The sequence below is a fragment of the Vanellus vanellus genome (assembly GCF_965231255.1).
Source record: "Vanellus vanellus genome assembly, chromosome: 4".
NCBI classification, from domain to species: domain Eukaryota; kingdom Metazoa; phylum Chordata; class Aves; order Charadriiformes; family Charadriidae; genus Vanellus; species Vanellus vanellus.
Genome location: NC_138909.1, coordinates 78,092,431 through 78,234,096, shown reverse-complemented (window position 1 = coordinate 78,234,096; position 141,666 = coordinate 78,092,431). Strand labels below are relative to the sequence as shown.

The following is a 141,666-nucleotide window of genomic DNA, read 5'->3' as shown; positions in this document are numbered from 1 at the left end:
TTTAAGAGGAAAAGAGATAGGCAGTGGAAATAGAGTTGTAATTTGAATGAGTGACTCATAAAATCCTCGGCACATTTACGGATACCCTTATTTAGTTCATGCGTGCCTTTTGCCTGATTACAGGTATATTGAGAGCAGCAGAAAATCAGGTGCAGTTGTTGTTGCAGTGTTTATTCTTATTGCAGTGTTTTTCGTCATCTATAAAGTGATTCGTTCAAATGAAATTTCCTTTCCAAATTTTGCTGTGACCTTTTCAGTGATTACTAGAATCATTTTCAGACGTGCCTCTCCCATTGTCATGCTTTTACTTACAGACAGATAAGACTGTGGGAAGTAGTGGAAGAAAGGAGAAGATTTTTCTTATTTAAATATTCTTGAATCTGGAAGCCTGGGGTAGGTATAATCTCTTTTTCCAATCTAGTGAGGTCTGCACACAAAATACCAATAAATCAGATGGAGCTGATCACTACGTCACAGAACTGGGGCTAAAACATGAGTGGCTTTTAAGGGAGAGAGCAGAGACTTTTTCCTCCACCACCTTCTTCCCCATCTGGTTTTTGCAGCAGTGGCAATCACTAAATGTAGGGTACACTCCTACCCTGCAGTGCAGAAAGAGCAAATGGAAAACTGCTGAAAGAACAGTCAGGGCAAAATTGCTGTATCTTCCTCATAGACATACCCATTACTGATGAGTCCACAGAGTATCTGTGCCTTATTTTTCTTTGTGCATAGCAGGGACAACCTAGATTTAGAGGACCACCTAGGGATGTCACGAGCATATTTTCCCAGTATTGTTAGGCATGTTCTAATGCTTGTTGATGAAATTCTGCACAAAAAAAAAAAAAAGTCCATTTTTCTCACTGAGTCACCAGCTGTTTAATGTCTTTGCTCTGTGTGACTTTGTTCAGATTAACCTGTATTTGCATGACCGTGTCGGGTGTATATGTGTCATTGCCTTTAATGAGCATGCATTTGTGTGCTTTAGTTGCACAATTGGCTTATTTCAGAGACAAGTTGGAGGAAGCAGCCCAGAAAATATGCTGTCACTGAAGCGCAAGGTGAACTTCAGTGTAGCGGAATCAAAACTTATAATGAAGATGATAATACGTATTTCCAGTCTGGAAAGGAATACAGAACATACTGTCTGCAATGGGTAATACAGAAGGCCAGGGGGAAGAAGAGATTTTTATTGTTTTGTGTATATTTGTTTTCTCCAAATTTCACTCTGAATTTAAGCAAAAAGAATACAGCGTGTAACTGAGTTTTGGACGTGTACGTAGACTAGCAAGCAGAGAGGAACCCCAGGGTTATGCAGAGCCGGGTGTGGAGCCTGGCAGGTGTTGGAGACCTGGGTAAGAGGAGTTATTGTGGGAAAGGAGGTGAGAAGAGGAGAGATCACGCAGGCTGAGCTCCTGACTCCATGCACTAGAAATGGATTAAACAATGTGGGGACTAGTTTTTCAGAGCAAAGGGTGGCACCTACTGCTATTTTTTTTGTGCTATTTTTCTTAGAGTACATTTCATCCCACCGTGCATATGCTATCTTGTTTTCTGCCACTGACTTTTGAAGCTATTCTTCTAGTCTTCTTCCTGCTATATGTACTCTGTTTGATTTCTGGGGGTTTTCCTACCTTTTTTTTTTTTTTTTCCTGTCCTCATCTGCTTCATGTTTCTGTGGTAATTCTCTGGTGATATTAAAAACCCACCTGGACGCGTTCCTGTCCAACCTGCTGTAGGTGAACCTCCTTTGGCAAGGGGGTTGGACTAGATGATCTCCAAAGGTGCCTTCCAACCCCTACTATTCTGTGATTCTGTGATTTAATTTGATTTGAAAAGACTGGTATGTTTTCTTTTCCTTTTTTCTTAAGTATATCCTCCTATTTCAGGATTTACCCATTTCTCCTCTACAACAGGTGAATTTTCCCACTCTTTTATTTACTGCTCTATTGCTGTTTACTTCCAAAAGTGGAAACTCTTCACCCTTCATCTTCTTCCCTTCCCAGCTTCTTGAAAATACTGTTATAGAGACACTTTTCAAGTATGACTCATTTTTTTTTCTGTGTAATCCTCAAAGGACAGCCATGACTTCAGAACTGTCTTCTTGGAGATCCAGCAGCACGAATGCACAGTACCTTCTTTGAGTGTGACATTGGAGGTGAGAAGTCAGTACAGTATGCTGAGTGTAATATAGTATATAGAGAATAGTAAATGAGATTTGAAAACACATTTGGGATATTAGACTCTAAATCTTATGGGGAAAAAAGGGAATATTACATATACACGGAGCCAAAAGTTTATTGCTCTCCTGACCAGAATCTTGACAGTTTAGTCAAAATACAACAAGGATATTATTAATCCAGTAATAATAGTGTTACCAGAATAATGGTGAACACAGACTACTTGAAGTCAGAGAAGCCCCACTAATAATAACTAGAAAACTTACTAATATCAGTGGCGGTGTGTTCATCCTTTTGATGATCCTCTGTGTCCTACAGTTGACGGCACCAGTAACTCTGAAGCAGAGAGGTTGGGGGTGTCAAAGCAAACCATCTTTGTCTCAAGTTAATTGTCTCGAGGAAAAATTTGACACGGGGTGCAGGGAATTACTTTCTTCTGGGTCTTGGAGTCTGCTGGGGCTATCAGACCTTTGCCACACAGGGTGTTCCTGGTTCTGAAGCCAAAATGGGTCAGGCAACAGTCACTGACCACTGCACAACTATTAAACTAAGGTACAACCAGCTTGGGTTAAGGCACAGACAGCCCTGAGACCCTGCACTGGGAGGCCAGTGTAAAGCCTGGCGCCTTCCCCTGGTAATATGGGACAATTGTGTTTATGGGGGTGCACGGGGAGCTGTGGGATTGCATGGGGGCCTGGTGAGACCCTGAACTCCACAACCATATCCTCGCTATGATAGGTGGCTCAGAGCTCACACCGAAGCAAAATTTGGTGTCCCTGTTCTAGGTAAGGACATCCGAGTTCAGTGTCACGATTTCGTGAGCAGTGCCTGTTTCGCTCTTAAGAGACAAGTGAAGTCTTGGCTGAAAGAGGAGAGCCTGTATTTCCAGACGCTTTGCTTATTGTGTTTCTGGGGAAGGTCTGTTCCCCTGGAAAACCTAGCTGCCAGAGCAGCTTTGCTTGAGTCTTCTCATTTCGCTGTATGGAATTGATGGACAGGAGAAGTAGCCCAAGCGAGGTAAGTTCTCTTTTTAAGATCTTTTCTGCTTGTCTGGAGTGGCAGGTTGAAAAACCCGGAAAAGCTTTCTTCTCACATGTGCCCTGTCTCTTTATCATGTGTCTTCTGTTTCCATTTGAAATCACTTTGACATATAGTAATTTTCTTTTGAGAGACAAATACTCTTTTCAAATAAGTATGGAAAAGACAGTGCTCAATAACTTCACGAAAACTTCTTTGTCGCTGGATGGACAAGATCCAGCTCTTTCTTCCTTTTCTGTTTTACCTATATCCGATTACTGCAGCTTATTCAGACTTGCCGACTGCCATGTATGTTCCTGCTGTGTTTGAATGAGCTCTGCATACCTCCATGAAGCTATGCTCAATAAAAGTAGGTACAACCCCCCCCCAAAACTAAGGTGATTTAGGTGATTGGACTCTAAGGTGACTTTTCTGTGGACACTACTGCTGGGAGGACCTACTCTGAAGGGAAAGGAGGCTCTCAGAAATGTACAAGTCATGTCATGCTGCAAGGGGTAGGATCTTCTTGGGCAGAAGAGGTCTTGGGGACCCTGGCACAGCTCCATCAGGTGGTCATTTGTGCTGATGTCAATATTGCAATGGAAGTAGTGCAGTGAGGTAGGAGAGGAGGTATAAACCCTGGATAGGTGCCATGTCCTTCTTTGATCTTTCTGCCTTTTCTGTTCTATTATTCCTAACACCTATCCTGTTGCTTCTGCTAATAGCAAATCATAGAATCATAAAATTGCTGAGGTTGGAAGGGACCTTTAAGATCATCAAGTCCAACCATTAACCTACCCTGACAAAAACCACTTCTAAACAGTGAAAAAATGTTTCCTAATATCCAATCTAACCCTCCCCTGACATAACTTGAACCCATTTCCTTTCATCCTATCACTTGTCACCAGGGAGAAGAGGTCAGCCCCCAGTCTCTACAACCTCCTTTCAGGTACTTGTAGAGGGTGATATGAAGTAATGATACTGTTAATAGTTAATCTTCTATGTGGAGATTCATGGCTTTAATAGCGATAAAATGTTCTTGTTACCAGTGTAAGAGCCTTGTTATGGCTTTTCCTCACTAGGCTAGTTATGTCCTGGTTTTGACTAAAATGAAGGATTTTTCAAATGGAATTTAAATGTATGGCATATGGACACACTGGGAACATGCATCTTGCAATTCTCTCCTCTAAAGCCCCTTTTGCACCCTGGGAGCTGAAAACCAAAGAAGTAGATGGTTGAGTTGGAAAAGAAAATGCTATGCTGTGTGAGAGACACTTTAAGTACCAGAAGCATTTATGCATCTAACTCTGGACAACTATTTGTTTTAGACATTTCTGAAGTCCTGGGTAAAAAAAACCCAAAACAAAACAAAACAAAAAAAAAAACAAGAAAAAAAAACACAAACAAAAAAAACCCCACAAGTGGATGAATCAAGGAAAAAGACTTAGTTGCTTGAACTCAAGTAAACGGCAAAATCAGGGAGATGAACCTAATATAAATATATATGTAATCAATAAGACAGACATTTTCCATCTCTTATTGCCCTGTATGTTATTAGCCTTGTGTTTTCCTCCAGGGCTCTGGACGAAATTTTAAAGTACACCAGATGAACCTTAAAGCTTAGATCAATATGCACAACAGAATGCTTAAGAAAAAATCTTTAAACCAAGCCTTAACCTTATTGTGACATTACTAGAAGGAACACAGTTTCTATTGAAAAGGTTGTTTGTATGCTTCTCTTGAATTGCTTTCTGTGTAATACGGTGTACGCTGTTATAGGCTACCTGTTAACATGAATACTGTGAGGTCGTAGGTATATTATTAAATGGACTAGACCAGTGCACTTCCATTTTCAGTCTGCTTGCAGAACGAATGCACTCTTAACATTTATGAATGGCAGCTTGTAATTATAAGAGTCCACAAAGACAAATAACTTGTATCACCTTATTTTTTCAAACCTGTTATCAAGGAAATAAGCTTTTGTCCTCTGGTGAATACACTTGCTACATAATAATTAGCTCTCAGAAAAAAAAATCATCATAAATATTTATAAAACGTTGTACCATTTAATTTATCTTGTAAAACACAGAGTTCCTTCTGATACTTTCCAGAATTTGTAGCTCTCTGCAATGTGAATTTGCAATAAGAGGTGTTAATGTCCAAGTAGCGGAGTGGTAGTGAGACTACCACTGGTAGCGGAGTGGTAGTGAGACTAGTGAGAGGGAAGGGTATCCGGGTCAGGTGCTCCTCTGTGAGAGGTGTCAAATGCAGCAAATACACACCTGAATCCTGTGGGGTTGATGTCGTTATTGTAACTGCTGCCCAGGTGGAGGATCTACATGTCTAAAAAGATGGGCTAATCAGGCAGCAGTAGTAGTGGAAGGAGCCTGGGGAGGAAGGAAAAGGTGTGGATGGATGTGCTGGAAGGAATGAAGCCCATGGGAGCTATCTGGGCTATTTATTTAGAGTGCCCTAATGTCTTACTGTAGTGAAGTTTCTGCATTAATGGAGCCTCTCGTCACAGGACATGCATCTGTTAGCTTGCAAAGAGAGTGCAGGTAAAGTCAGACCTGACTACGGTGAAGCAACTGATGTTATCTACGTGTTATGTTCAAGGAGTAAGAGGCTGTTTTCTTCCGCAGGAGAAGGATGCGACAAAGATGTCTCATTAGGTACAAGTTAGAACGAGTGCTTGAAATAAAGTAGATGTGGGGTGGAGAAGACAATGCACCTTTTTTGATCAGATACCTATGAAATGTAGGAAAACACTTCTAAAATTTTTGTGGGTTACAGGATGATAGTAATGCCTCACTGGGTTAGAGAGTGCCACAAAGATAATCATGTTCTTCATAAGGAAAAATGAGAATTCACTTTTTGCTCTCTAAACACCCTTGTTCTTCAAGCCCTTTCTATCCCTCTGCAGGTAAGTACCAAACTGGCTTGGGAAATGGAGGGCTTGTTTTTTGTTGTAAGTTCAACTGCTGTCTTACGGGAACTCCTTGGTTTGGTTTGTTGCAATGCTGAAGGCTGTACAAGCGGAGGTAGCAGAGAGGTGGGGAGCTGGATTTGGCAGTGGGAGGCGAGGGGAAGGGCAGCAGAGCCAGTTTGTGCTGGCCAGGCCTGACTGTGGTACTCTAGCATAGTGCACTGAGTGTGTTTGGTGGCAGGAGGTCCCCACGTGTTGTTGATTGCACCTTCTGGCCACATCCAGAGCTGTATTTGCCTTTTGTTTTTTGATCAGCTATGGGATTTTCTTAATGGCTTCGAGGTGTCCCTGAAAATGTAGCATCCGTGTACCTTGGAAGACAGTCTCAAGATGCTCTCCTAGCATCGCTCTGTATCCTTTCTTATAGACAAAGTGCGTTGGGCACAATTTAACTGTGAAAAAGTTACATAATAGCCAAAAGTTTAAGAAAAGGATGTTTTTCCCTACTTGATGTAGCTGTTCCTTGCAGCTATGGGTTATCAAGAGTTAGCCTTCTAGAAATGTTGCCCCATTTTTTTGTCTTTCTCTGTTGATTTAACTTTCTTCTTAGTGGTCTGCTTCTTATTATTGTAGCCTTTCCTCCACCTCCATCTTTGTATTTGCTTTTCAAGGTAGCTTTTTTTCCTCTCTCTCTAAATATGTATTCTCTGTGCACCCTTAAGAGTGCTATTGCAATACAGTAAGCAGATACCCTTCATGATAGTACAGACTATTAACAGTTATAGCAAAGAGCAAGTGAAACCCTGAGATGCCTTTCACCTCTCACTGAGCAATGCAGCATGTTTCAAAACCAAAATGGACAAAGAAGCTGTTACAGACCAAAGAAATGGCATCATACCCCCAAAAATTACATACTTGCAGGGAGGAGAAAAAAAACAACAAACAAAACAAATCAGAAATATTTTATGTCTTCTAAATGAAGCAGCCACTTCTGAAGTGGTGTGTAGCACGTGTTGTACAAATACTATGTTGTTTACAACTGGTAGAATGATACTTTGGTAAAACTGTTCTGCATTTGGTGTCATGTGGAACTGTACAACATATCTGGTGTGAAAGAAAATGTGGTGTTAAAACCAATGAACTGTATGTTTTAGAAGCTGAATCGGTCACAGGAGAGTTGATGTTAAGATTTCCAAGGTTTATTTGCTGGCTGACAGAACTAGAAAACGGTGAACTTTCAACCTGACTCTAAAAGTCAGTATATACGATGATGAGTAAACAAGGACAAAGGCGAACAATTTAAGAAAGGGAACTCTAAATAAACAAATGTGTACATTGAAAAACGTTTTTATTCTTGACCTAAATTCATGTGCAGTAAATACAGGAAGATAATTTCTTTAACGAGCTAGATGAGCCTAACAAGGGGATTTACCAGGGGGAAAAGGATGAATCTTCAAGGATACTGTGGTGCTGCTTATTGCTCTGTGAAGACTGCAAATGCACAGTGGCAAGAAGGATGTGTTCGACCTGGAGATTAACCAGGGTGGGAATTTGAAGAGTGGGATCATGGCTGAAGGAAATATATAGAGGCTTTAGGTAAACTGCAGCACATATGTTTGGAATGGAATTAATCTGTCCCATTCTGACGTCACCTTCTGTCTGTTTAAATGCCTAATAAAGCAGAGGACTACGCTTTCAGCTTGCAATTGCTTCTGAGCTGCTTGGGCACAATCCTGATGGTAAAAGACATGTTACTTCTTCCCTTTTAAACATTTGTAATTGAAGTGACAAAACCCTGAAATCCTGTTTGCTGTCTCCCTGCCACCCCCCATCCACATTGGCATTTGGACTTTTGTTCAGATCCTTGTTGAAAACTTATTTCTATGAAGCTTTGCATTAAAGCTTTGCATGTTGGTATAAAGGGGTTAATAAGAGGGGATATCCTCAGTGCCCTGGGCTGCACCTGAGGTTTGGGTAGGGCTAAAGGCATCAGACCAAGCTGTGGGGAAGGTTGGCAGCATTCCTTTGGAAACAGGCACAGGGGAGAAGGCTTGCTGGGGGTAACTCCTCCAGCAGAGGGGAGCCGCAAAAGGTCCGCTTGTCTTTGCTGAAGGAGCTGAGCTGCTCTGGGCGCCGACTTGAAGACGGGAGGTGAGCCAGCAGCTCTGCGGCAGCAGGAGACGCCGGGCTGAGCCAGGGGTAAAATCTCTATTTTCTGATTCAGTTTCCTGAAAAGGAGGCGGAGAAGGAGATGTGTGTAAGCATGATGAAGGAATAGATATGAGTCCAGGTCTTGCTGTGATTGCTTCTGTTGGTCTTACTACTGTCCTGGGGAAGATACGTCATAATGTTTTTTTGATATTGTTTAATGAAGCAGAATCTGGACTGGCTACTGTTCCTTCTAATGCCCGCCTCCAATCAGTCTGTGCAGCAGTCAGGACTATGTGTGGCAATTTTATGACAAGCTTTTATTAATTTGCTTTGCTGTTTAAATCCTTGCTACCTAATGTCCTGGTGCGAGGTAAAACAGAACCTGTTTTCTGTTCGGTAATTTTACTTTGCAGCTAAGCCTATTCTGACTACTAAAACTAATGGAAACTTTTTGCTCTCAGATTGATAAGCCCTATGTTTCTAGTTGATGCCAAGGATGGTATGTGGAGAAGAATAGGGTGGGCACTGTTTCATCCCTACCGATGTCTGATCCTCTAAAACGGGAGGAGGGACCACTCTCGGCAGCTGCACCAGCATTTTCTTGGTATGTGGACAGCAACATGCACTGAAGTTTAAACAGGGCAAAGTTCGGTAATTCTAGCTGTCACGAGTAGTGTGTTGGGTATTTCTCCTACCCAAGCAGTGCTGAGCACGAGCAGACACATAGACCAAAAGGCTGTGTGCAGCTCCTCCAGCCTGAGCGGCTGGCAACTCAGCTGGGCCAGTTCCTAAGTCAACAGTAAAAACAGAATAGCAGAGACGTCTTTGAACTGATACTTTAGGCACAAGGAACCAGTCTGGTGGCGTGATCACAAGTTGAAGGAGGAAATTGCAGTCATTCTGAAACCCATTTATATTTTAATTGTAGGTAGGAATAAATACTTTTTAGGTGCTTCAGAGCGTATTTATGAATTGGCTTCAGGCTGCAGTTCCCTTACCGTCCTGCTGCTTTGGTAATATAAATAGTCGTAAAGGTAGTATTGCTCCAGGTGTGTCAGACCAGATATATGCGGTGCTGGGTGATGACTCTCAGCTGTGCAGTCTGATGTCAGCCCAGGATCTGAAACACAGCGTCCCTTGGGTGTCTTTCATCTGCCTGGTGTCGTTCCGTGTTTTGGCTATGGCGGCGGCTCCCACACACGTTACTTTTGTTTTAAATCTTTATGTGTTTTTTTTTTCCCCAGGGAAGAGTTTTCCTTGCTGATTTGTATACCAGGCAACCGTGACAATCTTGCAGTATAATACCCAGTGTCACTAATTCAGGCTGGCATGCCATCTGCACTATCTAAAGGTCAGTTCAAGTGTTACTTGTAATTCTGCGGCTTCTTAATAAGAAGCGCTTTAGTGGTACACTGATGCTTGATCCCTGATAACTGTAGCAGTGATCCAAGTCCCGTACCCAAAATAAAAATATCTCTCTCCTGGATGAAACCGGTATGTCTGATAGCTCAGGAGCTGCTACTGCGTTTCTGAACGCTCGATTTCGTTGCTCTGATCTCGTGTATTTTGCTCGGTGCTGATGCGCGCGGTGCTTTTCGAACCCTCTTGTCTCGCTTAAGGCAGTTAACAGCAGCCCCTTGTGATGGCAAGAGGAGCTTTTGGCGGTCGGGGTTTCTGTACGAGCAGCCCAGGTCTATCGGGCTCCCGAGCTGCTGCGGAACGGAAGGAGGTATGAGTTCTGGGAGACGGCTCTGCCCGCTACCCGCAAGGTCTGCGGCAGCGTTAGGGGCAGCAGAAGGAAAGAAATAGCGATAGCGGAAGTCTCGGACATCTGTCTGGCTGCAATGCCAGACCACCGCCTCCTCTCCCACGTGCTGAGCTCCTGCTGGGATGTGCTCCGGGAAAGAGCCTACGGGTAGAGTTAGGGAAGAGAAGAGCCTAAATGAGAAACAGAACCGGAGTCTTAGAGGGGAGAAATGTGCACACAGGTATTATCCAGTCTCATAACGAGAAATGGTGGGGAAGACAGTGACTGGCCAGCAGTGAGGGGCTGCTTTGGGGCACTGGCCCCTCTGGGAGTGTGCACAGTAGCTGTCACAACTAGAGCTGAACCTGTGAAAAATCTCCAAGATTCCTGCCAGGTTTATTGTTGTTTGTTTTTTTTCTTTTTTTGGTTTTACTGGTCCAGCAGTGTACTTTAAAGGAGGGGCACTTTGTACTGGTGAGGTCAAAGGAAGATGATGTTGGAGGAATGTTCCATCTCGCCAAGCGTAATTAATATTTCTCCACACATCATAATGTAAAAGGGAGGTAAAAATAACTTGTCCCTGGTTCAGACACCAAACTGAAAACTTTATTCGTACAGCTGTGTGAAAGCTCCTGGCTCTTGCTGAACTAAACACCCAAAAAAGCAACCCCGAAATGCCCTTGGGTCAAGTAAACCTTTAGTTCGTCACAAAAGGAAATCATCGTTTCTTTTATTTAAAAAAAAAAAAAAGGTGGAGAAACAGAACTGAAATAATTCACGATAATTCACAACTCCTCTACACCTTTATTCAGTGCTCCAAACTGTTAAAACAGTTTTCCTTTCTGTGTGAAACCTTGGTTAAAACTCTGCTTTACATAAAGGACTCTGGTTTTGGTGTGGGGGGTTGGTTTTGTTCCCCCACCCCCCCCTCCCACCCCTCCATTTTTCACTTTCAAAGTCAGAGATGGCTGCTGCATAGATCCGTCTTTCGGGACGCACTCATCTGGTTATCTTTGAGTAGTAGTTCTAACCTAATATTTTTACCTGAACCTGAATTTCTGTCTCTGTTCCATAACTATCTGAATGAAAGCAGAAATGTGCAGCTTTTGTCCCCTGATGCTGACCACACTCCTAACATTACAGTGCCCATGTGAGATCTGCTTTTCCATTTGATAAGACTGGGCTGTTTGGATGAACATTTTTTTTATAATGGTCATGTTGGCAGGTGCTCTTTTGTCTCTTATGTGTAGGAATAGAGAAAACATGAAAGGATTGGAGAGACAATCCTCAAACGCCCGGACTGGTGCTGTGTGATTCGATTCAGTTCTCATTTTACAAGCAGCGGACCAGATTGTCTGGTTTGACAATCCCAATTTACTTGTTTGCTGCCGCTTCTGCTAGTAGTATCTGCGTTCTTTCTTAAATGCTGTATCCGTGGGAGCCTTGTCCTTGGTTCATCTTGCCCTGTATCCTGTCATTGTCAGTGGCCAGTCTCATGGTCCTGAGGCAGTTTTAGTTGGCTGTGCCCCACATAACATGGGTCGTGGTCCTTAAGTGCTTTAGAAGCGTTGAGTCAGTGCCCTGTTGTCTCCAATACTGTTTATTCTCATTCATCAATATCCTTTTATTGTGTGATTTATTTTTTTTTTCACATTAAGACATTGGAAAGCAGTGAAACATCTCAGCTTTTCCCACAGTGGATGTAGATGCAAGAGGGAAGACATCTGCCAGTCTCCAGTTCTCCAAGGTTCCCATTACACCTTGATCTTCCAGTAGTTTTATATTTATAGATTCTCCCGCAAAACTTTCTGCTTTTAGTGTGTTTATTTTAAAACTTTAATTTTTGATGTCTGCAAATTGTTCCTCAGACATTACTGGATAATCTTACACCGCGCTGTACTTGCCAGAATTTATTCCTGCTTATTTTCCTCACTTTTGTACAACTTCAGCCTCCTGGAGCTCAGAGCCTTCCCTGCCTTACTCTTGTACCATGCCAGACTCCTTTTTCAGCTCTTGTTGAGGTGAATGGTGCAAGCTTGCCAATACGACGTCTTTGTACAATCTGTGCTCCGTGCTAAGAATTGCCTTTTAGCAGCCTCCCTTAGCTCTCTTCAAAAAGCTTGCTCACTTTTGTGGTGTTTGGATGTTTTTTGATCAAGGCAGTAAAAAGTTTTGGCTTTTGATGCTCCTACAAAGTTTTAAAATTAAACTCTTTTGTTAAGTACTATGTCTTCAACAGTATTGTTGCTCATTGGGTACTGTGTACCACAAAGCACAAGTTCAAGAGCTGCTTTTGCTCTTAGAGACTCCTGGGGTGTTTATGTAGTGAGGGAGTCGCTGACAGGGTCGAGGCTGAAAGATGATGCACATCAACGCGGGTGTGCATGAAATGCCAACAGAAATGGGAATCATGGAGAGGACTTAAATACTTAAAGGGAGGGTGGCAGGTGGATGGAAACAGTCTTTTTTTCAGTGGTGCCCAGTGACAGGACAAGAGGTAACGGGCACAAACTTGAACATAGGAAGTTCCATCTAAACATGAGGAGGCACTTCTTTCCTTTGAGGGTGGCAGAGCACTGGCACAGGCTGCCCACAGAGGTGGAGGAGTCTCCCACTCTGGAGACACTCAAAACCCACCTGGACACCGTCCTGTGCAACTGCTGTAGATGACCCTGCTCTGGCAGGGGGTGGGACTGGGGGAGCTCCAGAGGTCCCTTCCAATCCTGATGATTCCATGATCCTGTGACAGGTGCCCTACCTATCTTGGGGCAAGGTACTATAGAGTTAACCTTGTGGTAAATGAACAATATATTGGAAACATGGAGCAATTAAGATATTAATTGTGAATTGTGATTAAGATATTAATTGTGAAGGCTGCGAGAGCTGGGACTCTTTAGCCTGGAGAAGAGAAGGCTGAGGGGAGACCTTATTATGGTGTACAAGTATCTCAAGGGTGGGTTGAAGGAGGATGGAGCCAGGCTCTTTTCAATGGTTCCCAGTGACAGGACGAGGGGCAATGGGCACAAGTTAGAACATAGGAAGTTCCGTTCAAATACACGGAAACAGTTCTTTACGGTTCAGGTGACAGAGCACTGGCACAGGCTGCCCAGGGAGGGGGGGGAGTCCCCTTCTCTGGAGAGTTTCAAGACCCGCCTGGAGGCAGTCCTGAGTGATGTGCTCTGGGCAATCCTGCTTTGGCAGGGGAGTTGGGCTAGGTGATCTCTAGAGGTCCCTTCCAACTCTGAAAATTCTGTGATTCTGTGAATCACTCTGAACGGCTCTGTTCACAAGAGCATTCCTTCTTAAATTTGCTCATCTTCTTTAAGAACTTGTAGGTGTTTGGCCATTCCTGGATGTTGATGTGTCGAGCTATTCTTCACGGCAAAGCCTACTGAAGCACGGTATAGAAATGAGGTATTTTCAGCCTTGTACACTAGTCCCTGGGCATGGACTGAACAGTTCAATATACCCTCCACACTGAAAGCATCCTTTTTTTATCTATCTCTCTATAGAGTTTGCAAAACTCATTTGTTCCAAGCTTTCCTTAAGACACTAAGCCTGTTGTGAAAGATCAGCCAAGTTGGACATTTGTGAGTTTAACTGAAGACCATTCTTTTCTGTATAGGGTCCTAAAATGGATTGATTTAAACAAGTTTCTGGCAGAGTGGTTAAATCAAATATGACTATGGGGGAAGATATTTCTGCCTTTTCCCAAGGAAATTGGCTAGTTATAGCCAAAAGAAAAAAAAAATCCAAACAAACCCCTAAAGATCAGGGGTGCTTAAAATAACATACTTCACTCCAGCTATAGGGAAATTAATCTCTGGCATTTAAAGCACTACGTAACTGTACGTTCTTCTTGTTTGAGGGGTGACTCGGTACTGTCTGAATCCAGGTACAGTCTGAGCTGAATGTCAGCCCCTTAAATGTGAGACCTTTTCTCCACTTGTTTTACAAGTGAGTGTGAACACCATTGCCTTCTGGCAATGTAAATCCAGCCCCCCGCTCCACACCTCCTGCGGGCTTGTGCTGCGGGGCTCGGAGGGGGGGACTTTGGTCTGCAGAACGGCTGTAGACTCTTTGGCAGGGGGTCAGCAACAGGATTTATGAACCTCAACGAGAGCTGAAGAAGTGGAGGCGAAACGAAGCGCTGTCCCCACGAGTCTGGGGAGGCTTAGTCTTGAGCCTGCCTTGCTTCCTTATCTGCTCTGCACTGGTGAGGCCACAACTGTGGCCAGTTTTGGGCTCCCCAGTTCAAGAGGGACAGGGAACCGCTGGAGCAAGTCCAGCGAAGGGCAGCTAAGATGATTGAGGGACTGGAGCATCTGCCTTATGAGGAAAGGCTGCGAGAGCTGGGACTCTTTAGCCTGGAGAAGAGAAGGCTGAGGGGAGACCTTATTATGGCGTACAAGTATCTCAAGGGTGGGTCGAAGGAGGATGGAGCCAGGCTCTTGTCAATGGTTCCCAGTGACAGGACGAGGGGCAATGGGCACAAGTTAGAACACAGGAAGTTCTGTTCAAATACACGGAAACACTTCTTTACGGTTCGGGTGACAGAGCACTGGCACAGGCTGCCCAGGGAGGGGGTGGAGTCCCCTTCTCTGGAGAGTTTCAAGACCCGCCTGGATGCAGTCCTGAGTGATGTGCTCTGGGCAATCCTGCTTTGGCAGGGGAGTTGGGCTAGATGATCTCTAGAGGTCCCTTCCAACTCTGAAACTCTGTGATTCCATAATAATGTTAAAATACGTATTGCGGGATTTTTAGGGTGGCCAAGAGGAAAGTCGTGGCAGCAATACAGTGATAGGTATGGATTCTGATAGCCCTGTTATGAGGAAATTCTTTTCCTTCGTAGGAACGCTATCAAGGGCAGCCCAGAGAGGTTTACTATCTATTTCCAAAATAAGACGGGACTTTATCTTGAGGAGCGCAGCTCTGCATCCAGCTCTCAGAAAAGCTTGCACGCTCAGCAAGAATGAGCCCACACTAAATCAGAGGAAGCTACAAATGTCAGTGTCTAAAATACGTGAGACGTGGCCTACTGAAAGACTCTGAAACTGTTATTAGGATATACTTTCTTGGACTTAAATCAGAACCTCTCTCTGCCTCAGCTACTTTCTACTTTTACTAGCTGTCTTCCTCTGATTTTCCAAATTCCTCATGTTTTGCTTCTGTGTGTGCCTGGCTCTGAGCTGATAAGGTTGGTTGTTGTTGTAGTGGGTTATGTGTTTGTGTGTGTGTGAGTTGGTTTTGTGCTTGTGATTTTGTTGTTGTTGTTTTTTTTTTTTTCTCCCCCCCCCCCCAGTCACAGTCGTTTTGTTGCTCTTGTTTTCTTGGGACACATTGTGCGTCTTTATCTTTTCCCCTTGCCCAGGTCCAATGGTGTTGTGGGTTCCTCAGCTGGAGCTCGGTGGGTAACCAGTCAGAGATGTGGCTTTCAACACTTCAAGTGTCTAATCTAACTCAGGCAAAGTGAGCTGTGATCTCCTGCTTTCCAGGTGTTTCTAAACAGCTGCACTGAGTTCTTGGAGGTGAGTTCTGTGACATTTCAGTGGGACAGAACAGTGTTTGGCTTTAAAACAAAAAAGCTCAGTGCGTACAATCAAGCTCCAATTATCACACTAATTATATTTTTAGCTTTTTTCTCTGTGAGTTGGGGTTTTCTTCCCCCTCAGTGAAACTCAAAGCAGAAGTTCCTATTATCTATATGGCCATCATAAAGTCTTAACTGTTTAAATAAGGAGACATTTGAACTTCTATGCTATAAATTACTGTCAGTGGTTCAAGTTCTCTGGAAAAAGATATGAAATTAGAAAACAGAAACTTGATGCAGCAGCACAATCTTCCCCTATGTATTTCTTCAAAGTTAAACGCAAGCTCTGAAAGCAATTCCTCCTGCTTCGCACGTTTTTCCAGTCGGTACCCTGGGGATTCTGTGAATGAGTCACACTGTCATTAATTTGGCTTCTCGGTGCTTTTCCTCACAATGAAGGTTTCTACTCTGAACGTATAAGAAAATAAGAAAGTGAGAAATGATCATCTGCAGCAAAAAGTTTAGAAAGACTCAGCTTTCATAACTCTAAACGAAACCGCTCTTGTTATAGCAGTCACAATGCCGTGTTCTTACCGATAGCTGTGACTGCTGCAAACACCCAATTGTGGGTGTGTGGAGGTTTAAATCTGTGTCACGATTGGAATGCTTCTGTGGATCAGATTTAGCAATGGATGATGGGCATTAGTAATCAATAAGCTTTTGATCATAGAATCATAGAATCGCTGAGGTTAGAAGGGACCTTTAAGATCATCAAATCCAACCATTAACCTCCACTGACAAAACCACTTCTAAGCCATGTGCCCAAGTACCCCATCTACTCTTTTTTTTAAACACCTCCAGGGATGGCAAATCCACCCCCTCCCTGGGCAGCCTATCCCAATGTTTAATAACCCTTTCAGTGAAAAAAATTTTCCTAATATTCAATCCAAACCTCGCCTGGCATAACTTGAACTCATTTCCTCTCATCCTATCACTTGTCGCCAGGGAGAAGAGGTCAGCCCCCACCTCTCTACCCCCTCCTTTCAGGTACTTGTAGAGGGTGATAAGGTCTCCTCTCAGCCTCCTCTTCTCCAGGCTGAACACCCCCAGTTCCCTCAGTCATTCCTCATAAGGCATTATCAGTGGGTTCAGAAATGTATAAGAACAAAATAATTCTAATAAGCTTTCTCTTAAACTTGTGTCTCTAAGATCAAAGGAAAGAGTTCATTTTCTGGCTTTGCAGCGGTACTGGATATTGTGCATCTCTGATTTTTCTCCCCCGCTCCAGCTGTGGGAGAATGAGTAATGCTGCCAAAATTTACGCCTGCTTCTGTGTGCTTGGTTTAACGGGCACTTCATTTTTTTTTGATATTTTTACAAAGGCTTGTGTGGGCTCGAAAGCCATTTGATGCTGAAAATTGGCAAGAGTTCTGAAAAGAAACTGAGGCACCCACCTCTTGTTGCCTGCATCAACAGCAGCGTGGCCATCCCCAGCAGCGTGGCCAGCAGGGCGAGGGAGGGGATTCTGCCCCTCTGCTCCCCTCTGGTGAATCCCCACCTGCAGTGCTGCATCCAGCTCGGGGGTCCACAGCACAGGAAAGACACGGACCTGTTGGAGCGGGTCCAGAGGAGGGCCACGAAGATGATCGGAGGGCTGGAGCACCTCTGCTGTGAGGACAGGCTGAGAGAGGTGGGGGTGTTCAGCCTGGGGAAGAGAAGGCTCTGGGGAGGCATTATGGCCCCTTCCAGTACCTAAAGGGGCTACGGAAGAGCTGGGGAGGGACTCTTGATCGGGGAGTGTAGTGATAGGATGAGGTGTAACAAATTTAAACTAATCTAGATTTCCCCTCTTTCAGATACTAGGAAGAAATTCTTGACTGTGAGGGTGGTGACACACTGGAACAAACTGCCTGGTGTTCAGGGCCAGGCTGGATGGGGCTGTGAGCAACCTGGTCTGGTGGGAGGTGGGGTGGAACTAGGTGATCTTTAAGGTCCCTTCCAACCCAAACTGTTCTGTGATTCTATGACTCTTGTGTGGTGTGTGTGCAGAGTTTTGCTGTGAAGTGTGTGGGCTCCTCGCGTGGAAGCTTTGGGTACTGTGACGGGGCAGTTGGCAGCTACTGTTCAGTGTGCAGAGCTGTGATTGGACAGAGCTTGTGAATACCAAGTCGGGAGTCAGCCCGGGGACTTGGTTATGCCTCTGTCCTGGAGTCCTCAGACCAGGCATGAGCGTTAAGCACTGAGTGAAATAGGTTTTATAGGATTGTCTGTTGTTGTTTCTACCTCAAATACTATTAATCGGGTACAATTGCAGTTTGCACTCTGCTCCAAGGCAAAACGACACTTCACGCACTCCAAATAAAATGTAGATTGGACAGAACAGCAATGCATTTGACCCAAATCTGCTCAACAGAACGCTTAATTTTACTAGCTCAGAGGCATCTTAAAATAGAAAAAAAAAATCACTTCCACGTTCTCCTACGCAAGACAGACAGGGACTTAACTGTTACCCTCAGCTGTTCGGTGCCTCAGGGTATTGCTTTCAGACCTTTTATTATGGCTGCACCAACTACTCAAAAGCTAAGAGATGAAGTTTGTACTTGTCTTTAGCCACTTAAAAATCTGGATTAAGGAGTTAGGTAAAACATAGTAACAGTAAGTATGAGGACTGGAATGTATGACTTCACTGAAATTCCCTATTTTAAAATGTTTGGCTCATAAATCCTGTGGCCAATGCTTTTGAATGTCTTGGACTACTGTCGAGTCAAACGGCGACGCTCTGCTGTGTCACTGTGTTAATGGGGTTAAAAATGTCACCACCTTGGTCTTGTGTATCGCTGTAGCCCCGTGGGGGAAAGCAGCTTTAATTGTGCTCACTGGACTTGGATTAGGTGATAACAGCTCCCAAAAGGCAGCGTTTAACGTGGTCCCGCTTTCCTCACCGGCGGAAAAGCTGTAGCGCAGCTCAAACTGCCTGTGCTTCCCCCAAGTGGCTGCTACGCTGCCCTCTTGTCTTCTGCTGCCAAGAATGACCTGGTGTCGCACGTTGCCCACGAGCACCCTTCTTCTGAAGGAAAAAGAGCGGACAGACATCCTCATACTTTCACCAGCAAGTTTCCTTAAGCTGGGTCGGAGTGTCTTTGCAAAGTAACGGATCGGACATTGTTCCTTTTCAACGGGATGGTCCCCATTAGCCCTCAGGTCACAGTACTGTGAATAAAAGTATACTAAAGTGGTGATATTTCTGTCCTTCACACTTCTTGCTTTTAAAGAAACGTTTTCAGACCTTCCTGCTGTAGGTAAGTAACTAGAAAATGTATTTGTAGGGCAGGCTTTTGTCTTTACTGGGAGCTCGTAGCAACTGAGGAAGGATGCGAGTCTGTGCAGCGTCTGCCTCTTGCTGCCTTCTCGGGTTCGTTCCTACCGAGAGGCAGATATTAAGAAATCGTGAGCACAACAGCCACTAAGCTTAACCTTCATTGCTCAAGATGGACCTTAGCCTGAGATCCAAACTGCTACAGAGCCTGTGGTACCTTTTACTCACAGTTCTGAATTCCTTTAAAGCTATTTAATAAGAAAATGCTCACACTGAGCCCGATGTACAAAAAGCTCATTATCAGGGTGAGTATTGCCGCTTACAGCCAGAACGTGGTTTTAAACCCATCGCCTTTAGCCTTTTTCCATATGTCATGAGATTCTTACCTGCACATGGGCAAGATAACACTGAGGCGTGTCTGTGCCTGGCTCTTGGTGCTGTCCTGTAATCCCTCCCTTTCCATCACACAGCTGCCGGGCTGGGAGTTGTTCCTCTCTGTGCACAAACAGCGCTCCAAATACAAACCCGGTACCCCGTTCCCCCAGAGGGTGGAAGGCTTTGGCGTAGCTCTCATGCCTGAGAGCATCTACTGCTGTACCCCTCTGGGCTACAGAACTTTATGAGACAATAGGAAAAAAAAAAATATGGAGGTGGAACTGAAAGGATATATTAAAGTAGTATAAGGCTATATTAAAAATTCACTAATGTGCTTAAACTTAAAAAGTATCCCTCATGCACGGGGCAGAAGACAGTTGTCTTATTTCTTTAGCTTACCAGCAGGGCAAATTTATGCCGGAGAACTTACTCAGAGGCTTTGTTCTTTTCTCGTGAGAAAAAGCAGCTGGATGATACCCAGGCAAACTCTCCTGTCTGGACTCCTTCCAGGTAAACTTCTACTGTGAACTTAATGCAAGAAGCTGCCACTGAAATACAATCGCAGAAAAAGCCCCATGTATTTATCACAACCTCAGAAACTGGCACAGGTGCATAATCCAGGGACAATTCATGAAAATAACTATTCGGGCGCTTAAGAGACGAAGAAACTGCTTTAAAGAGCTTGGGTTTCTTCTTCTGTATGTATTTTTGGGACTTGAGAAAAAAAAATACTCCGTAATTTACATAGCTGATATTATATGTTTAAAGAAAAATGCAAACTAGCGAGAAGGCTACTGAGGTTTGATACCCATCAATCTTTATTCATACTGGCCCGATTACTTTTTAAAACACCATTAAGCGGACACACACTGCCATCTAGTGAGCATCTCTAACAGAGCTGCCGCTCCGCTGCGGGAGGAGAGGAAAATGTGTTGCTCCGAGCAAGTAACTCAATACAGTACAAAACATATACAGACTTAAAAATGCTGCACTGAATGCTTTGTCAATTGTATATTATATAATAGAGATACACAGAGCAAAGCTAAAGTATTTTATTAATAATTTATTGTCAGTAAGAAAGACGGGCTAATGGTAATTTTCAGTAAAAACCTTTACAAGACCGTTGGATCACAAATATACAGACACTATAAAAACTGTGTCATGGTGGTTTTGGTTCTAAACTGGTATGTAGAGGGTCCCCAACACACACTTTCCGAGAAGGGAAAAAATGTTTATGGTTCTAAAATACAGCAACCCATTTAAGACATTTCCATGGAGCGCTGACCCAGAAAAATCTCAGACCTAAACCTATGTACAATTGGAATTGGGTGAAGATGTTGAATTTCTCATAATGAAATGTCAAACCTTAGTTTTTGGGGGAATACATACAGTGACGCCCTGACTACAGTGAGTCAGGGTGCTAGTTCTTAATGGCACACTAACACCACTAGTTTCAGTGGAAAACAAATTCACAAAATATCTACAAAATCTAGTTAAAACTATTAAAATCAAAACTGTACATAAAATTTACAAAAAAGTAGGAGAAAATTAATTGCATTAGAACTATATAAATATATGCATCATGCTAACATGGAGAAGTGGTATGTGATTTATTTATTTTTTTTTTAAACATAGACAATGTAAGTACAAAAAAGGATGTTCAGAAATGGCACAGCCAATGGAAATCTTGCAACCGTCCAATTACAGTAGGTCAGGAAATGGAAATCAGCTGATTTAGTGAAATGAACTGCATGATCCGATGCCGCCATGCCAGTTTAGCGCACTGAAACAAAAGCATTCACTGTGGCTGGGAAAAAGAAAGAAAATAAACAAAACAAACTTTTGAAAGTTGTTCTAGAATTGATAAAGTTTGTTAGAGTCCAGGCACTTTTGTCGAGCGTGTCAGACTTCCGTATGTTGCTGGGAATCAAGCGGAGGAATTTTCACATCTTCAAAATGCCCATCGTCTCCACTCTCGTAGTCACTCATCATGACTTCGGACTCCATCTCACAGCATGCTGACACGTCAGAGCACGAAGCCGTGGAAGCATACACAGACATGGACATGTTGTCTACAGGGGGTGCTTCGAAGTCTCTGCTGTACCCTAATGTGTAAGGAGCGTAAGGTTCTCTGTAACTGCCGTTGACACCACTGGTTGTGGTCTGAGGTTCTGACATGTCTGCAGGATAGTGATGGGGAAGGTACTGGTTAAGGTTAAACCTCTGCCGGCTTCTTGTAGAAGAACCCAAGCTACCTACGGCTGGCATGTCTCTGGGTGGCTGTATTGACTCAAACTGGTCGCTGTATTCAGGTGGTAACGGTGGAAGCTCATCAGGTGCAGGGAAGTCATCAGGTGGAGGTGGAAAATCACTTTCTATGTCATAACCGCCAGGGTAATAGTCTGTATCGATGGCGTTTGGATCCGTGTAGAGGGGAGCGGACTCCTCAACCACTTCGTAATTTGGATACTCTTGGATACCCGGCAACTGAACGCTTGGCATCCAGTCTGATGTATCCCAGTGATAACCTGAAAAGTTAATTTTTTTCCACAAAAAAAAAAAAAGTAGTATTAGTATCTTGTCTTCAAGTCAGTCTGAACTGAGAAGTCAACACGTGTATTAAGACAATGCAATCACTGTGATTAGGACACTACTTGTTAATTAGAGAGCAGTTTGCCCCAGTTCCACAAAAGACATTCAACACAAAACAACTTCACATTATGCCATGCATTAGATAGTGCGTCATTCACACTTGAACTCTTAGATTTTCTCAGACATCTCACCTAAGGTAGGAAGTGCTGTAGGTCACCTACGGAATGTGCTGTCACAATACCTAATGGTATAGAATTGTTCACTGCATAGAGAGCAAAGAACCAACAGCCTCGCTGGTGCAGCTCCATTTTTAATCAATTGTTGTCAAGTAATTACAGTTAGGCTGATAACAGCTGCCTGGTTTTCTTAAGAATATATTTAGCGTATCTAAACCATGCTTTTCTTACATAAAAGAAGTAGTGTCTAACTGGTAAAGTATCCAGACCACTTAAAGACTTTACCCCTTAACTGAATTGTAAAGTTAATTTCACAAAGCGCTGTTAGCTCTACGCTAACTGCCACACCTCTGATAAAACTCTTCGACGATTAGTAAAGACATTCCACATTCAAATACAAGAACAAAACAGGAAAACCAAGCTTAATCATGCATAAATGACCCAACTTCATCCTCTGTTGCAAACACCCCTTGAATAAGCTTGTATTCATCTGCTGGAAACTAGATGTGGGCCTAATCTGATTAAGCAATAATTGCTTTTCACATCTGAACACCAAAAAGGAAAATAATACAGAGTTGTAATAAGGTGCAAATCTAGTAAAGAGTAATCACTGCAGACAAATGCACAGCAAGCAACTGATGGTGAGTCCGTGTTAAAACCAAATATTAACAGAAATATTTTGGTGAACATCAATGAACTGCATGCAGAAGTCACCTCTTGAATTGCTGAGGTCAGGAACAGCAAAAGACTCTTTAGGTGGCAGAATGAGAAGAAAAAGGAGAAAACATCTGTAGTTAGGAATCAAGCAGTGGAACCAACGTGAAGACAAACAACGACTGTCACTATGATGTTCATGCTGCTTTTGCCCAGTTTACTTAGCAGTACTAAAGCTGGTGGTGTTTTTTTTTTTTTTTTTCGTTGGCATTAGCCTTGAACTGTAGAACAGCCACCGAGGTGATGTGCAGCCCACCGGGCACACGGCTGCGCAGCGGCAAAATCTGCAGCCTGTAGCTTGCTGAAATCCTCGTATCGGTAGATTTAGGACTTCTGCTAAAAAGGGTAACAAAACCTGGTCTGATTCTTTTATTTCCTTGTATCCCCATGGTTTCCAATACAGGGCTGCATCTTTTAGGACTTTTACTTTCAAGTAGCTCATGCGAAGATGGGAACTCTCCCTTTAGCAGCTGCCACACGCTGTGCGCTGGGGGACCTGCCTCCCTTTTACAGCAATCCCAACGCCCCACGCTCCGCAGGGAACTGGCCTCTGCTATCTGACAAATTTTAAACCTTTCTTTCTTCAGGAATCTATATTCCCTCTTGAGGTCTGTAAGGGTGGGCGATGCCTATACTAATACCAGAGCTTTCTACAAATTGATACTTTTATCTATTCTTGGAAGACTGAAGGGGCAGAGGTTGACGCTTGAAGGAGGTTTCCTCCTTTTTGTTTTTTTTAGGCTTGCCTAGCCCAGACAAGAAAAGTACTGTCCACACTAAAGGAGATAGCGGTCCGAGATCTAAGACTCTTAAAACATCTCTGGCCTCATCTCCAGCAGAAGGTTCTGCCCACTAAGCCTACTTAGAAGATTACATTCTTCATTTTTCCGGGGAAACCGGATGCAAAGCTAAAGCCAACCGGCAGACTGTGGCCTTATGATTCAGAGCGCTTTTACCAAGGAATGGGGAGATCTCGGTCCTGTCCTCTTCTTCTGAGGCAAAGTGTCTTTAACAGACAATAGAGAAACACAAACTAGAGCCTGCTGTGCCTGTCTTTCTAGGTGACGGTCTGCTAGGCTGGAGCTGTATCTCCTCTTCCACTCAGAACTGTTGGTTTGCACAGAGCTACAACCTTGGCTGAGGACCAGCGCAGGGATCCCGGGCCTGCAACTATCCCAGGAGGAGAGCAGCTACAGCTCGTGCTGCTGGGATACCCCTGGGACAGAACCACTTGGGGAGACTAAAGGAAAGGACCATCTGTCCCAGAAGTTGACCCTGCCAAAGGCTTGAGCAAGGATCTTTGCTGCTTGAACTGGCACCCTCCTGAGGGCGCTCAAAAGCACAACTCTTTACCTAAGATGCTTTGAAAGAAGGAATGCTTATTAAGAGTAGAAAGTTACAAGTGTTAAGAAGTAGCTGAGCAGAACATCTTTAATCTCTCTGTGAATATTCTGCAATGCATAAAATATTTTTATTTATCTTCCAGTGATATTAAACCACCGAGCAATGCTTTCAACTTTGACTTGAGAACTACATCCATCATTTTTAGTTTCTACCAATTAAAATCTGAATAAGTTATTTAATATTTCCCCTGACATATTTTTCCTGTTCTGGTCTTACAATTCTCCTTTCACGAGTATGGCACATTACAATTTTTTAGCAGTGAGGACAATGGTCTATAGGTACACGTTAATGAAATACTCTCATGTAATTACAAGTCTTTGCATTTGTCTACTTTTTTGTGTGTCTGCAAGCATTAGACAGGATGCACTTCAACTAATAAACCACAGGGAATCTTTAGCTGCTATAATTAATTTTATGTTCTTAAAATGGCTTAATTTTAAGTAGGACTTAATAAAAAAGTAGAGTTTCCCAGTCTGTATTAAGAAATAGGAAACACACACTGTGGATGTTCAGAAGTAACTTCTGCAGACTCATGGTCAGGGAGTGAATTACTTGCATTACTGGAACTTTAAGGATTTTTAAGTCAATTAGCATATTTTGCATAGACTCACTGGCACCTTTATTACTACTATTATTGTGTAAAGAGTTTGTGTTTTTCAGAGTGGTCAGTTCTTAAATGTTAGCAGAAAAGAAAGAAAATTCCACTGAAAATGTCTACTTTGCTTCTTTCTAACTTCTAAATACATACTACGCACACACAAATATGTGGGTTTTTTTGTATACACAAATATGTGTGCGTGTACATATATACAGCCAAAAATACCTTTTAGATGGTGATGTAAGGCTGGGTAGTAACTACTTAGACTGAGAGGGCTGCGTACGCCTATATACCTCAACTGCACACTAGAAATCCGATTTTTCTGCTAACGAGACAGGCTGATCTGAAAACCGGGGCAGCGAGTACTGACACCAGACTGCTCCCTTTCTGCTCAGCCGGACACGGTGCTGGCGGATGTGGGTGGCAGGAGAGAAGGAAGCGGGGGCTGCTGCTTTCGCATCTACTGCCCTGTACGCAATGGCCTTTGATGCTGTCTCAGTTCTGCTGGGAGCTTTAGCATGGCTATTTGCAGAAGAGAGTGAGCACCAAGACCTGTTTACACCAATACTTCCCCCCCCCCGCCCCCCCCAAGAAATCACACTTGGAAATCTGCCCACAGGGTAGCTACAGCACACATGAAAATATGAACAGATACACAATATAAATATATTCTTTGCTAAAACTTATCAGAAAGTCCAAGTAAATAATATTTTATAACTCCCATCTGCTAGGACTACATCACTAGAAGACAAACGCGCATTATTCTGCCAAAGCAGTAAATAAATATTAAAACATGTATATACCTTCTTTTTCCACCGAGTCAACAACAGCATTGACAAGGTGTATTACAGTCACTACGGAAGCTTGTAAAAAGTATAAAAGGAGCAAATTAAAACAAACCTATAGTTAGTATCACTTTAAACAGCATACAGGTATACAAAAAGACACTGTAAAATTGCAGTTCATTACTGGTTTGTAAAGCAAGATTATTGGGGTACATAAACATTTATTCTCTATCTACAAAGCAGTTGCATACAATACGTAAAATACATCTCTAAAGCTGCATTTTATTCTTGACAAACATGGAAAAGTACTTGTAAGTACTCCTGAAGCCAACTCTGCAAGAGCACAAAGCTGCTCTAGTTGTGTCAGAATTTCTGAAATGCTGCCTAAACATACCATTCGCATAATACTTCATCTACATAGCACTAAGCTGGGCTCTCCTAAAGGCTTATGTTGGGTGAATGAAGCCTCTCCCTTTTAGACGGCAAACTATATTCCACCCCAAGAATGGAAGACCAGGGGAAGACATTTTCGCCGAAATGAACTGAAATGCTGGAATATGAAAAATACCTACTGGAAAACTTGTGTTGCTGACCTACTTAAGTTGTGTGCGAATGCCGCTACCACAGTAAGAATACCAAATTCAGGTTTTGACATTCTTATTGAAAAACAACCAAAATGAATGTATTTTTTATGTCTTCTCTTTCCCAAGATACTTTTGAAAGGGAGAAGGATTTACTCTTATAGGGTAGGGTGAGGTAAGCGCATGCAATTTGTTTGCATGGCTCAGGGATTACATTTCAAAAACTAATAAAATTCAGAACCTACCAAAAAGGAATAAAAGAACAATGTCTATGATGCTACAGCTATTTCTTTTTAAAGGATGTATTAATGAGTAATCAATACATGACAAGAAATACGACAATGTATGAAATATATGGGATGGAGAGGAGGGGAGAACAACATTTACCGCACAACACTTCATACCACAGGAAAAAAGTTGGAAGTTGATATTGGGTCTACTGATAAAATGATGAGTACTGTAAGCATACCATTTTACTTTCACCAATCATTAACACAAGTTTCTTTTCATGCTGTTACGAACAAATCACTCTACTTCCTTGGGAAGCAGAATGTTCTTTATTCCTAAGCTAAAGGAATTTCAAATTCTTTTTACCATTCAGAGACAAAAGCAGAAATTGGAAGAGTCAAAACACCTTAAGTTGGTGAATTAGGTTATGAAACAACTGTGCCTTTGTCAATCAGTCTGAAATGTTTCTGCATACATAGATGCATTCATAGCATCTGTCATCACAATGGAAAAGACTTCCAATTAATAATAATAAACCCCACAAATAAGTGTGCTGATTATATTTTGGTGGACTGGAGTTGCAATCAAAATATTTTTATTTTTATATTGGCTTTTTTCAACGTATGAAAATTTGTTACGACATCATTTTAATCATGGTGAAAGCCAAATATACTGTTCTACTATAACAAAATTCCTTTTTTGTGCAGCTTCCTTCATTACTAAAGTAATCAAACTTACAAGCAGTCCCTTAAACTCTGCTCTCACTCAGAACTGATCTGATCCATATGGGAGCTGAGGTCGCAGCAAGAAAAAGAGAAGGAAACAAATGAAACTGTAACACCGGAAAGCTTTACTGAAAGCTGAACGTCAAAGCGAAAGTTATATTTGCGCAGAGGCCATTTTTTAAATTCACTGTATTCTCGTATAAGGCGATAACTAATTATTATCTAGAAGAGTTTCTCAAATTTGAACACGCTTTTAACACCTTTTAAACGCAAGGCTCTTAACACCTTGTGCTGCATTTTCACTGTTAATATTCTAACAGCAGAATGAATATATGTAATTTTAAGGTAAAGTAATTAACATGAGGTGCAAGATAGGCAAAATACTTTTAAAAACTTAACAGATCTGGCTATTAACATAAGTAAATACAGATATATATTAAATAAGCTATTATTTAATATATATTCGCTAAATGTAAGTCCTATCGATACTAAGAGATATAGATGCAAAGACAGAACAAATGAATGTAAGCGGCAGTACAGAATGATTGTATTTTACGTACCATTGTCATCACAGGATTCAGACTGGAAGGAGCTGAGAGACTGGACTTCTGACATGCTCTCTCTTGCGCTGTAAGGATGGGAGTTCTTTTCATCCAGAGGCTTTTTTGAAAGGCAGGGGTCAAGATCTACTACTTTAGCTGAAAGAAAAGGTTTCAGGTGAGATCATGAATAGATTCTAGATTAAAGGGCAATAAAATGTAAGGCTGAGATCTACACGTGTTTACAAAACTTAATAGAGCGGGAAGCCTGATCAGACTCAAACCCCAGTAGTCATAATATCTTTTCTACCCGAACAGGCACAGACAGAGACTGTGCACTCATTAAAATCGTACCAGTGCACACCTTTAACAGAAAAGTAATAAAATGAGAACATTTCTTACTGTCATAGTCAAAATCCCAGCTGGGTTTCTGTATTGAATCGCTGTCTGAAGGAGAGTTGGAGGGAGGGGGAGGTGGCAAATTTGGTGCTACACTGCAAACAGCTACAGCTTTCCGGTGACCGTGTACAGAATCTGGGTTAAAAGTGCTAAACTCTGGGTGCTCAGGGATGGCAGACCCCTCAAAAGAATTCCTGTCAAGGTTGTTCCTGGAGTCGCTTGGAATGCTTGGAGTGTACGAAATGGGACGAACAGGAACCTGTGGTGGAATGTCAGAATAGATGTTCTTATTCAATTTTGCATCAAAATAAGGTCTTTGCAAGAACGCTGTTGTAGCTCCTGGTTGCTTGTCTTCAGGTTCTGGCTGGTGCTTCTTCTTTCTACTAATCACTTTGCGGCAAACAACAAAAACCAAAACTAACAAGAATATTCCTGCGATGAAAACAATAATTCCAATCACTTCGGCTAAACTAATGTTCCAAGATGTTGAAACATATTTGTTAAGAACAATGTCTGTGCAGTGTTTTCCTCCAAATCCACGGCTGCAGTTGCAGTGATATGACCCATAAGTATTCTCACAAAGGGCACCGTTAAGACACGGGTTTTCTACGCATTCATCGACATCACTCAGGCACCTGCCGGAAACAGAGCAGAGAAATGCTCGTTAGTTTACATCAGTACTCTCTGTTGTAGTCTTCTTGATCTCAACCATTCTAGATGTATCTAATATATGGCACTGTACACTACCAGGCTGTTTTACCAACACTTCCCATTTCAACCAGTTTGAACTGGTAAGCAATACTGTTCAAAAATCAATATATGTGGAACACTACCTACCTTTCTCCACGAAAGCCTGCTTCGCACTCACAAACAGGTCCATCCAAACTGTCAATACACTTGCCACTGTTTTTACAAGGATTGTCTTTGCAATATGGACCCAGCTGGCACCTGCAGAGGCAAAAAAAAAAAAAAAGAAAAGGAAAAACCAGCATGAATGAACTGTTATTTTACTGCAAGTAAGTATACAGTGTGGGATGCAGGGCTGGCATTAACTTCAGCTAACTCCAGTGGGTTTCAAAGTCTGAGCTTTAAGTAGGAAACAGATGAAAAGAGAAAAAGCGTTACATTTATAGCCTGTTCTCTAAGGGGTTCACCGGTACAATAAACCACACAAACCTACCTTTGGCCTGTGTACTGTCCTCGGCACTGGCAGATGAAATCATCACTGACCGGGATGCAAGTACCACCATAGAGGCAGGGGTTGGAAGCACATGGGTTGACACTTACATCGCAGTGAGTTCCCATAAACAAAGGTGCACACTTGCAGTAGTAACCTGAAATCAAATACGGTCTTTTTGAAAAGGGGTATATGGCTTTATAGGATTTAAGATAAAATCCTCCCTGCCCACCTACCTGTTCAAAGACAGAGAGGATGGGAAGAAATAGAAATATTTTTATCGAAAGATGAAGGAAAGTCTAACAGTAAGGTTTTTCTTGAGTATGATTGAAGGATCAGTTCCATTTCTCTCACAAAACTCAAGCTTGTCACAACGACTTCAGAATTTTTAAAGGAAGACCCTAAAGTAGGCAGTTAAGAGGATGGACCTCAGGCGTCGACACTGAAGATTAAATCCGTGCTTTGTCTGATGGGCTTTCTCTACTTTATACCCCAAGAAATTGAGTCTAGAACACAGGTAGACACAGCCTTCCTACCAGACAACCAGCCTTCTACAACCGGCTGGGAAAGCAAGAATTATTCACGCGGTTATTCTGTCCTTCAAGGCAGGGAAGTGGAAAAGCAGTTTTGAAAGCTAACTGAAAACACAGCACAGCTTACCTCCATTTGACAGTGCATTGCAGATGCCTCCGTTCTGACACGGGCTGCTTGAACAACCTTCTGTGGCAGTCAGTAAGCACCCAGGGGTCACATCTACAGATTCTTCCATGTGTGCATAACTTCGTGGCTTACTGTTTAGCGGGAGCTCTTGTCCATTAAGTACAACAGAATCCATACAGCCTCTGAAACCGTTGCTAACCTGAGGACTTCTACCATGCCTTGTACCTTGCTGCCGAATATGACCACCAAAAAACACATGATTATCTAGGTTGAGTGTCCTAAGTGTACCAGGAGCAGTACCAGACGCAGTATGCACCCGATCCAGAACAAGTCGCGCGTAATTTCCGTCCACTTCAAGAGATACTGAATGCCACTGGCCATCGTTAATCTGAATGCTCTGAACGGAGACAATCCCAGGTCCGCTGCCACAATCAAATTTATATTGCAGCCTTCCATGGTGAATCTACAGAGGAAAGCCACAACATCAACACATGGTCTGCACACTTAAAAAGCAGAAAATATTGATGCCTATAAAAGTTTATGTTTGCTGGAGAGATGGGATGATGGTGGTATTCATAAAAGGCAGTTTAATAACACTGTATTCCAAACAGTCACAGTGATTGTGATTCATTCTATACGGTTCTTTTAATTAAAATGTATACTTTGTACATTTTTTTCCCTAGTAAAGAAGTCACAGATCATCATCAAAAGATTACAACACTTCAAGGCCTTTCATCTTGTGCTTCTGGGTGGACTTAATGAGTAATATAAGCAAATAAATTTAAAGGTATTTAAAATAGATAATTCGGGGTGGTGGTGGTGGTGTCTGTTTTGCATTATTTTAAAAACATTAATGAAAACTAATTCCTTTTGCACATAAAAAAAAATTCTGTACAATTTTGTCACCCAGATGTATAATACACTCTACCTTGAAGGCAATTGTCAGTTATAACAATTCTACGGAGATGTTACGATTCAATCTTAATTTGGCACAAAAAACAGTAAGAAGACGGTAAGAAGAAAAGAGGAGATATGCACTAGGAGATTTTAATATACCTCTAAGATACTGTAGTCCGTTCCTCGAGCATACATAACAACCGCATGAGCAGAGTAAGTTCTAAGTCTCATTGTCAGCTTCATTTCCTCTTTGTTCTCATTTTCCATGAGACGGTATTTCACATAGCTGCTCCCAGTAAATGTCACAGCAGAGCCAGCTGATGCTGAGGAATACAGAAAAGCATAAAATGTGTTAACACAGGACTGGAATCAAATTTATATTTGGAGTAATGTGGGTTTATGCAGAGATTTTTTAAAGTTATTTTCTTACCAGGACACTGTCCAGCTTTGCCGTCTGGGCAAACACAGGTGTATTTTCCTTCCTTTGGATCTGCTAAACATTCAGTACCTTCAGGGCATGGGTTTCCTTCACACACGCTATCCACCAGGGGGCATCTCCCTTCTGTAAAACCAAATACGTTATTTCTCTCCTGTAGCTGGTAATGGTATTTTGTGAGAAGGGACACTTAAGTACAGTAGCTGAAAGCAACCCAAATGATATTCCTAACTCTCAGACAAGGAAGAGAAGGAACAGTTATGGGACAGGACCGGCACAAACACAGACTAGACAAATGGCATATATAGTGGCTGACGTTCATAGTTATCTTGATTACTCAAACAATTCAATTGGTTAAATTTGGAAACTGGTGTGGTTTAAGGTTGAACATTACTATCGTACACCATAAAAACCAACATGCAGATATTAAACATGGACAGAATGGGCTGGGGAAAGCAGAAGAGCGTGTCTGTATTTGAGACAGAAAAGGAATGGGCTTTTAATATTTACTTAAGATGTGCAAGTTCACCCAGCAATGTTGTCATGATTTTAAAAAGCAACGTTGTTTCCTTCAGAGCTAAAGATAAATTAATCTTCTGTTATAAATCTGTACACTCATATATATCTTAATGAATATTCATGACCCAGTTCACCCTGTCATTCCCAGCCAAGTTTGGAAGCTGTGTGGGCTATTCCTCTAAGCAGAAACCAGGAAGTATTCAGGTACTTTGCAAGAACTTACCTTTGTGCATACAAGACTGAAAATGGCTCGCAGATTAGAACGGGCACCAAGAAAAAAAAGGAACTTCTTTCATAAAATTAAGGTGTAACTATATAAAAAAAAAAAAAAATCCCCTCCCACAATCTTATATTACGTAAACTCTTAAAATGAGGTAATGAGACAAGAAAGAATTACTCCTTACTCTGAATAAAATTAGGCAACTGCTGCAGTGAGGGTTACAGGACATTCTTAATCTTGTCCTGTAATATGAATTTTCCCCTGTGGATTACGGCTGTTCAAAACCAGAACGATCTTTTCAAGGATACCGTTTCCCTTACTGCTTTTCTTACCTTTACAAAGACAAACTGCTGTTCTGTGATGACGGGGAGTGACAAAACTGAGCCTGGCTGTGCTGTGGGTTGACATGATGTTCTCATCCACTGTTACTTTTTCTTCACAAAATTTCAAAGGACAATCCAGGCCTGCGCAAAGCTTATGGAAAACATCAATTATCCGGACACCCAAAATCTCCTCTAGGTCAGGCACAGAAGAGTTTATCTTGTGGAGCAAAATTCTCATTGGGTGCTGAGAGCTACCAGACTTTTCAATATTCAGGAGGACATCAAGGTTTGACGGAGGATCAGAAGGCTGCAAACTAACAATCTGGATGTCGTTTCTCCTCACGCCCAAGATGTTTCTTAAAGCTCTCTGGAAATTGCGCCAGTAATCACCGATGAATTCTTCAGGGGCAAGGTTTGCAAAGCGTATTGCAATGCTGTGATTTAGTAAATCTTGTGTGATTTGTCTGATGTGTACAGTAATATCAGCTGCAGTTGTAAATTTTCCATCTGTAACAGTGACATTCAGGAGGTACTGTCCTACATCTAACTTTTTATGTGCTATTAGTTTGCCACCAGTACTGGAAACAGAGAATAAGGATTCCATTTTGGGGTCCAAACTGTATGTCAAAGTATCATAAACATCTTGATCGGTGGCGTGAATTTTTCCAATGACACCACCTGAATATTCTTCCCCAAAGGCTGTGATAAAGATTTCTAGAGGCAGAATTGCTGGAGAATAAATGCTTTCCTCAATAACTCTAATATCAATGTAAGTCAAAGATGACAACGGTGGTTTTCCATTGTCTGCCACCTAAAGGAAGATGAGGATAGAGTTAGATTTTTGCTTTATCTCAAATTCTACTGTAGATATTTGAACTGTATACAGTACAGTTGTATTTTTCTACACAAAATAAGCTCCTACAGGAAAATGCTTTATGAAAATTTCATAACACAGGTCCTGACATAAAAGTTAACATTAAAAATTTAACAAGCTTATATAAGCAGGCGCACACAAACGTGTTCTCTTCTTCCAAGACTGTAAGGCTACGGTACCTGGAAACGCCAGGAGGCTACTAACACTTCTAGCAAATACCGAGCAAATGCACAGTAGCCGATTTCAGACAGCAGATGGTGCTTGAAGCTTTTTCTTTTCAAACATGGAAACACATTACAAACTTGAAATGAGTCATGCACTAGAAATTTATAACATGCTTCACCACAGTTATTAGGAGGTGGTCTTGAAGACAATCTAAATGCAGTATGCCAAACAGTACTCCAAAAGGAAAACAATACATGTTACAAATAATTGTGTTGCCTTTCATGATTTGACATCATGGAGAGGGAAAAAAAAACCAAACAAACCACCTGTACTGGTATTTGCTTCAGATAATTAAAGTAACTATCTTCAACAGAATCAGCCTAATTCAATTTTAAAGCCTTTTTAAACATCACATCCCCTTGTACTCCGCCCCTTTTTGACAAACGCACATGCTGTCATCGTATGAAGAGGGGACAAAAAAAAAGAGTAGAAAAGTGAGAAAAGAGCATTCCCTTGGCTTCAGTTTCTTCCTTTCTATTTCTCAGTTCTTGTTTCCCATCTACATTTTCCCAGAGCTCTTTCCCAGTTACTGAAAGTGAGACTGAAGAAATGGGCAACGAAGAATTGGAGAGATGTGAAGGGACAGAGAGGCAACACAGGGCTCAGAAGGTAGAAGGTATCCTGCGTTGTTTGAAAGATTTCACAATGACTACAGGTACTCGGCACATTTTGATGATTTATGCAAAGAAGCTGCTTTTGATTTTTCATACAAATTTAAGCAAAAGAGGAAAAACTCCAGGCACGAGAGTATCTGTGGATGTGCACATAACTGTAGCATTTTTAAAAGGTAATGCACGTCTCTTAGAACTACATATCTTCATCCATTAGCTCCAAAAGACAGGCAGGGCTAGAAACTTGCCCTCTAGTTACCCAAACATAAATAACCAGAGACAGAGAGCTCAAGTTGGCAAAGTTTTGTTTTGCCTAGATTTCTGCCTGGAAACGAGACAAGGCAGGCAGTTTAGCTACAGGAGAAATGCCCAAGGGGAACAAGAAAGGGCTTAAAACAAACAGGCAAGCAAAATTATAACAAATGGACAGCAAGTAGGAAAGAAGAGCCCCAGGAGAAATGATTTTTTCAATAGTGCAGATATTTAAAAATCTGCTGTGGTTTTAAACGAAAGACTTCAGAGTGTGGCACAAAGGACTCTATGACTCATAGCTGAAGATTTCACACACTAATGCTGTGAGACATTTGTTAATGGATAATCTATTTCCTTTGGAAAGAGGGAAAGCAAATGTGAGTGGCATGCATATGTAGGTAGCTGTTGGGAAAAAAAAAAAAAATCTTTATTTCTATTAAAACCCCAAAAGTAAAGTAAAAGAAAGGCTCATCTTAAGTAAAGGTTTTTGGTAGTCGTGGGTGTGTGGGGTGTGTATGGGAGGGGTGGTTTGGGGGTTTGGGGGATTTCTCCTCCCCCCCCCCCCATTGAAGTATGCCTGTAACGTAAGAAGACCTCTTCCTCAGCAATCCATTCAGAAAGCAACTAAGGGGAAAGCTGTCAATACTGAAAAGCACAGCAGTGAAGGTCAGTTAAAAAACAAAAACAAGTATCAAGAGATCACACACAGCCATTACCTTGTGAGCTCCAAGATACAGAAGCTCCAAGGTACAGAAATTAAAGATAGCGTAAACTTGAGAAGACGCCTTCCTACAGCTTTTGGAAAATCTTTCTTTTAAATGAACAGGGGAAGAATATTTTTCCCCAAAAGTCATGTACCTATTTTTGTGTGAATCATTGGGACTGAAGTCTTGTGATATGGAAATGCTAGTTTTAGTCTTAGATGCCTTCATACTCACGTATAGTGACTCACTAAGGAGAAGATAATAGCAAATTATAGCACGATGTTTATTTTAGAAAGCTATCATAGTATAAGATGATAAATGGCAATCAAAAGACAGTGACATTATTTCCAGAATCCAGGTAGGAAACTTGAAAACGAAGGGATTAGACAGGTCCAAAATACTGCGACTGGGTAGTAGAACACGCAAAACAACGTACATTAGTATAGTCCACTTTAATGATCTACTATCTCTGAGAAGCCGTTGTTCTAAACGAGCACATTTGGTTTAAGATACTTGTTCAGCTACTAGATGCCATTAAAACAGCCCTTATTCATTCCCTAGAAAAAAAGGCGCTTTTCAAGTCCTGCGCTAAAAAGACAGCTGAAGTACTGACAAACTGTTTACAAGCATCCTACAGCCTAGGAAGTGGCTTGGAAATGAAAGAATTGCAGGATTCCACCCAGAGGAAGACGTTAGATAGGCACCGCATACTTAAGAAAAGGCAGGCGCATTAGCAAGGGCCAAAGGCGCAGCTACGTCACGCAATGTGACAAAGTGTAACAGTCTACACAAACCAGACACAATTGCCTGCGCGTGCGTTCGCAGGAACACGTTTTAGAAGCAAAATTAATAGAAATTAGTTACTGCTTAGAGAAAATATAAACTAAAACACACGAATCTTACATTACGCTGATTGCGCATACAGGAAAAGCACTGCTGGTTCTTCCTCCCGAAACAAAAGGGTGACCTTGGGGAATCGGTATAGAACTTGGAAAGCCTATTGGGCAAGTGTGGCAAAGCCCAGCTCTACTGCGGTTTTGGACTCACGCAGCCCAGGAAGGCCAACAGAGCCATCACTTAGGTACCTTGAAGGCTAATCTGTCCCACCGCTAATTAGCGGGTCACTCCTGAGAAAAACATGGCTACCAGAGGAATGGTATACCTCCCTGCCCACTTTTTAATCACAATGCTTAAATCCTAAGCTAAACTACGGTTAAATGGAACCTTTATCTATGCTGGTTCTTATACTGATGGCTCCTGATAACACATTGCAGTGACTCATCAGCAAACGACAATACCTGTGGGACTTTTTTCCTTCCTCAAATAAAAGAGAGAGACTTTGTGTCAATACGACATGATTATTATCCCAATGTGGACAGAATTCAGCATACACTGACACAGACAGTACTGTTCAAACTCTGCAAGTGCATGTTTACTCAGAAATTGTCTGCAATATTACATATGAGAATAATTTGGAGATTGAAAGAAATTCCTCACGTAAAAATAAAGGTAAGAACTTTTCTTAAAACACAAATCTGGATACGAAGTTTAAGAATTAAAGCCATCTATTTTTAGCCTACCAATTTTGAGTCCCCTGTTCAAAGCTGCTTAATTTATTACTGAAGTAAAAAAAGACTGCATAAGATTACAAAAATTGGTTTGAACTTTTCTTACATTAGGTTACAAAAAGGTATTTTAGAGAACTTAGCTATGTTAATGCAACCTGGATTTTTGGACTTAGGTCTGGGTTTTTTTGCACAACAAAGGCAAATGTAGGCATATATTATAGCATTTCAGGCTCACTTTTGTGTTTTCTGCTGTGTTTTCCACTGCAAGATTCTGAGATGTCCGAGTACTGTGCTGCAAGTTTCAGCGCTTTAACAAAGGTCCACACATGTGGTATTCCAAACTTAAAAAAAAGACTTTTTCCATTGCCATTGGAAAGAGAATGTGGCACTACAGAAAAATATTTCAGTGCTGCCATGATGTGTGACTTGCAATATTCCTGTTTCCATCGTTATCAGTGTAGTCCAGCTCACAGCTTCAAGGCTCAAAGCCATAGTGGCCAGAGGAAGTCTGCAGCCGTAGTAGGTGGCTCAAGGGGCCTGTCCCCTGCTGGCTTTTCCAGCATCCCATGCGAAAGGCAAAGGGCTTATCAAGACCACTCACCCAGTCAACGTTTCACTTACACCTTATCCTTACCACGGCTTTAATTCAGCTTACTGTTACACCTGTGCAGATTTCCATTTAAATCAACTGACTTGGTCTCTGAAGATGTTACCACAAGGGACATGCCTCGAACGACTACTTGGCACATCAGGATCTTGTATCACAAAGACAAGGGGTAAGCAGAAAAAGTGGTGGATTTGGCATGAGTGGGAAAGGTTAACTAAGTACTTATAAAGCAAACCAGCAAGAGGTAGCACATCTTACCTTAACATGAAGTAAATAGTGATCCCTCACTTTGCGATTCAGTGCAGCAGTAGTTGTCAGTACTCCCTGGTGGTTAATTTGAAAAGTGTTCTCTTCGTTTCCACTCAGGATGGTGAAGACAAAAGGAGGGCCATTGTGAGAAGAATCCTTGTCTGTCACCACTAGCTGTAGCACACTAAATCCAATAGGCTTATTTTCCTATAAATGCACAATACAATCACATTGGTTTTGCTATAATTGACCATATAGCGCCTAACATTGATTTCTTTTTCACAACAGAAAAAAAAGAGACTATCACAATCACACTACTGTCAAACCAGTTAATCGCTATAAGAGAAATCAGAATTACAATATTCTTCAAGGAAAAATACCACCCTCTGAAAATAATGATGAAAACAGTAAAAGGAGAAAGGCAGCACATTTTTAAACTTTGGGTTTTTTAAGCTTTGTCTTATATTTTTAAAAGCGACTCAGCTTTGAAACTTTACATTTTCCACTTAATTACCAAGTCATGGAAGATTTCAAATTTAGCTAAAACACCTGTTAAGAATGACCTAATGCCTTTGTTGGGAGGACTAGAAAAACACACTCCTCCATCTGACCCCTCGTGTCCCTAATTAGTGTTCTGACTAGTTGTGGCTGCTACAACTGCAGGCTGGTTAAAATATGAAATCCAGGTTTTAAAATTTGCATCATAAAATCCCTTCAAGTCTGCACCAAATGGATGCCTGAGGTTTCACAGACACTCGCACGTTTATCGTGTATCTGATACAAGTTTTAGATAAGGTTGTGCCTGTGTAACATCCCTCCCAGAATATTTGTGTGATACTGTACTGACCAGATTTTTTACATATATACATACACACATATTTTAAATTAAAAAAAAGTGAAAGTGTTATTGTGAAGTACAACAACAACAACAAAATGCTATCCTTTCACAGTTGCAAAAACTCTTAATAACAAGCGTACTCTTCGTTCTTGAGAGAATAAGTAGGTGAAATTCTGTCGAGTTAATCAGATATTGCAGCTGAAGCTTTTTTTCCCCTTCAGCAAGAGAGACAAGGACCATCATATTAAAATACAAATATTTACATTTGGACATCTAAAGTAATTTGATTTTCATGGTAGCTAAGCGCATTCCCAACTGTATCCAAATATGCCCATCTCCAATATAACAGGAAATGCACACCAGCATTTTAAAACAACTCCTCCAGCTTTTTCTCTGCTACCCTCATACTAGGACAGGCTGATATGAATGAACTATAAAACACGAGGTCTTCCCTTTTAATTAAGGGAAACATTACAGACATTGCCTATATAGTCTACAGTTTTAGGGGATACATTAATTAACATTCACTTTAGGAAAGATTGTAACTGGGAACTGGGGAAAGCAAAATACCTTTGACGGCATACAAACATATAAATCTCTTGCTTTTTTAAAAAAAAAAAAAAAAAAAAGTAAGATCCAGGACATCTTACTTCCATAGCCTGTTGCCCAAACCATGACACCTGTGTATGCTGGGTAGAGATGAATCACTTTGTCCTCTTTCGGAAATCTACCTTTACAAATCACGTACACGGTCTCAAACAGAAGTGGTATGTTAGGGTGGCACAGGGCACCAGATAACATTGCCTGATCCCCACTTAGCTGTCGTACAAGGCCAGACACCAGCAACAGCAAAAGGACCCAAGGGATTGAGCTCACTTACATGACCAGTGTAAAGGTCTTAATGCAATTCCTTTGTTCCCTTCCATTTATTCTCTACCGGATTCAGGAAGACAAGAAGTACAGATGCTGCCTCTGCTATCTTTGCTTTAGAGTTTTCTGAATCAGGCAAGAACCTGCCAGTCATTTGAGAATCTGGCCCACTACTACCATCCTAAGGTGCAAAAACGAGTCAAAGGATTGGCATGCAGCGATAGGAAACACTAGTCCTATTTTAACCGCTTCTGATCCCAGAGGAGACCAGTAAGAATTAGATCTCAAACTGTATGCCACAGTGCACAACACTTGCTTTACAGTAACAGGTACCTAAAGTATTTTTTTCTAAGCAGTAACTCTAGGATTAAAAATAGCAAAATTATTATGTATTTTAACCTATCTGTATGATGCTAAGAACATTATGAACGTAAATGCAATGTATAATATATATACACGTACACACATAAAGTACATTAAAAAACACACTACTTGCAACATAAGGTTCTAAATAGACTGCACAATATGAATTTTGTAACCATAAATACTTATTCAGGTAAGCAGTCTCATTGATAACCTTAAATAATTAAAAATAGAGGAAAATAAACTGAAGCATTTTTTTATCATCTCTTGCAGAATTTTTCAATTCAAAAATTTACATGCAAATAACATTACTGATATGATTACTAAAACTTCATCATCTGTATTTATATTACCTGAATGATAACACTATAGTTTCCTTTTGAGAATACTGGAGGATTGTCATTTACATCAGAAACATCAATATTAACCGTGGTGGTGTTAAGTCTAGGTGGGTTTCCATTATCTGAAGCTTGAACTGTCAAGGTATATCCTGAAATCTATGAAATAATAAAAAAATTTCAAACATTCACTAAGGAGCAAAAAGTAACAAACTCAGCTTTTGTTTTAAGCAAGAAATATTTTATGGAAAACCCCCAGTAAAACCTGCCTTCATATATTTGATCATTTCTCTTCCTCCCCACCCCCAAAAAGCACTGACATAAATAGATGCTTTCACTTTATTACTGTTATATTAATTTTGGAAGACATGAAACGGTAATTTACAAATATAATCCAAGTAATGCTAGTCATCAATTATGTATACCTAAATTAATGCCAAATCCTCAAAAAGCATCAAAAACTTACCTTTTCTCTGTCTAGAAGTTTAGTCACTTTTATTTCACCCCTGTTAGGGTCAATTGTAAAAGGATTTCCCTGATTGCCATCTATAATTGTGTAGTGAATGCGGTTGTTTGAAGGTCCATCAGCATCATCTGCCATAACCTAAGGGACATTACACTCTCATTTAAAATCAGGTCAAAATAGACTCTATCATCTTTCAGATTAACTCATTCTGAGGACGAGCACAGCTGTTTTGGTCTAACACATTTCATAGTTCTCAGGAGAAACGTCATCTGAATAGAACATACCAACATCATTTCATTTCCTGAATTTCTTCTGAAAATTAAGTCATGTTCTCATGAGGAGAACACAAATATATCACAAAATATCATCTGCTTTCCCATAGCAGCTCAAGTCCCTGGTTCTGAAACTTTTTGAAAATATATTTTCAATTCACTCGATGGCAAACTTATCTATTCATTTATGTCCATCTTCAAATCAATATTTATTCCTTCAAGACGGAAAGCAAGACTGTCACGACAGAGTATTTCCAAGGAAAAAAACAACATTACGTACTGTAATGACTGATTGTTCAAGCATAGCATCCTCACTGATTACTGCAGTGTAAGTGTCTTGGCTAAACACTGGAGTATTGTCATTGATGTCTGTTACGTTAATGTTCACGGTTACAACATCACTTAATGAAGGTGTGCCTCCATCTGTGGCTTCCACTGTCAAGTAGTACTCATGAGAACTTTCATAATCCAAGTTCTCAATGATAAAAATGGCTCCTAGGGAAGAAAGAAACAAGAACAAAAAATAACAGACTCACACACAAACTCTGCCATTATTGTAGTAATATATATTAAACTTTTGATTTTGGCCTGACAAATACCAGCTTCTGCAGGGCTTGATACTGCACAGCTGGAGGTACACAGTGAAATGATCAGGCTTTACACATCAACGTAAAAAGGTGAGAAGTTCCTGCCATTACCACAAAAGACTTTAAAACCACCTGGCTTACATTCTCTAATGAAAAAAAAGAAAAATAGAAAATGTGTTTAGAAAATGTTCTTTTTTTAATTTTCAATTAAAATTAACCAAAAAATATAAAATGACCTTTAACTTGACTTTCCTTGCAACCAGCATTAAGGTCAGGCATGGAGGTAGTAACAGAAGTGTCTGACCATGAATTTGATTGATAGAAATATCTGAGTTGAAGTGTGAGTTTTAAACCGACTAGTTAAGCTCCTGCAGTCCCTAACATACACACTGGTTTGCTGCTGGATGAGTGTTTTCCTGGAACCTGTTTCCTCCTTTCAAATATGTGAAGAAGCTAAATTGGCAAAGTACTTCTGTATCTTAGTACCAGCGTGCACGCTAGACAAAGCAGCTGGAAGAATTATAATTTCAATTACACTGGTATAATCCACTACTAATAACTTTTGGGTAGAAACCATATTAAAAAACAAACAAACAAACAAAAACTTTACCAGAAATTAACTCTAGAGAAAGAACTATAAACAAAACAAAACTAGAATTGAATTGTATATTGATTTTTAACAAAGAAGTTCACTAATAAGGAAAAATTCTCCACAGAATTTAAATGCTTCCAGATACTAAATCTGACTAACATTCAAGCCTGAAATCTCCACTGTCACGCTGGATATCCGATTGAACAGAATATTCCAACCTCTCTTTAACGCTGTATCAAACTCCTCTAGAATCACTGTCTTTGTGTACCAATGACAGGTTTTCTCAATCAATTTATTTCCCAATCTTTCTTTTACCATGTCTGGCCGCTCATCCTGACAATACAGCTTTTGTAAAAAGTGTATTATGCTTCTATCGTTACAGAACTATGTCTTTCCACGCCCTCTGCCCCCAGGGTGGGGAATACTCCACCTAGGAAACCCTTACTCTTACCAGCTAAATGAATCTAACCCAAGTAACAATAAATAACAGCAACAAATAAAAGTGCTTATTCTACATTCTACTGCACTCCTCTAGGTAAGCACGTTGGCAAAATGGTTGAACAGCCAGATTATACGTAACCTATTCGGTTAAATTAATGTAGAATTCAGTATGACACTGTGCTTGGTTAGCCTAAAGCATATCCATAGGTAACCTGTTACCTGTTGTTGAATCGATGCTGAATTTTCCATGTTCATTCCCACTGACTATTGAGTATGTGATTTCAGCATTGGCTTCAATGTCCCTGCTTGCAGCATAGATCTGGAGAACTTCAGTTCCAACCAAAATGTCCTCTGAGACACTTGCACTATACTCCCTGTGCTCAAATACAGGTGGATTATCATTTATATCCAAAACAGAAACTATAAGGCTACTTGTCGAAGACAGTCTTCTAGGTAAACCTTCATCCGTAGCTTTCAAAGTTAGAGTGTACACCGCTTGCAATTCCCGATCCAAAGGCTTCTCCAACCGAACAATTCCAGAGAATTCATCAATAGAGAACTGGCCCTCTGCAGAGTTCACCAGTGAATAATGGATTTTACGGTTCATCCCTGCGTTTTGAAAACAATTGCAGAGTATGAAGCAGCCATTAAAATACACCAACACAGTAACAGATCTGACAGCTATAGAAATAAAACATGCATGCTAAATACCGTCACTCATGTTAAAGTAAATTTCTGCAAGAGATAAAGGCTCCTGTGAAGGGCAGAATGATTTCCAAAAAGATGTAATCTGATTTAAAAATTAAGCTAACACTTCATTGCACTGATTTTCTGCCACACTAAAAACATGAAGCATGGTTCTGCTTCAGTCACAGTACTAGCTAATATGAAACGATTAGCAATATAAATCTAATTATAACTTTAGAACAGCAGCATCTGCTTAGCAGGCTTATAAATAACACGGGAGGATATGGGAGAGTTAGGCTGCACCAAATCACTCGAGTAAATTCCAGTGAGTTTATTTAAGAACCATGTCCCCAAATTAACAGGAACAACTTCTGGCAACATTCCTGTATTAAAAAAAAAAAAACAAACCAAAACAAAAACCCCCCCCAAACCCCACAAAACTCCCGTAGGTTTTTGGGCCAAGCATTTTGCTCCTCCTGAACCTCAAAGACTAATGAAGTGTGAAAACATCTGTTACCTTCCAATTAGCAACCTAGCTTTACCACAGCACAAAGCAGGTCAGTTGTTTCACGAGACTGAGGTAACTATTAATTAATATTATTGTATTAATAAACTGATGATATATGGAAATCATACACTTTTAAAGAGACCTTATTGCTGTTGTATTCCTTACAACAGAGCCGAAGAACAAACTCTTTGTAATGTCATTTTCAGTTCACGTTTGCTTTAGTACTTGGAACTAAGCAGCGAAGAAGATAAAGAGGTAGCAAAAATCTTAACAGAAAGCTACAATCGACCGGGGTTCTCTTCATGGTATGGTCATCGATGGCTAGCCTGAGAAGCACACATTTAAAATCTATAAATGCACATTTACACGAACAGACACAGCTTGATATTCCATTTACTTATACCAGGAGTAAAAGGATGGCCCTAACCCATCATAACATTAACAGCTCACCACACTAAGAATATCCCATATTTTGCCTCTTTCCCCTTCTCTTCTTGTTTGCAGAGAAACAAAAGGGATGTTTTCCAAGCTACTCACACATGAAAGTCAAGTATTACATGATTTAGTAGCCCTAAATATATCTTTCAGGAGTCTAATCCTGAGAGGTATTGAACATCTGTCAGTTCCACTGAAAGACTTAACACCTCTCAGGATAAGACTAAATAAACATTACTGTAACTTTGAGACCCTGACAGAAGTATTCGTCAAAGAATGCATACCTGCATCTGCATCTGTTGCCTGCACTCTTGTCAAAAGGGTTTTAGGCTCTGTGTTTTCAAATACTGTAATGGAGTAAGGATCAGCTGTAAACTCTGGGGCATTATCATTCACATCTTCCAGAGTCAGAATAATATTAGCTTGGCAGGATCTTCCTCCTCCATCTGTGGCTTTCACTAGAAGATAATAAACTGCTTGCTGCTCACGATCAAGCGGCATTAATGTTTTCAGTTCACCTGTAAAGAGAATAACATACATAAGTTGACACAAGTTTCAAGGCTTAAGTATCCCTACCATGTTTTCTTCTAAAATCTTTGTATTCGGAAAAACTTAACAACAATTTTCTTTTTGATGATAATTTCATCAGTGACTAAGTCAACAGCTGTACTGCACTAATGAGCTCCACTTTGGGCAAAGCATGTCGGTGGCCTGCCTTTTCAGCTTTAAAAGATTAAATGCTAAAATCCTCTGCCTTTTTTTCAAATGCCTCCCAAACAGAAATCAGCTGCAGTAAGACCACCCGATAGTGCAGAAAGAGAGAGAATGTGTATACATGCATGAATCCACGTGTTTTTGTATAAAGAAAATTAAAATATTAAAACTCTGGCTTTAACAAAATGCAAGGTAAAATCTACATATGGTTTTCCTGGGCTATTTACTTGTGTTCCTTCCACAGCCGACTGTCCTCCTCTAACATTCAATGACTAAACAGAGCCATTCACGCTATCAAAAATAACTTCCTGCTACAGACAAACCTCTAGAAGTCTAACATATACTTTCTTTCCAACGTGACAGCAAACACTACGAGAGGCACAATGTGTAGCCATTGTCTTCTTTTAACCAATTCAAAAAAGTATTCCGAAATATTGTTTATGAGTATTCTAGCCCCACCGATTCCGATTTATGTAACGACATGCTAGCACAGCACACAAAGTGACATTCAAAGTCAAAAACCAACCATGAAGTAAGTTCTTTCTCATTTATTTTGCCACTGAAGTATTCTAATCTCCTCCATATTTCCCCTAAATCTTTGTATTTATTTCATTTAAATTTTTCTGTATTGTTTACTACTCACTTCCTACTGTTCGTCTACTACAGCCTGCAGAGCACAGGATTTTGGCATTATCTTTGACCTCTATTATAATCCAGAAGACACAAATGTCATGAAAACCAAATTCAGGCAAGGTAAAAGTTCATCTCATTTCTAGAATGCCTCCAACAAAACTGGAGGTACTTTTGGTGTTTAGTATGGAAAGGAAATGTGTTGCTCCATCTAACCTCATCTCATTTAATAGGCCAAACCAAACAATGGCAAAGAGAATCTGAACGAAGATATTTGCAGTTTATAAACTGTTATTGCTATTACTACAACAAATATAAAAAGTACAAAATTTATAGCATACTTTTATTCCAGTCACTTCAGCATGGAACTTTCTGGCTTCGAGGCAATTACCCTGTTTACTTCTTTGTTCCTCATATATTAAAATACTTGCCTTTTCCCTAACTTCTATTCAATATATTGTTAGTACTTGTGTAGTAGAAACTCACATTTTAAACAGTTACATAATAAAATAACCCTTAATGGAAAGCTTAAAGTACTGACATTTATCTATGTCTTAATGTAATAGTAAAACATTTTATAAAATGAGGTGATAACTGGAATTTTGTATAGTGTATAAAGCATTATTACCTGTGTCTGGAGTGAGTCTGAATTTTTCTGCTCCTGTGCCATGCAATGTGTAAGTAATTTCTGCATTGGAACGAATATCTGCGTCTGTAGCAGATACCTGCGTTATCAGTTTGCCAGGAAGGGCATCCTCAGGAACAGAATCAGCGTATAAAGCCTGCAAGATTTTAAAGTTACATTAAAAGACTAAACATGTGAAGTAAGTACAGCACGGAAAGGGGATAATCTCCTGTTTGAATGTTTGGTAACATAAGAAGTGAACCAGAGGATGAAATACCTGAAAATGAAAAGAACTTATGAATTTCTAATTAATTACCTCACATTTATTAGATTTAGAAAGGTAATTAATACTGCAACCACAGGGACTCTTGGGTACCACTGCATAGCTAAGAACTCTAAACACTTGTAACTGGATAACAGATAATTAAATGCATTCCCAAAATAGGAGTTACAATTTTCTGTTAATTTCATTTTTTCCTTCTTTTGGTAAATCATCTTTTCTAGGTTTGACTCAAAATAGAAGAAATTCATACCTGCCTTTTTTTGTAGTGGCATGAAATAAAAGCTTCCAGTTTAAATAAAAATTAAGAAAAAAAAAATTTAAGAATTTAAAGGCACTTACAGCCCATCCAGGTCAAGGATGTGCATTAGATGAGCCTTACAACACCAATATTAACAAAGGAGAAAAGCTAAAACCATTGACTGACTAGTCTGTATATAACTGCAATCATTTATATAGAAGTAACCAAAATAAACGTTGACTAAGAAAACAAATCAATTGCTCACTGTTTACTTGACTCTTCCCAGAACAAGGAAAGATTTTGCCTTTCCACCTGGGAACATCAAGTCTGTGTTGAACAAGATGGCTGTGAAAAGTTCAAACGTGCTAAAGTGAAAAAGAAAAAGCTGACTACGAAAACCCAGGGCTTTCTCGTAAGGCAATTATACATCTTGCAGGGTCCACCTTTCTGGGTTTTTTCCATTCTTCATTTTTTGTATCCATTTTCACAGGCTATCAAATCTGGTAAGGTAAATGTCTTTGTAACAAGAAAACATTTATGGATTATAGAATTTTTGGTGCTGTTGAGTGCAACTGCAGGATAACATTCCAGTCTTTTCAACTCTTTTATCACAGATACAAATACATCAACTAAGTGATGGCATGCAGCCTTCCTTGAGGCTTTGCTGCCTTTGGAAAACAGAGCATATAAACTACCATGGCTGCAGCTTAAAACAATTCCTTTTGGAGAGGTATGCACTAACAGAGCAGATGTGTACTACACTTTTCCCCATACTCCTCAAATACCCATTCGAGTGCTAAAATTACCTCAATGAATCGGTTTTGGATTTTTATTTAAGAAACCTTTCCATGAAATAACTTTTCTTTGACAGCATTCTATCTTAGTCCAAATTTCTGTTACCAGCGTAACAGGAATACCTATTTGTCAGTCTCCTGAGAAGCAGTTTCAGAGAAAGTTTACATTTTACGTATGGAAACAGTTGGACAGGGAAGATACAAGATTGTGCCTACCTTTTCGCAAACAGGGCTATTATCATTAGCATCAAGGACTTTAACCTCCACCACAGCTTTAGTTGCAAAGGTCCCATCAGTAGCTGTAATATTTAGAAGGTAATTATCCTTTTCTTCTCTGTCCAGAGGTTTTTTGACATATACTTTCCATTCATTCTGTATATTCTCAATAGCAAACTGTCCCAAAGGATCACCCCCTGGAATACAAAAAGAAACATTTAATTAAAGACAATAAAGAGATCGCTACTATTGCTTTATCAAGTTATATAGACAACAAATTTAACTGCAGCCAATAGAATCTATAAAAATCAACGTAGAAAGTCATGTAGCATTATAGATAATGTCCTTATCAAGACATATGCTAAATAACAAAACCAGTAAAATATTCTACTGGAAATAAATAGTCTATTATATTGTGAAATTTCTTTCATTCGTTCTTCAACTACATTCAGTGTAACAAATTTCAGTGTAAGTATAAATTTTTAAGTAAAATCTGATATAAAAGTAAACAACAAACGTAGGAAAGCATTTTAAGCAAGGCAAACGTGAAACGGAAAGCCAAAGACCTGCTTTCTAAATCTCAATTTTTTTCCCTGAAGTTCTTAATATACATATTAAGACACACACATTCTTTCTTTGCAGCTCTATGGTTTCTAATACTTTTCAATAATTTGGAAGATTAAGTTATATCTCGCATCATTCCAGGACAACTGACATTACTCAGAAAGATTTACCTGTAATGTAATAAGAGACTTGTCTATTGGCTTCTTCTGTATCAGCATCAGTTGTACTCAGGATGGCAATCACCCCACCAGTCGGGTCATCCTCACTGACTGTTCCTTTATATATCTCTGCAGTAAAGCGTGGAGGATTGTCATTCACGTCTGTAACAGTAACTTCAACCACAGCCGTAGAAGACAACTGAATTTTTTCACCCCGATCAGAGGCAACCACTGTGATTTTGTATTTGTCTCGTTTCTCATGATCAAGTTCTTTGAGAGTGGTAATCCAGCCAGTTTCCATGTTTATGGCAAAAGACTCTATAATGTCCAGTTCTTGAGAAGGATCCAAGCTGTAAGTAACCTGCCCATTCAGTCCTGAATCCAAGTCAGTTCCTTTAACCTGGATGACTCTTGTTCCAGCTGGCATGTTTTCTACGATGAACGCTTCATATGGATTGGACTCCAAAACCGGTTTGTTATCATTTGCGTCTTTTACCTGAATGCTTACCTCTACCGAGGAAACCACATTATAATCTTCATTTGCATACTGTGCTTGAACTGAGAACTGGTACCATTTAGTTGTTTCATGATCAAGATTCTTCTCGAGTTTCAACTCTCCTGTCTGTCGGTCAATCACAAAAAAATCATCTCTGTTGCTTTCAGGAGTGTTCCCTTTAATCAGACTATATACTAAAGTCTGATTATGCTCTGCTTTGATAACATCTATCTCTGTGCCAATTGGAATGTCTTCAGAAACCGTATAAGAATAAAACGGCTCCGAAAATTTCGGAAGAGGCACTTCTGGTGGGAGTATTCTAGCATAAACAGGAACAACCGACTCTTTTTGGGGGGATCCACCATCGACTGCTCTAACAAAGAAGGTCAGAAACTCGTTTTCTAAACCAATTAAGCTTTCTTTTGTAGTAATTATACCAGACAACGAATCAATTTCTAAGTTCTCTTTAACGTTTTCAGACTCTGCTTCAATAGCATATGTAATGTCTGCATTTGTACCCTCATCAGCGTCAGATGCCCAGACTTTAATGACAGAAGTACCCCGTGGAACATCAGATCCGATATTTACTTCATACTCTGTTGCTCGGAATTGAGGAGCGTTATCATTGTCATCTGTAAGTATTACATTAACAGTACAGAAAGCAACTTTTCCGCCTGAATCTTTGGCCATTAAACTAACGGCAATTACTTTTTCTGCTTGCGTTTCACGGTCAAGCTTTTCGGAGGTAAATATCTGCCCTCTCTCATTTGTATAAAATCTGTCTTTGGCAAAGTCATTCACAATGTGGTAAGTGATGTGGCCATAAGTACCGGAATCTTCATCTGTCGCTTTAACTTCAGTCACCAGAGTATGCAATGGAGCATTTTCAGCTAGTTCAACCTCATACTCATTCTGGCTGAAAACAGGACTGTGCATATTGGCACTGGTTACAGTTATATGGACTTGGGCTGAGCTTCTGAAGACCCCATCAGAAACAGACACATTAAGATTATAGTGTGACTTGAGTGTCTGTCTGCGTAGGTTTGAGATGGTGATAATGCCAGTTTTACTATTAATTACAAAATTCTTTTGGTCGTTGCCTGTCAGAATGGAGTATTCCAGCTTGTTAACATCCGAACTATCTGCATCTGAGGCTTGCACACAGGTCACAAAATGCCCTCGGGGAGCCAGCTCACTAATTTTAGCTTCATAAAGCAATTGGTTAAAAAGAGGAGGATTATCATTGAGATCGGTTATGTCAACGGTTACAACGGTATCACTGCTCAAGGGCAGCATGCCACCATCTATGGCCCTTATTAGTAACTTGTGTTGTTTAATGTGTTCATAGTCCAAAGTTCTTGCCGTAAGAATGAGTCCAGTGCTGCTATCTATGTGGAAGTAGTCATGACTTTCACTGTTATCCTCAATCAAGTGATAGGAAATTCCCCTGTTTGTCCCAGAATCGGCGTCTGTAGCGCTCACTTGTACAACAGATGTTCCAATGACAGATGCCTCGGAAAGGGTTGCAGTGTAAGATTGCTCTGTAAACACAGGAGGATTATCATTGATGTCTTCCACTATTATGTCTACAAACACATCGGCATGAGCCCCAGTTAGAGAGTCTGTTGCTCGAATACTCAGTTTGTAGGCCGGATGAGACTCAAAGTCAAGAGGGGCGACAACATTTATAACTCCAGTGTTGAAGTTGATAGTGAACTGATTGAAAGGATCTCCATCGGTGATGCTGTAAAACACCTTAAGTCCTTCTGGGCTGTTTGCCTGTATATGTACCACAGGGCTATGGAGTTGAATGTTTTCTGGTATCTCTGCGCTGTAAAAAGGCTTTTCGAAAACTGGCATAGCTTTACTCATAACTGTAATTGGGACTACAACTTCAGCAGAAAAAGCAGGGTCTCCTCCATCTTTTGCCACTACTGTGACCAGATACTCCTTATTTAGTGTGTCCGGTTCAAACTTCTTCTTCAGCGAGATTTCACCATTGGGATCAATTTGGAAATGTTCATGATGTTCCTTGAGATAGTAATGCACCTCTCCATTTCTGCCTGTATCTTTATCTACTGCAGTGACACGTCGAATAACATGGCCTACTTCAGAGTCTACTTTAACAACAGCATAATACGGAAGATTGACAAAAAATGGAGCATTATCATTTACGTCTTCCACTGTGACTTTAACTACAATGTGCGCGACCACTGATGGTTTATATTCCTCTGTCACTTCAATGACCACATCAAAAGATTCTTGCTGTTCACGATCAAATGGTATTCCTGTTGTTGAAAGGACTCCTGAAGTTGAGCTTATTTTAAATCTGCTGTCTGGATTTAGAATATGGTAAAACAAAGGCTCATTTATTTGATTCCCTATAGCAGTAACAACAGCTATTGTTTTTGCCTCTGTGGAATTCTCTTGCACTGTTGCAGAGTAAGAACTCTGTGTGAACTTCAGCTGGCTTGCTTTGCTTTCTTTCACATTAATTTTTACAGACGCAGTGCTTGCAAATCTGCCATCAGATGCTCTCACTGTTAATTCGTATCTGCTTCTCAACTGAGTTGTATTTTGTACTGTTATATCTCCAGTCTTAGGGTTTATTGAAAATTTTTCTCCAATGTTGCCTTCAATAATGGAATAAATTAATTGTGAAAAAACGCCTGAATCAGCATCAGTGGCATTTACGCTGATGACTTTCACGCCTTTATAGGTTGGAACCAAAATGGATGTCTCGTACAACTCTCTTGAAAACACGGGAGGGCAATCATTGATGTCAATTACATAAATAGTAACATTAGCTGCATATTCTGCATATAAGCGTGGTATCCCCATATCATGTACTTGCACCGAAAAGTGGAAAATATTTGTCTCCTCGTAGTCCAGACTCATTACTGTCCGAATGGCACCAGTGCTAGAATCAATGGCAAAATACTTGCGGACAGATGGTTCAACAATTTGATAAACAAGCAAAGCATTAGATTCTTTATCAGCATCTGTAGCTCGAATTACTAATGGGGTATTCTTGTCAGTCAGAACCACGCTGTTAATTGAAGCTGATTCACTGATGAGTCCTGTATATTCAGCCTGCATAAAAATTGGTGTATTGTCATTCTCATCCCGAAGATGTACCAAAACTGTCGTATTAGTGGACAAGCCAGCCATGTTCGTTCCTTGCACAGTTAGAGTGTAAACAGGCAAAGTTTCAAAATCAAGTGTCTTCTGAGAAACAATGACACCCGAATTCGGGTTGATAGCAAAGGCATCCCCTACGTTACCATCTTTTATTTCATAAACTACAGATGACTGACTGTATGCCGTAACCATTCCAACAAAACTGCCAATGCTGGCACTCTCACTGATTTCTGTAGAATATTCTTTGGCTGTGAATTTTGGTGAGGCATTATCAGAAACCGTAACAAATATATGCACGGAGGTCACTTCACTCATCGGAGGATCTCCTTTGTCTGTAGCTTTTACCATCAGGTTGTATTCTTCCTGGTTACTACGATCTAATTCCTTTGCAATTTTAATCATGCCCAAAATGGGATCTATAAAGAAGGAATTTCCAATATTCCCTGTGAAGAAAAAGAGAACTAATTAAGAAGGAGGTATACAGAACTTAAAAGGATGATTGCATATTTAGCTATCTACCAAAAGAGATCACGTAGTGAGAACACAGAGAATATTAAAGTTTCTTAGTTCTATTTACCAAACATTTGTTAGCCTCTCTGGAAAGTGTTCTGTAACCAAGAGTTAACACTAATTATAAGTTTACTTGTGGAAGCACTGCATAAAACATAGTCAGTAAGGCCATCCAAGTCTCGAAAATTAATGGAAAAAGAAATAAGTTTTTTGCATTTAAAAACCTTAAAAATATAACAAGTATTTTGCAAGTTTCAACATTATAAATTATGTATTTTCTTCAAATTATCTTTGTCACTGAGTTCATGTTTAAGCCAACTTAAATATCTACTGAAGCTGAAAAAATTATATTCAGAAGTTAACACTAGTGGAATACGGGTTACATTTTATGATCTGTAATAACTAGACTGCTTTGGAATAAAAGTGTTTTAATGAATTCACACTTGTGAATCTTAATTGCTTATGCAAGTATTGTTTAAATAATTGCTTCAAAATTAATCTTGCTGAATTGGACCTATAGTTATCTCTCTCCTAACTTCCTCTTAATACAAGTTATTCCCTGTGATAGTGTTAGAAAAAAATTTCTACCTGGTGAGGATTACCGGCTGCCATTTGATAAACACTTGTTTTCTTTATATTTTCAAATATATAGCTGAACAACACTGCATACAATATTCAGCTCAGGTACTAAATACAGTAAGATTTTACATTTTACTTCTTAAAAAATTACATTACTAAAGCCATGTTCTCAGCACGGAAAAAATTCATTAAGAACTTCTGAGTTATGCACACAAGTAGGCAAGAGGGGGTTTTCTTGTGGTTTTTTGTTTGGGTTATTTTTTTTTTTCAGTGGAAGCTCTAAACACAGTGGCATTCTTAGAATGTCCCATTACAAATCTAAGCAGCCATTACAAACATTTAAGGAATGTTCCTTCCATATGCTTAGAACATCAATTACAATGCTTTAACCTCCCAGTAGATCAGAGTCCTCTAAAACAAACCTAAAAAATTCTTACATTTACTCCTACAAAACTTCATTCTAGACAGCACGCACACACATTTTTTTTCTTGCTATACTTTGGCATTCGTAAAACAAGCACTACCGAAACGGGAAAGGCAAGAGACAAGTTTCATGGACATTAGCATTCTGCTTAGTAAAAAAGGTAATATTTCCACAAATAACAAAACAAACATATTTTAAGCAACTTAGAGACTCTTAAATACATTCTTCCTCTTCAGAGTATCATAATCACAGCTTTGGTTTAATACAGTGTTGAAGTATGTTTTCATAGCAAAGCAACAGTTTGAGGGAAGAAAAGGAAAATATTTACAGTAAACAATTCCTGTGCTTTACAAAGTAACTTATGTCAAATAAAAAAAAGCATTTGCACATATCACCTTGCATGCAACAATAACTTTTTACCCACTGTTCTCTTGAATATACAGTTTCTTATGCTTTTTACTGGGATTTTTATTCTAAATCACTTTCCACCTTGGAAGTAGTACTGCCCATCGATAATGAAATTTAAATAACTTTTTTTTTTTCTTTCTGTCATAGTGCCTAAATAGTTCAGGACCTTGGTAATAGCAGGCTTATATCTAGACTTAACGGATTGAGCCAAAACTCGCTTCCATCTGGTAAGTGAACTCAGCCAATGTCTTCCTGTTTTCACATTATTCAAAACTGCCATCATTTGAAGGTTCAGAAAGATACTCTGACATTAAAAATAAGCAGCAGCACCTAATGCTCTTCTTCCCTGGCCTGCAATCTGAAAGGAGCCTTAACGCTAAATTGACCACCTATTAGAGTTCCTTATATATTTTACTGAGTGACAATAGCAGTCCATTATCTAAAAATCAGCCAAAGGGAACCATGCAAAGCAACGCCTTCCTTCCTACATCTATCAGAAAGTTTAACTTTAGAACTGGGACTATTTAGTGGTTAAGTATATGGATTTTTGTAAATTATTTTGCAGCTCCTTTCACATTGCACTAAACATGAAAGCACTTGTCTCAGGCTCTTACTCTCTTCATCAAATCCGTGCTTTGCCTACACCACAAAACATCACTTACATTATCAAAACAGAATGTTTTTTTTAGATCTGAATGTAATTTCTAAAGAACACACCCCTCTTAAAGGTAGCTTTTTCTTCTACTACTAAAATGTTCCAAATGTATCTAAAGGACAATATAAATAGCTAAGGGAGGGAGATGAATAATTGCCATTTTAGTTTTCTTTTAAATGCTCTGAGGCTGTATCTCAATACATGTCACAGAATTCCACACATACACCTGTTCTGCCCTTTTTTTATAGCTATTTTACATGTCTACAGTTGAAGCAAACTATCAGCAAGCATTGTTTCAAAATACACTGAAGACGTAAGAAAATCAATATACCTGATTCAATAGAGTACACGATTTCTGCATTTTTTCCTTTGTCCTTATCTAATGCTGTAACCTGGAGTACGGCTGATCCAACAGCTGCTGACTCATAGACCCGTCCTTCATAGGTAGAGCTGGTGAACCATGGAGCGTGATCATTTGTGTCACTAACATTAATGATGATTCTAGCGTAGTTGCGCTTTACAGGAACATCTTGATCTCGAACCTGAAAGAGTTAGCACATGACTAGTAATTAGCACCGTTATTTCAGTATTTTAACAAATATTAGCAATAATTCAAAGCTCAATCTGTACCAGTTACAAAGGCCGCATACAAATTAAACGTACAAATAAATGTTTGAATTAAGGGGAAAATGAAAAAGACATTTAAAAAGATGTTTATTATTGACTACAGAATAAGTTTTGCATTTATTTACCATTACTGTGAGAATATGCTGGTTCATGGTCTCATGATCCAGTTTATCTGAAGTATAAAGAGAGCCAGTTCCAGGGTCCAGACGAAATTTTTTAAGACTGGTGGGATCAGTGCTGCCCTGCATAGTATAAATCAGTTTATTCTTCTCATCTCTGTCTGTGGCACTGACTTGCAGAATTTCTGTCTCTGGTACGGTGTCTTCAGGTATAACAACTTCATATTTTGAAGCAGAAAACTGAGGCCTGTGATTATTTGTGTCTATAACTTTGATGTACACCTGAAACGATACAATGGGAAGGGGAAAGCATTGATGATACTTGGGAAACAGATGAAAAGAGAGTATTTCATTAAAAATCAGACCATAATACTGAAATAATTCCACTGTAAGAAGAATATTTTTTTCAGGGAGGGGGAGAGATCTAAGAGGTGTAGGAAAGAAGAATGTCATTAAACCAAAATCTCCCTCACCTTCCCCAAAGTCAAAAGAGATATCTATACAATAAGTCTTAAATAAGGTATCTTAGAGGGACTGATTTTTGTCTAAAGCAAGATGAAAAATAATTCCTCAGTACTTTTGGAATTAAAAAAAAAAAAAAATTAAAATTTTCAGTGCGGATGCCAGGGTTGGTAAAAATCCTTTTTATTTGTGCAAATTTGGAATTTTAAGCAATGTTTTCCAAGGCAGCGATGGACTGTTCTCCTTCTTGCTCTCACATAGACCCAATCCTCTTTCAGCTCCTTACATTTCCAAACCTACACAAGAATGGAAAAGCAGTGGAATTCCCACAAAAGTATCTTATTTCAAAGAACCACAGGTATTATTCGCTCTTCTTCAGCAATGTAGCACAATCTCAGCATAGGTAACTGGTCACCGACACAATTTCTCTGAAGTTGGTTATAGTAACTTCGGTGGGAAAATGCGGTTTGAAGCATCGAAGTTCAGCTGAGTCCACCTATGTGCTATGCAGGCGATGCTCTCTCTGTCTGAATAATGATGTTCACTGGACCCACACAGGATCCCTGCACAACCAGTTGCCTCGCACAGCATCGAACTCTTGTATAAAGAGGGTAAGGCATTCAGCTACCATCCTGTTCCTTCACCACTGGTAACCTCAGATGAGTAACAGCAATGCAGAGGACTTGGCAGGTAGACAGCAAAGCACCAAGAACACACAGCTAAATTCAAGTTCTTGATATGCTGCACATACAGCTACGCTTTCGGCCACCCAAAGTTAGCCGCTTTGTACAGATTAGCCAAGTGCCACCAACAGGTGTTTAAAATGAGTACTCATGATAACATAAGAGGGTTAAATTGCTCTTTGAAGATACTTATTTGCTTTCCATTGATACCTGGTAGACTCCAGAGATATAAGATACCAAACTGCATGCAGGAGAAGCTAGATGAGATGAATCCTGATGATGGTAAATAATAAGAAAATGCCATACATCTCGCTACAGGAAGAGAAAACTTCCTCAACTTCAACCTTGCAAAACTAGCATCTTATGTTAAAACTTGTACCAAGGAAAAGCAGGTGTTAAGTGTATCAACAGCAGTCATATCAGTTCCTAAAATATTTATTTCAGACACAGGTATATTCTCCAGGTTGCAACTACCACCTAAGCTCCACTACAATGAGTTCTTCCTAATGGCAAATTTTAATACAGGCTGAGAACATTTAAATAACTTTCAGACAGACATAGGCAGTCCTTGGATATACTCTGCAAACGCTGCCAAGAGTTTAGGACACTGTCAGAAGGATTTTATTCTAAGTAGCAACACAAAGACTTTTGGATCTATGTAACGAAGTCCTGCACCAACCCTGGAGGCACCATGGGGCAGACCGATTAATGGAGGTGAGATGTGGGAACACAAAGACCCGAGTGTGGAACTCATGCAATAACTTTGTATTATAACATAGGAAAGTCCTGTGATATTGCCCACTCTGGTAGCTGAAATACCTGTCACCAGAAAGACTATTTTCACCGAGAATTTCACTCGCATAATAAAAAAGAACAGAAAAGCATATAAAAGGGAATATAGGAACAGAGCTGAAGATGGCAAATGTGGAGTCTCAAGAGTCAGAAGGCAGACGCAGAATAAAAAGCCACATAACGAATAAAAACAGTTTTAAGTTTACTTGAAACCACGAAACAACCTGTGGGCAAGCAAGATCACCAGGTGCTGCAATAAGTTGCTAAACAGAAACAAATCACCAAGACAAGACGGGATCCACCCCCAGGTCCTGCTGAGCTGCACAGAGGAAAAAAAATAAAAAAATAAAAAAATAGTAATCCTCCTAATGTAACACACGCTGTTAACAATACTGAGCCCCCCCTCCAGACTGGCAGGGTGGGGAGGGGGCACACACGGGTATGTGTGCACACACGAGTGTCCATAGCCACACACACAAGCCTCTAACTTTTTTAGTGGATGTAGTCCTAAGGGTTGCAGGTCAGTGAGCCATAACCCAAGATACAGTAGCACACTTAGGGAAATCCTCATAAACATAGGTAGTTATTCAGTGTTTGAAACAGTCTGTTGGAAAAAAATAGAAACTATCACTGCTTTTTATAGGAAAATGCTGCCTCCCACAATTTATTAAATTTCTCAGAAAATAGAAGAAACAGCAAATAAACTAACCATTTGGCACACTCATAAAATCCCTTGCAAGATGTTGCTACGGAAACTGAGTTTGTTTGTTATGGATTATAAACTGGTTAAAGATAGGAAACAAAGAGCTGGAATAAATACTGATTTTCAGTGAGAAGAAAAATTAATGGTAGGTGACCCAGGATACAAGTTAGATCAAGTTTTTAAATATATTCACTAACAAATTCAAATGGAAAATGAACAGCAAGAAAGAATATCACCTTAACTATGTGATTTTTTTAGATTGTCATGATTAGAGAGGATGCGTAAAGCAACACAGAGAGGATGCGTAAAGCAATTCTGTGTAAATAAAATACATTTTAATGCATCTTGGAAGAAGAAATACTGAAGGGTCCAATAGAGTCACTTATACGGCATTTTAGTAAAAACACCTGCTCACTGAACACTGGTCCTCAGGAAAGTGAAAAATGAAACCAAATGAAGATGGCCAACAAATTTAAAAAAAGTGCAGAAAAACTCAACCCTCAATACAAATCAAACTATACAAATATGTTTTGTATAGCTAAAAGATTAAATGACCATATACAATTACAACACTTAATTCCTGGATCCTACCCTTTCAAAATTAACATGTCAACAATGTTTTTATGCAATTCCTACCCCCCAACAGCTCAAGTTAACACTCAGAAAAACAGTAAGTGAAAAGTACCAAATTTGATAGATTTAAATCAAAACTGTTACTTAAGTTCATATCTATTTCCCTTCAAATGAGGAAATACAGAAACTTAGGTCAAACCCCTAGGTGGTAGGGAATGCAACTCCAGAGCAACTGCCTTAGATCAATCTTCGGAGCGGAAGACATGGCCACCTATGCTGCTGGTACTACACAAAATGAATACAGGAAAACAGCATTTCTAGAATGGAGGACCACAAAAACCTGTGCAAAGTACTTAGTGAAATGCCAGGAACGAAACCAACATTGGTATCCACAAGACTAACCCAAAACCAATGAACCAGCTTAACTGAGAAGTGATCCCTCTGGTGATCACATCAGAAGGACTTAGCATCAATTTCCTCCGGTATTAGCTAGTGAAGCAGTTAAAATGACCTTACTGCTAAACACTTGAGGACACATCCTCCAAAAAGGTACTGTTGGGCTGAGCAGATAAGCAGCTAACTCATCAAAATGTACAGCACCATTAAATATGAATTATTAACAAAATTATTGCTAAGGAATAAACATAACAGAATCACAGAATTTTCAGAGTTGGAAGGGACCCTCACCGTAAAGAAGTGTTTCCGTGTATTTGAACGGAACTTCCTGTGTTCTAAGTTGTGCCCATTGCCCCTCGTCCTGTCACTGGGAACCATTGAAAAGAGCCTGGCTCCATCCTCCTTCAGCCCACCCTTGAGATACTCGTACGCCATAATAAGGTCTCCCCTCAGCCTTCTCTTCTCCAGGCTAAAGAGTCCCAGCTCTCTCAGCCTTTCCTCATAAGGCAGATGCTCCAAGCCCTTCATCATCTTATTGCCCTTTGCTGGACTCGCTCCAGCAGTTCCCTGTCCCTCTTGAACTGGGGAGCCCAAAACTGGACACAGTATTCCAGTTGTGGCCTCACCAGTGCAGAGTAGAGGGGGAGAATGACCTCCCTCGACCTACTGGCCACACTCTTCCCTATGCAGCCCAGGATTCCGTTGGCCTTTTTGGCAACAAGGGCACATTGCTGGGCCATGGATAATTTACTGTCTACCACGACCCCCAGATCCTTCTCCTCCGAGCTACTTCCCAGCAGGTCCGCCCCTAACCTGTACTGGTGCCTAGCATTCTTCCTCCCCAGGTGCAGGACCTTGCACTTGCTTTTGGTGAACCTCATTAGGTTCTTCTCTGCCCAACGACTCAGTCGCTGTGAGTGGCTTGCTCAGGTATTCCGTTACTCATCACATTACTTGTTCAGGCATGCAGTTTTTCTCCACACTGGTAAACACAACGACAAATACACAATTTGATCTATTGGTGCTATCATTTCAAATGCACGTAAAATTTAAATTTTATCTTAAGGCTCAAGTGAAAGGCGTTTTATCTACACACTTTAGGATTAATTTCTCACTCACTGATGTTGTTACTTAATGCCTCTCCGCAGACTCTGGTGGACAAGCATGATGTGAATCGAGAGGCACCCTTTTGGGAACTTGGCTAACTGAATGCTGGGCTACTTTAGTAAGGGGAGCAGCAGGCAGGGGGACAGGAATTATTCCCCTCTATTTGGGACTCACTGGTGGGACTGCAGTTCCACTACAGTTTTGGGCCCTGCAGTGAAAGAGAGATCTTGACAAACTGAAACGAACCCAGTGAAGGGTCATTCAAATCAACAGGGATCTAAAAGCTCTCCATCCACTGTGTAAAGGGAGGGCTGCAGGAAAGAGACTCTTCCCAGAAGTGCACAGTGAAAGGAAAAGAGGTGACACTCATGAGCTCTAATAAGGGAAACTACAATTAGATGCAAGAAAAAATTATTTTCAAGGAGGGGTGTTAAACACGAGCATAAAAGCATATCCAAGGAAGAGGTGGCACCCCTGTCATCCCAGGCAGGGACCTGACGAATCCCTGAACAACTTGATCCAACTTTACAGCTTGCTCTGCTTTGAGCACGAGTTTTAACTAGATGAACTCCTTCCAATCTAAAGTATTAAATAAATGTACTAAGAAAACCCTACTTTCAAGACATGGATTTTTACTGATGCTAAGTGACAGGTACTAGATATGCAATTTCCTTTCAAATGGAAGAGGGCTAGATATTCGTGTAAATTGTCAAGGCCTTCAAATTAAATGAAAGGCAGCAGAAGTAATAATTGTGAGTGCAATTTTAGAGATCCCCAAAGAAAAATATGGGTTTGTGTACCTGAGAACAAAACACACGAAGAGCTTGTGTTATTGTACAGTAACGTGTACAGTACAGTAAAAACAGCTACATAAATTCTCAATGAAATTAGAAGATGAAATTCAAATGAAATATAGTAATATTAACACTTGAGAAAGAAGTTGCGTATTAAAGAGGCACACCATAGAAAAGTCTGACATTGACAGACCATAATGCGATCTCTGAAACAAAATGGTCTGGGATTAAAAAACCCTTGACTCATTTTGCAAGGCTATGCAAAGGCTGTGTTGCACAACAGCCCTCTACTCACAGATCTCAGAGAGCACGAGGCAACCTGATTATACAGACAGAGCAAAGCAGCTCAAGACTATTTAAGGGAAGGACTTGAAATCAATTCATTAGGTGAAACCTAAATTTACATCGGAATGCACCGATTATTAGTAAGTTATAGAGGAGATATGTGCTACTGACAAAACATGCTCAGTATTTAAACATGATGTTCCTTTGGATTGTCTTAACCTAATTTTTCATTTGTTGATTCTATGTGGAGTTTAAAATATCCTTCTCTCTCCATTCATAATGACATTATAGTTACATTGACATGTTTATAATAATTTCCACAAACAAGAAGTTATATTATCCAGAGAGAATATATCCGCATGCTAGTACTAATATGTCTCTGTGGAGCAGTGTGGTGATCGCAAACAAAAATGCACATTTAATCAATGAAGAACATTCTATCCTTGATTCCCAAATCAAACCCAAAGCATCATATCCGTATAAATTTTTCATAAAGCAAGATTAAATATTCTGCAATAGCACAGCAATAGATAAAATGATGCTATTAGCTTTAAACCATCTTAAGTATTACTTCCAGTGAAAAAATTTTGATAGACATAGCAATGTTTGGAAGCAGATATACCTAGGATTCCCCCCCCCCAACTCAACTGTTCATATATTACTTCTTGCATCTTGTGAATAACCTTTTCTATTTAAGGCCAAAACATTATAATCCAAAAACATTAGTCCATTGATTTGTTTTTTTTTAATGACATTCCTTCCTAGTGTGACACTAGGCATCTCTAACATCATCTGTCAAACACCGCTACTGTAGGCCTGGAATTTGTTTGTCCTTGTTTTGCATCATGCATTTGGCATTTAGATGCATGCAAAATTCTAATAGCCTCCACGCCTACTGCTGCTGTATTTTTCAAAAAAGCTATTTAACTGAAGTCCTGAAAGAGTCAAACGCTCTACAGATGTTAATGGCCTGAGGCCAGTGAATGCCTTCTAGTTTAAAGTCAGATTCAATACACTGCTATTACACAGTAAGATTTTAGTTTCTTGTTCCCCTCCCCAGCGCCTTGAAAATGTCATTTCCTTTTTCAAATTAAACATAAAATTACTTAATCTGCTGTTAAACAAGGTCTGTTAAATTGTTTACTGGATTTCCAATGTTTACAGCAATTACTGTGTAAGCTAAAAGCTGTGTATGGCATATTATTGTTCCTAATGTATGCACTCAGTATTCGGATTTTTTTTTTTTTTTGCCTGTCACTCCATTTTAACTGTTTATCAGCTCTTAGAAGGATCCAACACAGCATCAACACTCAAACTTTAATCATTATTTCAGCAGTGAGAATGGAATTTACACACTGGCAGCCATAAATCACACCTTCGACTTTGATTTCATTGAAACATTTTTAATTCCCCTGCCTCATTAGCAATGCATCTTCTTAACGATAGTCCTGAGGGTTATCTTAACAGATCAGTCCATTTGGGTGGGCCAGGAGTTACGGGGGAGATAAGAGAATCAGTTAAAATCAGGAGTCTGTTCATGCACCAACAGTTGCAGAGTTTGAACTAATCCATGCTCCTCAATCCGCAGACCCCAGTAACACGAGAGGCAAACAGCAAGAGCGTAACTCCTGCTATCCCACAAGCAGGGGAAAAAGGAAGACAATGCAAAGGAAGCCTTTGTGCTCGCTTGTAACAGAAACCACAACCTCTGCTCCTGCCAACTCCAGCTGAGAGAGGAAAGGAAAGACACGAAAGAAAACCATACAAAAAGCCATCACAGAAATAAGAGACGATAAATTTGAGACTACTGCTCCAATTCTTCTGCAGAAGACTGCTGCGGGAAATGTTTATAATGTTCACTCAGCTTTACAAAATGCTAAAATAACAAATTCATTTAAAGAAATTGGACAAAAGCTACACTGTGCGCTTCTGAGAACAACCAAACGAATCGTGTAACCCAGAGGAAGACAAAGGGTGAAGGTTAAAGTATATTTGTGACCTTCCAATTCTTGGTTGTTCCAGAAGACAAAGCAGATTATGGTTCAAGTGTGACAGCTCAGGACGCCTGCATAAATTCAGCTATACAAGCAGCAGCAGCACTGGACAGAGTATCTGCAGTCATTGAGACCAAATTCAGCCTTTACTAGTCCCCAGGCTACCCCAACACGCCCTGCATGGTGGCATTTTTGACTGCATTCTTGGCAGGGGGGAAGTGTGTGTGGAAAGCCTCTTGCTCTCTGTCTCATTTCCATGGCAAAAGGAATTCTCTTTTAGTTGGATTTGGGTTTCTTCTGATTTTTTTTCAAACTAATGCACGCCTTCTATCCAGCATTCTGTAATTGGTAGAAATGATTCTGCTCAATATTTTTACTACAACTAGGCAATGTATTTGAAGCAGGATTCTCCAAACCTTTTATGGTGGTTATCAGCACCAGCAGCAATGGCACCACAGCTACGATAGCAGCAACCTCTGACAGGGGGAAATGTTGTCATGTGTGGAGATTCATGGACAAGAATATCACTGACAATTGTCACCATTAAAGGAAAAGCCAGCTCTTAAAGGAAACTGCTAACTTTCTACTTCTACTACCAAATTTAGTCTATTTGACCTATCAAGCCTCCAGACATGCAGTCTGCTCAAGAAAGATTAAGTTTTAAATCCTAAACATTGACAAGAAACATCTTTCCCACTGGCAGAAAGGAGGAAGACTATATATAAGACATTAGAAAAGACAACAAAAAACCATACATACTGCACAGAAGTTGAAGAATAAGAAATTGTGTTCGTAACAGATTTCTGTATACAGAAAAGACAGCAGCAACCCACTTATTGCTCTTTGAGCTCCTAAGCGGTAGGTCAGTGATAGGGGTAAGCAACACAGACACATCACTTTCCCAATCCAACAGTCTTAAATCAGTAAATAAATCCTTTCCTTCCTCTTTAGAAGAAAGTGGAGCTCCCCTATGCTCATGGCTGCATTCACACCAACCTCAGCTAAACCTTACTTCCAAATATATTCAGGTTCTGGACTAGGGGAAGAAACTAGATGGGAAAAACAGGAGGGATATAAATCATAACCTGCTTTACTAGGAGTTATTTTCAGCAGTGTGACAAAAGGCTTCTGCCTTAAAGTGAACTTATTAGTCCAACTGCAAAGAATTGCAACCACCATGGAGCCTTAGTAGAGAGGTAATTTGAAAAAAAAATGTTTTGTCTAAGATTGCTGCTTTTTGGAGAGTGTTTGGCAATCTCTGCCTCCACTGAAGCCAAAAGAAAGTACTCAAGAAGATACACAGAGATGGTATCATCTAAACTTTGTTTCTGCACACCTCGCAGAAAGAGCAGCTCAGTTTCATAAAATGGTAATTGGACATTGTACAATTTGTCATCCACAGATCCTGGGGAGAAAAAAACCACCCAAACAACTTTACAATGGTGGTCTTTTCAATTTCAAGCTAAGTAATCATATTATTTGGTGATTTTGGGGGAGCTGGATAAAGAGGGGTAATTCAGATAAGAAGTATTAATTCTTTTCTTGTGAGTAAATCATGCATGGAAGGGCTTAGTTTCTGTTTTCATTCACTCAGCTAATGTAGGAACATGATATAACTTAAAAGTGGCTGATTCAGGCTACAGCATAGTAACACACAACATTCCACCTGGACCACCAAACAACATGGTTCTATGAATATCAGAATACACTTCTATTTTAGATGGGGTCCCTAATTTATATCAACCATATTTGTTATCCTGGTAGGAAAAAATGGTAAGGAGAAAATGCAACACTCTCTCTACCCCCCAGCTACAAATTCCTTCTTCTTTAAGTGCTTTATTAGAAAGTCCATTACCTGAGTGCTGATAGATCTGGTTCCATCCGTTGCCTCTACTGTCAAGTTGTAATTTGATTTCTGTTCTGCATCAAGAGGTCTAGCGACAATGATAGTTCCAGTGCCCTTGTCCACATCAAATCGACTGTCATAGTTGCCACCTTGTTCAGGAAATTGGAAGAGGGAGACGTTCATAAAACACAGCACTGTTGCGTTATTTTCATGTATGATCATGTTCTGTCTTCAGATGCTTAATGAAGGTGGAACTGTATACACATATACTTATATACAGACTTATTTTTAAACCCTTTGGGTTTTTTTCTGGTAATATGATATGCTGCTACTTACAGATATTTAAAACTGATTAGTTTTGGACAAAGCTGATTTGTCTGGCTCATGGAAAGTTAGCAGGTAGATTCTTAGCAAGATTCTCTACTTTTTCTTTTTTAACAAGAATTTAAAGATTCCAAATAGTAGGAAACTAAGAATTACTAGGTGAAATGCGATAGTTTATTCTTTGCAGACAGCCAGGCTAATTAGTGAAAAAATAAACTTTTTATCAAAATAAATTAAAAACCCAAATCAGAAATACTGTCAAATTTGTGTCCTTTGGATCAGAGTATAAATTACTATACTCATACACAACTATAGATAAGGTTGAAAAAGCTACAGTACCTCCAAAGGATTCTCACCTCAATGCTGAGTATTTAAAGAACTCACTATCTCATTCCTACTGAGATAAGCAGGACTCAGATAGGTGCTAAATGTTTAAATGTCCAATGTTTAAATATGGCCAAGCTCCTTTTCTGAAGCAAATTATCTTAACCTCCCTTGTGAAACTTTCAAATTACCCTTTGAAATATAGTTAAATAACCATGTAGATCAATAGCTACACTTAGTCGTTTAAACATTTAATTGATCATCATCATGCCACCCCGAGCAGACTGTCATGAGAATACAATGTCCATTAAGTCCAAATATTGTTAGCCATGATAAATACTGCCATTTAACTACAACTGCTTTAGACCTCTCAATAAACTGCCTAAAATGGAGGAATCAATTTTTATTTTGGTCAAGCCAGTGCTAGATATAGCAAACCAATTTCTCCTAATTATGTGCATGCGTTTTTCTAATTACATTTTACAAGCATAGCATTCAGATATTGTGAGTGGGTTTGTTTTTGGGTTTTTTTTTCTGAGTTTTTACATGCTGTATTTTGTAAATCACTGAATGCCTTTTATGAAAAGCCAAGGCTACAAGTGAGAGGGTGAAGTTCCAAAGGGTGCAAATTTATACTTAATCCAAGCAAGAACAGTAAATACTGAAATGGGCCCCCATTCACATGTAGAAAGGATTTCATCTTCAGAAGGTTCCATTGCATGACAGACATATCAGTTTAGGAAAGATGGGCTGGATTCTGCTTCATTGGATTTAAGATATTTGATAATGACAAAGATAACGTACAAAGATAATGTAATTTTTCTAGTTTCACTGAAAGCCAACAAGGTCCCTTCCAACCCTGACTATTCTGTGATTCCTCTTACCGGCCCAGCAAGAGTATCTGAGTCACATGAATAGATATAAACTGGACAACATGAAAGGAAGGAGCCTTTTTAATTTTTTTTTTAAACAAGTGTACATTGACATTTTTTTAATGGGCTTTTTGAAAGATGTCAGCTTCAGAAAGTGAGTCTCTAACCATTTTCTCAGACTGCTAGGAGAGAATTTAACATCTAAATTAAGTCATCTCCATTTTAAGGGAAGTATAGGGAGAATCGGTATGAATCAGTTATTTCAGTTTCCCTGATTCAAGGACAAACTCTCTAACCAACTTTTTTTTTCTTCCTTATCAAGGAAATCACAAAGCCCTTGCCTAATTTTTGTAGTGGTGGTGATATCTGGTAATCCGCTGAAGCAGAACTCAACCCAAACTTCTGCACCTGGTACACTGAAAGTGTAACGGCAACAGTTTTGGCCAAAGTCAAAACTGGATGCTCTGAATTGATGCTGTATAAATGTAATGATGACAAAACAAAACAAAAACGAACCTTTCACAAATGCAACTGTGAGCACTTTGATTTCCGAAGGGTTAATAAAATAAATATTTTATAAATGTACGCTTTCATTTCAGATCTCATAATCTGGTAATAAATTATGTGATCTCAGCAGATACCTTCTGCTGTACAGTTCAGGTCACAAGCCATCTGAAAGATGTAAAATACTTCACTAGCAAGCTTGTCTCCTGGCTCAGCCAAAAAGAAAGAAAGCATGGAAAGCAAGCACAGAACACAAAGGAAAGCTGTCAATCAAATTAATTCATGCTATTAGAAACAGTAAAAGAGGGCAGTAAAATGACCACCTGTAAGAGTAGCAGATAACTTCACAACATGATCACATATCAAACTTTCCAAAATACTTTTACTAAGAAAACAGTCAAATTAAAATGGTTTATTTTACAGCGTATGGACAAGTTCTGCTCTTTCTCCTTGGGAGTTTACTGTATACATCTTTCTAAAAATAGCAGGAAAAGATCATCTATATTATGCTTTAATATACATAATAGAAGATATGTAAATGTCCAAACTGTGCTGCATGCTTACAAGAAGCAAATCAAAATAATACTATCACTGGAATTCTGTTCAGATGCACACACTGTTCAGAGTGCACAGCAGTTGAAGCAAATGAAAAAGAACAATATGAAAGTACATCCTGAATGTAATTAACAAATTTTGCTAATTAAAGACCCCAGGAAATGCCATTGCTGTACTTTGTGGAAACTCTCAGGACTTCTGAGGCCTCTTCTATCTCCATTAACCACTCACCTTTTTCTGACAATATCCTTTTCTTAACCTTTCCTCTAACGGGCTTTTTTTGGTCTACGGATGTTTCTGTTTGTTGTTGACTCGATGACCCTATTTGAATTGGAACACATGGAACCTTCTCCTCCCTCCTGCTCGCCAAAGTTATTTTTATATTTTCTGCTTTTCTACTGCCATGTCTACACGTGTATGTTTGGGAGAACAGTAGAAAAGCAGCCTCAATTCCAAAATACCCCTAATGCAGAGAGCTTTGCCCCTGTGAGAATGCAAGGAGGTATTTTGAACTCTTTACTCCCTCTATACAGTTGTACAAATCTCTAGCCCTTTGGTTTGTCTAAATGCAAACACTTTTTATTCAGCTATGATCTAGTTGGACAGGAGGTGTTTGTTTTTTTTTTTCTCCAGAATACATTATAAAGAACCATTAAAACAAAAATTCTATGTAAATATTTAATACATTAGAAATTATTATCAATATCATCACAGGTTGTTCATGCATGAAGCATGCATTTAGGGGAAGAACTGTGTTTGTCCTCACGTGCTTGACAGTTTTCTGAGAACACCCTCAAGTATATTTGGCATTTATATATTCTTCCATATGTATCAGTTTTACAAACTTTGTTTTTAACTGTTTCTGTTCTCAGAATCCCTTAGGAAATACATACCATCAAAATATACCTTAAAAACAAGGTTTTTTTCAAGCAATAACAAAAAAAATTCCCTCCCCAACAACTTAACACCATAATCATGGCTAAAATTTTCAGCAGTAATGGCAGTGAAAAGGAACCTTCTCCCTCTTGTGAATGTGGTGGGAAAATCCCAATCTGATAGGGCTATCTTAGGACCAGAAACAGTTCGCTACAAGATTCCTCTCCTGAAACAAGGCTGTGCTGTTCTCCTTGATTCTGAAGCACGTAACACAGGACAGAACTCGGTTTTAGTATCAGCTATGCAGTGAACACTCTGTGTATTCCTGGTGCTCACAGGTGTACTGAGCAAATCTAAAATTGAAAAGTACTATTCATTTTGTCACCACAGTATCAACGTATAGTCATATTACAGATTAGAATTCCCCTTCCTACGGTAGAGGCTAAGGTATGATATAGTAGCAAGAATATGTACAGGAAGAAGTTCGCTGGGGTTAGGAACATCGCAAGCTTTCCTTTTAGTACTGAATCAAGGGACAGCAAACTGAGAAGCAGCCCACAGGACAAGAAATCAATGTGAAGACTATAATCTCTCTTCGGGTGTACTATCCCGATCTGCAGAAAACCAGCATTTCATTTCCTTCCCTATCCTACAGTCTATGAGATCGATTTGGTTCGTTTTAATTTCACTGACACAATATTCATAAGTCATTTCCAAAACTGCAGCACAGCAAATATTTTGCAATGTAATTTTAATCTTTGATATATAGTGGCATTGATAAAAATTGAAAAGTCATTTTGATTTATAACGAAATAAGGGAAAAAATACGTATCCACAGCTAAAGAATGCCAAAACATTGCATTATTTAGAAGAGCGATTAAGAAACCAAGCTGCAATGAGCTCTCTAGTATCTCAGACTCCATGCATTTGTTTCTAATAATAAAAGCCCTTAAGGCATCCTTACCCGTTATGTCAAACCAAAGTGGTGTTCCAAGAGGTTCAACAGCTATTACGCCAATCATGTGAGCAACCGGGTCACTTTCCATCACCGTAAAAGAAAAAAAGGCCTCCTCAAAATAAATGGGCTCTGTGGGTGGGACGGGCTTTGGAATCCATTCTATGTGAAGCCGTGTAGTCGATGATTTTTGTGGACGACCATTATCTACAGCTTTAATCTGTGAAACAGACAAATCTTTTAGGCTACAGGATCACATAAATCATTATGTCACATAAATGAAAAAGTAGTAATAAGCTCCAAGCATGTTTGCTTGTGTGAGATATAGCCAAAAAGGTTAAGTGTCTCTCAAAGTGCCACTTGCCCTTCATTATCTGGGCAGCAAATGGAGAAAAAGTATGCAGCACCTGATAGCAGCACCATAGTTACCATAAATTCACTTTTATTTTGCTTTCTTCCTGAAAGCGAGTCAAACTGATTACTCATGTTCCCTCATCGTGTTCATTATCTATCAAGTTCTGGAAAAGAACAGCAGCTTCTTGATTCACTTTCTCAATACAAACATCTGAAATCATCCTTTAAAAGAAAAAAATCCCCAAACAAACCCACCCACAAAACAATACTTCTGGGCTTGTTGCAGCTTTCTTCCTTTGGATACTGCAGTCACTCATCTGCCAGCTACCGAATAAGAAGTGATGAGAATACAGATAAAAGAACACTTCACGTATTCATGATATACAAGATTTTGACTCACTGAAAGGATATCATAGTCCCTCGCTGCAGAAAATTTCTTTGATGAAACCACTCCAGTTTTCGGTTCAATAAAGAATTTGCCATGTTCATCACCATCTTCAATGCTGTAAGAGATCTCTGCATTGGGGCCTTCGTCTTTATCTGCAGCAATAACTCGATAGATCGGCTCTCTCCTAGCAGTTCTCTCTCGTTCTGGCTTACCGCGCTCCGGAAGCCGGATTTTGTAGAACTTTTGCAAGAACTGAGGCTTATTGTCATTCTCATCTAAGACCTTCACAATCACCCGTGCAATTGTTGATTTCGGAGGAATACCATTGTCTGTTACCATGACCTGGTTTTATTAAAAAGGTATGGTTAGCACTCAATTCAAACACAATCTTTCCAACAATGCTCTTTTTAAAACAGGTTTTCCTACAATTGCCTACGAAAACGGTAAAGTAATCTCCTAACTTCAGTTACTTAAAGATCACTGTGTAAAGCTATTTGGTGAATATTTACAGAAGGCACTACAAGAGTTTATTCTGCTACTGTCTTAACATTTTGATGCTTCATGTATGGCATGCAGAAGTTGATAGATTATTAAATCTATTTCACTATTTTGCAGCATTGGAACTGAAATATTAACTTGAGAACAGGAACAGCACACAAGTACAGTATCTCGAACAACAGCTTCACTGTAATCACATCTTAATACACTTTCAGCCTACCGTTTCCTTGCAACTTTTCAATTTAGTAATTTGATTTTACACCTCAAAGATGCAATTCATAAGAATATACATTTCAGAATTTGACAGGTCTATATACGAAAAATCCCCTATATTTTAAGACATAAAAATCACTGTCTTGTTTGAAAGAAGCTTAAAAAATTGCTTTCTAAGGAACACACACACCAATCTATTTCCATGGACTAAGTGAAATGGGAAATTAAACCAAGTCTGCTCTTCTATCAATAGTCAAAATTTCTACAAAAAAGGCAGGAAATTAATATGAAATCTTCTACAATATCAATTCTAGGACTGATCTGATAGTGGCTAGTGAACAAAAATATAATAAAAGTAAGAGTTATGTTGATTTGAAGCCAGAAAACAGAAAAATATCCTTACCTACTGGAAAAGGATCAAACTGATGGAAAACCTTAGCTCACTTACAGAAATCTTACCTTAACTCCTACCTATTTAATCCCTTATTAGTTAATAAGGGGTTAAAAATGAGTAGATGTAAGTTACTTTGGCATCTGTTTCAAAGAAGAAAAGGTTAGGGGTTTTATATTCCCGCTTCCTTCCAGAGCTCAGTTAGTAGAAGAGCTACAGAATCAGGCCCATCGTTTTCTGGCTGCACCCTGCCATCCACACAAAAGCTAATGGGCTCAGACAGACACCAGGCATTTTCAAGCGAGAGTTTAGCTGCTATTACACAAAGCATTTAAATACAAATTCTTCAGTGAGAACAGTATTACCTGACCCTTCGCAAGTTTGGCTAAATCTCAGTTTCTGAAGGGGTTGTTTTCCCCCCAAATTGGCGTTAAAGACACAAGGAATAACAACAGGTAGACATCATCTTTTTGTCAATCTTTCATGTTCTTTTCCTTACTTTCTCTTTGAAATAAGTACTAATGGAAGACTAGAATTGAATCCCTGATGAAAAAAATGAATTTACAATGACATGAATGAGGACATGATGTGATACTCTTTTTTTTTTGCCCCTTCTCATCTATTTTAGGAAAAAAAAAATGGAAATACAAACGAAACACGGTATAACTTGCAAGCATGAAGGAAATGAAAAAGTGTGAGTAAAGTGATTAACCACAATCAAACATAAGAAATGCAACATGAAATGCAAATATTCATGCTCATGTCTAACAGGTGGTAGGATTTCCACATACATGAATACCTGTTCCCTTTAGTACTTGTAATGGAACACCACCACATCTTTCAGTTTGCAAAAAAAACCTCAAAACCAAAACACATCCCAAAAGAGGAAATTCCAAGGGGTATGGAGTAACTTGTCCGTTAAGATAAAATTAGCATCGCCCTGAGCCAAGCAGAAAAAAAAATGGCAAGTCTGAGGAAAATCTAGTTGGATTTGAATGCCACATCACTTTTGATGGCATTACTGACATAACAAACAGAATTCTAAGACAGGAGAGAATAACATGAAGCTAACCTAAAATAACTGCATAAAAAAAAAGCGCCAGTTGGCACTCAGAAAATAGTTACAAGTTGGGAATAAAAGAATGGGGCATATTAATTAATACTATGTAAGCAGGAGTGCAATCAAGGATCAAATTTAATAGCAAACAAGGAATAAACTCACCAACCCATCTGGTCAACATTTCAAATGCTCAATTAATTAGCCAGATGCTCACCACTTGGCTCATAATACTGCCCCCAATCTGTGCATTTCTGGGTTTCTTTCCAACCTATTTTCAAAGGTGTCAACATAAAAGTAACAAATGGGAAAACCGCTACTTTGGGCTGTGCTGTCTGTCATTCTCGCTCTGTAGTTAAGAGTTCTTCCGTTGAATACTTTGCAGACTTTTATTTAAAGCTTTAACGACCAGCTGGGATTCAAAAATGAAGGAAGAACGAAGAATTCTAAATGATACCAGCAGGCAATAACCAATATTCCAAACTAAAGAGCAATCAGCTCAATCTGCTCTCTCTATAGAGAAACCTGCTGAAACCAGGAGGATTTATGTACCATTGTGTCATACTGTAACCTTAAAAATACCTTTCTGAATCCTGTACGTGTTATCTTATAATAACTTAGGTTAAATTAGCAGGCATGACTGCTAGCAGACAACTACCCATAACACTACACAGCTACTGTGATCTCTGGCGTAAGTTTTGGCCCACGTAGCACGCTCCCACACATTGCCTAGCTACAGCCTGAGAATTCACACAATTCAGGCACCATTCTCAACAGGCAACTTGGATGCGGCCACCCTGTTCCAAGGATAAGGTATATGCATTCAAAGCCATAGAGTGCCAGGTGGCTTCAGGGTCAGAGAATGATCCACAGCTCATTGTATTTACTGTACAAAAGCCAGCACAACATGCATAGCAGTAAAAGTCATGAGACACCAATTTGACAACCAACATACATAGCAGTGATCAAGAAATGAGGTGTAACTGACATTAAGTGCTTTGGGAAACTGACACAAGTAGATTTAAGGAGGTAATTGAAAAGAGAATAATGTAGTGACTTTACAGGAATAATGTGTCTAAACCAGAATTGCCAATTCATTAACTTTGCTATTAGTGCTACTAGATACACACTGCAGAGGAAATTCCACCCTCCTGCTACTTATGTGCAAAGAGTTATTTCCGAAGCTGATAACAGAAATGAAAATAATGATAAAAATTTGATCCAACAGCTGCATTAATCCAGCTTGCAATGTGCCAACAGAATAGAAAAGGGCCAGGAAGACTGTGTACACTGGAGTTCTGCAAAAGGATAGCTTGCGCTATCAAGGAATACCACTCACATCCAAGTCTATGCAGTCCTTGCATTCCTATTAGAAAACCTTCCTACAGATTTCACAAATTCTGCTTAAGTCCAGACTTGCTTCTCTAGCTTTAATATTAGTTTTGCCAGTCCTTTATCTATCATCCAGGAGGAGAGGCCCAATAGAGACTCCAGCTAAATCTTAGCATGTAAGTATCACTGTGAAAATTAAGTCTTCATTGCAGGTGAAGTACAGGGCTCTCACACTGCACGGCAACATTGGGAAACTGGAAGACTCACAGTTGTTGATGTGTTTTTCCTTCAAGTTGTTTGACAGAGAATGAGAATAGGTATTACATAAATTCCAGGCGATCAATTAGATGTAGCTAAATAAAAGAATTATGTCACAAATTTCATGTTCTTGGACTCTGAATCTATAATGCATATTTTGCAACTCATCTACTTATTGATAAATATGCAGAAAAAAGGTCTACTCACAATCTGTTTGTATTCTCAATGTTAAAAAAAGATTCTGCACCTCTTTTTCAGGTCTATATTCAGCAAGAGGCAGGCTGAAATAGCTATTCCAATAATTACACAGGAAGAAAAAAAAAAAAAAGGAATCACACTCCTCCTTTTAACAATCATGCCTTTGTACTGTTTGATTGAAAGAAAACCTTGGTTTACAGATATAAAACCAATAAATTGCTTTCTATCTGTATCAAGTCTTTTCTTAAGAAGTCCAACACATTGTTTTTATAAGATAGGTAGTTTTGTGCGTTGCAATATAACGAACATAGAAGCCAATTACTTCTGAAATCCAGTTCTCTAAATCCTTCATATAGTAATCAATTATGGTAAACTTAACTCCCTGTAAAAAAGCAATGAACTTACAGTCAGCGTTTTTCAGAGAACTAAAGAAATCATTTACCTCCAGTATGTGCTCTCCCTGCTGCTCTCGATCTAGTTTTCTAGATGTGGTTGTAATTAGACCTGTAAACATAAAAGAATAATTAATCAAATCCTTCAAGAAAATAATGTGAATGACGGTTAGGTTAAACCAGTAGTTACTCATATACCCAATTTCCATTTCATCTTAGGTGGTCTCTTCTATTTTTGCAGAATTTACACTTTCATTAAGGGAAGGGGTGAGGGGTTTCCAGTTCTTAAGGGCTGTGAAAATATTCTTCGCAATCTGAAAGCTAAGCTGTTGTAGCCCTTAAGACACACAGAGTTCAATTTTCCAACACATCTGTGCATGTCATGTTTCCGACAGGAGTAATGTATATAATTCTCTCCCATAAAGTCTTGCTTTCAGAGGGTCTTCATACACCTTATTCAACGGATGCTTACCCACATTATTTGAATAATTACCAATCTCTTCAGGAGAAATATCTGTTTCTTTTTTTAGTGATAGCAACTGAAAAAGAATGAACTGAAGAGATGCATTAATGGTGGAAACCAGAGCAATTTGTGTGTGTTGGCCTGATTTGGCAACGACAAGGAATCAAACAGTTGCTGTTGGCAATAACAGAGAATGAGGACAAATTTTTTATGCATGATGTTAGATTGTCTTGCAAGAGTTTGATACACCTTTGACGCAAGACTAGGAAGGCACGGTGAGTTTTGCTTTAAATGAAGAAAGTCAAAGAGTAAAAGGTGACAACAAGACAGTGAAATCTAAACACAAAACGATCTTATTTGAATTAATACTCCCTAACAGTAGGTTCAAAATTTTAACTATCGAGTCCCATGAAAACCATGCCATGGATGCAAATGCAAGGGACAACTCAGTTTCTTTACTGCATAAAAGCCATTAACCTGTTTGCAGGTACAAGATGGCCCCACAAACACCATCACTGTGTTCACATGGCACTGAGCCTGTGCTAGTAAATCCTGCTAGACCCAACTTGGCTTTTCATGGAGCAAACTCCAAGATTTGGATTCGCCCGACTCAAGCTACTACTGGCCAAAGCATCCCGTATTCTCTGTAGCAGGAATCCAGCATATGCTAGATACGGAAAATGCTGCAGTGTCATGAGACCTTTTATCCAACTGTCCCAGCTTTTTACAGTGACAGAAAAGCACTGACATCTCGATCCTTAATTGTCAAACTGAAAAACAGGGAAGCAATTACCCAATTAAGGACAAAACAGAGAACAAAACACAGGCCGCATATGCATGTTCCTTTTTCGAGCTATAGAGTAAGCTTTTTATTAATAAAACATCTTATAAGCAAAATTAAAATCCATTTATAAGGTTTTCAAGGTTGATCTGCTACAACGAAAAAGCCTTCAATTTCGTCTCACAGCTGATAAAAAACATAGAGTGTAAGTAAGAAAAGCAATAAAGATTTCAATTTCACTTAAAAGAGAAAGGCCAATAGAAGCAGAATTGTATACCACCAGTGCACAGCTACTCAATGCTCCTGTCAAAATAGAGTTACAGTCTACATATACCAACAAAATAAACAGCCCGCACTAAATATTAACAAAACCCATATAAGGCAATACTACAGTTGTCAAGTATTCAAACAACTATTCTTCAAAAAAGGGAAATAATGGCTGGTTCAATTATGGTCAAACCTGCCCTTGTTTTTCCAGCAATGTGGTTTGCCATTGTTATCAGATCCATTATATACACCTAGTATTCTAGTCAAACATCTGTCATCTTCTCCTACTTTATCTTTTTATGCTTTTACAACACATAGAATATATGTGTGTAATTGTTAGGATGCATCTTAGTGGTATTATGAAGCAATTGTCCTTAATTACAAAGAAAGTGGGAATAAAAATTAAAAAAAAAAAAAAAAGGAAAAAATGTTGCATTAGTACTTTGCATTTTGAGGGAGGGGCAGCATACAGGGAAGACAGACAAAAAAGGATACGACAACTCTGTATTAACCTCCTGGAGTTAATATCTTCCCACAGAGATTGCAGAACTGTGAACAATGACAACTGAAAATATTTATTGTCACATATTCTAAACAAAGCTTTTTCCCCAATTTCCTGACTGAGGCCGGTCAAGCCCCACCTTTTCTTTTCACAGGCTCTATGGGGAGCAGCGCAGAACTGTTAATTGGAAATGATCAAATGGCAGAGCAGACGCTTCATCTGCTTCCCTCAAGCAAAGGGACTTGTAGGTGACTTCAAGAAAGCCAGCGCAAGCCCTCCCAGGAAGCATTAATTCCCCGAGACTCACCACAGTTGCAAGGGAAAAGGGTAAATTTCAGCATAGCCACTAAAGGAGTTGGCTGTTGAATACCTGGGTTGAGGATAGGGAGGATCTCAAAAAGCACAGGAAGAATGAAGTCATTCCAGCAGAAATATCTCATTATGCTTGCATTTCTCTGAATATTCAATATTCAGTCTACACCCTCTGACAGTATTGTATTCCCCTTCTCACAGCAGCACCAAGTAGAGAATTGCTAACACATGAGAGCAGAAAGATGGCACCTTTCAACAGTTTTCTATCCACTTTTCCCCCAGCAAGAGCTATTAAGATTGAAGCCACCGCTAATAAACGCCAACTAATGCTTTAGGGGAAAAAAAGTAAAAATATGCTTTTGCTGCAAGCACTCCAGACAGAATTCTATCATGTACCACTGCTCTACATACTAGTTTGTTAAAGAAAGTCTAGTTCCAGATATAATTTCTGTTAATCAAGCTGGTCAATACAACTCAAACAGATAAGCAGAAAAATAACCTGTAAGATCAAAATATACATGCTTTCATGTGTTAAAACTTCCAGTCTTTTCAACCAAGCATGCCACACTTCTGTTAAAACACTTCAGACCAATAACAGAAGGGTTTAGTCTTCACCATATATATCCTGTACATTCAGCAGAAACTAATGCCAACAAAGGAAATGTAACACTTCTGGATTTAGAATCACATACACATGCATGACATTCTTTTCATTTAACTCTTTGCTGCTAGCCACTCTCCTAAGGGAAAATTTAGCTTCAGTGTTTCACTACAGCTTACGACTGTAAAAGGTTTGATTATGCCAAACACTAAGTTTTTCCATTTTTTCCAAGTTTTTGTATATTATAAAATGCTTAATGCTGCACCAACAGACTTCATCTGTTGCTGAAGAGCTTTTCTGATTTAAGGTTGTGATAATAAGGTCGAGTGTTGCGATGCAGTGTGGCTTTTGTGACTGCCCATTAAGATGGTTGGGGAGAATCTTTAGACCTGATATAAGTCAGGTCCCTGCAACAGGAGCCACCACTCTCCTCTTTCTGCTGAAAACAAAAAGTACTCAAGCTTTTTAGACTGAGTTCCCTTCTCCTTTCTGTGAGTTTTGAGATCTCCTTGTCATGTCCCTCCCTCTACACAAATAAATGAATAACCACACCTTTGCATACACCACATCCCCACAGAAGTGACAAGTAAAAGATGATTTCAATCTCTGAAGAAGTCTGTAACATAAGCAGTTTTGAAATCCTTATTATGAAGTGGGGAGAAACTGTTCTCTGCTGAATGAGAGAAATGAGAGCATGTGTTAAGAAACAGATCGCTGTGACAAAGCATTCACTTTTGAAGCAAAACTGACTCACAGAGCATTGTTTTGCAGTCATATTTTCCCATTTTCCTTCTGTCTCCTCTTACCATCCCTCCACCCCCCCAACCACAACAGGAACAATGAGCTCCAGTAATTCACATCGCTGACTATTATTCCACCTGGGAAACAATGCACACTATGGCAAGATGGGTCAAGTTTCCTTGGGAAAACACAAGTTTATAACAAACATTTCTAAGCTAACGATGAGCAAATGGTATCTCTAGTGAGTTGGTGCAATTTTTTTTATTCGGTAATATTTCACAACTCACCTCATCAGAAACATTTTCATAATAGTAGCTTAATAATTTAGGGAGTCTTTGGATAAACCACAGCTGTTCTTCCTCACCAGCTGGAGAGGTACTATAAGGAACTGAAACTAACTATAAACATCCATAACACAAACAAAACAAAAAACCCCACACCAGGTAACACATACAACTGTATTATTCTCCCTTCCCTCCTCCTTTGAGTTTACATTCTGGGTATATCTGCTGTCTATTTGAGGTCTGCTGAAAAATCAAAATAGTTACAACTGTATTCAAATAAATTTTACTTCAGATTTCTATTTTAAACAGCATTAAAACAAACAGACAAAAATGCAACTACAGTTTTCAGTTACATAAATATAAATAAACCCGCTACATTTGGAAGAGAATATAGCACAAGCGAGCTGACATTAGCAGGGATTTATGTTATCCCATATAAGCTTTCATCTCAGTGCACAGTTACATCACATTTACCTCTGTATCTGAAAAATAGCACATCAACAACTTCCATTCAATGCTGAAATGGCAATCTCTTTAAAAAAAAACAACGTAGAGACTAGGTGGGCACTGCGTTAAGGGTATTAATATTAATGCCATGCTGTTAGCTACCTTTATTGCACATGGAGAATCTCAGCGATGAAAGAAGTGGCATCAGAAAAAGTGTCTGTGCAATAAGGAGGAAGAAGGCTTAAAATTTTCATCTTGCTGCATATGGATCACACATTCCCTACTACAGGCATACCAACAAATGCACGCATTTGTGTTTTCAAATACACACAGACTTTCCAACTACACATTCAGGTTGAGCCCATGAAAGTTCTGGAGCTGGGTGAGAGTTTGGCTGTTAGCCAGAGCTAGCCCACCACAGTCCAAAAGACTAAAGCAGGTGCCAAGTCTACTAGCTGCCTCCAAAGAATATGAACCGATAGGCTTGGTTTGAACACAGTACACCAGTATCTGAATTACAGTGTATCAGAAGAAATACAGTTTTTCTGATCTTTGAATGCATTGGCACTGAAGGTTTAAGGAAATATGGAAAGCAGCTACAACATTTTTTATCACCGACTTCACCAGATACAAGACATTGGAATTAAATATGATCAGGGAGGTCACATTTTATGATGAGATTTTTGTCTTCTATGTTGAACACAAACCATAACCAGTCAGCAGAATTGGTTTTCTGGACTGCATTAGTGCAACTCAATCAGTTTAAAGCTTTAGATAAGTTTACTTAGAATGTATGGTTATTTAAGCTCTTGTTCCCCCGCTTCAACCTCAAAAATAACAAATTACTAACAAATGTTAAAAACAATTATCTTGTGACTTTCTTTACAACATCTTAATATATACATCAGTGCACAAGTTGAAGTAAATATGGATTTTAAATTCACATGTGGCTGTAATGATAGCCTAGTTTGACTACTGCATAACACAACCCTAAAGCACTGGGCAAATTACACCATACATTCTCTAAGTCGAAGACCAATTATGTCTCTTCAAGTGATAAAGATACTGTTGCACCTCAAGGCTGGATTTCCTACTAATCATCCTCATTATAACCAATTCAAGACAGCCTTCCCTTCTAGACAGGGGAATAGATCCTTCTTTTGTCCGACAGACTAAGAACATCCACTGAAATCAGCAGCTGCCTCCTCATGAAAGTACTTCATGTGATCAAGTCACGTCTTAAACTTCTCTAGCACCACAGTGACCATCAAGTCTTGCTGTCAGGATGATGTCTTATGACGTTGTCTTTAACTGCTTCCAATATCTCAACACTTTCTGAAGGACAAAATGACCAATGAGCGCAATAATACATTATTGTTTCACCACTATCACAAAAAGACAACTATTTTTTTCAGTCTCCTTTCTTTCAACTGATTTCACACCTAACTTACTTTACAATCAGTGACCATCGGAAAATCCTTTCTAAAGATGTTCAGATACGCTTTTTGGCAAGACTGCAGTCAAATCTTGTCCTCTATGTGAGCCAATACAAGGCTTCACAACCAAAATAAATAAACAGGTTAATAAAAATAGGCCAATGAAAAGCAATAGCAGAGGGATTTAAGAACAGATTTCAGCTTTGCAGCCGGCAAAATATAAACTCCATGTCTTACCAGTCATGTATAATGACAATTATAAGCTAGACAGAGTGCCATTGTAAGATACCACCATGAAGGCAGGCTGCTAAATTAAAAAACAAACAAAATCATAGTCCTAACCAATTATCATATTGCAAAAAGCATATCATAAGGGAACAGAACAACTTTGGCTTACACAGTCCTAAAGACAGTTCCTTAGCAATTTGATTTGCTTTCATTCCTAAACTCTTCCTTGTCCTAAGCACCTTAATAGCTCTCAATAAAATCAGCAACAGAATTGTCACCAGTAATTTTCAGGAGCTGAAAATACAATTTCAAACTTATAGTCCGAAAAGAAACTAGCAATATAATTTACAATCACATTAAATGGTTGCAAATGCCTCTTCTGCTCAAGTAAAAGATTCAAAAGCAATCATTTCTGGTTTTTTTAATGAAGACTGTAAAAATGATCCCAGTTTTCAAGAGAAATCAAGAGCCCAGGTTCCTCTTTCCACTCACTCAGCTGAGTACCCATTAGCTAGAGTCATTTTGTTGCTGGCTTGTTCTCTCCTGCCTCTAGAATCTTACCTTTTTTTGCTATACAGTTGTTTCGGTAGAACAAAGACCACTTCTGCCTAGCACAGCTTACAACCTGGTGGCTTAGGAGACTTTTCTAAGGAGTTTAAATCCACTTTGGGGGCTCAATGAGTAGTTTTTCACTTCATATATGAACTTTCCGGTCAGGGTATTTAAAAAAAAAAAAAAGAATTACACTACCCTATAAACAGACAGTTTTAGAAAAATTAAGAGATACCTACTGCAGTACACTGTGCTAAAATTGGTCTTCCCTTTCTGTTAAGTACAGCGTAACTGCACTCAACGAGCGCAGTCTTTCACAGCTTTGGTGCCTTTCCCCCTTCATTTTCCATCTGCAGCAGTTCAGGCAAAAGCCAGCAGGACATTCTCATAGTATACAGGCACCTAGGTAAACTCCAGACTGAAAGTGCTAAAATGCATGATAGAACTACACACTCTATTTTCTTTTAGGGATCACCTTTTTTCTGGTTGATTTTTTTTGCCCCCTCCCCCCTCCCCTTTTTTTTTTTCTTTAGGCACTCCCTTATACCTGGTTCAGATACTGATGCACATGCTCTGGATTTCATCCACAAAAAATAATTTTTAGCACATTTATCATAGCGGAATAAAACGTTTTGCCCTTTGAATTGTACTCCATGAAAAGAGAAGCAGTAATGGAGATCTCAATCCTACCCAAGTCAGGATTGCATCAAATAAGGGATAAATAGCCTAGTCCATAAGGGCATCCTCATGTCAGCACATTAGACATTTACTGAGGTACAGTAGTATCAGTGTTTATGAGTTTGTTACTTGTTGCCAAGACAGACTGTATTGTTGGGCAAAAAAGTAAGTTACTTAATCCTATGGCTGATATTTCATACCACCAGTTACCACGTTAATCAGTAACCAGGCAATTTAACTACTGAACCCTACTATTACAAAGTGTAAGTGCAAGGTGCACACCTGAATTTAAGAGTCACCTCCCTGACGTATTTTAACAGCACCCAGATACAGAGACCTGGAATTTGTTGATCAGAGTCTCATTAATCATTTTAGTGACTGCAAGCAGGGAGCAAAGACAAGTAACCCACCAAAGATTATTAATGTATGGTAGAAGGAGGAAAAAACACTTCATATAAACAATTAACTCATCCAATCCAATAAACATTGTAGAGCTTCAGTTTCAACTAATTTCAAATGAAGTACAAAGTTGGTGTTTAGTGGCCATACAATTATAGAAAACTGCTCAAATGTGTCTTATGAAGTAAACCATGTAGTTTTGTATACTTTAATTAGTCACCCAGTACATTATTTTCAGTCTAGATTTACTGAGACAGTGGTATAACTGCTTCTGCAGTGATTCTTTTACTAGTAACACTATCTGGGGAATAATGAAAAAGACTACATATATAATCACACACACCCCGGATAGCTATACAGAAAAATAAACTTAAGTCTATGATCCTGAATTCTGAGCACTTGAGAGCATTTAGGATGCATCCAGTTTCATTGCCAATCATGTTCTTTTGGTAGCTTGATCCTCTCATACATAAAAAGATAAAAAAACCCAGAACTGTAAGTCATAAGCAGTATAAGATGAAATAAAAAAGGTACTTAATAAGCAATTAAAAAATAGTTAAAATAATTCTGAATGGAAAATAAAACAAAACCCAAGTACGATTACTGAAAGGAAACTAGTAAATGATGACAAATTTCTTGTAGAATAATCTTTGAACTTACTATCAACAGAACAGTATAAGTTTTTGTTATCTCTTTGCTTACCTTGCAAAAATACTCTTGCCTTCAGCACCATCTGGTATACTAAAGCCACACCAATTCAAAGCTCAAATGCCTTCAGTAATTAACTCTTTACGTAACCTGATCTTCATCGCTTGCCTTTATTATCTCATTTTGAGACATATAATCTTCAATATTAAGTACAGAATTATTGCCATAAGATCTCACGTCATCCTGAAAGATCTTTTCAAACCTGACGTAATCTTACTGCATTTGCAGTTGTTGAACAAAGAAAGAAACCCCACGCTCCTTTCCAAACTTGGCTTTTGGGGATTTTTCCCTGGGCAAAGGAAATCCATTTTTCAGCTTACCGTAGCCAGCACTAAGCTGTTAATACGTTTTAAAAAAATCATGATCAGTTGAGAGAAGTATTTAAGACCAATTATTAAAGGACTGAGGTTGGTCTTGAGGTCACTTCCTCTGTCACAGAAGTTTTATAATTTCACAATTAATCTCCCATAAAACTATTGCAACACATATGTGGATTAAGGAAGATTGAGAAATTCACAAACAAATAACATACACAGTCTTTGGAATTTACGCTTTTGGTAAAGCTATTTACCTTTGGCAAATATTCTTTCCGGAATACAAGGAGCTAAACTAAATTTAATTTTGAACTTTTCGCTTTGAGTTAACTGAAAGTGTTCATCAACAAGCAGACGCAAAACTGGGAAGAATGGCTGACACCCCAGAAGGCTGTGCCACCATTCAGCAAGACCTGGACAGGCTGGAGAGCTGGGCTGAGAGGAAACTAATGAAGTTCAACAAGGGCAAGTGTAGGGTCCTGCACCTGGGGAGAAACAGTCCCATGCACCGGTACAGGTGAGGGGTTGACCTGCTGGAATGCACCTCTGCAGAGAAGGACCTGGGAGTCTTTGTGGACAAGCTGACCATGAGCCAGCAACATGCCCTTGTGGCCAAGAAGTCCAATGGTCTCCTGGGATGCATTAAAAAGATCATGGCCAGCAAATCCAGGGAGGTCATCCTCCCCCTCTACCCTGCCCTGGTGAGGCCACATCTGGAGTACTGTGCCCAGTTCTGGGCTCCCCAGTTCAAGAAAGACAAGGAACTACTGGAAAGAGTCCAGGGCTCCAAAGATGATCAAGGGACTAGAGAACCTCTCTGATGAGGAAAGGCTGAGAGATCTGGGTCTGTTTAGCCTGGAGAAGAGAAGACTGAGAGGGGATATCATCAATGCCTATCAATATCTAAAGGGCGGATGATAAGAGGATGGGGCCTGACTCTTTTCAGTGGTGCCCAGCAACAGGACAAGGGGCAACGGGCACAAACTGGAACACAGGAAATTCCATCTAAATGTGAGAAAAAACTACTTTGAGAGCGACGGAGCACTGGAACAGACTGCCCAGAGAGGTGGTGGAGTCTCCTTCTCTGCAGATATTCAAAACCTGCCTGGATGCGTTCCTGTCTAACCTAGGTGAACCTGCTCATTGCAGGGGGGTTAGACTAGATGATCTCTGAAGGTCCCTTCCAACCCTGACCATTCCGTGATTCTGTGATTTGTAGTTATAGTTAAATAACAACAGCCATAAAGTCAAAGTCTGCATGCATTGCAACTACACCTTGCTACACAAACAACTTAAACTTTAATACAGAGATTTGAAGTTGTTATAGTGAGTTAAGAATACACATTTCAAAGAGGAATATCAGAGCAGATTTCCATGTTGGCTATTGCCTTGATGTCACAATTAGTCTTATGCAACTCAACTGTTTTTACCAAGACTGTTTTTTAGTCACAAAACAGTATTTTGGTGGCTATTACAGCATATAACTAATGACAGCATTAGTTGAGAATGACTGTAACATGAGAAATTATCAAACTCTTTTTGGTATTTAATAAAATCCTATGAACAGGGAAATGTATTACGGGGAAGAGTAGAAAGTTTGAAAAAAAAAAAAGTAGTAGTATCAAAGTATGAGAACAGCTGTTTAAAACTTTTTGATAAATTACAGTGATAATTACAGTAAAATAAGAAATTAAAATGTCTAGTTAAAGTTTCCTAGTATTTAACATATAATAAGGAAGAGTCTTTTGGGAAAAGAGTTTCCAAATAACCCTACAGGATGCCAGAAAATTGAACAGAAGTACTAGTTTTAAAACCGGTCTCTCTTATTATAACAACCTTGGAAACAAAACCGTAAAGGGAAGGGCTTGATCTCAGTTATCTGAGCACATCTAAGACTTCATCTACACAAAGACAAATGAGACCACCCATTGGACCTAAACGTGTACAGGTCATAAAATACTGCCAGCACAAACCAGAAGTCTTTCATGCTTAGGTGTAGATCATAATTCCATTCCAACGCTATACTAGTAATTGATGCCACCAAAAAACCCAGAACATAACAGGGGAGTAAGCAGACACACAAAATTCATCTTCATGTTAAAAATGTTCATTTTAATCTAGATAAAATTACCAATTAATGAAAGACAAACTCATCTGAGAAAGTCACAATGTTTTATTTAACTAACATTACATTTTAAAATAAGAAAATGTGAAAAATAATATTTAACTAATTTTTAGAGAATGGATATGAAACTAGCTAACTGACTGTTACGGACAATATCCAGTCGCTTCAAATTTTGAAGTTATGGCTTACAGAAAGGGGAAACTCCCTTTCCAAATGGTCATCACTGGATTTGTGTGTGTTTGTATGGTTCATTTATTTCACTATTTATTTTTTATTAATTCAAACCATGAGGATTTCCTTAAGAAAGTTCCTAAGTTGCAAGAGACAGTTGGTCTTGCTTTGTCAACTTCAGAACTGGCCATCAAATTTGAAAATACAGTCTTCTAAATTTAAAACTGTAGACAGGTTCAAGAATGTGCCTCCTTAAAAAGCCAACAAACAGAACTATATTTATATTGTTGAAATACGGAAAGTTTTTGAAAGACTTGAAAATGATGAATTAAAAGTGTGATTCAGCAGAGGCCTTTCCAACATTTACCAGAGCACTGACACTGGATGTAAAAATTTTTATCTTGAAGGAAATGAGGCAGGAACTAAGAGTAGCATGCCAGAAAAAACATCATCTTATCTAACACTATGAATAAAAATAATCCCCTCCCTCCCCCCCCCCCTTTTTTTTTTTTTTTTTAAACCACCCCCTTATTCCAGTGTTCTCTGTATATGGATAAACAAGGTACAGACTAGCACTTTGAGATATTTCAGGGTTCCGGGCAGCCTTACGCCTACAAATAACCTTGCCATTTTCTTCAAGTACTCATTTAAATCTTTCATATGAAAGGAAAAGTTGAGACAACAGTATAACGACTATGTTAGATAAAATTGTCCTTACTATCGTCTCTCCTTTGATGCTAAGGATGGTTTATGGATGACATATGCATTTACAAAAGTACAGAGAAAGTTGTTCAAATGACACTAAGAACACCAGGATATATCCACACCATTACAGGCGCTTTTTTTTGTTTGTTTGCAGCCCCCTAACTCCCTAAACATCTAAACCCTAAAACATTCATTTCTAAGTGAGAATTTGAAAATTTATACAATGCTGCTGCCTTTTTTTTTCCCTTCCTTTTCTCTTGTTTTGTTTTAATTGCCTGTTATTTCCTACATTATTTACAGGACAAAATACTACTAGGATGAGTCTGGAAGGCACTGCAGTCTTTTATCTACTGATTGAAAGGGAACTGCTTTTGTAACTGAACCACATGTAAAGAACTTTATGCAACACTGATGACAGATGATCACATAAACCTCTGCCAAAGGTCTCGTCTCAGCTCTCCGAAAAGCTGAAGAAGAATTTTATAGCTGGCTCATAGTTAGCCTTTGCCTGTGACTCCACTGTAAATTTTTCAGATAGAAAAATTATATTACATCATGTGGAACTATGTTTTTGTTGGGATTGATCTTTTATTTTCATCACTCAAAAATCAAGCCAAGCTAGACGTGAATCAGGGCACTAATTCTGAGTATCCTCTCTTAAGAGGCAATTAATCAATACTAACATTATAGTGTTGTTATATACAGAAATTCCATTAACACTACCCAGAGAACCTACGAAGGCAAGACTGGTATCTTTGAAAGCCATTATACTGAGTGAAGGTGGTACTATGCAAGTAGCTCACAACAGTATCTGATCACTGTCTCTTCCCTGGCTAGAATTATAGTTTCGCACGTTATATATTCCAGCTCAAAAGAACAGACGATATAGAGGGAGTCTGGCTCCATCACCATTTCTGCATCAGAATATGGAAAAATTAAAAGAAAACCTCGCTTTCTTTTGAAATCCTACTTTACAACACAGATCACGCAGAGTATGACCTGAAGTTTTTATGTAGTTCCAGGGACAGAAAAAGGAGAAGGGAAGGACTGCTGTGTTTTCCATTTATTTTCCCAGCTCCTACAATTACTCTTTTTCCAAAGAGATGTAATAGAATAAATGAAAGAAATAAAAAAGCCCCAACACCACCACCTAAAATATAAAAGAAGCAATCTCTAGATGAATGCTTGCAAATAATTTTTGAAATAGCTGCCTATAGTATAACAAGTCTTTAATCTTTTCAAGTGCTAAATCCCCAAATATTGTAGAGTGAGTGGATGCGAAAATGTTAGTAGACATTTCACAGATATGAACTTGTTTTCCCCATTCCAAAAAAAGACCAAGTTGAAAACCACTAGTCTAATAGCACTTGAAATGCTTTAAACAATATTTAAAAAGGAAAAGTAGCTTTTTCCAGAATTAAACTCTCTTTCCAAATGTACGTCTATGCAAACTCTTGTCTACTGATGTAAACCTCTCTAGTTGCAGGAGTTTACCAAACATTTGGGATAATTCTGATCACATTTTCAGTAAAGGTAAAGAAAAAAAAAAATCTGTTTTAAAGAAAGCGTAATCAAATACATTATTTTCTCGGCATGTGACAAGTGAACAGTTGGACACATGGAGGCTGCTACATATGCTTCGAGCGGTGTGACATGAATGAACAATAACTGAGCCTGGCATTGTTTGCCAGCTACGGAAGTAGCAAGAACAATTTCAGTGTTTGGGTTTTTACTTAACTTTAAATCATATTAGTGTGCAATGCAGTAATACTGCTTTTATTCAAGTTCCAAAATATTAGGTCAAATGGGATTAAAACCCACAAGTAGTTAAACAGCAAAGATTTCCTTTGTTAAAATCAAGCAATACTACTGTGCGGTCACTGGCCCTTCATTTCCTCACTAAGTAATTCCCCAGTGTTATCGGAAACCTATGGAAGTTGTTTGCAGCTATAACCATTTCCTATTTCACTTCACTCAGTCTCCAAATCAGACACACACACACACGAAAATACTGCTTTAAAGGTTACAAACAGTGTGAAATGATAAAATCGTATGAGGTAGATGATTTGCCCATGAGCTTTTAGTGTTTTATAACTTTACAAAGCTCTAATGATTACTGGAGACTAACAGACAGCAAGAGCCACAGACTCGGTGTTACCAAAATTTTTATCACGCTGTTTGATAGAACAAAATTTATATTAAAATATCATTCTATTTTGGGATTGCATATATAAAAACACCTTTAAATTAGCACTTAATTTCAAGGTTGATGTTAACTTTATAATACATGTTTTGAGGTGTGGTATACTTTATGAAAAAAGACCTGCCACAATCCTAAATTGCCACAGGATCAACTTAGTGTAAGTACTTTCAAAAACTTGAGATAGTAAAAAAGAGCATAGAAAAAAGGAAAAGAGCAAAAGTTATGTCAAATAATATTAAATCCTTATCTTCAGATTTAGTCACTCAAACGAGGAAATTCCCGAATCAAGACTGCCATATCATCTTAACTTGACTGTCTTGCACGTGTGCACTAAGGCGCACAGACTCAGGCCTCCTCGGGAGCACAGAACACAGTACGTTCTGAAACGGGCAATTACTCAATGCTTCTGCTGGAATTCCCTATGTAAGAAAGGCCATATCTTAGTGGTCTCACTCCTACACCACAGGATTACTAATTTTCTCAAAGGAACGTCTGTGGCATTCTCATGATAATACCCAAGTACTTCATAAATATGAATGAATGTATCTTCACAACACTCTCAAACAATTAGGCTGTGCAATTATTCCTATTTTATACCTGCAAAACTGAAATATGGGGAAATTAACACTCAATATTATTTTTGTCATTCTTCTGTCCAGGTTATGAACCCAAGTCTAGTTTTTGGAGGTATGCATCATTTTCAATCAGTTGCATTAAAGGCATCGAAAGCTATACTTTTGCGCTCAGCATTTCTGCAAATCTGACTCAAAACTGTTACATGAAGCAACGCTGAGTAACCCCCCGCCTCGTTTGCTATTATTGTTTTAAATTTCTGAAGTAAGGCATGGCTTCCAGAGAAAGTGTTATTTGCTACCCAACCCTGAGTCTTTCCTCAAGGCAAATCTAGTCGGAACAATAAATGGAACAGAAATCCTGGGGGAGTGGAAATAAGCATACCAATTTGGCAAAAAGATCAGAGATTATTTCTGGCCTGAATACATGGGCAAGTTAATCCCAAAAAACTACAAGCGTCTTCCTCCACCCTGTACGGACACCTGGTTAAGACTCCAGTTTCTGGCTTAGTAATACCAAGGAGAACTGGAACTCCTTTCACTATGCAAATGCAGTTTTTGCCATTCTAATGCACATACTGCCACTTACAAGGAAGTACTACAAGCTTATTTCAGGCACCTTAACTCAGCAATCTTTGAGATATTAATTATACAAAGGCTGTATCACTGAGCAGTAGCCATATTTTAAACTCGTGACATGGCAAAACTCTTCCATGCAGATGGAAACAGATACAGTGCCTAGGGGAATTCAGTGAGCTGCTTTTGTTTAGCGAGTTCAGTCTAATGACTTTAGTTCTGCAGCAATTAAAGACCTTCTCCTTAGCTCTCAAAGGTCCATGTTTTACGTATGAGTTGTTGAGCCATTATTGTTGATCAGTTAAAGCCGAATAGCTTTCTTCTAATATACAATGGTATTATCAGCTATTATTAGTAGACGTCATACTAATTACCTCTTCCACTTTCTCTAAAAATTACTGCAATCCTGCTATCAACTGTCATGCTTCCAACATTCCTCCTCAACAGCAATAAAGCAAATTAAGAACTTATAATACAAAAGAATCAAAGGTGGAAAAAAAAAAAAAAAATAGAAATTTGTCCACTCAATATGACTATGTAAAAATAAAAATATTCAGTAACTTAAATGAAGCAATGCAATATTCAATTTTATTTGGTAAATACAACCAAGAGTTTACATCAGTGAGATGTTGCAGGACTGAAAAGTTTTACTAGACTGGAGTTGAATCACTAACTTTTAAGTGAAACAGCACATTACTTGTTCCTCAAAGCATCCATTTTTGTCCATTTGTTGCTTTCTCAAGCAAATACAAATTCAAGCAAATACAATACAAAATGTATGCAAATACATCCAATGAAATACAAAGACTGGCAACAAAGAATACTTTGATAATTAAGTTTCAAAGTCTTTGGCCTTGTTACAAGGTAATTACAAAATGTAAAAAGAAAAAAACCCGAACAACTCACAAGCAAATAAACCACACCCACAATAAACAGTAAACACTTACTAAACTACTTTCTGTTATACCAAAAAAAACATTGTACATTGTGAGCTCCAAAGCACAAAACCCAGAACTTGTTTACTATAATCCTTTGCTTTACGTGAGTGTTGCTAAAAGCGCAAATCTTTTCTGATCCTCAGTGCAATAGCTCTGGGGTTAAGTGGTGAGATTAACCAGAGAGTCCCAGGACATATGTTCCGAATAGCTATCAAATTCTGCCAACTCCAACTCCTTCCATCTAAACATATTAAAGTGCCTTGGAGCACCATCGTTTTTGTCAATTACTTCTGTATTTAATTAGAAGCTATTTTGCAAGAAGCTAAGCAAATATAAATTAGTTACCATAACTTACATATTTGTCTACAGTTGTGTTCAGGTTGAGCATGAAAGTTATTGAATTAGTCTTTGCTTTATTTTTTTCCTCCAAATAATATTATGATAACTATTTTTATTCCACCTGGCCAGCTCACATGTGCTGCAAAACTAAAGAAAATTGTATTTCATTTGCTTTAATGTGATGTACTGTGTTATATATCCTGCTCCAAAAAGTGAAACAGCATTTCTGCATGCAAATAAAAACTTAGCAATGTTTCTTTAACTAAATTATATTATTATTATTTAAAATAAGAAAGATGTTTTTAAGTGCCAATGAAGATTTACTGAAGGGGATACTCAGAAACTGATCACTGTAAGAAGCTCATTTCAGCTAGTAGCATTTTTGAGAAACAGATCAGTCAATCAATAGTTCCTGTCGTGAAAAGAAATCTCTTCTTCCTGTGAAAGATGAACTATATCCTACATAGGTCCATGTCAGTAAGTTTCACCATCTAAAAATTCAGGATTATTGCACAAAGACATAGACATCTTAGTGTGGAGCCTATATAATTCTAGAAATTAATTAGTTACCTACAGAGAACAGAAAGCCGCATTTTACTTGACATAGGTTACATATAGGTTATTGCTATTTATAAGCTGCATTACTGTTACGTGTGGGAGTTCTAGCCATGGACCACAATACCATAGTGTTACGTTCATAAAGAGACAGAAAAAGATGGATCCCTGACCTGAAGAGGAGACAATAACATAGCATCAACTAGAACATATTTTTAGCACTCACCACATATTTTAAGAATCCCAGCTCTAGCCTTTCCTTGCCTCAGACTGAATGCCATTACAGTCCTCAATTTGCCTTTGGGGCCGTGCAGTGGCCCAAAGTAACAACATCACACAGGCTTAACTGTCTTACCCTGTCACTTTCAATGTTATAATGGGATACAGTTAAAGACTCAATTCATATTCCAGCCCTATCTCCCCTTTGGCTGGAAGGGAAACCTGGGGCCTTGTGAAGGTTGCTCTTTGACGAATACCTTACAGTGCCATAGCTTCACAAAGTCCAACAAGGGTACCACACCTGCATAAGCAAACAAGACAGGATTTGCTCTCACTAATTCTCGCCAAATGTACTCTTCAGCCAAGTCCTATTTTAATTGAGGGAGATAAAGTATATTGCGTTATAACTACAACAATAACTAGTGTCTTTTAAAGTGATTTTTCAACTCCTTAACATCCTAGTGAGACCACTTTCACCCCAAATAAGATGTATTCAGGTTAAATGTATTTCATAGAATCAGAGAATTGTTTTGGTTGGAAGAGACCTTTAAGATCATCAAGTCCAACCGTTAACCTAACACTACCAAATCCAGCACTAAACCGTGTCCCTCAGCCCTACGTCTACATGTCTTTTAAATATCTCCAGGGATGGTGATTTGATTTCTAGTACACAGAAGAGAGACTTGGGAAGTTATGATCCCGATAACCTCAGTCAAAACTCATCACTACATTAGTGCCTACTGCAGACTGAGCGTTTCAAACCAAACACGTACAGGAAAAGCAAGACAGACGATTAGATCGCATGAAGTCCCGTATCCCATATAATAAGACAACATACATGAGCTAGCTATTTAATGTTCATTGAACCTATATGAGTGCGCTCTGGGAACACAACAGAAACCAGCCAAAGAGGTTTCCCTTCACCTCTGCCCACCTCTTCTCTTCCCCTCCTCTCTATATTTACTATGGCTATTGAGCAGCGTTACAATTTTAACAGTAACAGACATCAATGAATTTACCTATCCCTGTAATTTTAAATATATTTCTAAAAAAAAAAAAATAATTATCCTGCTGAATGTAAATCAGAGGGAGATTCTCTTCTTCTCAGTGCTTGCATTCTGAAATATAACTGAATAATAATCTCCATTTGGTTTTGTTGGGATTTTTTTCCCCCTTTAACACAGAGCTGAGGACAGGACTCTGGACCGCACCGCTTGCTTCTACAGTATGCATGATACAATAAAGGCAAGTAAGAAACTCTCTTGACAGAAAATCTTTATTAGCTTTCTATTAAGTGTTCCTTATCACTTCACTATGTAGTGTGTTGAGCTCCTTCAAGCTCCCTTTCTAACATAAATGAGATCGGCGGTAAGCTACTGATGTGGAAAACTACAAACTCTATCTGAAGACAAATCACAATCTCCTGCTGCCCTAATTTTTCTATCCGTTGAATAGGAATAAAGATGTTTCTTTGTCTCAAAACTTAGGTAAGGTGGCATGCAAGTGTCTTTTTTAAAATCGAAGTTTGGAAAGTGCTGCATAATGATACAGAAGACAGAGAGGAGTAGGAAAGGACCAGAAGAAAAAGGAAGAGAAAATGAGATACAGAAAAAAATAAAGAAATGGCAACCAAAAATAATTGTCCAATTAAACAGTAAAGAGTAAATGAATATAGGTAGCGTTTATGTTCACTCGCAATTTGAGCACTGCAGTCATTCAGTGCTTTCCACACAACTCACAGGCAATTTTACTCCCAGTTTTATCAATATCACCGATTGAGCTGACAAGAATATCAAAGCAGCAAGCAAGCAAGCAGTACTTTTCAAAAATGGAAAGAGTGGGGAAGTAGACAGATGAGTGGAAGTTTTTTTCTTTTGCATCATGTGTAAGCAGACAAAGACAAATACAGCACACACAGTTTCTGCATTCACTTTAGAAGACTTTGGGGTTGAATTTTTATTGTTTTACTTCTTAGGCTGCCTTTGTTCTAAAACCAATGCTTCTGTAAATATAGTATTTAGATACAGGCTTTAACTATGCTAAAAGATCTTCGGTTGCTACAGCTATTTCTTATGTCCCTCTTGGCAATGTCTTCACAAGCAGACGCAGCACATGCTGACAAAGAAGCTATTGTCAGAAATAACCCAAATAACATACCTGTGTTTGCACTCAGAGCTTTGCTGACACAGCAATTAAAGCTGATACAGCACACAAGCGTTTCATACCCTGAGCTGAAACAACTATGAAACAGAATGAAGGCCATAGCATCAACCCAGCCTTCAAAACATTTTTCACCCCATTTTTGCTCCTTTAAATCCCCTGAAATTCCCTCCATGAATGAGCCAGAGCTAAATGATTAAGGCTTTCAGAGCTAAATGAATTAGGCTTCTATCACTCCCTTCTACTTACTAGGTTTGTTACAGATTAAATCACTCTCCACTCCTCTACAGCACTTCTAGTCTAAAAAGCTCTGGATTCTGAGAACAAATGTCTGGCTGAGTGAATCAGAAGCATCTCCTGTAATTTGTACTGTGAAATAGTACCTAAATGCAACATATGAAAAGCTAAGATGCACCCAAACCAGCAAAATATTATTTAATTAAAAAACAAAACCTTCTTTACCATTATGAAAGATCTGTGGAAAAAACATCCAGCATATGTCCTATTTTCTCTATGTTCATTCAGAAGCAAGGGATGGTAGGTAACCTTTACATCATTTTCAGAATTGCTGTGTAGCTTCAGATAAAATGGTTTATTTTGTTTGTTTCCTGTCTCTCTGCCCTACACACATTTCAGTATTTGTAACTCACAGTTACTAAAAGGTCACTTGTTTCTTGTATTTTGCTTTCCTGTTAAAACCTCAATGTTTTTTCTGAAGCTTTCTAAACAAGCACTGAACTCAAGCTCTTTCTTTTCTTTCCGTAACAACCACACCCGCAAATTATCTTCCAGATTTTATATCTTACAACAGCAATGGTTACTTACAAAGATAGTCCCTTCTGACTGTGGGACAAGTGAGTTTGCAGTTAATAAATGGCTTGCATCGCTTAGACTAACGCTACCTTGGGGGAAGAAAAAAAAAAAGCCTGAAAATTGGAAGACTGAGTCTGCTAAAAACAGTTTGTATGAAACTAAGCCAAAATATGTATTCCAAGAGTATATTTACTGCACTACAAAAGCAAAAAAGCAAATGGGTGTTGACCTGTCTAGAGTGGAACTACTCTGAGGTAAACCTTCCCAAAACGCGCATGATGTGGTTGTCAAGTACTTTGAACCAACTGCTTCACTCTTAAATCCTCTTCTACTTGTTTGTATAACTTACTAATATTGACACAGCCCAAGATACCAGGTTAACTCCAACTATTGTGAAAGCACAGTTACAATGTTAAACCAAAGACCTTGATTTTGGCCGGTTTATGTATTTACACAAATATGTTGATTCATTCATATGAAAAAAAAAAAAGAGACTGTATTGGACTTACCAGTTTTGGTGTTTATTGAAAAGAATCCCTGGGGATTTCCACTTGTAATCTTGTAGGTTAATTTTTCACTTGAGCTAGAATCTGGATCAAATGCCTCAATCTGAATGACAGACACATCTTTAGGTGAGTTTTCCATGATTTCTGGGTAATAAACTGGTTCTGTGGTCTGAGGAGCATTATCATTAACATCCCCAACTTCTATGTAGATTTCAATGAAAGATGATAAAGGCACAACGCCTTGGTCTGTTGCGTAAACAGTCAACCAGTAATGTGAAGTAGTCTCACGATCCAGGCGATCTGCAGTCTCAATAATACCTGTTTAATAGGAAGAAAGATAAATAGAAAACGCTCAATAAATACACAGAAGTGGGTAAAAATAGGGTAAGCAACAAGCTTAAATAAATGAATAAATAAAAATGAATACAAGTTTAAAATAACTGGCACATTTTCCAATCTGTGTTAATATACACAAACGTATTGGCGCTAACCTGAAGCCACAAAAAAATAAAATTACTTCAATAATTTTCAGCAATTATGCATTACAGATATTAAAACAATATATTACTTAATTTCCTTTCCAACATCCTTTGAGATCTATCAGATCAATTAGCACTATTCATAAAAGCTATTTTGCCTAAAAGATTAAATACTATGAGTAATTCACAGTCTTTTGGGACTTGAATGACCGTCTTTACTCATCACTGATTACAGTGAATTTTATACCATGTTAAACTATCTGATTTAGATGCCAAACTCTTGAACTGTTTACAATTATTCATATTAATGAGCAGCTACTTAAATATGAAACATTCTTATCTGTGTGCCCAAATGAATTAGTTAACTGAATTTTCTTTAAGTGCTTATTTGGGTTCACACAGAAATTTCACAGAAAAGAAAACAAAAGTTACACTTGAACCTAACCTTTGTAGCACGAGGACCAACCAATGGCTGCCGTTACTCTGGCAATGGAAAGCAGCACTGAGCTCAATTTTACACACATAAAATGAATTACCATTTAAGAAACAGATACACAATTCACAAACTTAATAAAAATCTGTCTGCTGAGTCTACAGGAACTTGTCTGAGCCAAAACTGAAATGACAGACTCAAGTTTTTATCCACTGTGAAGGAAATACGGATCTATTTTTATAAGCAGCTCTACAGGTACAGTCACTATATGCACATGTCAAAAGGGTACGTGACGTGGTGTAACCTATATGATGGAGAATATTAAACAGAGCCATGGCATAATAAAACTTTGTATTTTCCTTTTCCTGATCCAGTCGCTCTCTTACGGGTTGTCTGATTTGAGATATTGGCTAAATAGAACTTAAAACGAACCTGATCCACGTTAGGGTGGGGGACAGAGCAAACCCTTGCAACCATTTCTGTGGAACTCTTGAAGGGCTTTGTCATGGCTCTTATTGTTTGTTCCACTGAGACATACCAAGCCTGATCAGGATTGGAGCCGGATGAGTCAAACTATCACCACGACAGCCAGTTTTGGACCCTGGACTCAGCCACATAATGTGACTGTGCGTGATGTGGCCTTTCTCCTGAGCACTCCACACACCATCGATATATACACCATCAGTAAAACAGGACCTTGATAAAACTATGCCACTGTGCTTCTACAAGAGTTCTACAGGAAAGGAATTAACTCAAGTATCATTTCCTTCACACGTTCCAGACACTTTTTTTTTAATGCATTATACCATCTGAGCAAAACAACATAAACATTGAGGAATTACTCATTTATTCATTACTTTCTTTGCCTTGTGGGAAGCTGCATAAAAGTCTGATGATGACCATCTGAAATTTTAAGATGTCAATAAGATAACTTCTAATGCTTAGACCTGCAAAATACCCATACATAGCATTTCAAGCAGCACAGCATTTCAGAACTACCACCAGATGTCAGTGTGGAAATTGGTTATATATAGTGTCAACGGCTTCAGAACTGGGATAAAAAGGAGGGGCACTGCAATTCGAAAATATACATGCACTACATACAGTCTATAAAAGTTTTCTTGAAAGCAAACTGGTGGCTTTATAATTTCCTCTTTCTTCTTTGCTGAGGAACACCATCAAAAACTAAGCCAAGGTGTTAATTTTAAGGATATTGGCATTTTACATTTCTAAGCTCTTCGTATCAGTACTTATATTTTGTTTGATGGTAGTTTTATTACTTAAAAAAACTAATAAACCTGTGTAGTCACTGGATTTCTGCTGTGGTTACCTGCATAGTTTCTGATCATTAATGTATATAAATTTGATCTTAAAAATGGACACGAAGCCTTGAACACCCAGTTATCTGGATTCTATTTTTGTAACTCACTCACACTACACCTTTTGCACCTACTTCAGCCAGAAGACTTGCTTGGGAGTACATAAATTTGTTAATTACTGTGGCCTCACTTCTAAACCTAAACGCTGGATGTGGCACGCAAGCACTTCATCTTAAGTCTGGGTAGACTCCATGAATGCCTTGGAAAATTTTGTAAAACCTTCTTGTCCTACCAAACACAAGACTAGGCTGTAGCAGTTCCCTACAAGGCTTCCAGCAATGCTGCCCTGTTGCCTGCAATCCGTGCAGAACAATGTGGGCAGGCTTATGTGCTGAATTGAGCAACCGTTATCATTTTACGCCTGTCCTGCTTTCTTAACAGTAGCTATATCATAAGTGGCAGATTAATTTTAAGATAGCCTTGCCTGATTTTAAAGAAACATAAAAAGAGACTGTTGTGGTAATGGAGCTCTCCTCCTGCAATCTGCTCACCTGGTATTTACAAATTCTACCACCTTCGTTATCAAAGCCTAACTCAAGGAAAAAGAAGACTGAACGTATTTTGCTTTGTGGACTATCAGTTCTCAAGTGTCCCTTCTCTGAAGTCACATACTTCACAAGGGACAAAGGGGAAAAAAAATTACCACACCAAAACCCCAGTAACAACAGTATCAAAAAGAAATGCGTACAAAGATTATAGGGGTAGTGACTAAGAGTACGATACAGCACACATGGGCAGCTTCATTTTTTGGCTAGCCTTTAATTTCAAATTAGATCTGCATATATGACGTTATTTCTGAATATTTTACACTGGCTTTTGCAGAACAGTTCAATGAAAGGCTTGTAATCTGTCTGATAATCTGACCGCATCGTGTAGCACATGTTTACCCATCAGGGTAGCTCTGGCTTTCAGAACATCTCCAAATTTTTTACAGGGTCACCCACACTCTAAGTGTGCACTAGTCAAAGTAACGTGAAATCTCATTCACTAAAATTATTTTTTTCATTTTTCTCATGTTTCTCACCCAACCGATCCTGAATTGTAGAGTGAACATTTCTTCTGTATGTGCTGTTTATAATTACGAAGTGAAATAGGAAGCATCTAGGAAAACAATTTTATGATCAGTCAAATATGCAAAAATGTCTACTTAACTGTTTAACACTAATCAACAGATCAACTCCTGAATGAACATTTCATAGAGGCATAAAGGGTACTTAAAACCCCCCCCATGTACCCCACTTACAGTTTAAAGTAGATGGAATAGACAGGTACGTATGCAAGTTGGAAAACTTAGTAGAGATGGGCATCCCACATAAGTGGATTACTTTGACAATATTAAAAATGAAGGCTCAAAATAACATTCCTCCAGTATAAAAGCCATGCAAAGGGGGACAGGAAGACAGAGAGCAAAAATTACCCTTCACCACTTGCACTTAAGGGGGGCGGAGGAGAGGCCACCACACCTAGTTCTCCTTCATCACTCAAAGCTGCAGGCACAGTGAGGGAAGGGATGGACTGATCTATCAATATGACTCAGCTTTCTTCCAGTTTCCACCCAGCAATAAAATGGAACAGATACTGATCCAGTACACATGCCTGAGGGCGGGGGGGAAAGCTCTGACTACCAAAACCTGAATTTTTTCTGGTTCTGCATTAGCACAAAACACAATCAACACAAAACGCACACAACTAAACAGAGTACTTGTTTTTTTCTCCCTTTTGACATTACTGTACAATCTGACCCTACATCAGTAATTACAAAACACCTTACTTTTCTCACTACTCTAGTTGAAATTGCTCCTGCTTCTGCAAGTTGAACATTAAATCTTTCCTGATTTTGCCTATGAGAACACTAACAGCTTCATCTTTAATTTCTACGCAACAATAATGAATACAAATGCATGCAAACTTCAGTAGTCTACTATACCTTCTAAAACACACAAGCCCAAAGAAGAATTCAAGTAAGATGACTTTTTTTTTTTTTTAAGATAACGATAGTTCTCCTAATAAATCACAGGTCTAGAACTAGTCCTTAAAGTATCATTGGTTGGTGTGCCAACTTTTGGCTTTTGCAAACATTGACTATTGTGGCATATTTTACATGTTAGGGCTGCATAATACTGTATGCTGTCTGAAAGCACTCTGTGAGTTCGTAAATTCACTGGCTTCTAGTTCTAGTAGTTCTCAAGACAGTAGAGGAAAAAAACCCAAAAAACAATGGGAACTCATATATCAAGGAGAAGTTATAAAACAATCTAGGTAAGAGTTAATTTGTTTTAATCTCGCAATCAGCTAGATCCATTAAGCATCAGTAAGACTTTGATCAGTATAATCAGTTTCAACAGTGTATTTTGGCTCCTAGAAAGTATTTTCACTTTTTTCTTCAAGTGGTGCAAAGCACATTTAGGGAGTACAGCTTAAGTGCTTCTATTATATCTTCAACGCTGTAAAAGCTCCATCTCTGCTCTAACTCTTCTCCCATTCACAGAGAAATCTTTAATCAGCAAATTTCCCGTCCATTCTCTACACTGAGGCAATTTTGCAATTTTAACTTTTACAAACCATTTGCTTTTTATGTAGCAAGACAAATAGAGAAATCCTCCACAGAGAACCACTAAAGAATCTTCAGCATGTATGGCAATCCCAAAGACTTGTAAATATTATTGTTCAAAAAAATACAGTGAAGCAAGGATTCCAAAAACATTTTTCACTTGGCTGGATATGCAATCTTGAAGCCTTTCAGGTGGTCAGGATAAAAAGAAATTCATATTCAGTCACTAACCACCAGAGGGAAGTACAAAAGAGCTCTGATGAAATGTTTCTCAGTCATCTGCAAGAGGACATCAGAGCTGATTTTACAATATTCATATGTCTGAAATTTTAGACCAGATTTTGTTCCCACTTGATGCAATAGGACTTTTCTATCAATTTCATTAAAAGAAGGCAAAAGTCCTAAGTGAATACTATAGAATAGAATTTGGACAGAATTCAATACGGAGGAACAGGCTGGTTTATGAATACAGCAACTGAGGAAAAATCAGAACGTTAACCTGACTCTCAACAAGAACCAATGTTACTTCCAATTTAAATTCCACAACCCAAGTCACTTCAACCAAAGTCATTCTTAAAACAAAAATAAACATATAAATCCACCTCAAATCTGACAGTCTTACATATGCCAATTCTATCTAATTAACAAACGCTCAAACTATAATACCCCCAATTCCCAGGGATGATCCTCCTTAAGCGTGCTTATCCATGAGAACTCTCATTAACAATATTAATGATTCTGTAATGGAAATCAAAACCTGCAATCATTTCTCAGCAAAGCATGAAAATGCAGTTTAGCAGAATTTACCCTGGGAGTGACGTTTGAAAGAAACTAAGAGAAATCCCTGGCCTGGAACACAATGCTTGAAATCTGATTACAAACTTAATTAATCTAAATTCTAATAAGCTGGGCAAATAAAAAAGCTTCTTCAGCTGCTTTAAAAGCAATCTCTAGGGGGGAAAAAAGGCAGTATTTTCAGAATTGCATGAAAAAAGGTTTTGATCAAATACGACTTTCAATGAACAACCAATCCAAATCAAAGTTTTAAAAGTTAATAGATTAAGCCTGTTATAAACACAGAGGCACGCTGTCTCTCAGTGGCACTAGTCTGCCAACACACCACCACAGACTGCAACTTTGCCCTGAATTCTAAACAAATGGTAAGTCACTGCAGTGTAAATTATCACCAAGGTCTACATGATCTTTTGAATTAAAAACCAAATTGGGGAAAATGCTCAGCACAGACTGCAGTTTACTACTTGAATCTGCTACTTCTAGATAGGCTGCATATATTTTCCAGATAGTTATTAATATTTATGAAATTAGCTTTTTATGTGGACAAGGTTCCAAAGAACCCCAGCTCCTAGAAGTTTACATTTTTTCTGGCCATATTTCTGCTTTACATTTTGTGGAACTCTGCTTAGTTTTTGTTAAAACAAAGAAAGAATCACAGTGCCTCATGGATGAGTGGTTTTGTTGTTTTGATTTTCCAGTAAAATTTACTAAATATAATACTATCGTACTTTGGCTTCTAGTGGTATGCAATTCAGAACAGACAGTTTTCAGGTTGTTACTACAATCTCCACACTTGCACAACCAGAGCAGACCAGGAAAAAAAAAAAACCCACCAACAAAACATTTTACAAAACTGGTACTTTCCACTTTAATTAACTTTTGATTTCTGCCCAGGTCATCTTATTTAAAATAGCATCTGTTCTAACGCATACTTTGCCTTTTGGTGCAAGTTAGTGACAGTGTAGTTCTTCAACACTATCCAGATCGAACACAGAAGAATGCAGATGACTTCCTTGGCAGACTTCTTGTTCCTATTCATCTCTTCTTATATGTTCTATTTTTGCCTTTCCAGCAATACACGGCTCTTTCTTAGATTATTACCTGCCATGATCTGATAAGCATTTTCCTGAGCTGTATAAATACAGAGGCTATAGCAGAGCTGACAAGGTAAAAATAAAAAAAATAAAAAAAATAAAAAATCAAAATAGGAGAAAGCATCTGACACAGGAAAAGATGCAGTACTTGTCTGATTCTTAGCAGTCCCAAGAGGCCTCAAAGAGGAACATATCCATACTCTTTCGTCCTGCTTTTCCCCTTGAGTAACTTCTAGAGGCACAGTCAAATGAGGACAGTTGGCAAGTGCAATCCATGTTATGCATGGGATTTTTGTGGGTTTTTTTCTCCACTTTATGCTCCCCGACAGACACAGTAAGAGAAAACAGGGTGACTTGGGGAAAAAAAGCAAATTTAGTAATAGTTATGGCACCCACCTGCACAAGATAAAACAGATTACAGCAGACTGGAGTGCACTATTTACAAGTACTACACCCATCTGTAGTACTCAGTATAAGTTGTGATTCTATTACTAATTGTGACCAGTGTCATAGCTCAGATTCTTTCCACTTTTAGAGCAATTAAAAAAAAAAAAATAATCCTCCAGCCAATTTATCTATATTTCTGTTAACTTCTTAACTTCTTTCTGATAACTTCTGGCCACCACTGTAGTCTGACATTGGGAAATGCCTTGAAGCAGCAGTCAAGTACAGCCACAACCCTACATGCCATAAAGAGTTTGATGAAGTTAAGGTTTTGAAACATGTAATGTACTGAACTTCCAAGAAAAAAATTCTTTCTTTCCCTGAGGCTGCTGTGCTACTGTAACTCACGGCTCTACCAAGCACCAGTGCATATGGAACAACTAAGCCTTAAGCCTTCAGTTCTTCTAAAACAGCATCCAGTGCTAATGTCAACAAAATTTAGTATTATATGATCAGTCAAGTAATAACCACTTGGTAAAACCAAAACAAACAAAGGCAGCACAGTATCATACCGGTCTTTATTCTATACAAACCAACTATCCTTAAGGACTGAAGATTTCAAGTATGTCCTGCCACAGAGACAAGGAACTACTCAGCCCTTAAAATGTCAGTTGAAAAGACCAGGATCTCCATCCTGTGAACTGCCTGAAACAATCTCCTTCTAAAGAAGGAATGGAATGAGATTCCTTTTGCAGAAGTGACATGTCAGCTCGTCCACTCTATAAACAGGGCAGAATGCCAAGAGAGGCACTGCACTCCAGCTCTTGAAATACTAAAGACTTGCAGCAGGAACGTTTAAAAAAAGTATATACAATTGCTCTTTTAAGAGAAGTAATATTTTTGATAAATACACTGAGCTGGAAAAGTGCCAGCCTTCCTTACTTGTATCACATGCACTTTGAACAGGAAGCATTACGTGGTTACGCCTCTACGGAACGAAGTGCAACAGCCACCCAGAGATATCATTTGCTCTTCAACTCCATAGCAATTTAAAGCTTATCACTGACAACGCAAGCTGCTCACATATCAGACTTCTTGCATCTGAAGATTCCCACAGACTAAACCGTACTGTTTCAGAATATAAATAATCCTTGGTTGCAGCCGTGAAAGAGAGCATAAAGTTTTAGCAACTATTGCTTGCCTTTGAGTCACACACAAACAAGGTGTTCACCATTCTTCTCTCCTCTTCTCCAGGAGCATTAATTAGGTACAGCTAGGAAGACTGTAACCTAGCAACAAACCATCGATATTACCTTTTGTATAGCTCATTAAGAATTCAGATTACTTGATTGCAAACATGTCTGAGGAATACGAATGTGCATAACTCATAATTCAATCTAGTTTGAAATAGTTTCATTCTTACTTCTCGACACCTCAATGATTCTTCCATTATGCCTAAGTAAAGCTGAACCTTAAATTAACACATTCTGATTTACTTTTTAAATAGAATCAAAGAATCGTTTAGGTCAGAAAAGACCTTTAAGATCATCAAGTCCAACCATTAACCTAACACTGCCAAGTCCACCACTAAACCATGGCCCTCAGCACCACATATACACATCTCAAATACCTCCAAGGATGGTGACTCAACCACTTCCCTGGACAGCCTGTTCCAATGCTTGACAACCCTTTCAGTGAAGAAATTTTTCCTAATATCCAATCTAAACCTCCCCTGGTACAACTTAAAGCCATTTTGTCTTGTCCTATCACCTGTTACTTGGGAGAAGAGACTGACCCCCACCTGGCTACCCCCTCCTTTCAGGTAGTTGTAGAGAGAGAGAAGGTCTCCCCTCAGCCTCCTTTTCTCCAGGCTGAACAACCCCAGGTCCCTCAGCCGATCCTCATAAGACTGCTCCAGACCCCTCACCAGCTTCATTGCCCTTCTCCAGACACGCTCCAGCACCTCAATGTCTTCCTTGTAGTGAGGGGCCCAAAACTGAACACCATATTTGAGGTGGGGCCTCACCAGTGCTGAGTACAGGGGGACGATCACTGCCCTAGTCCTGCTGGCCACACTATTCCTGACACAGGCCAGGATTCTGTTTGGCCTTCTTGGCCACTTGGGCACACTGCTGGATCATAATCAGCTGGCTGCCCATCAACACCCCCAAGTCCTTTTCTGCCGGGCAGCTTTCCAGCCACTCTTCCCCAGGCCTGTAGAGCTGCGTGGGGTTGTTGTGACCCAAACGCAGGACCCAGCACTTGGCCTTGTTGAACCTCATAACGTTGGCCTCGGCCCATGGATCCAGCCTGTCCAGATCCCTCTGTAGGGCCTTCCTACCCTCCAGCAGATCAACACTCCCACCCAACTTGGTGTCATCTGCACACTTACTGAGGGTGCACTGGATCCCCTCATCCAGGTCATTGCTAAAGATATTGAAGAGAACCAACCCTGGGGAACACCACTTGTGACCAGCTGCCAACTGGATTTAACTCCATTCACCACAACTCTTTGGGGCCAGCCATCCAGCCAGTCTTTTACCCAGTGAAGAGTACACCTGTCCAAGCCATGGGCAGCCAGTTTCTCCAGTGGCTTTACTTTTTATATGCCACCTGGTTCACTGTAATTAAAAAAAAAAAAAAAAAAAAAAAAAACACAAAAAACACAAACACAAAACAAAACCAAAAAGCAACACCCAAACAAAACCACACCCCACAAAAAACATAACCACCCTTGAAAAATTCTGCAATAAATTATGTTTGCAGGCTACAGAGTTAAGAGTTTCACATGCACCCCAGAAGTCTTTAGATAATATCTAACATCTGTCATCACTATAAACATTCCTTCTAATAGTTAAAGCTTGTCACATATTTAGATTTTACACATTTACTTCTGGAGATATTCAGTACTTTTCTATACAGTGGTCTTAATCCACTTTTATATATATATATAAATTTTCTTTGAAAGTACTGAAGAAAGGCAATGAGAAAACTTAAACTTTAAAATTTCTGCTTCAGAGAACACTCAGAAAAGTTTCTCTCACGAGAAGCTAGGAAAAAAAAACACCAAAAAAGCTGAAAGTAACATATTGGAATTACAAGTCCTTTGTCAACATTTATAAAGGCGGATTCCCAGAAAACTGAATGAAATTTTATTTATAGCTCTTTGAAATAGAAAGCTGTATACATTTCAAGTTGTGTCTTGTGTAGTACCAGCTGAGAAATCATGCTTAGACAGGACTGTTAAAATAGAAAGCTACTCTTGTTACTGTTTCAAGGACAAATTGCTCATTTTCTAACAAATCAGTGCTTAGAAAATTTTGATTAACTCATCACTATCAGTATCAGCAGGCTGATGATACTGTACTGAATTTGCACATTTTGGCAAATGCTGTTTCACTGTGCAAGACCTTCAAACATGTCAAGTCCACCATTGCTTGCTCCCTTTCCCAGTTGCAAGCTCTGGGACATGGAAGGGGAAGAATATCACTGTAGAGCATGCGTGGTCCCTAGAGCACGCAGGACCCTTAACAGAGTATAGGAACCATGATCATCAGAACACATTTGAGATTTTAACTGAAGAAAACCAAACTGAACAAAGTAAAAACTCAATCATAATAAACTGATGACCAATTTTATAACTCAAATTTAACTTCACTGAACTGTCCAGATATAATGAAATATAGTCAAATCCAGTTTTGTACCAATACCTTAAGTAAATCTGATATGAGTACAAGTTTTCAAAAACTCCCAAATTCCATTAAATAACCTACTATATTCAAAATAAAACAATTTCTGCAGATGACACTAATGGAACAACAGAAAGAGGAGCTGGTGAAACAGTCAGACACTATCAGCGTCCAGTCAAACCTAGCAGACTCATGTTCATAAATGCATAGAAATTACCAGTGCATTTATAGTAAACACTTATTTGAGGGAGAAACGTGGCATCCAAAGAGCCCCAGCATGTGGTCAAATCCACACCTTGACATAAAACGTAGAACACAGAACAGTTTATGCTTCACTTCTGAGCTACGAACAGACAGCAGTAATTTGAATTGTGTTCAAACTGAGGGAGAGAAAGGGTCACTATTGATCTCTGCTACATGTAGCTTTTATACAAGGTAGCTACAGAGAGATTTGAAAAAAATACAGAATGTTCAACAGTTAAGAGCAGCTATCACTTAAATAAGCACCTAGAGATAGTGCGAAGACCTAGAAGCGAAGACAGGCTGCCCAGGGAGGTGGTGGAGTCTCCTTCTCTGGAGACATTCAAAACTCGCCTGGACACCTTCCTGTGCAACCTCGTCTAGGTGTTCCTGCTCCGACAGGGGGATTGGACTAGATGATCTTTTGAGGTCCCTTCCAATCCCTACCATACTGTGATACTGTGATACTGTGATACATGCATAAAGCTCTGCACCAAATACAGACTATATTTTAAAACATTGAGAAAACAGGTTTTGCACATCTTGGTTAAATATATGAAGTAGAACAAAACATGGGGCAAAAGAAAGAATATTTAGACCCAGTAACATTTCGAGTTCCAATTCCTGCCGCACTGCTTTCTGCACATTTGTACAAAACCAAGTCAAATGAATGGGAAACAGTGTTAAGACCATTTATAAAATAAAAAAAAAAAGTTCTGAAAACATGTTCTTAAAATTGTCTACACAAAAGATTATGCCCGGAAATTATGACTCAGTACTAGATAGTCTGGGCTAAAAGTAATAAATCTGCTAAGGTCCACAAAGATTGTGAACTTGCTTTCAGGAAGTCGGGGGCTGGCAAGCGGGAATTTTTGCAATTAGAAGATCCCTGACGGGGTTGCCTTAGAACTCAACTGATTACTTCCAGTTCAGAAAATCTTTTGGGACAATGGCAGACAGCTCCTATTGTCAGCCTCATTTATGGTTATTTTAATAGCTCCAGCTTATTTCTGTCAGCTAGGCTGCTTGTATGTCAGGCTTTCGGACAGGCAATATAATTGCTATACAGAGGAACAGTACCATGTTGCTAAAGCTTGATATGGAGAGACATAAAAACCCCCTGATGAGTACACATTAGGGAAATGAAATGTTAACTCCTCTGCCAATAGGAAAAATTATTATAATACAACCACATATGATCCACGTTTCTTTGAAGAGAGAGCAAGTAAAGCAAGCTTTGCTGTTAACATGAGCAGTCAGTCATGGTTTGAGAGAAAGCATGCTGAAAAAACATGACCGCACTACTACATCAGCATTACAGCAGCTTTATAAAATATTAGTGAAAACAGAACAAACTGCCAGCGGATTCCGGGCCAAGCATGTGGGCTCTTAGTACCCACAAAAGCAGCTCCTCTTACTCTGACATGAGCACAGTTTGCAGGATCTGATGTAAATCACTGCTCCAGTCATCCACCCCCTTATTGAGGGGAAGATTTGTCTCTCCAGGTAAAGACACAACTAGTTTCTACAGCCCAAGAAATACAATTACACAGTATCATAAAATTAGAATAAGTAACTATGTTTAAGCATAAATACTTTGGGATAATATCGTTACACTTTTCAGTTACCTTTAAATCCTGCTCTCTTACTACAGTTTCATGACCAATAGAGAATTTCTACTGAAATGTAGGTAATTCAGAAACAAGTGAAGGGTTCTACAGGTCTATCGTTCGTTTGTTTATGAACATCAGAGACAAAGAAGGAAATGTATTTAACCACATTTTTAGAATGTATGTGTACTTGCATATGCATAAAAAATGCAAAGGATTTCTATGTTGTTTAAGTTACATAAGGTATTTTTATACACATACACAAATGAATGCATATGTGCTCTTTAGAAGGCTTCACCTGCAAAATCCCTCTAACTTCACTGCCTGTCTTCCTAGTACTAAGGAATTGTTGACAATGCGAGTGGTTATACTACCACTCTAACAATTTAACTGGGAAGTGGGGAGCCTCTGAAGGGGAAATTCCTCTGCAAATGGCCCCAGGAATTTCAAAACTAACTGGAGTTGACAGATTAACCAAGGTCCCCCTTAGGCAGAAGAAGAGGCTACAAGGAAAATAATGAGACGCATGGGAAGCCAATTATGCACAAGAGCAACACATTTAATTGTACAGAAACTGGTTTGTTGATCCAGAAGGATCTAGCTGTTTAGACCTCTGCAAACTATTAAAATACCTGGACAGTTCTGCAACAAGTATTTTCACTTTATGTCTGCAAATCTCAAAGTTTAATGACCATCTTAAATAAGGAAAATTGTTCTACGTATCCAAAGAATCTTTTTCCTGCATACACAGCATTTCTCTCCGATTCCCTTTTCGGTTGCAATTTGAACAATTGCAGCCTACCTCATATTACTTCCACAAAAGTAACTTTGAAGGCTCAGCAAGTTCAACAGAGCAGTCATCCTCTTTAGTAAGAAGCAGTTACAGCTGTGCTCCACAGCAACACTGGCAAATCACATGCAAAAAAAATGTCATTTAGCATGTGCATGTTACTTATACTGATTCGTGTTTTGCACTGCTGCGATTTTGCTCCAAGCTTTCAGTCTCCAGACTATTTTGAGTTGCAGAAACTGCTGGTTAACAATGACAGTTCCCAAACCAGCTCTGAGCAAGAAAAGATATGGATAACTATCAAAAGGCAAGTAGCACGTTGAGGAATACTGGAAATCAGGCTATTACTGCTGTTCATGTTACTGCACCAGGTAGCTATATACACAATGGCACTTAATTGCTGTCAACAGAAATGCTGCTCCTAAGCAGATTTATGCATACAAAGAAGAGCTGGTGTACCTGTGGGCATGCATGTGCTAGGAGAACAAGGCAAATCAACGAAGTCACGAGATTAAAGTATCTGGGATCCAGTGGCATCAAAAGACATTTTCATCCTTGTTCTGACAAACGCAGATTTATTAACCTACAAAGTATCCATTTATTTATTCAGATTTTATTTCTACACATGTATCCATAGGGGATTCCACACTTATCAGTACTTGTTATACTATTTTTATTATTTGCCTTTGCATATGAATCAAAACAAACAAAAGGCCATACAAAAAAAATGTTTCTGAACTTGTTAGTGTCCAAGTAAAAACTTCAGAACAGGAGAGTCATGAAGGCAAAGAACTTTTGGATTAAAAAAATATGCTCATTCTCTTTGGTTAAGATTATCGTATCAAGTAAATGAGAAATCCTCCATTTGTAAGCAAATTTTCACATGCACATTGACGAATCAATACCTAACAGCTAAAAAGGAGACTCGCAACTAGAAAACTAGAAATGACTTATTAGACTTTAAATGACTTTATTTGTAAATCCCCTGGATGCTTATTGGGAGATGGGTTCATTCTTCTTCACATAAATAATGGATAACTGCTTGCTTGGTTTTAATTAACATTTTCCGGAAGAGGAAAAAAAAAAAAAAAAAAACAAAAACAAATGACTAAAGGTAGCAGAAATTAATGCAAGTTAACAGTTTTTAAAAAATCTATACATTTAATTCACTCTATATTTATTGCTTAATAGTAGAAGTTGCAAGCATTTGGATAAACAGACCACAGAGTTCCTCTGTTAGAATTTCCGTTGGAAACCTTTTAATTATTTCCCACAGAAACATTTTTTGCCGAAGGTATCTGCACCTTTAGTAACAATATCAAAGAGAATGAGTGATGTGAATAACTCTCCACCAAACAAGAAGTTTAATTGTCATAGAACCATGATAGAAGTAGATCAACTTTTTCCATGCTAGTACACTTGGTGTTAACAAAAGCACACTATAATACTGTAGGTAACTAGTAGACCATTTAGGCACAAAATACATTTTGCTCCTGAACCCCAGAAGATTTTTTTCCTTTTATAAGAAATATACAGAATCTAGAGATGGAATTGCAGCAGGTGACTTCCTGAAATCTCCATATCTGTGTATAACTGTTCTCAACAATATATTCTCAAATGCTGGCCATCCTTGTGTTTGGCTAGACTGAACAACTCAATTTCCAAAAGAATTTTTGATCACCACTGGAACTACAGACATAGCATGGCATATATTTCTTACTCTGTTTCCTCCTATCATCACATACTAGATCAATAGTCACTCCCAATTTAATCCACATAATCTGCAGTAATCTTGTTCTCACTGTAATCATCACCCCCGTAATTTCCTACTAAACAATGCACATCAAAACTGACATGTCACTCAAGTCAACGATGACTTGACAACTCATCTTTCACTAACAATTTTTGAACCTTCTCACACTCTCCTCCGCTACCTTATCCATATCTGGAATGACTAATGTCAGTCCAAAATTTCACTACAAAATTGCACCATTCAGCATGAACATTTTTAAATAAGCAAAAAGCTAATTGAAAAGCGCAAGTTCTAAATTTGGGGGGGGAGGGGGCTTCTGTACTTAACACACAAGTCACGGAGTTTTCAGAGCTGGAAGGGACCTCTGGAGATCATCTAGCCCAACTCCCCTGCCAAAGCAGGATTGCCCAGAGCACATTACTCAGGACTGCATCCAGGCGGGGCTTGAAAATCTCCAGAGAAGGGGACTCCACCCCCTCCCTGGGCAGCCTGTGCCAGTGCTGTCACCTGAACCGTAAAGAACTGTTTCCGTGTATTTGAACGGAACTTCCTGTGTTCTAACTTGTGCCCATTGCCCCTCGTCCTGTCACTGGGAACCATTGAAAAGAGCCTGGCTCCATCCTCCTTCAGCCCACCCTTGAGATACTTGTACGCCATAATAAGGTCTCCCCTCAGCCTTCTCTTCTCCAGGCTAAAGAGTCCCAGCTCTCTCAGCCTTTCCTCATAAGGGAGATGCTCCAAGCCCTTCATCACCTTAGTTGCCCTTCGCTGGACTCGCTCCAGCCGTTCCCTGTCCCTCTTGAACTGGGGAGCCCAAAACTGGACACAGTATTCCAGTTGTGGCCTCACCAGTGCAGAGTAGAGGGGGAGAATGACCTCCCTCGACCTACTGGCCACACTCTTCCCTATGCAGCCCAGGATTCCATTGGCCTTTTTGGCAACAAGGGCACATTGCTGGGCCATGGATAATTTACTATCTACCAGGACCCCCAGATCCTTCTCCTCAGAGCTACTTCCCAGCAGGTCCGCCCCTAACCTATACTGGTGCCTAGCATTCTTCCTCCCCAGGTGCAGGACCTTGCACTTCCTCTTGTTGAACCTCATTAGGTTCTTCTCTGCCCAGCTCTCCAGCCTGTCCACGTCACGCTGGATGGCAGCACGGCCCTCTGGGGTGTCAGCCACCCCTCCCAGTTTGGTATCGTCAGCAAACTTGCTGGATACACTCTGTCCCCTCACCCAGGTCATTAATGAATATATTGAACAAAATTAGACCGAGTATTGACCCCTGGGGGACACCACTGGTTACAGGCCTCCAATGAGACTTTGTGCCACTGATCACAACCCTCTGAGTTCTGTCCCGCAGCCAACTCTCAATCCACCTCACTGTCACCTCATCTAGCCCATACTTCCTCAGCTTCCTAATGAGGATGTCATGGGAGACAGTGTCAAAAGCCTTGCTAAAGTCAAGGTAGATGACATCTACGATTCTCCCCTCATTCAGCCAACCAGTTATAACATCATAGAAGGCTATCAGATTGGTCGAGCATGATTTACCTTTGGTAAATCCGTGTTGACCACTTCCAATAACTTCCTGTTCCTCAACATGTTTGGAGATGACATCCAGAATGAGTCGCTCCATTATCTTCCCAGGGACAGAGGTGAGACTAACCAGCCTGTAGTTCCCTGGGTCATCCTTCTTGCCTTTTTTGAAGACTGGAGTGATGTCGGCCTTCCTCCACTCCTACGGCACCTCTCCTGTTCCCCATGACCTTTCAAAGACGATGGAGAGTGGTCTAGCAATAACATCTGCCAGCTCTCTCAGCACTCGCGGGTGCATCCTGTCAGGGCCCATGGACTTATGGATGTCCAGCTTGGCCAAGTGGTCTCTGACCCGGTCCTCCTCTCCAGACCTTACCTCCAGGGTTTGGGATTCATGAGGGACAGCTTTAGCAGTGAAGACCGAAGAAAAGAAGGCATTCAGTAACTCTGCCTTCTCTGTGTCTTCCACCACTAGGGCACCTGTCTCATTCACCAGTGGGCCTACATTTTCCCTAGTCTTCCTTTTTCTATTGATATACTCAAAGAATCTCTTATTATCTTTAACTGCAGTGGCCAAGCTGAGTTCTGATTGAGCTTTGGCCCTTCTAATTTTCCCCCTGCATAGCTTCGTTATATCTTGGTAATCCTCATAAGTTGCCAACCCTCTTTTCCAGAGAATGTAAGCTTTCCTTTTTTTCCTGAGGTCCAGCCAAAGCTATTTAGCCAGGCTGGTCCTTCTTCCCCGTTGACTCATTTTTCAGGACACGGGGATGGCCTTCTCCTGTGCTTCTAAAAGAACCTGCTTAAAGTATGACCAGCCTTCCTGGGCACCTTTGCCCTTCAAAACTGCCTCCCAAGGGACACTCTCGATCATGTTCCTAAACAGGCTAAAGTCTGCCCTTCGGAAGTCCAAGGTGGCAGTTCGGCTGGCTCCCTGACTTGCTTCAAAGAACCGAAAGTTCTACCATTTCGTGATCACTGTGCCCAAGACAACCTCCAACCTTTACATGCCCCACAAGACCTTCTCTATTAACAAACAGTAGGTCCAGTAGGGCACTTTCCCTAGTAGGTTCCTTCACCAGCTGTGTTAGGAAGTTGTCTTCCACACACTCCAGGAACCTCCAGGACTGGTCCCTCTCTGCTGTGTAGTATTTCTAGTAGACATCTGGGAAGTTGAAGTCCCCCACAAGAACAAGGGCAAGTGATCGCGAGACCTCTGCCAGCTGCTTATAGAATATTTCATCAGTTTCTACATCCTGATTAGGGGGTCTATAACAAACTCCCATCACGATGTCTGCCTTACTGGCCTTCCTCTTGATTCTTATCCATAAACACTCAACACTGTCATTCACATTGCTAAGTTCCAGACATTCAAAACTGCCCCTAACATAGAGGGGCACCCCACCACCTCTCCTTCCTTGCCTATCCCTTCTGAAAAGTTGGTGGCCATCGATCACAGCACTCCACTTGTCTAAGTCATCCCACGACATTTCCGTTATGGCAACTATATCATAGTTTCCTTGCTGTACAATGGCCTCCAGCTCCTCCTGTTTATTCCCCATGCTGCGTGCATTAGTGCGGATGCACTAATCCATAGATGCACTAAGTCCCCATTCAGAAAGCTGATTAGGAATGGTGTGAAATACTGGGGTGGGGACTATGAACTGCTTAGAGTTCTATTTTATCACTTTTTTTCTTGGAGCTGTGTTTTCTCTATATCCATACAGAAAGTAATCCACTTCTTAAGAAGTTGTCATCTCTTTTTACACACTTTTTATTTTAAAACAGTCTGGACAAACCCAGGCAACCAAAAAAATACTACTTACTAGCTAGTAGCACAGGTATGGAAGCATATATATATACCCAAACATCAAAGACAGAGGAATTGGTTGATTTTTCATTTCTGATTAATCTACCAAAATTGGAACTGTTATATTCAAAATACCTTTAAAATGAACTATGATACCAGACTTCTTATGCAAAGGCATAGTCATCTCTCCCTCCCTCCACAAAGTAATTAACATTCCTTGCACAGGCAGCTGGACATTTGTTAATCATTAACTATTTGTGTAATAAAGACAGGGAGAGAAACTGTTAGCCGTTCCTCACAATGGTATATCAAAAATATTTTTAAGACAAAAGATTTAGAGAATAGTGTAAAATTATTTACAGTAACAAAAACCCTGTTGCATTATCATAACACATTCAATGTTTTACTGACAATATCTGGTTTTGTGACCAAGACCTTCCATGTTCAAACCTAAGTAATTAACTCGGAATTTAATCAATAAAAACCCCAGCACTTTCTAAAACAGAAAGAAAGAGGCATCTTAAAAAGATGAACTATGCTGTTAACCTCTTGGGTAGTAAAATAATGCATACGATCAGAATTGCAACACCAAATATAATAGAGGCATAACCAACGCACACATTCCAATCTTATCTAGAATCACTTTGATTCACTCTACCTTGCTTTCATTACAGGAAGGGCACAGCAAGGGCATTCCTCTCAGATCAAACAGAAAATTCCACAGACAGAAGTTTCCACATGTCTGATTCGTTGCAGATTAAACCCTTATCATTAGACAGCAATCTCTAATTTTCATAGAGACAGGATATACCCTGTCATGGTAAATCTACAGGCAAAGGGGGAGAGAGGTGGGGTGGAATAATTAAAAAAAATAAATAAAAATCTGTAGAATGGAGATGTATTCCCCATGAAAGAGCCTGTCACCCTCACAGCTTTGGAGAAATTGAGGGGACAAGATACCAGCATTAAAGCTTTACCATAAGCTTCTTTGTACTGCAAGTTTTTCAACCTGAACTACCAAACTCCCTCTGTGCATAAATACAACCGGGACTACATGCAACACATAGAAGGAGAAGTCTGTATTCATTTTTAGCACATTATTCATTCACTCTGTATTTGTTTTATTATGATAACTTCATTTCTTTACCCACATAACTGGTGCAGTTCTGTTATGCTCATGTACATTTACTAGTAACACTAAAATCAGAAAACTATTCTGTAACTATATTTCTTACATCTTGAAATTTTTAATATAATAATCTTTTGATCCTTAAGTCCTGTAAAAATATGAATAAATACACGGTTTTAGGCTTTTTGCATCAGCGAAATAAAAATGACCTTTTGTATAAGCACCCAAAATGATTGCTTTAAGAAACACGCAGGTTTTGGAAGCAATCTATGTCAGTGAGGATTATTCTAAGTAGTAGATTGGGCAATAAAACAATGCAACTACTGAATTTTCTGTATGTAATCTTCCCTTTCATATAGGCAAATAGTCAGTTCTGGTATCAGTGATGCCACACTGACAAGTCTGCAGAGACGCAGGACTCTGAGCTGAAAGAACTATTAACGGTCGCCTCTACTGTTAGGTCAAGATAATTTATATCCACTAGCTCAGCAGTTTGCTCTTTAACCTATCAAAATTACACAACTCTTTATAGGAACCATGAACATATTGATTTATCCTTGTTCACAAATAATTTAGAATGAAATAAAAGCAGCTATTAGAAGCACGGATAGAACACAAGGAGTTTGGGGAAACCTCATTTCTGAATAAGGAAATTATCTGTTGCAGTCCTGTTAGATTCTTTGGACACTTCAGTTTTCCCAAAAATCCCTCTTTAATGGCACTGGAATGCTAGAGATTTCCTTTTATTGAGCCACAAGGAGACTGCTGAATTTAAAACTCATTTTTGGTCATGTTCAGATGACCAGTGTAATCAAGTCATAGATGCGAGAAGAATGATAGATTACAAAACGGACCTACAAACCATAGTTTCAGCAAGGCCTGAAGTATTTTTAAATCCAGGTTCTAAAGCTGCAACTACTGCATGTTATAAGTTGTGGAAGTTTGCCAAATACTCATGTAGGTTTGTGCTTTGTTAAATATGTCCAAATGCTGTATGATTAAAGTTTAAAATCTTCAAAGAAAAGAATAAACATTACGCAATCATTTCAAGCTCCCCTCCTTTGACCTTAATATGTACTTCAAAAGCTAAGCAGATGCTTAGTAGGAAATAAATCCTCAACTCAACAGATGTACCAACAGTGATATGGCAAGATGTACCTTCCATAGCTTTTGGCAACCCTTCCCTTTTATTATTCCTCTGCTCACAAGTACTTTTCAAGTCAAAGAGGCCTAGGCAAGCTAATAGGCCCTTAATATGTACTCTGCTGCCCGAATTGATTGCTGTTTATAAGGTAATCTTCGGGACCGCATGTGGCTCAGCCTCAGTTCATCTCCTACAGAGACACAGCCCTCAGGCAGCTCTGTTTTCATCAGACCAAGCTGTAACCCAATCAACACCTTTCACAACAAAACAATCCTTTACTTTCAGCATCCGTGCAGAAGAGGAGGGGAGCCCCAGGTTTTGTATGGGATCTCTATTTGGCAGCTAAGGTGATGTTTTACTCAGCGGGATACCTAGGAAAACTCTCAAGCTACTTTAGAAGATCCCCCTGCCAACAGCAAAACACAAGGCGAAAACGTTTGTCTACAACTAATTCAGCTACTTCCAAAGACACATTCCAAAAGCTAGATTAACAACCTAATAGCACTTGTGAGTTGCCACCATCACAAACGCAAATTATATAGTTTCCTTCTAGCCTAAGAAAGAAAGGTAATCAGTTAGCTTCAGGCTGCTCAGGACCTTGGTCCAAACCCAGGCCTCCTTAACTTCTGCCAAACTGAAACTCAGTGTTAGCTCTAAATGCCAGGCTTAGCTCTAGCACATATGATGCACTCGAAAAGAAACAGGAATGCAACGGCCTCATCCCACAGGTTAACCCAGTGGCACCATCAGTTCCAGACCTTACCCTGACCGAAACTGCACCCCAAGTACAGCAGTGCAAAGCTGCACGCTGCGGTCAAGACCAGATGGCCCCTGACAGGTTACCCAGGCAACCTCTTCTCAACTTGAGTACTTATATGCACATAACTAAATTCAGTCAGGCAGCCAGGCTACCAGCACCGGCAATAAAGCAAAATTATACACCCCCAAAAGTTAGCTGTCTCCTAGAAAAAAAGGTTGTTGTGTTTGTTTTTTTGTTTGTTTTTTTTTTTTTTTTTTTTAAATGAGCAAATTTAGGACTTGTCCTCAGTCTAGTTGACAGCAGGTCTCTGGCTCTTACCTTTATTTCTTTAAACAGACACAAGTTGTGCTGAACTGGGTCTATACTTCTTCAAAAAAAAGTTTTTACAATTTTTCCTAATAGTAGCGGGGATCTAAAGATACAACAGTTATTCTTAGTAAGCCGCTGTTACAGCTATTTGGACTGTCTCATGAAAAAGAATCTACGTGCCAAATGCCTCATTTTTAAAACCATAACAAATTGGTGGAAAATATATTTTAGTTGCATGAAATTTTAAGCAAATGTTTTTTAAACTCAAATTATTACTCAATTTAGGCACAGTTAATTTCTTTTTTTAACATAACTAATTTTTCTTGCATAATGGCCTGAATTTGGCTTAACGCCACTTAAGAAAAATGCTGTAAAAACAGAATGAAACCATACAGATCTTCCTCTGTGTCAACTTCACTCTCATTTTCAATATCATACTGAACACACTCAGACCCACAGGGTATCATTAACTACAAAGCAGAAAATAAGACAATACCCCATTTTAAAAATAGCCTGCACTTTTTTAAATATCTGTAATCAACGACCATAAATATGCCTCCTCAATTTAAGTGTCCCACACAGATACAATTGTCTCTCCCATTTTGCAGACTAAAATAGGATTTCAGCTCTGCTTCACGTATTGCATGCTTGACAATCACTGAAAATACTGGTAGTGAAGTCCTCAAAACATGGGATAAATGCTTTAAAAACCAAGTTATTGCGTTTGGGTGGGCCCAGTACTGCAAGTGGCTTTATTATTTATTGTCATAACAAAACCTTCCTTCTGGTGGGCTCTGGAGAAGTTTGATAAGGACTCTTCTGCAAAGGATTCACAAGGCTGCCGGCGGGAGAGTTGAACTGGGCAGGTCTTGTCTCCCAGTCACATTGATTCAAGTTGTTCTCATGCTGCTCATCTTTTTATATCCAATGCCAAAGGAAGGGAAAGCCCAGGCACAGCACAAAATAAACATGGCACTAGAAAAAACACTGAACATGTATCAGCACTAAAATATCTTTCCAGAGCACTTAAGCACCAAATTAATCTTCACTTGCCCCTGACCATTTTTTTTTTTAAATACTGTATTATTTTCACTAAACTCTCTTCACAGCAAAAGCTAAGGGAATGACTATTTCTGTATCTCTGACCTAAACTACTTCCCATTTCCAGATTAAGAACAGCTGCATTTTTTATTATTTAGCAGAGATAAACTAATATTTCTTGAACAGATATATTCCCAACACTTCTCAAAAAAACACCCCAAAAACCCATCAACACACACTTTTACCCTGATATGCACAAAAAAAATGCCTCAAACTCAGAAAGTGTCATTTGAATTTTTAAGAGCTTTAGTTATACACTACTCAAACAAATAGATGCTTGCCCTTGTATTATTTTCTAAAGAAATAAGTTTAACAGTTTGTGCTTGAGTTCCAGGTTTTGACCTGGAATTCTGTTCCAGATGTCAGTGTGGCAACTGAATGGCCAATTCCAGAATCCAAGAATAAACTACCTAAGTCCTTTGATTAAGAAAAAATTCCTCTCTGCTGATCAGAATTTCATTCAAATCTCCAGCGTACATATTAGAATTAGGTTTTAGCTCTTAACTGCCAACTGAAGTGCTGATGCAGCCCTTCATTTAAAAGATTAACCTTCCAAATTAACAGTCACAGGCTTAAGAACTTAACTCTAACTTGGAGTTTATAGAACCTAATAATCGTTCTACAAGGGTGGTTTTTTTGTTGTTGTTTTGAGGGTTAGGTTTGTTAGGGTTTGGGTAGGTTGTTTTTTTTTTTTTTTTAAATTTTATTTTACAAACCACATCAGAATAGCCTTAGAAATTCTTGCTCTAGCACATTTATACCTCAAGCACTGAAGAAAATTAGCTGCTATAGCTATATGGGCAAATCATTAACTTCAGTGCAATTTAATGTGGCAGTACAGAATTCAGTGTAAGGTGAAAAAAACTTCTCTGAAAAGCTAGTTAGATACCTGGGAGATTAGTCTGTGCTCTGAGCTTTGCTCATGTCTATACCCAAACTAGCTAGGGTAAAAGTTTCTTGTGCAAAAAGCTGCAACCTCTTAGTATTCCACAGAAACCGAGCATCTCCTAATCCAGCTCTCTCTTCAAAAGTAGTGCGAAGAACTACTGCAGTTTGCATGAAGAAAACACTATGAAACATAGAAAAGGGTTCTCTTCCTATTTACTCCTCCTTTTTAACTTGCATAAGGAATTTTAATGTCAAAACCTATGTGCCCCTGAGACTGTATCTCTGCACAGAAGGCTAAGCAGGAAGTGTCATTGTCACAACTTCTGCAAACAAACTTCCACTAAATCTTAGAGCATCTCCTCCTCATAGCCTATCATATCAAACCCACCAGGAATGTTCTTTCCTGACTATCAACATCACCTAATCAATTACAATTTTTAATTTAATGTTTAATAGCTTTCTTACAAAAATATTTGCTCAACATTTTTTTTTTTTCTGTTGACAGTTTTCAGTGGCCTACAACCTATCTGACAGATCTGCAAGGACTCAGAATAACAGCACACTGTCACCATATGGCTTTGACAGCAGCATGTTTGGAAAATGTATAGTAGAAAAATGGAAACTATTAGGAATTTTTTTTAATTTAAACTGAGGAAACTAAGTTCTTGTACATCTTAGTGTTTATATTCATGACTTATACCAAAGGGGTAATAAACTAAAGTACATGGAAGGTGCAACTTCAACGTGAAGCATTCACTGAAAGAGTGTGAAGTCCCATTTTTGTAAGGCTGCCTAACTACAATTAACTTAAAACCAAATCGTACTAGTCTCAGCTTTGATTAAAAAATACCTCCCCTACCTTCAAGCGGTTTATGGCTATATCTGTACAACAGACAGAAAACGTCCCTAGGCACTGGAACTTGATTTTCGACATTTCTAAACTACTATTGGCCTGTGCCAGCTACCACTGTTCCAAAGAGCGCCGGGGCACAGTGAGGAGTCGAAATGCAGCAGACAGCATTCCCAACAGACAACCTGGGTGCAGCCACCCTGCTTACAGGTATGAGAGTTGTTAGGATAGATGCAGGCCAGATGGCTTCTGTTCCGGACAACGCTGCTGGCCTAATAGCTATCCAAAAGGTACTTCAGCGTTCTGCTCCACTGATGATCATACTATTTAATCTTGGCTAATGCTTGTCTTCATATTAAAACTCAACAACAGTGAGTGGTGGAATGATTTGAAAAGCTCAAAAGCCAAAGATCACTGAAGAAACAGAACCTGAAGCTACCCCTTACGTATAAATGTAAATCATATCCTTCATTGCAATTAATGCAATTATGAGAACACTACAACAAAATGTTAACATGCTTATTATGTGTTAGCAATGCTCTGAACCTTTTAAGAGTATAATTCAGTACTTTGCTTTAGGTAGTTAAAATCCTATTCTTTCTCCATAATGAGTTACTGTCTTCCCAGCTGGAAATGGTTCTGGTAATATTAAAAATAGTGTCTCGTAGCCATTAAGCTTTATTGATGGTATTTTATGCATGCAGAGATAGTGCAATAAAATTAATTTTCTTCCACATGCCCCCGTTAACATTTTTTTTACTTGCTCCTTTAACACTCTTTTACCAAAACAAATCATTTTTCCTTATCACGGTAGCGAGGCTACACACTTAAAAAATACATGGTTCCAAGGGAAGCCTACACAAGAAACATAAATCCACTAAAGGTTACAAACCACATCTGACTCAAAAACTCTCCAAATAGAAAATAACCAGAGACTGGGAAAGTATTAGAAGGAAGTATCATGTGTCTACCCTGCTCCTATTCTTCCTCACACTACTGGAGACAGCATCTCAGGCTAGACAGACCTTTGTTCTAATAAACTGCAGTCATACATCTTTTTAAGTCAGCAAATTAGTTTAATCACCTTAAACTTTGTTGTTATTGTTGGAGCAGAATTACTGTTACTCTGCAACACTCATGGCCTAATAACTTAAACCCAGGTTACTGAAAGAACACTGAGATTCCTGGTAACAAATAACTATATTACTGGATTAAACATGAGTAATAAGGTTATCATGCATGAAGTTCAGACTGCCATACCATCCTCAACACCATTCTGCAACTAGGTTCCATGCTGGGAAATATCCTCAATTGCAGAAGTTTAGAAAACACCTGCTGGTAGCCTTGGAAGTTGAACTACCTGGGAAGTTTGGTAACAGTCTGCTTGTAGAATTCACCATGTTTTTTTAAAATGGTTCAAACAAACCGTCATCAGGGGAAACCTTCCTGCGTGAGGCCTACATGACACCCTGCACATGGGTGTACAAGGGTTGCAAATCCAACCGCTCTAGTACACAACCGGTTAGGCACAACCAGACTCCAGGGAATTCATGACTCCTGAAACTTCCTTTGTTTCTGAACACAGGCTTCCAGGATGGGCTCTCGTCTTCCACAAACATTGCAATGACACCTTTCTGAGGCTGAATGACCCAGGGCATCTACACTCTCAAAGTCTGCCGGCTCTCTCAGCTATCTAAACTTTGAGCACTAGAAAGAAAACCAAAACCAAAAGAAGACAACCTTGAAACAAGATAAAAGCCAGCTCTCAGTAATAAGCTGGAAGCCCTGATATCCCAAGGAAAGGAGCAGTCTGCTTGGCAAAAAATCTTCGGAGAAAGCTAGACACAGAGCAAAACTAGTAACAGTACTCATTTTTACAACTGAAAACCAGTGTGGAAGCTTGCTTGCCATGTGCTGGTGCTCCCGTGACAGTGTCACATCCAGCCCAGCGGGTGACAGTGAATGGCCTTGTTCACTTATGCAACTGGAAGAAGTACTGGGAGTTCTTTCTAATACTGTTTTTACATACTAGACTGTCAATCTTTCATTTCACCTTTGAGGAGTGTAAATACTTAACGGAAATGCTCTATTTTTATATTTGACAACCAAAAAGTAAAGAGGAAGACATTCTCCTTTTCCCTGCTGGGATGGGATCTGGGACAAGGAAGAAAGAGCTTCTGCTTTAGGTTGTCCTCCAGCAATTGCTTCTATCATTCCTTAGAGCTTTTCTAAATGGTACTAGCAGCATGGTATCGACATGATTTATCTCACTTTTATTGCTTAGTGCTAATGGGATTTAGATGGTGCATGTGTTTTTTGTGGCACACTGGGATCTGCATCAACACAATGCTTTCTATTATTAAAACATCCCAATGTGCGCAACTTCTTATCAAATTCTTTGGGAAAATACTTTACAACTGCTTGAGTAGGCAATTTATATAGACAGTTGATCATCTCAATTTGCAAACTTCAGTCTAGCTCATACATAAAAAGCTATCTTAAATTCCAACTTCTGAACACACATACCTAAACGATAAACAAATTGCTTTGCTGTATAATTTCACTGCACAAAAATCTTATTTTAACATTTTCTCCCCTCATACTGTTATAATATACCCAGAGTCTCCATTTATTATTTTATGTCTGTACAGTAACAGTCACAACGCACTTTTATACTTCTGAATCATTATATATTGAGCGATGATCTCTGATCTTTTTCCCTTACCTACTTGGCTTCCAGTTAACAATTTATGAGCTGGAGATAACATGACGCCAAACCTCAAAATAACCTCATTAGTACCATTTATTTTCTTTAGTCATACTTTCGATCTCTATAACTTCCTGGGGAAATGAGTTTCATGACTTTATTACACTTAATGTGAAAAATACTTCCTTTTAGGTTGGTTACCTGTTAACTGTGTGTGCCCTATTTCTTGCATTGCAAAATACAAGAAGTGATGTGAGGAAGGTGCAATCATTGCAATCTTATAAACTTTTATCATCTTGCTCTCCTCCTTTCCTGACCATTATTGCCTTTTCAAGGTAAAGAATACTTACATGAAAGCTAAAGAATTACTGAATACCCAGTTCTCCCCTAATGTACTTTTTTCCCCTGTGTCTTCAGAGCAATTAGGCAACAAAGTAATCAAAGCAACTCCTGCGTTTGGGCATATGGGTCCATTAGGGCTCCCTGTTAAGAGATTTAGTTATAAGGGTTTGGACACGACTGCAGAAAACAGAACCTATGAAAAACAGCTGAACCTGAAATAAAAGGTAAGTTTTAGAAAAAAGTACACAGAAGTTAGTGGCAAACTTATATTAAATCCTCTTGTGAAAATTCCAGAATTACAGGTACAATTTCCTACCTTTTGAAATGCAAAATTAAAAACATTAACATGGAAAAGAGAACCTGAAAGCCAGCAAAAATTCCATGCATGTAACTAGCTGTTTGATCCTTTTATCATCATCAATCGTCTAGTCTTTCTGCAAATGTGATTGTTGTCCTTGATTCCTATCCTTGATTCCTAAGACACAAGGCACAAAAGGACAACTCAGCCACCAAATAGTTAAGTGTTGACTCCAAATAACTTCTAAAGCCAGTTTATCCATCCTTGAACAGAAAACGTAGTATGATCCTTTCCAAGACAGCAGGAAGAGACGTGTAGCTCAAGGGTAAAGTCAGGAGCCCTTTAGCAAGCTGAAAAAGTTACTGAGTTGCTTGCCAGATCTCCTCTTTCACAAATTCTTTAATGTGCTTTCTTGGCTAATTATCAGTCTGCTCCCTGTACCAAGGCCAGTCCCTTTTGAAAAACATGACAAATATTCAGACACTGCAGTATAAAGAGTGCCTTCTGTAACAATTCTGATGGCTTCTTAGCAATAAAAAAAAAAAAAAAAAAAGCGTCACGACAAGATTTAAGCTACATTGTCAAGTTTGTAGATAGTCCATGTTCTTTCCCTGTTCCTTTATGTCAACATTTGAAGGAAAAACACCCACCAAACAGAGATACGCACATTCTTCCCCACACCAGTGTCTTAGGGGGAATTCGTTCACTAAGACTACAAACAAGCAACCCGTCTTCACCTCTCCCCCAAAATCCCTCTACTTTCATCCCTGAAGAACTGCAAACACTAGATACCAGATATGAATATAGACAATGCCTCTCCCCTGCCTTGAAAATACAGAGCCACTGTCCTGGACAAGATTATTAAATAGTAGCTGGTTTTGTCCCAAGTTCAGCCAACTTTGTAAACCTGGCAGATTAAAAGGAACTTACTTAAACTCACATCAATTCTTCAGTAAAGCAAACTAGCTTCGTGCCAAAAGAGTAAAGAGGCAACACTTGCAGACAACTAATTCTGCCACAGTAGTGGTGTCACAAAAATACATGTACCTGTCCAAACACACATAAATAGGTACACATGTACATATTGGTGTCAAAATAAAAAGATTTCTTCACTCTTTCATTCTCATTACTATCATCTATCATTTCGACGATAAATTGGCAAACTCAAGCTCATTCTGTAGGACAACTACACACTTACTTCTAAGATACTATAATGCACAGTAAACTTGAATGTGCTTATGTCAAAAGAATGGCATAATGAATAATCTGCACACATACCAAAAACCTAGAAGTGAAACTACTAAGTCTTGCAAATTGTTCAATTCTTCGCTTTTAGAAAATCTGTTAAAATAATCTTAACTGTGTGCTTCGTTAAAAGCAAAGCTAAGAGAAGCAATGCTACATTTCAAGCTCTGGAGTTGGTTCTTCAGCCACAAACAACAAAAATTAATAACTGACTTTCCATAGAAGAAAAGATATTGCTAGTAACAGTTTGTTCATCTACACCTTGAAGAGTAAAGCAACTTTGTGAGTCTGTATTGCCCACATTCACAATTGCAGAAAACATATAAAACACTCAGAATGGCTAATGGATGAATCAGATAAGATCGTCCTTTTCTATTCTCAGTTACAAGTTTTTTTTTCTGTAAGACATCAATCAACTATGCCAAAATTTGCCTACATATAACTCATAGCTGAATTTTGCGCAAGATTCCACCTCAATTTACTTTAAGGCACTTAGATAGTAACACAGTATCAATGCTTTATCTTGATCAGAGACATAAATGAATGGGTAGCTACACAGGTATCCAACCAAAATGTTAGAAGTCAGCACTAGAATGTTATTGAAACCATAATGGTATTTCTTCTGAATACATGTCACTCGAATAATGCTTACAGTTGCTTATCCATTTATGCATTATTAATGAGTAAGCCAATAGGTCAGTCTGCTTCATTTATACATGTTTTTTTTAAAGGCTGCATCTATGCTTTCTTTGACAGAAGTCTCTCCATGAAGAAGGTACTGCTGACTAACTTATAACTATAACAACTTTAAAAGATAATGACCAAACCCAGCACATATGGCAATATCACACCCATGCATACCTCCAGTAAACGAAGCAAGAGATGCCACTAAAGATTAAAAAGCATGAAAACCCCTGCAGAGAGCAGTCTGATGCCTCAGCTTCACAGCCCCACTGTCCACAACACAACAGTATTCACATGAGGCAGACCTTAATTTTATATCAATAGCATTCTTATTTTTGCCAGGTGGAGAGATTTTAAGATCTAAGAATGGCTTTAGGTAGGCTGGATAGAAACGAGGACAACAGGAAAACCACTTAAGAAATGTATACGTACAATTTCACTAAAGTGGAAGATAGAACTATACACATTATTGTGACTTTTTTTGTACTAACAAAAGCATCTACGTCAACTGTGACACTGCAGCTTCTCTTATCTCTTTGCTGGCATAAGATTTTATATAGAATACAAAAATAGCACAAAGCCACCTTACCTTTTTCTTCATCTATTCGAAAAACTCCTAAACCAGATCCATCTCTGATTGAATATCTAATCTCCCCATCTCGTCCTGCGTCTTCATCATAAGCAGATACTGTCATTACCGAGGAGCCAACAGGTGCATCTTCCTTTATAAAGCCTTTATCTGCAAATATAGAGAACCGTGGAGGGTGCAAGTTTTCATTCACATCAACTATCTCAACCTCAACGTAACATGTAGAGGACAATGAAATGGGTTTTCCTTTGTCCTTGGCTCGCACAGTCAAGTTATAAAACTGTTTCTTTTCATAATCCAGTCTTTGTACAATACGTATTGCTCCACTTATTTTGTCAACATCAAAGGTGCCATCTCCACTGTCCAAAAGACTGTATCGTACTTGACTTGACTGGCCTAAATCAGGATCGTAGGCTTCTAGCCACGTAATAATAGTTCCCTCGGGAAGATCTTCTCGAATTTTCACATGATAATTTGAAGGAATAAACTTAGGAGGGTTATCATTAACATCTTCTACAGACACTTTCAACATAACTGTTGAAAATAATTGAGGTTCTTCAGTAGGTTGGTCCCTAGCCTCTATTTTCAAGAAATAGACGTGCTGTTCTTCACGATCCAGAACGCCTACAACTTTCACAATTCCTGTCACAGCATTAATAGTAAACTTGTCTGTATCTGTTAGAAGAGAATATTTCACTTCTCCGTTAGCCCCCAAATCTTTATCAGTAGCTTCAATTTGAATTATTTCACTGTTTGGCTCTATGTTTTCACTCACTTCAACAAAATAGCTGTCTTGCAGGAACTCTGGTGGGTTGTCATTAGCATCCAAAATTTTTATATCTAAAAGGTGCCAGGCAGACTTCTGTGGTATTCCAAGATCATAGACAGTAATATTTAGAGTATATTTCTCTTTTACTTCTCGGTCAAGGGGAGAGAGAATTTTCAGCATTCCTCTTTCCATATCAACAATGAAACTACTATCTTCATTACCTCCAGAGATAACATACACTAGCTTTCCATTGAAGCCGGTATCGAGATCAGTAGCATTCATAAGTAGTATGCTGGAGCCCACAGGTTGGTCTTCTCTTATCTCAATGCTACTGGGGAGAGTACTTCTAAATTGAGGTGCATGCAGATTCACAGAGTGAGTGTCGAAGAAAACATCCTCAACTTCTCCACGACTGTGCAATTTATTTGCTTGTAAGAGCTTCTCTGCCAGCATTTTGGCAACGCCAGTTTCTTCACACTGCAAGTTGACTGGTTTGCGACTAGTAGCTACAGTTATGTTGATAAACAATGGTTTTGCAAAGTTTTCTCCATCTGTAGCTGTAATTTTCAAACTGTGAAAAGACATTTTAGCACCTAGGCCATCTATTAGTGACTGTTTGAGTGAAAGTACTCCAGAATTTGGATTTAGGCTAAATAAATCCAGTTCATTTCCAGATTCAATTTGGTATCTCACCAACTGGAGCTCATCAGCATCAATAGCAGATACAGTCGTTATTTGTTCACCAACACCAAGATCCCTGGGGATTGTTCCCTCACAATTTATTTTCTCAAACAGAGGTATATTGTCATTGAGGTTATTTAAAGTAATAGTAACGGGAACTTCAACTTCTCGACGATATGGTATACCCCAATCAGAAGCTCGAATCCTTAAATTGTAAACCCTTGGCATCAATTCATAATCCAAGTCTTCTGAGGTACTAATAATCCCACTGAAATGGTTAATCACAAATGGCAAAGGATTTAGGTTTGCAATGCTATAGGTCACATAACCATTCTCCCCTTCATCAGGGTCTTTTGCACTTACTCTCATGACACTCGTACCTATTGGCACGTTCTCATCGAAGGAGGCTTTATAGGATGTCTGAGTAAATTCGGGAGGATTGCTGTTCATGCCTAGTACCTTAATTAATACTTTTGCAGAAGCTCTTCTGTCACTTGTCACAACTTCAAGTTCAAAGTGGGACGCATATTGTGCTTTTATGGGTTCTAAAGTGGTAATAAGACCAGTGTGAGTGTTTAAATTGAATTTTACTTTGCCCGGTGTATTTTTAAACACATATTTTAAATGTGGGTAACTAGGCAGAGCTTTCACCATTATCACAGGTGTGTTTGGAGGGGCAAATTCACTTATTTCCGCTCTATATATCTCTTTTTCAAATCTGACAGGACCAGATTTAAATTGTGGTGATGTCACATGAACAACTTTTACAGAAGAAAACTGTGGGGGATTTCCTTTATCTTTAGCTTGAAGGGTAAGGTTGTATCCAAAAGGGTGGCTCTCCCAGTCGATTTGACCAGTGGCTTTTATTCTGTATTCTTTACCTCCTGGAACTGACCTCACTGTTTTGAACTGTTGAAGCGGATCACCTGCAACAATATTTAATGATGCTATTTCTCCATTTGAACCCTGATCATTGTCCTCTACAGTTACAACTGCGTAAGTTGGATCTTTGTCTGATTCTGCTGGAGTCAATGTAACAGCTGTAATAACAGGGGCGTATTCGTTTGCTTGCTCTACATGAACAGTTAGTTTTGCCATACTGCTTATGCCACTGCTACCATACAGCTTCAGCCCACGGTCCACCGCAAGAATTTCCATCTCATACCGCTTAGTGTCCGAGTAGTCAAGTCTACCAGTTAGAACTACCACTCCACTAGTTGGATGTATAGCAAACACATCCGTTCTTTCTTTAAAGCTATAGTAGAACTCTCCATTTGTTCCTATATCTGCATCTGTTGCACTGACTCTTGCGATGCTCGTCCGTATTGCTGTGTTTTCAGGCAAAGAAACACTGTAAGATGTTGGAGAAAACAAAGGCCGCAAGTCATTTGTATCCAGTACTTGTATCCTGACCTTCGTGCGCGTTTCAGCATTTGTATTTTTTTCAACTGCTTTAACAGTCAGCATGTAATGGTCTTTTACCTCTCTGTTAAGAATAGCTGTGTTTCCTCCCTTGGTCCGTATTCTCAAAAAGCAAAAGTTTCCAAGAACATATTCTTCAGCTTTGAACAAGTTCTCATTGTCACCAGAAATAATTTTGTACCTTAAGTCCCATAATGGATTTGTAATGTAAATGCCCATTTTGACTGGATGCCCAACATAGGTCTTGGCTGCAGAATTCTCATACACAGTGGCGTTATACTGTGCTTGTGTAAATTGCATTGGTGGAGCATCATGTGGCCTTTGATGTCCTTCACAGTTTCCAAAATGCTGCACCAGCAGCATCAGCAGCAACAGCATAGTCAAGTATCTTCCCATGGCAGCAATTACAAAGAAACCCTGAAACAAGAGAGAGATGTGTTAAGACTTATGACTGTTCAAATATTATTCAAATAACCTTGATGCTTAGTTTAGAATTCACACTTAAAAGAAAACTAGAAGTTACACATCTGGGTTATATCCTTTTTTTGCAGAAAGTTTCAACATGATTTACAGTACTAGAAGAGCAGATAAAACTCCTGAAAAAATGCCAAGAACCTGCAAGACTAAAAGTCTAAGAATTACTACTGCTGGACAAGGGGAACACGCAGAGTTAAGTTCGAACTAACAACTCTGTGAAGAAACACATTAGAGGAAATATGCCAGTGCTGTCAGCTACAAGCAAGCAAACTAGATCTGAACTACTCTGGAGTAGTGAACATTCACTCCAGTCCTCTACTTCATATGCGACATTGTCTTCTTCCGATTGAAAATTCTTCTCCCTCATTTGACTTAGACTGTAAAATGGCTGATGTCCAATGATGTGGAAGTGAACTGCAAAAGTTGGCTTGAAATTACCATGCATTCTTCAAAGTATCCTATGAGCACCTGTTCCAAGAACAATTACAAACAGAGATTAATTCTGTATGTATTGTATTCCCTCCAGCTCTGAGTACCCTTATAAGAGTAGTGGATAGCAGTGCATACCATAAAAAACTTTTTTATCAAGCATCACTAAGTTGTAAAACCAATAAAGAATAAGACGTATTCCTTTATCCCCCTCTCAGAAAAGATCTGAAACAAATTAGTATCGAGAGCTATGAGCACATGAATCTACTGGAGGCACTGTTAAGACATGTTTCTCAAACACACTCTAGAAATTACAGAGAAAGAGCCTGGAAAAGCAAGACAGACATGGAAACACACCCTCACAGGCTTTCCCTTTTGAAGAAGTCGGTGTATCATTTCAAATGCCCAAATCCAGGCAAGACTGCCGTACAAAGAAAGGCAGAAACCTCAGCATCGAGACATTTGTGACCCCCCTCTTTTTCTAGGTTTATTGCAACAGTCTTTACTCCCCAAAGTCTCACAGCATAACAAATAAAATCTTCAGAATGCTTCCTCAACAAGCCCAAGCTTTTAAGAAAACCTTGGGGGGAAATTTTTTTTCAAGCAAGTAGAATGCAAACTAGCTTTGACTTGATTACTTTAAGTAGTACACTTTTTTCTTTTTTTCCCCTTTCCCTATTTATCCTAAATATTTTTCCTTTACCTCTCCTTTAGCATCTTCTTCCCTGGCCAGCCTGTTATACAACTCATACTAATTCCTAATCATACCAATGCCTAACTGTACTCCTCTTTCATTCTTCATGACCTTTTCCTCCCACATTTTAGCCCTAGTTTGCCCCCATTCTATCTCTAGCTGTCAGCCTCTCCTCAGTGCCTAGCCTCACTGCTCACCTAAGCTCAAAAAGTATCCCATTATGTTGCCTTCTTCCTCCACTCACATTTTCTCCTACAGTTACTTCTCTCTCCCCTAATTCCTACCCGCTCATTGGCTGAAATGCCATAGACTGCCTTAGCCCACCAGAAAGCATTAGAGCAAATTAATCTACTTGTGTCAACAGTTCACTCCAAAACCTCAGAAGCAGCTAATTCAGCTGCAGCCATTAGTAAGTCAATGATTTTGAGAAGAGAAGAATTTCAGACTCAGATTCATACAAACTAGAGAAAATATTAGAGAAGAGTAATGAAAACTTAGCTAGCACCCTCTTGGAAGGGGGGGGGGGGGGGGGGGGGGAAGCATTTCTGTCTTCCAAATCTAGCAATTAAGTTACATGATTAAAGCTATAACCACAGCAAACAATAAAAAGTGATTGAGCAAACAATAAAAAGAGTATGAGCTTTTAAAAGTAAATCACTAGCTGGAACCACTACTTACAAGGTCTTAAAGCTGGATGAAGGAAAGGTTGGGAGGGCAAATGTGTGTGAGGTTGGAACAACCACCATTTCAACAGGTTAACAATATTATTCCTCCTCTATCTACTCTTCTTCCCAGGCTATGATTTGTCCTGGGAATAAACAGACACTTGGGTCTCCAGGGCTTCATCTCCCTAACATACCGCCAAGTAAATGAACAATTTCACACACACACACCCCCCAAACCAATAAAAAAGAAACAACCAAAACTTTGCAATAAATAACGGATACCAATACTTTCAAAACTCCAAGCAATTTAAGATGCCATTAGATTGTCCTAAGAGATGTTAAGAAATTACTACATCATTTTTAAGTAATCAACAGGAACAGGTTCTTTTACTCCATCTTGCTAGAATTTTGGGAGCTGTCTATTGTCAAAAACATGTTGAATGACCAGTTCTTATGCTGATCTGATCAGGTCTTCCCCTCTTTTCTTCCTCAGCTACACTAGGATTTTTTTTTAATTTTTTTTTTTTACTTTATGTTTTAGTCCAAAACCCAGCTTGACCTCTGATGCTATGGCATCCCTAACTCACTGCCTATACTTATGTTTGGCAACAAGCTGTCTGAAGTTGTATTTTTATTATGTAAAATATTGTACCTGTCTGTCTTTTGTCATTTGCTCCTCACATCTCAGGCACATTAGACACAACGTGCACCACACTACGAGGCATTAGGCTGCATTAAGATATCCAAACTCCTCATTAAAATTCAAAGCCGAACACATGTGTGTTTTACCATTACCATAAATATTTTTCTGTGCCATAACACCTTAAGCACTTTTTGCTGCTTTTCTGCAATAACTTCAAGCGGAGTCTGCTCAGAACTGGCAAGAGGCAGTCTATTATGCATGATGACACAACTACCAGTAAGAGAATCCATTCCTCAGCAGCAACTTCTGAGGTTTGCTGAGTCAGAACCCAGAGCTAGGAGCACCTCTCAGCTGAACAGTTAACCACGTTAGATAAAAACAAGATAGTCATTTCTGTTACATGACACTTTTTCCATCTTGTCATAATTTACAGAGCTACTGGAAACTAAAAAACGTTGATCCAGGATTATCCAAAAATCAACATAATATAATCTTGACGAATATCTAAGGAATTAACAATGCCAGTTGTAAAGACAGTTAACTACTAAGAGAAAGCATTAAAGTGTTAAGCTAAAGTGATAATGTGTTAGATATAAACTCAGATGGCTCATTACAGTGAGCCACAATGACTGAATTTCAGAAACATTTTAGCCAAAGGCTACACTTTGAACTCCTAAATTTTTTATTATCTTTGGAATATGACCAGTTGAGGATTTTCTGCACCCATTTTCAACACATAAGGCAACCGTTTGCTTAACAAAATATCATAGCCCTAGGTTTATAAGACGCACACACCATGTTCATTCCGAAAAGCTACTTCCAAACAAACTTTGATTTCCCATTTGGAAATTATTTGGATAATTTTTATTTATATGCATATCTAGGTCATTGTTATTTATATGCATACTCAGCGCTGGGATACATAAGACAGTTTTAGTACTTAGTTACAATGTTAACAAAATTATTAACACATCAACACTATTAACATAATTTGTATATGGGAAAAAATACTAACACAACTTAGAAATATGAACTACCTTCACATTAAAGGTATAAGAATAAGCACAGTTTTGGGGCTAGCAGATGTCAAAGCGATAACTTACAAATGACAATGATTTGGATACAATAGAAGTCATATAAAAGACTTTCTTTTCACAGTATGTTTACAGTATCTAGATTTCAAAGTTTGTATTTTGAGACTTGAAAGTTTTAAGCATAAAATATAGCATATAGTAAATGCCAATCTCAATGCCAAGCAAGCCAACAACAACAACAAAAATAAACACTGGCAAAACGGGCTTATCTTCCACATAAGGTATCAATGGTGACCATACAGTGAGAGATTTAATCCCCCAGCAATCAAAGCCATAGGTAGAAAAAGAATCTAAATCAGGCCACACAGCCCGAGTCATGATGAGTCTTAGTCCCATTGCTATCCCTTTTCTACATAGCAAGATCTGCCATTTAAGCCCAGAAGGACGTTCTGTAAGACTAAGCTACATCGTTTACATTAGCAGAAGGAGAGTCTGAGAGCATGGCCTGTTACACCGCTCTAGGGAGACACCAGAGAGCATTTTGAGGACTAAAAGAGGTTCTGTTTCTACAACGCTTGTCTATTGAAATCTTTCACTAACTTTTAGCAAATGTAGAGGGGGTTTCCCTCCATACGTGCACCAGCTTCTTTGATTTGTAATGTTAAGTTATGAATAATAAAACATCTCCACCAATCAAAACGTCGCCTGTTTACTTTAAAGGTCAGTTTTGCACACACAACTGATGCCATTTGACACAAAAGCACTGTGAAAAGTTATTACTGCAGTAACTAAACTGTCATGACAGGGTTGCTACTGTAGAAGTCTACGAGAGATCGTGTGGCTTTGTGGGCTGTACTAACTGTAGTTACACCTACTCTTTCAATTGTTTAAAAGCAACTATTTATGTAGTCTGGTTGGGGAAAAAAAAAAAAAATCAGGTTTAGGCATTTCAAAATGTTTAAGTTTCCAACCAAAAAAACTTAACAGTCTTTTGCGTTTCTGGGAGGGAGGGTGTCTGTGTTTTGGCATTCAGGAAATTAACACACGATGAAAGCGTATGGTAACCTTACTTTACTAAAGCCGGTAAGTTATTCAAATAATGTACATTGTCGCAGAGATTAACATAACAGTTTCAACTTGTGACTAAAGTCCAGTAAGTTTGATGCTTGTATTCTCCACGTTATGAGTTAATCACATGAGATAGTTTGATTTATGCTTTCGAGATCTTTGCTGTTAAAAGGAAAACCCAGCAGCTTTATTCAAACAGCACGTTAAAAAAAGATTCTGAATCTGGAGCAAAACAAAGTTTCACACAGAGAATTTCTACTATTTCTCTGTAGGGCAGTTACTTATTAGCGTACCTAATACTAAACTCACCAGTTACGCAAGGAAAAGCAGACCTCTCATCTCTGTGAATAAGAGTTTGATCAAAATTTAACATGGCACCTAAAGTTTATGATGACAAAAATAATTTTACTGAGCTTGAACTCAGTTTTAAACTTAAAAAAAAAAAAAGTAAAACTTTGAGGGTTTAAAGGGATTTACGTTTGCTTACTTGCACTGATAGTAGTGGTAACTTAGCCATATAAAGTTCTTCCGCATGCTAAGTTATAAAAAAATAGGAGACTATTCCACTACTGGGACGATTACTAAAGCTTGCCTTCCAGTCTCCTAAAACTGGCATTTTAGGATTTCACAGAGAACAAAACAAAAACTTAAAAATGAAATCGTTTTCAGCGCTAGAGTAAGGTATTTTACTCACTAAATAGCTGAATATTTCCACATGGTTAGACAAGCAAATTAGGAAATACACATCACAGCATTCTTTTCTTTTACAGAAAGACAGCAGAGGTGGTAAAAGAATACAGGTAGCATTTCGCGTGCAACCGCTTGGGGACAACTTGCAGGCAAGTTATTTAGACCGTAGGAAAACTTACTGTTAGAAAGTAGCGTTTTTTAATTTATTAATCCGTTTCCAAAAAAAAAAAAGTCAACGGGGGGGGGGGGGGGATATTATCAGCGGTAAGACACACCGTCACTTACTGACACCACGAGATGAAAAAGCGCACCTTTCCAACACAGCTTTGCTTTGTTTCAACTGCCGTAAAGAGGGAGGGGAAAAAATAATAATAATAATAACAATTAAAAAAAAAAAAAGGTTGATGCGCTGGGCCGGGGTCTCAACGCCGCGCCCTCGCGGCCTCTCTTTTTTTTTTTGGGGGGGTGGTGGGGTGGTGGGGGGAGGAATCCGGGCAGGAACGCGGTGTTTAAAAGTGCGAACAAAGGAAGAAAAGTTCCCCACCACCACCACCGAGGTACTCGCTGGCCGCCGCTCGCCCCTGCCGGCTTCCCGGGGGAATTCAGCTGGCCACCCGGCCCATCCGAAGACACCTTACCTCCGGGGCAAAACCTCACCGCCACCCCTTTCCTTCCCCCCACCCTCCCCAACCCCCTCCAGCAACCTGCCGGCTCGGCTCCGGCCGGCCCTCAGGGCAGCGCGCCCGCGGCTCCGGCCCCGCCGGCCGCGGGGAGGTGGTGGCGGAGGGGGGGGGGAGCAGCGGGGCGCCAGGGCCCGCCACAGCCGGCGGCCACCCCGGCCCGGCGCCGCGGGCGCAGTGTGTGTGCGCGGGGATAATAACGGGGAGGGGGGGTCCGGCGCCGCTCCGCAGCCCCTTCCCGCCGGCCCCGGCGACACGAGGCGGCCTCGCCTCAGCGCCGCAACTTCCCCAAGGGGGGGTCCGCGCCGCTCAGCTGCCCGCCCTCCCTCTCCTGTCCCCCCCCGACACCGAAACTTCTCCCAACTCGCCGCGCACCTCACCTCTCCGCGGCTCACTGCCGGCGGGGCCGGGACCGGGGCCAGCCCTGCACTCCGCCCGCCGCGCCGCTCCCGCTTCTCTCTCCGGGCCGCCAGCGCGCCTCGCCGGTGCCCCTCCGCCCCCTCAGGGCCGCGGCGCAACACGCCCCCACCCCTCCCTCCCTCCTCCTCAATCCAAAACCTTTCCCCGCGCCGCCGTATTCCTCCGCGGCGCTGGACGGCCGCCGCTCCGGAACTTGTTTCTGCGGCGCTCCGCGGGCGCGGGAGCGGCGGCCCCCGCACCCCGGCCCGCCTCTCCGCCCCGGGGCCGGCCCCGCCGGGCAAGGACGAACCACACAGCACAAGCTGTTCCTCCCCCGCTGGCCCGCCGCTCACGGGGAAGGCAGCGGAGCCGGCGTGGTGGGAAGCCCCCCCCCTCCCTCCAACCTCCGCCGCTCCAGCCCGGCCCCCCGCGGGGAGTGGGAGGGGGGATGTCGGTCCGGGCTGGCGGGGGTACCAGGAAACTTCCGAAAGCTGCTGCCGGGGAATATCCTAGGGGAGGGGGGGATGGCGGGGGAGACCCCCTCGAACCCCAGGGGAAGGGGCGGACAGCGGGGCCGGGCGGTGCGGGGAGCAGCGGCGGCGGGTTAGCCGGGACGAGCCCCGCCGGTCCTCACCGGCACCTCCGGGCCTCGGCGGGGCTGCTGGGCGAGCCGCCGCTTCACGGCCGTGCCCGGAGGGAGGTCCCTCAGCAGAGGCCAAAAACCCGACTGAGGGCTACCGCCGTTCCCCCCCCCCCCTTCCCTCCTTTTAAGGAGCAGCGCCGTACCCCGGCGCCGGGGGACCGGGGACAGGCGGGGGGTGGCGGCGGGAGGGGGGGATGGATGGATGGATGGATGGATGGATATAGGGTCTCCCTCGGGAAGAGCCCCGCAGGAGTCGCGCCAGAGGGATGCCTCGTCTGCCAACCCGACGTTAACGATCTAAATACTCCCAAAACGGCCCTGGGGAGGAGAGGAAAGGATTTCCCCGCTCATTAATAAGTGATCACGATTAATAACGATCAAACGTTTTGCCCGGGGAAAGCCCGAGCCCGGCGGGCTGACGGGCGAAGCCGGGCTGCGGGCTGGAGAAGTCGGGGTGGGGGAATTAGCCCCGCCACGTCTTCTATTAGCCACATAAATAAATTAAGGCAGCTGCGCCGGGGAGAAGGGGGGGGGAAGGCTTCTGGAAGCGAAGCCCGGCGTGCCCAGAAGAAACCGACCCCTGCAGAAAACACCGGTTTCGGGGTTCACCAATCCCTCCCGGCCCCGGTTAGCGGCGGGGCCGCAGTTCGGCGGCAGGCGGGCAGGGGGCGCCGCGCCACAGCGGACGGACGGGCGAGCGGGCGGGCACGGCAGTGGCCAGGCCGGGGGGAGCGGAGCGGGGCAGAGCCGGTAGCCCGCGGCGCCGAGCCCGGCTGCGGCTGCGGCTGCGGCTCCGAGGGGGGGGGGGGGGGGGTCGGGGTCGGGAAACCGGGTCTCTCCGCGGAGGTGGCGGCGGAGCTGGGGGTGCCCTCAGCCCCGGGTACACGGAGCTTCGGGTAAAGTCGGTACGCATACATATAGATATATTGATATATACAGAGACATGTATATACTACACAGTTAGAAACTACGGGTTGAAGCGAAAACCTGAACATTTTTCAGCAGCGCAACAAAGTACAGCATCAAAACTCCCCTGGGAATCACCTCTCCTAATCACCCTGCTGATAATAAACTCATTAAGCAAAGAACTCACCAGACCAGCTGGACTCGGCGCTCTTCTCCCAAAGTCCGCTCCAGCTCAGTTCATCTCCGCACGCTCCTTCTCCCCCCCCGTCCGGTCCCCCCCTCCCTTTTCTTTTTTTGTTTGTCCTTCGGAGAAGAAGCGAGCGATGACCCGGTGCCCGCGCACCTCTAGAGCCCGACCTGCGCCGCGGCGGCGGTGGTGGTGCTTAGCGCGGTACCGGCGCGCAGCCGGCGCGGCGCCCGTCCCCATGGCCACAGCGCGGCATGTCGGCTCCCACCCATCCGCTGCTTCCAACTTGAACGAGGGTGGGAAGGAAAAATAGACGGGGAAGGAGGGAGAAGAAGAATTAAAAAAAAAAAAAAAAAAGAAGAAAAAAAGAAAAAAAAAAAAAAGAAGAAAAAACAAAGAGAAGACGAAAGGGAGGGAGAGATCCAACTTTCTTAAGACATGTCCAGGCAAAGAACGGGCAGAGTTGAGGAGTTGCAGCAGCGGAGAGAGTGAGAGTGGGGAAGCTGCGCCGGATCGCCAGTTCCCTCCCTCCTTCCCTCCCTCCTTCCCTCCCTCTTTCCCTCCCTCCTTCTCCCTCTGTCTTCTTTCGCACTCCGTCCGTCCCCCCCCGGGCCCCGCCGCCGGCAGTACCCCCCTCCCTCTCCTCACCGCTGCGGCGGTGGCAGCAGCAGCAGCGCGCACCGCTCCGCTCCGCTCCGCACCGCTCCGCGCGGGGCCGCTGCCGCGCACCTGTGCCGCGCCCGCCCGCCCGCAGGTGAGGGCCAGGCGGCCTGCACTGCCCCCCCCGCCCCCCCAAAACCCGCACCCCTGCCCCCGACGGTGGGGGGGATCCGCCGGCTCCGCCGCCCAAGCGCCGCTCGGCTCGGCGGGACGCCGCTTCCCCCCGCCGCACGGCCGCGGAAATCGCCGGGTGACTCCGAGTAGGCTCCTCTCCTCTCCTCTCCTCTCCTCTCCTCTCCTCTCCTCTCCTCTCCTCTCCTCTCCTCTCCTCTCCTCTCCTCTCCTCTCCTCTCCTCTCCTCTCCTTCCTCTTTTTTCCTTCTTTCTTTTATTTTTCTTTTTCCTTCTTTCTTCATTATTTCTTTTCTCTTTTTTCTTTTTCTTATTTTTCTGTTTTTCTTCTTTCTTCTTTCTTCTTTCTTCTTTCTTCTTTCTTCTTTCTTCTTTCTTCTTTCTTCTTTCTTCTTTCTTCTTTCTTCATCCTTTTTCCTTTTTTCCTTTTCCCTTTTTCTCTTTCCTTCTTTTATTTTTATTTTTATATTTTTATTTTTATATTTTTAAATTTTATTTTTATTTTCTTCCTTTTCTTCTTTTTCTTTCTTCTTCCTTCCCTTTTTCTTTTCTTCAGGGGAGCTGTATTTTTCAAGGCACAGCAAAGGGTTTCCCCCCCCCCCCTCAAAATGGCAACACTTAAAAATAATAAAGCATAACCAAGCAAGGTAAATTAATACTGTGGTTTTCCCTTATTCAAAATAACCCTCAACAATTACTTTTCCTTGACAAAGTCCGGGAGAGGTGGCACTGCTAAGCGACAGGGATCAGCTGAAAGCGGGGGGCTGAGTAGTTCCTGAATGGTGGGGTTTATAAGATTTTGGGAAAAATACAGAAACTGCTTTAAAAGTTACCAACCTGAGAGAGATAGTGTAACACTAAATTTGTAAAACACTCTGAGATTCTTAGAAGGTAAAATATTCTTTTATGACACCATTTATCTTTAAGGACCTGAAAGTTGTGGCCATCCTCCAAAAGTCAAATTGACTTCTGAAGGCATTGGATCATTATTTCCTATAAGATACACCACTAAAATCTATCAGCCAAGTGAGCGTGCAGTACATTCTGTGTTAGGAAGAGCAGATACCAACTGCAGTATATAAATACTAAGTACATTTCCAAATAGTGCATACAAGCCAATTCAGCCTGGGAATGATCGCTTTGAATGAACCTGTCTGGAAAGTTTAATGTCAAAATTCTCTGGCCTTGTAGGTTTCCACAACAGAAACAGCTGATTGATTTACTTAGCATCTCACGGTCACTTTTTGAAGCCCCTAAATGGAATTATACTAAGTCCTTATCCAAGTGCCACTGGGCCAAATGATCTTTCCTTCTGTGAAAACCGCTTCAAAGTGATCTTCATGAAGTAAACTGCGTTGAAAATAGCATCCCAGAAAAGAGCTAGAAGGGGAGTGCTTTAAAGGCATTATAGTTAAGGGCTAGAAACAAATGTAAACCACACTTCTACTCGGTACAGTTGCAAATATTTCATAATTTTGGAGTATAAAATTTGCTCTCTTTGAGACTCAGGGCTCTATTGTGGTTGATTGCTGTGTTAAGTAATCACAGGCCAGAGCGGCAAACTGCTTAAACTTTTGCCTAAATATTCATTCTCAATGCCTGGAGAAATGCAGTGGTGGCTCATTGCACTGACCTCCTATAAGGGGGAGAGAAGCATCTCTCGAAAGGAGCTGGGAAAGATAACAAAAAAACAGGGGCTTCTGATTTGGGTTTCCTGCTATGCACATGCTATGCTGACGGTTAGTACTTTAGATGAAGAATAAAGGGATACGCCGTCACTCTCCAACGGTGGGTAATGGTGCTCAGCACTTCAGATAAAGTGTTGGAGCCAAGATGTCCAGGCAAGTGTATTCACAAGTCTTCTTGATATATATAATTTTACTTTCCAAACCAGGTTTCTAACATCATGGATAATATTGACAAAGTCATTCTGATAGTTACTGAATATTTCAATTTTCATTTCATGTTTTCTCTGCCCTTTGATTTTTGTTCTCTGAAACAGTGTCAATAATGCTACTATAATCATTGTTGACTGCCACATTTAAAGATTAATCTTCCCAAGGTATCTTTTTGATAAGTTATCCTAAAGAAAATGAATATATTCTCTTACATTTTGCTAACCTATAGGAAAGGCACAAAAGAGAATACTTGAAATCACACTTCAGTGCCTACGGCACCATGCGCTTCTCCGAAAAACTTCCAGTCTTATAACCATTGTAGTAAAACATGTTCCCTGTCCTCTATTAACGTATCCTTGTCCTTACGAAACTGCCTAAGCTGAAATAAGTTTTAGCTCAGCTGTCCATAAAAAACCAGTTCTCTGGATTAGACAGTTTTCTTTTAAGAGAAACACGGGTCCTTCAACTTTGGAACTATTGCCCCAAAACTGAAATAGAAATCTGGTATCAGACTACCAGCAAGCAATTATGTTAGAGAACTCCGGTCATAAAATAATAATCAGAAATTATATTTCCAGATAATCATCATCATCATCTCCCTGTAAGGCGTTATGGCACTAACACTCTTCTCACTAATCTACCTCAAAACTGAGCCTCGTAGTTCTCAACTCTTTGTTTGCTATATATTTAACAAACAGGAGCGGATAGATCAACTGGGTAAGTCAACAGATCAGAAGTAAATACCGGAGTCAAGTGTCCTCCAGAGAAATTTTCCTGCTAGCAGCCCTAGGTATGCACAGGGGGAATGATATCTCAAGTACTTTGGACTGATCTCTCAGCTCCCGTTTTGGAAAAGAGAAGTTAATTTCAAATTGTAGGGACTTCAGCTGCATAAAGCTTGAAAAGACGGAGATCGGCACTTTGAATTGCACCGGCTCAGAGATGGCAAAGGCGAGGATAATTACGGCTTGGGCTCGGTGAGGGCGAAACAGTTGCAATTGCTACACCAAGTGCAGCTTCAGAAAAAAGGCACTTCTGAACACAATAGCAGCCGTTGACTCGGGGGCAATCACGGGCCCGTAAACATTGAGCCTCCGTGGCAGAGGGCAAATACATCTTCTCCGTAATGGGGTCAGGCGCAGTTTCAAGCAAGTTCTCCCTCAGTTAAACATGAACCGATCTGACATTGGTTTCATGGTAAGAATAAAACTCTCTACGGTACGAAAAGCTAGCCCAAACCTCGCACCCTCTCTGTGCATTCACACAGAGAGAAGGAGGGTGATCAGCAGCAGCTCTGCTCTGGCCATCCTCCTCTTCCTCATCTGGCCCCAATGCCTTAGGAAGCGTTCCCCAGCATCTCAATTAGTTGTAGCCTTTGGAAAGCAAAGCAAAACAAAACAAGTCCCCCAAATTTGGTAATCTTCCTCTCCCTGGCCCGCAGTCAAGGATGTATACTCCTTTCCCACTCTGTTTTGTTTCCCCACTTATAAATGCAGACCTGGGGAATAAAAAACAATTCTGCCTTTCTGGCTGTTCTTGCCTACTCTCTGCAAACTTGGGTTGAACCGCAACTGTCCGCTTCCCTGCTCCCCCCGCCTTTTTAGAGGGAAAAATGGGGCAATTTGTACGAGATATTGCATTTGAGAGAGTGCTGGCATTTTTCTGCCTAAACCAAACTTCTGTGAAAACCCTGAAAATCTCCAGGATTACCTTTGCACGCATCTCTTTATCTGACACAATTTGAGCAAGAGTATTTAACTTTTCATAGTTTAATTATTTTTATTGACTTTCTTTTACCCTGGAGAATTCTTACTGTGTAACGTATCACTGACTATTTGATTAGGGGCCCTTTCACAGTGCTTTTCAAGACTTTCAAGGCAGCAATGCCAAAATAATAGTCATATATCAGCGTCGGTATAATGAAACGCTAAACAATCTCAGCTACTTGACAATCCATTGTGTGCCCTGTGAACCTAAAGAGGAGTTTACTGGCGCAACTCAATCATTAGACTTACGAGCTACAGCTATTTGTGGATGTGCATTAAATACACACGTATGCAGTAGTAAAGAAAACCTGGGGCAATTCCATAGAGGGAAGAAAAAAAAAAGAAAAAAGACTGAAAAGATTACTTTATGATTCAAGGTACAACTAGTTCTTCAGGTACGAATGGGGGGAGGACGCTCAAATATTTGAACAGTTGCTTTCTGAGCCTTTAAACTGGTAGAGACAGCTGATCTTGAAAAGAGTGATCTTTTGTTTTTCAAGCAGCAGGAATGAGGATTACATTCTCTAAGCAGGAGCGAGCGAGGCAGCCTCATATTGACAACATTTTAATCTTACAGATTACCTCTGCCTATGCGAAGCATTTTTGCTTCGCTTCGGAAGCAAGACACTTT

General features: G+C 39.8%; 1 protein-coding gene across 1 annotated transcript; it reads right to left on the bottom strand.

The window, feature by feature from the left end:
* Positions 1–20,279: 20,279 nt before the first annotated feature.
* On the bottom strand, positions 20,280–128,461 carry FAT1 (FAT atypical cadherin 1; the record flags this gene model as incomplete). Its single annotated transcript, XM_082482827.1, has 26 exons — positions 20,280–21,767; positions 27,603–27,740; positions 27,984–28,615; positions 28,818–28,928; positions 29,161–29,314; positions 29,818–30,280; positions 30,874–31,031; positions 31,145–31,276; positions 32,222–33,023; positions 37,312–37,509; positions 39,727–39,870; positions 40,178–40,315; positions 40,730–40,944; positions 42,289–42,678; positions 43,984–44,217; positions 45,672–45,825; positions 47,200–47,396; positions 47,934–52,001; positions 54,466–54,676; positions 54,887–55,162; positions 64,525–64,664; positions 68,935–69,145; positions 69,680–70,009; positions 74,057–74,118; positions 94,605–94,919; positions 125,194–128,461. The coding sequence occupies 26 exons, from the start codon at positions 128,459–128,461 to the stop codon at positions 21,142–21,144; spliced, it is 13,767 nt and encodes a 4,588-aa protein (XP_082338953.1). The 3' UTR covers positions 20,280–21,141.
* Positions 128,462–141,666: the final 13,205 nt, after the last annotated feature.